Raw genomic sequence first — 144,179 nt, forward strand, 5'->3', positions numbered from 1 at the left:
CCAGTATCTTTTCCCACCTGTAAAACAGAGGCAATCGTAGCTGCCACACCGCCATTGTTGAAAGGGTTAATAAAGGTAATGTCCACAAAACACCTAGCGCCAAGCTCGAAGGGCACCTAGCAGGTGCTCACAAGACAGAAGGTACCATTATTAGTCACATCACTACGCGTGTGTCAGAGCCTTGTCCGAGTGTGCCTCTGAGCTGGGTCAGCTCTCCCTTCCATCTAGTGGGGCTTTTTTTGTGTTGTTGTTGTTTTTTTTTCTTCTAAAAATACGTTAGCACAAAAAAAAAAAAGTGTATCATGCTTTCTGCACTGGTTCTAAGTCTCCAGTGTTTTCTTATAGAATGATGCTTATCAGAGGAAAAACATCTGTTCCACTTTCTTTAATCTCTAATTTATCTAATCTCCCTTTGTAAAAAGGTATATTGCTAATGAGTGAATTTCTGCCAAGGGAAAAAAAATGCTTGTTTCAATTACTTATTCTTCTCATTGACTTTACTCTCTGTGGTGTAATATCGCACAACATAAATATAATGAATGGGCCACTTTTTTCTGGTATCTTCATCACTGGCCACTGATAGAGAGACTTCTCGAATAGAAAGATGTCATTTTTCATGTCTCCACCTGAAGCATCAGACACACGTTTGTTCGAGTAAATCTTTTTCTCGGGCAAGTGTCCTCACCCTGCCCAAGGCACCCGCCCAGGAGAACCCTCTACGGAGGGTGACCGTGACGGACAGCGGCCGCCAGAGGGCGCCGCAGAGCAGCGCAGCCCGCCCCCTCCAGGGCCAGAGCCTCCACCGCCTGGGCCACGCAAGCCCCGCCTGGGGTGTTTACTTTTCCGCAGGAAAGGATAGTTTTCAAAATCTGTAGGCGTCTAGGTGTGGTTTTGTTTTGTTTTCCTTTTTTTTTTTAATGTAAGTTAATAATCAAATAACAGGATTTTCTTCCATGTCTTTATAAAAACAAATGAAGATAAAATTATTTGAAAGAATGACATTGGACCAAAACAAGGAAATTTTGGAATTGTGCTATGGCGTTGAAGGCCTTATGGAATGCATCCGTCATTTTACAGGTGAGGACACCTGAGGATCTGAGAGTTCACCGTGTCACACCAACACACCACAGCCCCTATCGGAGCATGGGAATGCAAAGGGCCACCAGAGTTATCAGTGAACCCCGACTCCCTCTCATTCTGCCCTCCCATCCTTCCTGCTGTGCAAAAAGGAGAGACAGCTGACATTTCTTCATGTAACCTGAGTTTGTGCTATACCTTGCAATGTGTGTGTGTGTGTGTGTATTGCAATTTTTTGGATTGCAGTAAAATATACATAACATAAAACTTACCATCTTAATTATTTCTAAGTGTCCATTTCACTGACATTATTTTTATGATATTGTGCAGCCCTTTCCCAAACTGAAATTTTGTCCCCATTTGACGTGACCTCCCCAGGCCCTCCCCCAGCCCCTGGTTCCCACCATCCTATTTTCTGTCTCGATGGATTTACCCATTCTAGGTACCTCATATAAGGGGAATCGTACAATACTGGTCCCTTGGGGTCTGGTTTCTTCCAGTTATAAATTCCTCAAGTTTCAGTCATATTGTACCATCGGAGAGGCTTTCATTCCTTTTTGGGGCTGAATAATATTCTGGCACTTTCATTCCTATAGCTGGTACCCTGAAGATGCTGGAGGGCAGCCCCAGCCTGAGCGTCCAGCAACTTGCCCACACCTGCCTGTCGTAGAGCGTGGACTCAGACTTGGTCTTCTCCCAGGTGTGCCCTTCACTCTGCCTTGGCCCGCGTTTCTCCCACATGCAGGAAGCGGGCCTTTGCCACAATCCCTGTGCTTACTGAGGACAGAGATGCTCCCTTCCAAGGAGGGCAAGCCACCCACATAAGGAACGCAAGCACAACCCCAAGGCAGGGAGGTACAGAAAAGAGGAGCCACACTAGGAAGACTCGACTCCCAGACTAACATGGACAGGGATTACTACAACCCTTCACAAGGCTCTTTGACAGAGCTAGTTAAGAGCTAACGAAATCTTTTTTTTTTTGGTGGGGGGAGGAGGGAGAAGCATCAAGTATCCCAGCTTGTGTTAACTGAAGTTGACACGACAGCCCCCAAATGCACAAAGGCCCTTTAAGGCTTTAAAATCCTGCTTCGGCCAGAAGTCTGCTTGCACAAAACCGTCAAGCAATGCAGTCTCTGGGCGTCCTTACAAGGTAAAGTGTCCTGTAGGGCAATTCCCAGAAGAAAGTCCGTGACTAATAAAGAGCTATGTCCTGAGGCGACTAAAAATTAATTTTACAAGTGAACTGTTCCTCACATCCACCCGTGCTTTATAAACAAAACCCATTACGGGCTCTACGATGTCCACATTATTGACGTTACTGTTATCAGTCATCTAGGTGCTTTTCGCCCAATGCATCACTTCATTCCCATACACATGCCATGGAACGAGGGCTGGAAGACCACAGGGCTTCTCAGGGTTCCAGCTCTGGTAAACCGTAGCCCGCTGTCCAAGCGGGGTTTCATGACTTCCGAGCCCAACCTCCCCACCATGGAGCTCAACTAGCTCATGAGAAAGTCATCCCCTACCTGGTCAGTAGAAGCTGTCCTTGGAGGGGTAGATCCTCTCTTCCCAAACCAAAGCACAGGTAACTTACTCAATCCAGCAAACCCTACTGGTGTGTCCATCTGTGTCCATCTGTGTCCGCCACTATGGTAGGCCCAAGGGGAAAGCAGTCCCAGCTCTCTTGGAGCCCACATCCAATAAACAAATATTTGTGGAACCCTATCCATGACTCTTTGGGCTTACATGTAGCTGCAACATGGACTATCAAATGTAGTAACTTTCTGGTGTGAATTAAAAGAAACTGAGAAATCGTTTCTTGGATGGCGTTCAGGTGAGAAAACAGAATACAGAATACCTCGATTTTTACTAAAACACTCTGACTGAGCCTTTCCTAACTTCACATCAGGTGCAGAGACTGACATCTGAGAAGACGTGACCCCTCAGTCCACTGACTCCAATCATGGATTAAATAAAGGGTATTATCTGGAGAAGAAGGGGTTTTGCCAAGATTACAGTCAAAACAGGTTTTGAAAATTAAGTGGCATGTTTTCTGAAGCCGTATTTACTCTAGAACCCTGGAGGGAAACAATACAAGAAGTGCCAACCCATCCTGTTTTGTCTGATAAATACGGGACGTTCTTGAACTCCAATAATTTACATAAGATGAAGCAATCCTCAGAAAAGGTTGGCTGATCCTAAAAGGATTAAAATCCGTCTCAGCGGCCCTAGAGCCCTTTGTAATTTCAGCCGCTCATCAGCCCCAGCTACATTTGCCAAGTTTCTGCCATGAAAATGCGGGAGGTAGTCACCACTGTGCCTCAGTTGGGGGGAGAGCGGTCTGCCCAGTTTTGGCGGGGGGGGGGGGGGGGGAATGCTGCCTGATCCTGACAAGGTGATTCCCTTGGCACCCACCCCAGTGCGTTACCAAGGAAAAGGAGGCATGTTCTCTAGGTGGTGGTGAGGCAGGAACATTTGTACCAATAAATGAGAAACATTAAGGAAGAGTAGATTCTTTCTCCTAAATAACCTGGACACAAAACAGGAAACTTTGTGACCTGTGAGCAATGTTTTAATATCTATGTACCCTAAAAGGGGTGGGGGGAGGATTACACAAAGGTAATTTCTACTACAAAGTTACTCTCCGGAAAATTTTTAGGTAATAACTGCAAGAAAATTGGGGGAAAAAACATTATTACAAAGAATAGACACATTATTTATATTATACAGTGTACTGTATATTATTACAGATAATATAGGAAATTGGGGAGGAATCTTATTACAAATAATATAGTAATGTAAAAAGCTTTGTCCAGGGTTGCTGGAAAGGGGCCCTAATCCTCGTGATATATGACTGACTTTTGCCAATGGAACATGATCAGAAGTGACACGTGCCTCAGGGAGAACTTCTCCTCAGGGGTACCATGGGGCTTTGTCATTGCTCTTTTCCCTCCGTCATAAGAGAGGAATGACACAAATTCAGGCTGCTTCTTCAGCCTCAGTCTGGCAATGAGGAGGCTTCATGGAGCAAGTCTGCCAAGGCTCAGAGTCAAGATGAGTGAGAAAACAGGACATTGCCACCAGAAGCGCTGAGCTATTTGAGCCTGCCTGTTACGCAGCATTACCTAGTGAATACCAACACATGCGGCTTCTTGTGCCTCGTAGATTAAAATCCAAAATCTGTAACCTGGCACCAAGGCCCTACTTTAAGTTTCCTTGCTTCCCTGAACATGGCGACTTTAGGCCTAAGCTTAAAAGTCACTTCTTTAAGGTGAAGTTTTCCTGACCCTTCAGTCACTCTACCACATACCTCTCCTCCGTAGAGCGTATCAGGTTCAAAATTTTAATTTTCTTTGCCTGGTCATTGGATTGTTGCCTCTACTACTTCTTAAAGAATTAATCACAACTGTAATTCCTTCGATGATGTATTCAATGTCTACCCCTCCTGTGACCACCACATACTCACATGAACTCGCATGAAGTCTCAGGAGAATGCTTTCCGGTTTTGCTAACCATTGAACCCAAGGGCTGGGAAATTGCCAGGCATGTAACAGAGGCTCAATAAATTTTTGTCAATGAATGGAATGGTTCGTCATTGACCAGACACTACAGCTTAAAGGATACTATAAAATGTAAATATAAAAGTTATTAAAAGCATTCACTGAATTGAGTAACAGGATCAAGTGCCAGTATTTCATGGAAGAGCAGTAACCTGGATGTCTCTTTTCTCTCATATCAACACCAGCCCTGCCTCTAAAAGGCAATTAATAAATAATACCTCGGGCATGTCTCAGTAGCCTTAGATACGTAGGATCTCCAACACGTAGAATCATTTGCTCAAAACACAGGTTGCTGGGTCCCACACCCAGATTTTCTGATTCAGGGGGATGAGGTGGGACTCAGAAACCTTCACTCCCTGTTCCCACACCCTACAGGGCACCACTGCTTCGACTCCAGCACTGAGAGCCGCCACACCTGCCCCGTTGTCGCCAACGAGGCAGCACAGATCACAACCTGATGTCTCCATTGGCTTTTCTATATCGTGACAAGGATGGTTGGCTCAGCAGAATTGGGAGAACGGGACCCGCACTTCTGTCAAGTAGAAGGTCACATTCACCTGGGCTTGAAGTAGGAGACAAGATGGGGAAGGAAGCCTGGGGAGCTGCTTCCAAACACCTCCACCTTGCCCACCGGCCTCACCCAGGGGGTGCTCTGCTTCCCCGCAGTGTTCCCTCCCACTCCCACTCCCCGCCTCAGCCTCTGCCAGAACCGGCTCTCACACTCACGCTCGTGCCACAAACCTCAGGTACACCTGGAAGGAGGGGGAACAATTTTCACAGGGATTAAAGCTATGGCTAAAAGCATCAAAATTTGACTTTGATTTCAGGGTAACTATGACCTCTCTGCCGGATGTCCCAAGTAGAAGAAAGGAAGGGCAAGGCATCTGGGTTGACAGAGAAGCAAGGGGAAAGAGGCAGGTGGTCAGAGGGTGTGTGCAGATGCAGGGTCAGAGGTCAGGGGTCACAGGCACAGAAAGCTGGGGGGCAAGGGGTGCAAGCAGACTAGGCTAGTGGGCCCGGCATCCCACGGTTATGCCACATGCTGATGATAGAGTCTTCTCTGTTCTCCCACATGCCCACTGAGGGCCATCCACCTGCCATGTTCACTGATAGTTTGGCCATTTTTGATTAGTGTTGTGGCTCAGTTGTGCCCCCCCAAAATTCGTATGTGGCAGCCCTAACCCCCAGTACCTCAGAATGTGGCTGTATTTGAAGATGGGTCTTCAAAGAAGTGCGAAGCTAAAACTCAAGTCACGTGGGTGGCCCTAAGCCAATCTGACTGCACTCTTTTAGGAAGAGGAGACAAGGGCACAGACACGCACGGACGGAAGGTCACATGGAGACCACGAGCCAGGAGACAAGCCTCAGACGACACAGACTCCATCCACATCGTGATCTCAGACTTCTGTCAGCACTGTGAGACAGTCAACGCCTGTTGTTGAAGCCCTGGCCATGAGTCACTTTGTTACATGGCCCTATCACACTCATCCAATCAGTCCCAAAGTTCTGAGACCCCCCCACTGAGGGAGAGGGAAGCTGGGGGGCGGGGGAGGGCTCCCAGCAGGACTGCACTGCCCTCTCTTGTGGGCTAAAGGACATGGCCTTGGTATAAGCCTATGGGGGTTCCTGCAGAGCTTTGAACCCAAGGGGTAAATGAGATTCACATTTCCTTTTTTTTTTTTTTTTTTAGATTTTATTTATTTACTTGAAAGAGAGAGAACAAGAAGGGGGAGAGGAAGAAGCAGACTCCCTGCTGAACAGGGACCTCCCTGTGGGGCTCAATCCCAGGACCCCAGGATCATGACCTGAGCAGAAGGCAGATGCTTCACTGAATGAGCCACCCAGGTGCCCCAAGAATCTCATTTTCTACAAAACACTGTGGGTAAAAGTAGGACAACAGGGCCTACACCCACCTTCTGGAGAGCCTCCCTCTCATGAGAGACACCCACGCTGTCCTTGAAAACTAGCCACGGGAGACAGCGAAGGGGAGCCCGGATGCCACCAGGGCAGTCGGTAACGCAGCAGGCATTAGTCGTGATTCATAGAGTTACCATGTACTTAGGTGTCAAGCACATACAACACAAAGGAAACCCCTTATACAGAAATCTTGATTGGGAAAAAAATGGTTTTTTCATGAAGTTTTTCTACCAGTTTTTGCTATAGAATTAAAACAGCGAAACCAAAACACAAAACAAAATCTCAAAAAATACCTTAGTTAAGTAAGCACACACTTAAGCAATGTAGGAAGGGAGGGACTAAACACCAGCTGTACCCTCCAGGCCGGGAGAGCCCCACAGATGCTCTTGCACAACTGGCCTCAGCCTTCCTGGGCGCTCGGCTCACAGGCTAACGAGGTCCTGTGTCCACTCCTCCCCATCCCCCACCCTGTGCCTTTGTCTGAAAGCATCGCAGACCCCATCACAGCCAAGAAATGTGAAGATGAGAGGAGGGTGGGGAAGCTCTTCCAGGACCTGCCCAGGACTCTGCTTTGCATGAGGTCTGGCCCCAGAAAGGTGAAGTGCGTGAGATACACACAACGATTCACATAAAAGCCAGCCAACCCCAGCATAAAGCAAGCATCGTGAGTACCACTGAGACCTCCGTGCCATTGCTTGTAAAGACTATATCAGGCCAGCAGTTCCGAAAACGCAGGCATCTAAGGAAAACCGCCCAGGGCAGTCATTCTGGGTCACTGTAAAAATATGTTGCATTCTTCTCAGAGATACTGCATTTCTCCATCTTCACTCTTCCTGGCGCTACTCTCCTCTTCTGTCTGTTTTCATGCATAATCAGTAGAGTATCTATTCTCGAGCCCCAAACCCCACTGTATTTCCTGGGGTCCAGGATGCCTGTGTGGCCAGCCGCACTCCATCCCCCGCCCGCCCTCCCGCCTCACCACCTCTTGCTATTTGAGACATCTCCTGACACTCTTGGCACAGAATGGCCAGACACCCCAAGAAAAGGGGGGGACAGGGCAGAGTGATGGTGGGATTTCACTCCAATCAAAACCCACTTCAGTCCCTGAAATGTGTGTTTCTCACTGAATCCCAATTCTTCACACTTGTTTGAGGATATGATTTAACATGAAATGTGAAATATTTACTTGGTGACACCAGGGTTTGGTCTGTACACGGATTCCATGGTGATAATCCCCTTGGAGGGCTGCAATTAAAGACTGGAGCTGGCAAGAGGCACCTCCCTCCCTGGAGAGCCTCAGCCCTGTCTCAGTGAAACTTCCTGGGGTGGTAGAGAGGGGAGCAAGCAGAAACTCAGCCATACCCACACTGGCCCCCACCCCACAGCCCCAGCCACAGCCCTGAGGACTGTGCCTGATGCCCATCTCATCCCCTGTCCTCTCTGAGAAGCAAACAATATAGCACTGTGCATTTCCCCCATCTTTCATTCTCTGAGGGGCCCCGGTGATTAAGAATGCAGGGTTTAGACTCCTAGGTTAGGTTCAATTCCCATTTAGGTCATTTCCTATAATGCCTTAGACAAGTCATTTTAAAGTTTCAGTTGATTTTGTTTCCTTCACCCACTCCATAGAGTCTTACAAAAATTTAAGAAGGTGGGCACCTGGGTGGCTCAGTGGGTTAAGCCTCTGCCTTCAGCTCAGGTCATGATCTCAGGGTCCTGGGATCGAGTTCTGAGTCGGGCTCTCTGCTCAGGGGGAAGCCTGCTTCCTCCTCTCTCTGTCTCTGCCTGCTTCTCTGCCTACTTGTGATCTCTCTCTGTCAAGTTAAAAAAAAAAAATTAAAGAAGGTAATTTGTGTAAAGCACCTGAGAGTGATGGCAGATAAGTAGCGATCAGTTGATGACCACTGTTGAAATCATTGTGTTGTGATAACTTTACAGGATTCTTATAAAGAGTGACCAAAGTAATGGGTACTGTTGTGGTTGTTATAAAAGATTGAGAAGTCAACGAACATTGTACTTAATTTACAGGTCAAAAAACAAAACCTGTAAATGCTTATATCACTTGCACACCAACATGGGAAGTTGAACCCCAGCTTCACCATTCACCATGCTCTAGGGCAGCTCCCACAGAGAAACCCCACAGCGGTGGTAGGGGTGGACAGTGTGCTCCGTGGACACTGTGCCTGGGCACCCAGAGGCTCATACTTGCTGCTGCTGCGAAATACTGACTTGTGATGTTCAGATTGGTCTGTCTCTCCATTCTGAGTGCTACAAAATAAGGCAGACCTGGAAAACACATCATTGTTGGGATCGGGATACAGGTTGGACACCACTGCCTCACGCTGTGCTGGGGAATCCATTCATGGGCTGTGGGATACAATATACCATGAATGATGCTCTCTGTAGTGGTACAAACTGTAGGTTGAGGGAAAGAAAATGCAAGAGGAATGACTCCCTTCTTACCGTTTCCCAACCATCCTTGTGAGCTGCAAGCACCTGAATAGGTGATGAATGAGGCCATGATCATAGAAACACAAATAGTCAACAGACTTCTATGAATAAGAAGAGTTAATATTCTGTTCCTAATTTGGCTGCGATACCCAGCAGTGAGAGAGGCAACCCCACTCTGGTGGCACCAAACCTACCTCTGTGCTTGAGTAGATGATACTGTGCTGCGTGGAGGGATTGGCGCATGGCCGTGCTGGTTAATGTTTAACAACTTGCTTTCTGGGAAATAAAAGCCTTGACAGGTAGCATTTCCCAATTCCCATGGTGTAAATGCTACCATTAAGGTCATTTCCAAGCTACCAACATGACCCCACTAAAGCAGAGCTGGGAAGGGATGCACATCATTAGGGTCATGGCTGAAAGAAGAGCATAGAGACAATGGGGGACGACAACAAATACAGGAGCCATGTGGACAAGAATTCAGCAAAATTAAAATCTGAAGAGAGAATGACCAGGAAAAAATGGAAGTCACTTTCAGGAATTTCTACATATATTTTAAAGGATGCTGATTTTCCTGCTGTGTATAGGTTTACATAAGATGACCCCAGTGAGTTAAAATGTAGAGATTTTCAGAGTCACCAAAACAATGCAAAGAGATAGAAAACCAAAATCTTAAGCCAAAAGCATACCTGACAGGCTCAGGAGAAAAGTTTAAACCATTTTACTGATTTATGAATATTAGCAAAATACTATAAGAAAATTAAAATATGTAAGATTTTCTGAGCTTAAGATTAGAACATACACACCCAAACTCTATTCATGGTTTCATTTGTCTCTTATATACCTGTGTAACTTGATCCTCAGGCTTCTAATTATTCTTGTCTCAGTTTTTTCCTCTATGAAATAAGTATGTTGATCACAGACACAGTGTTGTAAAACTACCTACCAAAATAAATAACAGACCCCCAAAACTTCACTAACAGCATTTCTCTACTTATACCTAAGATTGCTACAGCTCAGAGTTCTGAAATAGCTTTCATTCCACAATGATCAATTCCAGAATCCCTAAAACTAAACATCAACAACAACAACAACAAAACCACTGAAAACTAATTTTAAAGAATGCCACTTTCAGGTAATATCTTCTTCTTATAATAAATGGTTTTTTTTCAGAATCTCCCATCAATAACTAGGAAATGTGGATAAAATATGAGCCACATCTGTTCAAAAGTATCAGAGGACTCCCAAAGCCATAAGGACTTGAAAGACCAAGATCCTTCAAGAGAATGGAAGTCACTTTTCCCTATAGGTACTTTTACTCAAAGTAGCAGGAGAGAGGCTAAGAGGCAAAGCATAGATTTCAGAAGTATCACAGAGCTGAAGAGACAGAGATTGGACTATAGGACTCCCCAAGGAGGATCTTAATAGACATTGAGGCTTCCAATTAGGAACCCTGAAAGGTTACCCCATGGAGAATACTTGTTTTTTTATGAAGGAGTATGTAAAAATATATGAGCCCTTATAAAAACCTAAGCTGAGCCTGAACCAGCTTAAACTCTGATTATATTGAAATGATCAGTCCCTACACTTACTGACTACAAGAAGCGAAAGGAAATTCCCTTGGAAGAAAGATAAAGTCATTCAAATCTCAAATAATCTCTAAAACATTTATATATAATTTTTATCATTCAATCAAAAATGACTAGGAAAATTCAATCAATGGAAGGATAAGGAGATGCAAAAACTAGTGTGGCACAACACCCACTACCTAATTAGATAACAGTGAACCCTCCCCCTGAGTTCTCCTTTGGACACAGCCCCTCCAGACCTGGAGCAGAGGTCCCCACCCACAACAGACCTTGCCAACATTGCACACCCTGCCTCCACATTCTCCTGCAGTTTGGTGCTACTGCATCTCTGGCAAACACCTGGTCTAACTCAGACCCAAGGTGACCCCAGACCAATCCACTAAAACACAGGGACAAAACCCTGCCCACAACACACAAGAGTCATTGCAGATGACTGGACTGAGGGCAAAAGAGGCTCATCCATAATAGCAGGGCACACACAACACACATGGGAGACACCCCTGAAGGTTCTGATGAAAAGGAGACATTGCATTGCAGGGCACTATAGGACCTCTTCTTCATAAGGCCACTACTTTCCAGAGCAGGAGATGAAGCTGACTTTTCTAACACATAGAAACAGACATAGAGAGTTTCACAAAATTAAGAGAGAGAGGAATATATCCCAAGTGAAAGAATAGGACAAAATCACAGCGAGAGATCAAGTCAAAGCAGAGATAAGTAATATGCCATATACAGAATTTAAAGCAATGGTCATGGGGTGCCTGGGTGGCTCAGTCAGTTAGGCATCTTGTTAGGCTCTTGATTTTGGCTCAGGTCACGATCTCAGGGTAGTTAAACTGAGCCCTATATCAGGCTCCACACTGGACATGGAATCTGCTTAAGATTTTCCCTCTCTCTCCCTCTCCCTCTGGCCCTTCTCACCCCACTCCCCACCCCCCACTCATGTGCTCTCCCTCTCTCTGAAAAGAAAATAAATAAATAAAGTAATGGTCATAAAGATACTCACTGGACTTAAGAAAAGAGTGGAGGATCTCAATGAGACCCTTAACAAAGAGAGAGAAAACATAAAAAAGAACTCAATAACTGAAATTAAAAATACACTAGGGGGAATAAACAATAGACTAGAGGAAGCAAAAGAATGAATCAGGGACCTCAGGGACAGAGTAATGGAAAGCAATCAAGCTGAGCAGGAGAGAGAAAAAATAATAATAATAAATGAATATAGACTTAGGGAACTCAGTAACATTATCAAGATCAATTACATTCACAATATAGGAATATCAGAAGGAGAAGAGAAAGAAAAAGGGCAGAAAATTTATCTGAAGAAATAATAGCTGAAAATTTCCTAAATCTGGGGAAGGAAAAAGAAATGCAAATCTAGGAGGCACAAAGATCCCCTAACAAAACTGACACAAGGAGGTCCCCATCAAGACACATAGTAATTAAAATGGCAAAACATAGTGATAAAGAGAGAATTTTGAAAGCAGCAAGAGAAAAGAAAACAGCTATATACAAGGGAAACCCCAGAAGGCTATCAGCTGATTTTTCAGCAGAAACCTTGTAGGCCTGTGCACCTGGGTGGCTCAGTGGGTTAAGCCTCTGCCTTCGGCTCAGGTCATGATCTCAGGGTCCTGGGATCGAGGCCCGCATCAGGATCTCTGCTCAGCCGGGAGCCTACTTCCCTTCTCTGTCTCTGCCTGCCTCTCTGACTACTTGTGACCTCTCTCTCTGTCAAATAAATAAATAAAATCTTTAAAAAAAAAAAAAGAAAAGAAAAGAAACCTTGTAGGCCAGATAAAAGTGTCATGATATATTCAAAGTGCTAATAGAAAAAAACAATCTGAGGGGTTTGAAGGGGTGGGGAGTGGGAGGTTGGGGGAACCAGGTGGTGGGTATTAGAGAGGGCACCGATTGCATGGAGCACTGGGTGTGGTGCAAAAACAATGAATACTGTTATGCTGAAAATAAATTTAAAAAAAAAAAGGAAAAAAACCTGCAGCCACAAATACTCTATCCAGCAAAGCTACTATCTAGAATAGAAGGAGAGATGAATAGTTTCCCAGACAAACAAAAGTTAAAAGAGTTCACAACCACTAAACCAAACCTATAAGAAATGTTAGAGAGTCTTTGTGAGTGGAAAGGAAAGACCATAGTAGGAATAAGAAAAGTAAGAAGCACAAAAGCAATAAAATTAAGTATATCTATAAAAATTACTCAAAGAATTAACAAAATAAAATAATGTAAAGTATGACACCATATACCTAAAAGGTACTATAGAAGAGTAAAGAATAGGTTCAAACTTAAGCAACCATCAGCTTAATAGAGACTGCTATATGCATAAGATGTTATATAAATATATAAGAGTAACCACAAATCAAAAACCCATAATAGATATTCAAAAACTAAAGAGAAAGGAATTCAAGTATATCACCAAACAAAACCAACCAACCATGAGAGAAGAGAGCAAAAGAAGAAAGGAACAGAGAAGAACTACGGAAACAACCACAAAACAGGTAATCAAATGGCAATAAGTATATACCTATCAATAATTAAATGTAAATGAACTAAATGCTCCAATCATCAATAGATGAATGGATAAAGATGTGGTATATCTATAGAATGGAATATTACTCAGGCATAAAAAAGAATGAAATCCTGCCATTTGCAACATCATGGATGGATCTAGAGTATAATGCGAAGTGCAGCAAGTCAGGGAAAAACAAATACGATATGACTTCACTAATGTGTGGAATTTAAGAAACAAAACAAAGGGGGGGAAAGGCCAAACAAAAGTGGACTCTTAACTCTAGAGAACAAATTCTTGCTTGCCAGAGGTGGGTGGGTGATGGATAAAATAAGTAAAGGGGGTTAAAAGGACACTTATCACAATGAGCATGTTGAATCACTATATTGTATACCCGAAACTAACATTATACACTACACTACAACAGAATTACATTTTTTAAAAAAGAAGGACAAGGAAAGACAAAAACCAAAAGAAACAAAAGAAAAAAAAAGAGAAACAAATCCACAAGGATTAAGATATTGGAATTATAAGACACAAATGTGAAGATAACTATGATGATAAACATGCTCGTGAAAATATGGACAATTTTAGCTGAAAACTAGACATTATAAAAAAGGAACAAGTGGAATTTTGAACAAGATAATAAAATGACCAAAATTAAGCACTCAGCAGATGGGTTTAATACCAAATTCAAAATGATAGAAGAGTGATTGAGTCAAATGGAAGATAGTTAGTAAGAAAATATTCAGACTGAAGGACAGAGATCCAAAAGAATGTGAAGCACAAAAACAGCATAAGAGATATGAGATAGCAAGAAATGTCTAATATTTGTAAGTGGAGTCTTAGAGAAGAGTGAGATAATCAAGTGTGAGATAAATTTATGTCATGCCAAGCTGGAATTAATTTTACTAGAATTTCCTTCCCTCCATAAAGTGGATTAGTGTAAGTTACAACACTCTTGTGTAAGATTCAGAAGACAGAAGTCAATTCACAGTATTATGCCTGCCTCATTCAGAGATCACAACAGGGCACAAGGTGCTATTATAGTCCACATACCTTATCATTTGCCTACTGATTCAAACTTCATAGACTTGAGACCTCAGCCAGTTCCTATCAGATTTCCTTCTTTAGGCCCTTCAATTCCTGGGCCAGGCACATGTTTAGCTCCATGTCAAAAGATGCCAAATTCTTCCACAGGACACCCCATCATCAAAGTTGGAGTCTTAGAGGCAGTGAGGAACTGATAGGGGTTCCAGCACATTCTTGTGAGTTCCTTATCTTCTCTTACTACCTACCTTTTGTCTACAAGCTATGGTAGCAGAAATAGGAGAAACACCTTCCCCTAGATCATTGAACCAGCTTAGGTAATTTCATAAGGTCAAATCCCTATAATAAATCTGTGTCTGTGTCTGTGTCTGTGTGTGTGTGCACGTGCGCACGCGTGCATGCATTCACATATATCTTCTAGTGGTTCTATTTTTGTGATTAAACCTTAATGCAAGATAGAAACAGTATTTAAAGAGGTGATGGCTGATTTAAAAAAAAAAACTAATAAAAGACATCAAAACACAGATTCAGCATCACATTGTACAACTGAAACTAATAACAATGTTATATGCCAGTTATACCTCTATTGGGAAAAAAATTTTCAAGAATCATGATAGACTTAATCCCCAAGCATGATAATTATAAAGCACACATCACATGCTGGGAAGAAAAAAAAAAGCAAACCTTAATAACCAACAGAACACCACCAAATGCTAGGAAGGTTGTAAAGCAATAGGAACTCTAATTCACTGCAGGTGAAAACACAAAATGGAACAGCCGATATGGAAGACAGTTTGGCAATTTCCTACAAAACCAAACATATTCTTACTGTTCAATCCAGCAATCATGCTCCTTGGTATTTACCTAAATGAAGTGTAACCTTATGTCTATGCAAAATCCTACTCAGATGTCTGTTGCAGCTTTATTGATAATGGCCAAAACTAGGAAGCAACCAAGATGTCCTTCAGCAGGTGAATGAATAAATAAAATGATAAATCAGACAACGGAATATCATTCACTGCTAAGGATAATGAACTATCAATCTGTAAAAAGACTGGAAGAGCCCTAAATGCATTAGTGAAGGAAGCCAGTCTGAAAAGGCTACATAGAATGTGATTCCAACTATATGACATTCTGGAAAAGGCAAAACTATGGGGACAGTTTAAAAAAAAAAAAATTGGTGTTTGCTAGGGATTGGGGCCAGAAAGGGATAAATTGGCGGAGTACAGAGGTTTTTTAGGGCAATGACACAACTACAATGATGGATACATGTCATTAGACATTTGTCAAAACCTACACAACCCATAGAAAGAACACCACCAAGAATGAAGATGATGTGCCCAGGTAGGTTCATCAGCCATAACAAATGTACTACTTACACGCAGGATGCTGGCAGTAGGGAAGGTTATGTGGTGGCAGGGCAACCAGGCGGTACATGGGAACTCTCTGTCTGCTCAATTTTGCTATAAACCTAAAACTGCTCTAAAAAATAAAAGCTTTAAAAAAAAAAAAGAAAGATATATTACCATCAAAAGAGCAACAGTAAGACTGACAACAGACTTTTTGATAGAAACAATAGAATACAGCGAACAGTAAAATAATATTTTCGAAGGACTAAAAGAGCATACCTGCCAACTTCTAGAATTAGACATTGTACCCAACAAAACTGTCCTTCAAAACCTGAAGGCAAGCTGCTTAGGGATGTAGAAAGTTGAAAAGAGCGTTGCTCCTACACTGAAATGAAAAAGCGGGCAGCGTGAAAGTTGCTTACTTTCAAACAATCATCAGAGAATTCAGGTTGCAGAGTCACCAGGGACACCAAAATCTAAAGGGATATGGACAGCTTCAGTGAAATATTGCTGGTTTGCCTGCCGTAGACACAAGTGGTTGCTAGTGAGAAGAGTTCAGCTCAGGTAGTTGACGACTTGCTACAGGCCCAGTATATGCACGAGCGAGTGCATCAAGCCCCTGGCAACCAAAGAAATTGCAGCCAGAACCCTCTTCAAGTGCTTTGTCCATGGACCCTGCCAGGGGCTCCCAGAAATTGCAAGAGTCCTATGAAAGTGTTCCTTGAAGTACAGACCTGGAGTAAGGAAGAGCAAGTACAATGAGACAGATACAAACTCCACCTGTGTTGTTTTCTTCTCTTGTCTATGAAACAGAAGCCTGTGGAAAGAAGGACAACAAAAATGGTTGCCCTTAAGAAGCTGGTGAAAAGGGGACACCTGGGTGGCTCAGTTGGTTGGACGACTGCCTTCAGCTCAGGTCATGATCCTGGAGTTCCGGGATCGAGTCCCGCATTGGGCTCCCAGCGCCAAGGGGAGTCTGCTTCTCCCTCTGACCTTCTCCTTGCTCATGCTCTCTCTCACTGTCTCTCTCTCAAATAAATAAATAAAATCTTTAAAAAAAAAAAAAAGGAGCTGGTGAAAACACACAGCAGGTTAAAGAAGGGAACTAGATAACAAACAAAAGAAAACAAAACAAAACACCTATTCCAGTGGGGAGAGCAGGGCATTAATACACACTAGGCCCAGAAATACAGGAGAGGCGGATATGGAAACAACTCACTCCCTTGCATATGCTTTCTCTCTCTCTTTCTCTCTTTTTCTAGGTACTTAACATACAATTGATGAACTCACTCCAATTATTTTTCCAGTTTTATGGATGCATAATTGACAAATAAAAATGATATATATTGAGTGTGTACAATGTAACAATTTGATATACTTACTATTATGAAATGATTACCATACTCAATCTAATTAGCAGAACAGTGGGGCACTGAAAAAGCAGCACCTCGGAGACACAGGGACAACCCAGTACCTAAGCCTGAGGTTTCATCAGAACAACTAGAACCCTTGTCCCTTTACCTCATTGCCACAAGGATGACTGGCACTAAATAACAAAGAATGGTGGAGGACAGCTGCGAGGGAGATAAGGCAGACAGAGCATAGAAATGGATCTCTGAGGTCCAGCACCAAAGGAAAATCTAAAAATGAGGATGGAACACACACTGAAGAAAAGCTCTCAGGCAAATCTGCCCCCACCTTAAACATCAGATGATGTTGGAGAAGTTTGAAGTACGTGGCAACAACAAATCTCCAACTCAGCCCCATTCCTCTCTAACTCAACGCAAGTCTCTTCACTAAAGACTTAGCAGAAGAAAAGTGTGCACATTCCCAGCAAAAAAATAAAAAAACATTATTGACTCCACTCCCTACTGCCTAGGCAAGATATATGGCTTTCAACAAAAAATAATGAGGCTTGTGAAAAGGCAGGAAGAAAGATGACACACTGAAATGGGCTAAGCAAGGACCAAAACCATGCTCAGCTGTGACCCAGACGTTGGAACTATCTAATAGGAGTGATCTACTATAATTATTCTAAATAACTATGATTAGTAAGTTAAAAGCTATAATGGAGAAAATAGAAACCAGGCAAGATCAGATAGACAATTTCAGCAGAAGGACAGAAACTCTGAGAAAACAGTAAAGGCAAATGCTAAGAATTAAAAAGAAAAAGAAAAAGAAAAACCTAACTGAGAAGGTCTTCAATGAATTCACCAGTAGATTTGAGCCCACCGAAGAATGAAACAGTAGTGAAACAGAAAACACGTGTGAACAACACATGCCTTCAGAGATCATACCTAAACTGTTGAAAACCAAAGACAATGAGGAAATCTTAAAGTCAGCCAGAAAAATAACACACATTACGTACAGAGGAACAAAGTAAGAATCAAGCAGATGATTCTTTTCCCCAGAATTCATGCAAGCTAGAAGGTAACAGAGTGATATATTGAAGGAGGAAAGAAAACAAGGCTGTGAACCAGAATCCTCTCCACAACAAAATTAAAAATGAAGGAGAAAGAAAGTCTTTCTCAAATACTGAAGGAATTCATGGCCAGCAGATGCACATTAGAAGAAATGTTAAGTGGCATTATTCAGGAAAAAAAAAATTATATATATATATATATATATATATATATATATATATATAATAAAATAAATGGCATTACTCAGAAAAATATATATATATATAAAATACTAAAGAGAAACATGGATCTATATATACAAAGAAATGAAGAACATTAGAAATGGAATAAAATGAAGATGTTAGAAGTAGAATAAATAAAGTTTCTATTAAAAAAAAAAGTGTTTCTTCTCAATTGCTTTAAAAGATACCGACAACCTAAAGGAAAAATAGTAGCTGTGTAGTGTGTGTCTTATCAAATACAAAAAAGAGAAAATATGACAATAATAGCAGAAAGGAAGGAAGGAGGAATTGAGACTGTACGGCAACTTACACACACTACATTTGAAGTGGTAGGACATCATTCGAATGTAGACTCTTCTAATTAAAGATATAAATTGTAAGCCCTAGAGTGATCACTAAAATAAATGTTAAGGGCGCCTGGGTGGCTCAGTGGGTTAAGCCGCTGCCTTCGGCTCAGGTCATGATCTCAGGGGTCCTGGATCGAGTCCCACATCGGCTCTCTGCTCAGCAAGAAGCCTGCTATCCCTCTCTCTCTCTCTGCCTGCCTCTCCGTCTACTTGTGATCTCTCTCTGTCAAATAAATAAATAAAATCTTTAAAAATAAATAAATAAAATAAAATAAAATAAAATAAATGTTAAGTTGTACTAATAGCATCAGTAGAAAACAATAAGAATTTGTAAATATTCACTAAGCATAAGAGAAGGCAGGAGCAAAAGGTCTAAAGACAAAGATGGACCAAATAGAAAATGCAACAGGGTGACAGATTGTAATCCACCCCCGCTGGTGAGGACATTACATGTGAACAGTCTAACCGTCCCAGTTAAAAGACAGAAGTTGACAAATTAGATTTAAAAGCAAGATCTAACTATCTGCTCTCTGCAAGAAACCTCCTTTAAAGACATATAGAGGTACAAAGTAAAAGAAATGAAATGAAAAAAATAAATACCAGGCAAACACTAACCAAGAAGGCGTTGAGGAGGCTACATCAGCGTCAGACAGAACAGACTTCAGCACAAGGTATGTTATTAGAGATACAGGAAGAATATTGTGTGATGATAAAGGGGTAAATTCTCCAAGAAGACAAAAACAACCCTAAGTGTGTGTGCACCTAACAACATGGCTTCCAGTTACACGAAGCAAAAACCAATAGAACTGAAAGAAGAAACAGACAAAAAAAAACACATTCCTAGCTGGAGACTTCAGTACTCTTCTCTCAGTGATGACTGGGACAAGTAAACAACTCAGTAAGAATACAGAAAACCTGAACAACGCTATCAATCAAATTGACCTAATTTGACATTTCAGAACATTGTTGCTAGTACACACCATATTCAGATCATAAAACAAACCTTAACAAATTTTAAATTATAGAAATCAAACAAAGTATGTTCTCAGACCATTAATGAAATTAAACCAGAAATCAATAATGGAATGGTATCTGGAAAATCCCCAAATATTTGGAAAGACATAATACGATTCTAAATGATCCACGGGCCAAAGAGGAAGTCTTAGAGGAAACTAGAAAATATTTTTATTTGAATGAAAATAAACATACAGCATATCAAAATTTGTGAGATGTAACTAAAGCTGTGTCTAGAGAGAAATTTATAGCATTACATACTCAAATTAAGAAAAGAAAGGTCTCAAATATGTAATCTAAGTTTAAGCCTTATCAAACTAGAAAGAAAAAAGTAAAATAACCCAACACAAGCAGAGAAAAGGAAATAAAGAGCAGAAAGCAATGAAATTGAAAACAGAAGAATGAAGGCATAGTAAAGATATTTCAGAAAAACAGAATTTGACAAAATTCATCATCACCAGACCCACCCTAAAAGAAATTACGAAAACAAGTTTTCAGGCAAATGCAAAGGGATCGGTGAAATCAGAGATGCGTTGTATGGTTTCCTGTCCCTGCCATAATGATACAAAACATAGTGATACAAAGTGATGATACAAAAGCATAGTGATACAAAACTATCCAAACATATTATTGCACAGTTTAGGACACTGGCAGTCCAAATGGTCTCACAGGTCACAGGGCTAAACCCAAAGGTCAGGAGAGGACTCTGGGGGGAGCCCATTTCCTTGCCTCTCCAGCTTCTAGGTCTTACACCTTTCCCTGGATCCTGGCCCCGTTCCTCCTCCTTCAAAACCAGCTCTTTGGAAGGAGTCTTCCCCCACACAGCCAATTCTCTGACGCTCCCTCTTCTGCCTCCCTCTCCCACGTTTAAGGAGGCTTATGATTCCACTGCCCAGTGCAGTAATTCAGGATAATCTCCTGATTTCAAAGTCAACTGATTAGCAACCTTAACTCTCCTTTGTCAAAGAGCCTGATATAGTCACGGTTCTCAGAGATGAGGATGTAGACATCCTGGCATGCAGGGAGGCATTATTCTGCCTACCGTGGGTGAAAGAAAGGAAAGACAAAAAGGTCACTGAAGGCTAAATTCCTAAAGGACCACTGCCTGTTAAATCAGTAATGCAGTGATATTTTGTGGGATTATAAATATCTGGAGAAATAAGGTGCATGAAAACTAACAGGCAGGATCAGAGGTAAATGGAAAGAAACTAAGCCTGCGCATTGTCTAGGAAGAGACAGATGTATGACTTCATGCTAGATTTTAATAAGGCCATCCTACTGTACTCTCCCGGCCAGGAGGGTCACCAGTAGAAGAAGGTAAAATGTAACAACCGACAGAGACGGGGACACGGAATCATTTTTAAATAGCTAATAATCCAAGGAGCAGGCAAGAAAGGAAATATTAAAAAAAAAAAAAAAAAAAAAAAAAAAAAAACAGAACAAATGGGACAAACAGAAAATACATTGTAGGATGGCAGATTTCACTTTCAGCATTGCCATTTGAGAAATCTATGGCCAGAAAATTTATCTTCATTCCGCACAAGCCCAGGGCTTCTGAGCTGTAGAGAGCAGAGAGCAGCCCTGAATCCCCATCTCGCTCAGCCGAACCACGGGGTGCCCAGGCCAGGCCACCCCGGGGGTGCTGCCTCCCTCACCCGGGCCTCGACCGCGAGCTCTCGGAGACCAGGCCGCCTGAGTCTACAGCAGCCCACACCTTTCTGCGTCTGTTCCAGCTTGCCGAAAAGTTCTTTGTTTCTATAATTGCATACCACCGTCATGTACCGAAGTGTCAAGTAAGATTTACTCACGTTTGAAATGACCACGAGCGAAGGTCTGTACCCGAGTCCTGCCCCGGTGGCAGCCGAGCACGCGGCTGCTCCTGGAAGAGCGGGAACGTGCGGGAAGCAGGTGTCCCCGCGCGGGCACTTACACCCCGCCGGTGACGGCGCTGCTCCCGGGCACAGCGGCCGCCCCTCGCACTCGGGAGCATCCCGCGCACAGCCCGGAATCCGCGCATTAGTGGCAATTAATCGAAGGTGAGACAAACTGAGAGCAGCCCTGAATTTGCTCTCAGGGATGAAGGGAAGTGGGGAATGGAGGAAGGAGAAAGAAAAAAGTAATCTGGTTTTGCCTGCTAAACGAAAACTTGTCCAGGAGAGGCCGGTGCGTCCTGACTTTGCTAGAAAGGAGTGACCAGCACATACACGTGCTTCAGGTGAATATTTTACTTTCACCATCCGAAGTCCAACAACACATAGAAAAACAAAGTGGGGGCTGCAAATGGTTTAAAAACCATTTGCGCCTGGGTGGCTCAGTGGGTTAAGCCGCTGCCTTCGGCTCAGGTCATGATCTCAGCGTCCTGGGATCGAGTCCCGCATCGGGTTCTCTGCTCTCTCTCTGCCTGCCTCTCCATCTACTTGTGATCTCTCTCTGTCAAATAAATAAATAAAATCTTAAAAAAATAATAATAATAATAAATAAATAAATAAAAACCAGGCGAATGTCGTGTGGAAGGAGTGCTGTGACCAGGACACCCCCACACGCCGGCCTGGGCGGGGCTTACTCCATTGCTGCTGTAGTGAAAATCAGACGGCATCTAAAACTCTCCCCGTACTTGACGTCTGTCTCCCAAATGTAGCCAGGGAGGGGAATGCGCAGGGACAAGGTGCACAAGTCGGGTGGCAATGAAGGTATGGTGCCATAAATCTATTTTTTATTACAGTTTGCTTGATTTTTTTTTGTTTTTTTCAAGGATTTTCATACTCTCACTAAAAAGAATCATTACACAGTAATAGCAGAGGACTTGAAGGTTTTCTCAAGGATCTCCGATAACATCAAATATTTGCATATTTTAGGATACTCAGGGTAACAAGGAATGACTAACCTTTGATGATAGGCATTTTAGGCCCATTTGCAGGCTCTGGAGCTTGAGTGTTATTTGACAATAAGGGCAAAGGGAGAGGGAGAGGAGAAAATCTTAAGCAGCTCCATGTGTGTAACCTGAAGCAGGACCTGATCTCATAGCTTCGACATCATGACGAGAGCCGAAACCAAGTCAGACACTTAACCAACTGACCCACCCAGGTGCCCCAGGATAAGCCATTTTAAATCCCATTGTATAAATTGAAAAATAAACATGTCCAATTTTTTTTGCCCTAACCTCACTTCAAGTGACTGCCCAGCTATGAATCTGTTAGTTCCCAACCTTTAAAAAGTCACTTATTTCCCTGGTTTCAGAGACATGTTCATATGGGTCAGAATCACCTGTGAGATTGCATAAAACAAAAATTCTTAGGCTTTCCACCCCCAAAAACCTGATTCATTAGGTCAGGGATGGAGCCCAGAAGTCTGAATTTTGCAAGCCTCTTTAGGGAATTCCATGCAGGTGGCCCATAGATCTGAAACACTCGGCAAGATGATGTTTGATGTTATTCCAGCTCTAACATTGTCTGAAAATGCCATTTACAAGTGAGGTTACAGCTAGAAGTGGTATCATGAAGCCAATATTGCTATCAACACAAGTCGGAACAAAACATCTATGAAGAAATAAGAATTTTAGGGAAAGAACTTCGGGTCCATAGCAAATATTGATTAATTTCTCATCACTTTCCATTGAAACAACCAGACAACTGAAAAACATTATGTTAAGTGTCTTCATGTTCCATCTTTAAAGTGAAAGATTTACTTTTATACAGAAAATCTGCATTTAACCATTGGGATGAAAAATAACATTCTTTGCACAGCTGTTTTCCTGAGAAATGCGCTTTTTATATTAAATGTGTTTTTACATTAGATATTTAACATAGAACAAAGACCAGAATCAATCTTTGAAGTATGTGGGAGAGAGTGTGGCTTAAGAGCACCAGGAATCTTACTAATCATCACCAATGCCCAGCTAGCAGCCCCCCAAAATCAACCTTCCCCCAACCTGGCTGAACTCTGAAATTTTGCAATGACAGTTTTATTCCTTTGTTTTTAACTTGTGCTCATGACTCATGCCTCCAGATGATTTGTAATTGTCCATGAGGAGATAAGCCCCTAAACCTGGGGTAGAGCTAACTGGCTCCAAACAGTCACGCCTCTAGCCCAGTCCATGCCGACATTGGTCATTGATCCTGGAGCTCTTCCCTCTGAGCCAAGATGAGGCTACAAAAGCTTCTTCAGGTTAGTACTCGGGCAGCCACTTCCGTTTGACTGGAGTTGCCCTCAATCTTATCTGTCACTTACAATATTCATTCAATAAACCTTTAATGCACTACTATGTGCCAGGCAGCCTGCTCAGATGATCTTCTGAGAAGAGGCTAGGGAAGTGCAGCAAAACATACTAAAGGATCAAAGACAAACTTCATCCTACGACTTCACAATTTTATCAAAAGTTGGCCATGGTAGAGACAAAGATTATTCCCGTTGATAGGAAAATGGGTACTATATAGAGTGTACTATATCCTGAGTAGAAAAATACTCAGCAGTAAAAATTAACTACAGCTACATGCTACAAAATCCATCAATCTTGCAACACAAGAGATTAAGACAAAAAAGAAAAGGGAAAAAAAGGTTAGTCACAGAAGTCTATGAGAAGTGTAAAGGGATGGATAGGAGAAGAGCACGTAAGTGGACATTAGATGGTACCAATGTTCTATTTACTGGGTTGAGTGCTGGATCCTTAGGTATCGCTACATTATATTATGATAAGAATAACATCCATGCATGGATTAATAATGAGGCTGTGGCATGAAATAAGGATTATGGTTAATCCAATTATGTGCACTGGGATCCATTTGAAGGAGAAAGGACACATTGTAGCAATTTGGTCAAGAAAGCCAGACTAGGGATCATAAAAGCTACTGTCGACAGGATCCTTGAACCAAACTCAAGAATCTGCTCCCCACAAGAATTCTGCAAAGATAGAAAGCAACCTAGACAAGAGACATTGCAGAAAGGGCAATGCATGAAGTTCCACTGACTGGTTGAAAAAAAAAAAAATTCTAGAAGCCAAAAAGCCTTCAGCCATTTCAACAAGTCAATTCGGGTTATTCATATTTTCTTTACTTTCGAAGGGAAGTTTGGAATACCCGAAGGAATTCTTTAATTCTGAAATTGCTAGAGTAAATAAAAGAAATGTTACATAACTCATTTCTAAAAGAACAAGAGAACTATATTAACAGATTGACAGTATTCATAGGTTAATTAGGAAATCTGTTGGTGCTGTTAAGAAACTTGGCATATTTTAATTTAGATTGACGTTCCTCAAGATATAGGTATAAGTGATGTTCATTCAACAATAGTGAGATGTCACACAGTCTGTGAGAGACTGATGTCTAGAGAGTGCTTACAGTTGAGCAGGACGTAAAATGTGTTCCGGATCACTACGGATGTTTTCTCATCAAACTTGGGTCTTTGAAAGTATTCAGGATGTGATATTGATATGCAGTTGAGAAGAATCGAAAGAAAGGAGTTGAAAGAAAAAGCATTGTTGAGCTGATTGGAAACTGGTTACAAAGATGTCACCAGTGTCTTCCTATGGCCAACATTTTAAACATGGCTGCCACAGCTGTGAGGAGAGGTTAGGAAAGCCGTCTTCATTATTTAGGATATTGTCTATTAAACTGCATCTTAAAGACTCAGATGAGGGAATAAATCATTGACAGGCGCACTGAGAACATTTCTATATAGTCACCTAGAAACCAAAAGATGGCTTTCAGAAATGGTTGCCTCCCAGAGGTTATACCTCATCAACTCATTTAGTCCTCACAACAAGCGTATGTGATGAAAACTCTTCCCACCCACAATTTCAGATGACTATTAAGAGCGATTAAGTAAAAAAAAGAGCTAGAGAGCAGCACAGCTTACGGGGAGCCAGATCTCCCTGACCCCAAAGCCCGGTGCCCCATCACCAGGCTGAGGGACAGGTGCTGGCTGAAGGGGGTGGACTCCTGACTGGCTAGAGCCACTGCAATGGGGGAGGGGATGGTCATCATGCAGACTTCTACTGGATTCCTTGTTTGCCTGGTGGCCCTTCCTCCAGCTGAGCCTAGCATTCCCCAAGTCTAAGGCCTCTGCTTTGCCTCCCAGCCTTAGCACTTGCCTTCTGCTCAGGCGTGAGGCAGACTCACTCCCCTGGGGGAAAAGAAAAGGGACCTCAGTGGGTCAGGAGGGTGCTCACTGCTTGCAGAGAAAGGCTTCATCCAGTCCTGGCTTTGCCCCCATCTGTGACCCAGGAAGGTGCTGGTAACTTCGGTTGCCAAGGCTTCCCTGGGTCTGTGGCTCACCTCAGCCTGCATCTGGGTTTCTTCACTGGTCAGCTTAAGTTATAGCCTTCTCCTGCCTGCACAACCCATAACCACTATCCCTCTCACTCAGAGCGGCCAAACTATGGTTGATTGCAGTGAGCACCACCCCCCTGCTCTCTTTGTCCTTGTGGGTCTCGGCCTTTTTTGAGCCTATAGGATTATTTTCTTGCAATTTTCAGAGAAAGCAGCCATCAGCACATTTGTTCCATCTGCCATGCTCAACTGGCTCTTCTGAAACACAGATATGTTCACGGACAAGAAAATTTTGTGCCTAAACCCTCATGTGACCTGGGAGCTTTATACAGAGCCCACCTGCAACATGCAAAACATCAGCTCCCCACCCCAGCTCTAAATGTAAACAGGAGAGCCAAGTTACTGACTGCGGACACTTTTCTCAAATATGACCACCTACCATTTTATGGTCTCTTCAAGCTTGGAGAAAGAAAGTGAGAAAAACTGTTATTTTAGGGTAAGACAACGAAATGGTGCAGGGCTACAACATTGCACACTCCCCAGAGCTCTGGACACTTGGTCATTTCTAGGTTTTGAAACTGTAAAACAGAGGATGAATATTTCCCTTGTAGAGGGAATGGATGTAATGTCTATCCTAGTCCTTTAACACCACAACTAAGTTAACCAATCCAGTGGTCTGGGTTGTGTTTCTGATGCCCAGTGGGAGAACACTGATCTCTGACACTGACTGAATGAGCGGTTGTCTCGTTTGGCCCTGATGCCCAGCATGGACACTGAGAAGCCGGGAGAAGAGACTAGAGCAGACCATAACCTCAGACACTAGTGTCCAGATGCTTCCCTCATGCCTACCAGAAAAGAAAAGCTGTAACGAAAGCTCTTGTACAAGACGCCACCTCTGTTGCTCACCCTCACAATAGGAGACCCTTGGGGAGGGAGCCTTGTTCTGGGAGCCTCGGTTCATTTGTCAATCCTTCCTCCACTGTAGAGTCTGAGTCATTCCATTTCCCAAAGAAAATTTGTATAAATAACAATAAAGAACAGGAATAAAATGGGAAGATATGCCACAGATTGTTAGCATCTTGCTTTCTTGTGATAGACCTACTGCATTCTTGTTCTTTTGCAATATTCTCCCTGGAGAATAGAGAAAGCCCGCCTCATGGAGCCCCACAGGAAAAAGGAAAAGTCATAAATGGATTTCTTCATGGGTCATCATCTCAGATATAAAAGGGAAGTGAGTAAATTTGTTCAACATAATACATCATTAGTGAAATGTAAATTAAAACAACAGCTGGGTACCACAACATGCCTGCAAGAATGTCCGAAATCCAGAACCATGATGACACCACATGCTGGTGAGGATAAGGAGCAACAAGACTTATCATTCACTGCTGGTGGGAATGCAAGTGTTGGAGGACAGTTTGTCAATGTCTTGCAAAACTAAACGTTCTCTTACCATACACTCTAGCAGACATGCTCCTTGGTATTTACCTAAATGGAGTGAAACCTTATGCCTATGCAAAAATTTACCCATAGATGTTTGTGGCAGCTTTATTCATAATTGTCAAAACTAGGAAGCAACCAAGATGCCCTTCAGCAGGTGAATGAATACATGAACCGCAGTGACCTAGACAATGGACTATCGTTCACTGTTAAAAAAGAAATGAACTATCAAGCCACGAAAAGACATGGAGAAGCCCTAAATGCATACTACTTAAGTCAAAGAAGACAATCTGAAGCTGATCTGAAAAGGCTACACACTATATGATTCCAGCTATATGACATTCTGGAAAAGGCGAAACTATGGAGACAGTTAAAAAAAAATTGGTAGTTGCTAGGGGTTGGGGCCAGGAGGGAATGAACTGGAGGAGGGCAGAGGATTTTTAGGGCAATGGCACAATTTGGTATGATACTACAACGATGGATACATGTCATTATACAGTTGTCAAAACCTATACAATGGACAGAATGAACAACACCAAGAGTGAACCCATACATAAACTATAATGATGTGTCAATGTAGTTCACCAATTGTAAAAAAAAAAAAAAAAAATGTACACTCACATGCAGGATGCTCATAGTAGGGGAAGCTCGGGGGAGGAAGGCCAGGGGGTATACAGAAAATCTGCTTTCTGCTCCATTTTGGAATGAACCTTAAAAAAACTCCTCTAAAAAATAAAGTCTTATTTACGTAAATTCATCTCACCACAGTGATCAGGTCCATCTCCAGAACTTGACCAAGCATGGTCTCCTTTTCCCCTGTCCTAGGGAGGGAGATTGTTGCTGTTCAATCTTTTGAAAAGAAAGGAAGGGCAGAAATGATGGAAGGCAGGAACAGAGAGAGAAAGCTCATCAGCAGAGGGCTGAGAAACCACAGTGAGTGGTAACTATTTGTTACTATATTAGTCTTCTATTGCTGCCTAAAAAATTAATATCAGTGTAATGACTTTACACAATACACAATTAGTATCTCACAGTTTCTATATGTCAGGAATCTGCCAGTCTTAGCTGGTTCCTCAACTCAAGGTCTCACGAGGTTGTAATCAAGATGCCAACTGGGCGGGGGGCACACCTGGGTGACTCAGTCAGTTAAACGTCTGCCTTCAGTTCAGGTCGTGATCTCAGGGTCCTGGGATGGAGCCCCACGTTTCTCCCTCTCCTTCCCGCTCATGCTCTCTCACTATCTCTCTCTCTCTTTCTCAAATAAGTAAATAAAATCTTAGAAAAAAAAAAAAACAAAAAAAAAAGATGCCGACTGGGCTGCACTTCATCAGAGGCTTGAGTGGGGAAAGATACACATCCAAGGTCGCTGGCAGAATGAGTTTCCTTACAGGCTTAGAACTCATAGCCACTCGGGGCACCTGGGTGGCTCAGTCAGTTAAGCGTCTGCCTTACATTCGGGTCATGATTCCAGGGTCCTGGGATCAAGCCCCGTGTCAGTCTCCCTGCTCAATGGAAAGTCTCCTTCTCCCTCTCCCTCTGCCTCTCCCCCTCCACTCTGTTCTCTCTTGCATGCTCTATTCTCTCTCTCTCTCTCTCAAATAAATAAATATTAAAAAAAGAAGAAGAACTCATAGCCACTTGCTGCCTCACACAGAGAGTCTCTCACCTCAGGGAGGGTTCCAGCACCTCCTTTAAGGAGGACTTTCACCTGATTACATCAGACCCATGCAGGATAATCTTTTGATTAACTCAAAATCAACTGATTTGGAACCTTAATTACAAAAATCTGTCCACCTTTGCCAAATAACATGAACACAGGAGTGACATCCCATCACCATTGCTGTATTTTATTGGCCAGAAGCAAGTCACAGTTTCCATGAACACTCGAAGAGAGGGGATCATGCAAAGAAGTGACTCACTAGGAGTCACATTATGGAATGTCCACCACAATTACCCCATATTTTCTTTAGTAGAAAATAAAAGGAGCTGTTGTGAGGATTTTTGACTGATGTCAGTCTCTTGAGTTTCTGAATCATTTCCTCACTAAACTATAAAAAGAAAAGATTAATCCATTTATGGCCTGGCTAGGAAGCAGAGTCTCTCCTAAACTTTGGCCAAGAAGTGCCTTTGAATATGTCCATTTGGAAAAACCGCACAAAGCGTCGTAAACACTCTGGCTGACTTTTGGCTGCTAGTCACACAAACCAGTGAAAGATGGCTGAGTGAAAGGCTTATAAGATGAACAGTAGTGATACTTTAAAAACTTGGGTCCTGCCCTATTCTTTTCACCTTTCCCAACATATACCCCCCACTCTGCTCCATTGGAGGCTTCTGCCTGTCTGGAGGATGGTTAGGATTTGTTATCAAAAGAATGCCAAGAGAGGAGCACTTGGGTGTCTCAGTTGGTTAAGAATCTGGCTTCAGCTCACATCATGATCCCAGGGTCCTGGGATCTAGCCCTGCATCATGCTCCCTGCTCAGCAGGGAGCCTACTTCTATCTCTCCCTCTGCCCCTCCACCCTGCTCGCTCATTTTCTCTCTCTCTCTCTCTCTCTCTCTCAAATAAATAAATAAACTCTTAAAAAAAAAATAAAGAATGTCAAGAGGAAGACCTTGGCCTTTGACTGCACAAATGGTTTTTGGTTTTGTTTATTTCAGCAAGAAAATAAGCTTGAAGAATAGGCTACCATCTTAGGGAAGGATTGTCTGTATTCCTTAACAGCCCCCAACCGAGTATCAGTGCAGTTAGGCACTTTAGTAGACAGGCCCTGGGCTGAGAGAGAATGGGTCACCTTAGGAGTCCCAGCAGCAGGAGAAGGATCCCATAGCACGGACGAAGCCGCCAAGAGCATCCCAAGTTGGGGTGTCCAGTGAGCCCCAGGGGAAGCTGCCCCCATCCACCCCTGCCCTGCCCCAAATGTCACTGGGAATACCATGGGCAAACTGCTGCAGCTGCGGCAAAGACACTGCCTTCTTACCCGAGGAAGCAAAGACGCTGGTTCCAAGGACCCCAGCTTTTCCCAGCTGCTCTGAGATAGGCGAAGCCCTACGTCCACCCAAATGCCTAGATATTATCTTAAAATGAGCAGCAGAAAGGAGAGGCTCAGGAACTGGCCATGGGGAAAGAATGCTGCCATTAATGTGAACAAGAAGCCCACAAAACAATACTGTATATTTCCCATTGGTACAACTCTACATATGCAAGGTCATAGCAGTGGGTGCACGTACGTAGGTACCACACCCTGCGCAAAGGAGCGGGGCCTGACAACCGGCCAGAGGAGCAACTTGACCGACTGTCAATCTCAGAATTATGTAAGTAATCAAAACGTAATTTACAAAAAGAATCATTCAGGGATTTTTTTTAATACACATCCTCTGGCCCTACCCTGGACAGTGTGATTCCATCTCTGCTAGTTGGGGGTCCAGGACTCTGCCTTTTTAATGGGTATCTCAGGAACTTGGATGTGGGGCAACCCCCACCCATCTGCAGACCTGCATTTCTAAATTGCCGCACAAGATTTTTGTTTGTTCCAACTGATTAACTAAACTTTGTCAATAACAGGCATGAGGCTTGAGTCATATCTGAATGATCTCAAGCAAGGTCTGCCAAAACAGAAACACCTGCCTCCGACTCCAACAGTGAAAACGTCTCTACTAGAATGTGAAGTCTAGAAGGACAGGGGTTTTGTCGGTGTTGTTCATTCCGCACTGCCAGAGCCTAGAACGGGACCTGTCGCACAGAAGGCCCCCAATAGATCTGTGACGAATGAATGAATGGGTACTGCCCGAATGATGGGCCTGCAAACCTCTCATATTCATAATGGTAAACGGATCAGGCTCATACTGTCCAATTTTAAGGGCTTTATTTCATTCCCCTTATCTCAGCTCAAATACATATAAAATTGCTTTTTCAAAAGGGCCTGGGCCTCAGGATCAGCCTCTCCCCCCCCCAGTGCTAATGTGGCCGTGTGTACTCCCAAAAAAACATAAACCAGACTCCAAGATTCCTTGCAAAGCCACATTTTTACTGATGACTCTCAAAGAGACCCCAGATGGGGTGTCACATGACAAACACGGAGAGACCTCAGATGGGGTGTCACATGACAAACACGGAGCAAACCCCCCCCCAATCCCATTTTCCTATGTCTTGCCCAGAAGTGTTCACACTGCACAGCAGCTCCCTCCACGAAGCCTTCTGTGCATGGAGTTCTCCCTCACCCACTTTCCAGATCAGCACGAGAGAAGTCTGGCAATGGGGCATTCCAAGAGAAAAGCTTCCCCAAGGCAAGAGAGGTGCATGTGCCACAACGTCTTAGAAATTAATTGTTTGTCCCGATAATAGGTCAGTGCAAGATGTGACATCTGCCTTGTTTTCAAGACCCAGTGCCTTGGCTTTCCCAAGTCACCACCCCTACTCAACAGCCCCCCAGGACTCTGCTTTGATGGCAACTCCATTATTCTGCAGTTATTACGATGTTCTCTGCGATTTTCTCAGCCTGCTTTATTTATCTGTGTTCCTCCGACCCCGCCCCAGGGAGGTGTTAAGATTCTTGAGGGCAGACACCTTGCCTTGTCATATCCTTTGGATTTCTTCCAAGTGATCTCCATGTATTTGTAGATCAAATGCCAGACAAATATTTGCTAATTTCCAAAAGGGCCTCAGGTAAAAAAACTTCTGCCTTTCTTTTCCAAGAAAGAATATGCCTGGGAAGTAAAAAGGCAACCAAGTCATCTCCGAATACAAAGGACAACTGTGTATGTAAATATATGATAGGAATAGTCATTCAAACATGAAATTGATCCTGGAGGACTCATAAAATAAACTGTAGGCGATCTGAACGTCTCCTGTGGATTACCAGCCAATTAATTCTACTGACACTGTACGAGGGATGGTTTATATTAAAGCAGGTTTGAAAGTAGGCGATGGTAAGTCATTGCCCATTATCTACTTTCTCCTAATGTAAGAAGTGTGTCTGGCTACTGGGCCAGATTTGTATCCATGGCTATGCCCTGCCGGTAGTGGATAAACCCCAGCTGGAAGGGATTATGCCTGGGAAGCCCAGATTCAAGGAATTTGTCTTTTGTTTCTAGCCCCCAAGATACCTGAGAAAGAGCTACCAGAGGAGGAGGAGGAGACCAGTATGGCATAAAGGAAGATCTTAGCAGGGGTTTTAGATCATTAGGACGAATGGTGCAAAATAGTCAAATGCAAGAAGAAAGTAGGTCAGCGGGAAAGAAGGGACAGACTCCCAGCAAAAATCCGGCGTGCTCTTCCAGCCCCATGCAAAGCCGTTCCCGAGAGTCAAAGCAAATGTTGTCGTTGTTTTGCACCGCACACACTGCCTGAAGTGCAAATCGCCAGCCAGGGTGAGCGGCGAGAACCCTCGAGAACCCTCGGGGGCCCTCGGAGTGGTGTCACGTGCGGTTCACGCAGAGCAGAATTGACGCTGTAAACGCGAGACGGAGTTCACTGATGAGCAGCTCTCTAATGGGCAATTACCTCCTCTCTTCCCTCTCATTCCTTTTTCCTTTTTTCGCCCTGGTGTTAAGGTAGAGGAGGCAACAGAGGGTCTGAAGAAGACGGCGGTTTTGTTTGGTCTGCGAGGGAAGGCAGCCTTCTCGCATCTTCTGAGGCGTGCATAATTACAGGTACAGTTAATGTGCTTAAGAGCTTAGGGGAAGCAATTGTATATGAAAGATAACTTCCTAACAGACAGCTTTATTAGAGCCGGGCCTGGCTGCCTCTCGGCTCCGGAATTATGCACACGTCTCCCTCCTTCCCACCCCTCGTGTCCTGGAGGTGCTCTGGAAGATGGGGAACCTGCCGAAATATTTCACTGGGAGTGGGGCGAGGCCCCAGGAGTGACTCACGCACCTCATAGATCCCCTCAAATCTCACAGAACTCACTGATGAAGAGAGGACTTTGGGGCAGCTCAGGACAGAAGCTGCTAACTAATGCCTTCCAGAAAACACAGCGAGCAACCACCCATCATAGCTTTAAGAACACACCGGAGGGGTCCCATGTAAGCCACTTTCGAATGGAGGTGACATTATCGTAGTAGCAGCCACGGCAGCAGAGGCTTTAATGGACAGTAACCACCCAACAAGGCGGTTGTCAGCACCCTACCAGAGTCTGACTAAAATCCTTCCATCCGGGGCCCATGGAGACAGGCTGCAGCTTGCTTCCCGACAATGTCCCTTCTCTGTAGGGTGACACCAAGTGACGAACATTTTCCCTGCCAAGGGACACCAGCTCAGAATTGGGAAAGAGTCAGAAGAAAACCCACTGTGGCTCTGTTTGCTCATACCAATAGGCAGGCGTGGGATCCAGCCTCATGGAAGGAAGAACACGAAGGGAATAAAGAGCCAGAAAGAAAAAGGAAAACAGGAAGGGGTAGGAGTTCCTACCTCTCTCTCTGTCTGTCTGCTTTTGTCTCTCTCTGTCTCTGTCTCCATCTCTCAGTCTCTCTGTCTCTCTCTCTCTCTTACACACACACACACACACAAAATACTCAAAGAGATGGGCCAAAACAACCACATAATGAAGACAAAAGACACGTAGATACAGAGAACTCTACACTAAAATGCACAAATATGAAGCTATCCAGAGAGAAACTTCAACTTGAACTTCTGCCCTTTAAAGAATGAGTCAGACAAACTATCATTTAAAAAAAAAAAAATTTAAAGCCAGTTGTGTTTTTGTGAATGTAAGCACAATTAATCATATCAGTTCTTGGTACTTACTACATGTTCTGACTAAAACGGAGCAAAGAACACTGTGTCCCTCGTACACATGTTGCTCATGGTCTGAGAGAAGCAATGGACCGAGGCCTAGACTACATGTGACAGTTTATAGCCTATATTTTCCAGTGTCTTTCTAACAACTCTTCTCTTTAATTTTCTGGAGAAGCAGGAAGAGCGTTTAATCCAAGACTTGCTTTCCTAGTCTTCTACCTGCTCCTCCTTTAACTAAGGCCCACTGACACAGCTTTTTCTTTGTATCCCTCCCGCTCAAAAAATACTTGCCCTTTGTAGTCATCAATACTGTGTGATAAACTTCAAAGTTGCTGAAAGACCAGATCTGAATTGTTCCTACCACAAAAAAGATGGTGTTACACATGGTTACACATGGTAATTGTGTAACGTGATACAGCCATCAGCTAATGCTAAGGTGGGAATCAGATTCCCATATATCAATGGACCAAATCAACATGTCGTACACGTTAAGCCTACTCAACGTTACATGTCCATTGTGTTTCCATTGTGTTTCCATTTCCTCGTTACAAACAATCCAACATTGTCTCCCTTCAATGCCAGAACCCCCGTGCACAGTTGTTGCACTCCAAAAACATTGAATTGGATTTGGCATGAACAAAAAGATCTAGGATGCTACAGTTCATATTCCTTAACCCAGTGCTACAGAAGAACCAATGAAGACGGCCATTGTGCTTTTCCACCCTAGCTTGTACCTTTCATCCTCAATGTCACCTCATGGTCCAAAATGGCTGACAACCCATCAGCCAAGGAAAGGCTAGATGGGACCTCTCCCAGCTGACTCAAATCTCCTCACAAAGCCTTCCTAGAAGTTCCCTACAAATTTATGGATGATACACACACACAAACACACACATACATACACACACACACACGCGCACATATGGTCAAAACTTAGCCACGTGATCATGTCTCACTACAAGGGAAACCAGACAATCTGGTCTTTTTACTGAGCACGTTGTTACTGCAAATAAAATTGGGATTCTACTTTTAAGGGAAATTTGGATATTGGAAAATAACTGATTTAGTTGTGTTTTACACAGAGCTTAAATATTTTTATTCATTCAACAAATGTTCATTGAATGTCAACTCTGTGCCATCAGCCTTCTGCAGAGTCCAGGCCTGGCCCTCAGGAAACTCTTGCATCCTGACCCTGACAGACCCCCGGCCATGGATTCTGCTCCATGCTGCCTTATGTTGGTGATCTCCTCAGAGAGAGGCAGCCACATCTCACAGATCAGTCTTCGCTTTGCAGACATTCAGTTCCTATGTCCCCGAACATCCGGGGACACAGGCCAAACCCTCTGAATGATTCCCCTGAAGAACCCCGACACGGTGTAAGGCCTGAGGAAATACTCCCACAGCAGGCTGGAGGGATGGGGGACAAGCGGGAGCAGAGCACACTGATGTTCTCTCCAAAGAAGGACTCAGTATTAGACTTTTGCCTCTGCAGTGACTTTGAACTGTGTTTTACAGAATTCTATACCCTGTCTGGCTCTGGGCTGGGCTGCCCATGAGACACAAGGTGCATGAGATGGAGAAGATGGACGTGAAGCACCCAGAGTCATTGTTCTGTCCTGAAGTCACCCCCGCAGCTCCCATGTAGGGCTGGCCAACTTCCCCAGTCCCTCATTGCCACAGGGCAGCACTGACACATGAAGCTTCTCCAGTTCCCACCGGATCTCTATCAGCTTTTCCAGGTCCTGGGCCAAGTGGGTGCACTGCTCCGTGGCCAAGGGCACCGGCATTTCCCGCAGGCCACATGCAACATGGAGCTGGGGTGGGGGAGCCAGGGGCAGGTTCCTGTTTGCCCTCAATCATCTCTGCTGTGCTCAGGGGTCCCCCCCAGTTCATCCTCACAGCTTCATTTTTCTCCTGTTTCTCATTCACACGCACACCCTTCGCACTGCTGACCCAGCTGACACTCCACAACTTCAGGCCCAACCACAAATATGGAGCAACAATATACAGACCAGCTCCACCGACTCCCACCACTGTGTAAGGTCTAGTCCCGCAACGTTCCCCCATTGCACAGTGTTCCCAGCCCTGATGCTTCTCTAGAGGAACCCTGACTAGCACACCTCCCGATTAATTTCCACTCTTCTTATGGAGCCTGAAGCAGGTGGGCAATGAGCTAAGGCTGGCAGGAACTATATTTTCACACTCCCCTTTACCAGCCCTACCTGGGCGATCCAGAACCTCATTTTAGCATATGGTTACATGTGACAACTAACATTTGTTCCCAGCCTTTGAAGCTTTTAGTGAAATTCAGAGATGAGCAGAATTGTGTTTGACATCCTGTCAGACTTGTCATTCTATCATATGTGATAATAGATTGATAGACTAGATTAGACTGATACATAGATACATAGATAGAAAGAATTTAGAAGATAAATACTGTGGAGTTTCTCTATCATACTGTCCTGAGGACTCAAACCATGGAGAAAACGTGAAAGAGAGTAATAATGAGATCCATGTCATTGCAGACTCCCCCAGTTCAGATTTTCATAATTGGAAATATGAGAAAAACCCACCTTATGCGAATCTCCCCCATTACATTGGGTAATATAATATTCAGTATACAAATATTCCAAACATAATTCTATAAAACTTCAAACATTTTAGAAAATGAAACTCATACTTGGAGTGGTGTTTCTTACCAATACATTAGCATTTAGATAGTTACCTTACAAAAAATAATTTGTTTAATAAACAAGTGTGATTTTTTAAAAGATTTTATGTATGTATTTGAGACAGACAGAGAGAGAGAGAGCAGGGAAAGGAGCAGAGGGAGCAGGATAAACAGACTCCCCTACTAAGTGCAGAGCCCAACGTGGAGCTTGATCTCACAACCCCAGATCATGACCTCAACTGAAACCAAGAGTCTGACACTGACTGAGCCACTCAGGTGCACCAATAAATAAATGCTTTTATAGATAACCAAGAGTTTGTATTTTCTTTTGGGATAAATTTGCTATTTAATTTTATATATCAACTTGATTTCATTTCAAATAAATAAGACACTTATAGTATAAATCTATATACTTCTTGTTTTGGAAATCAAATAAACATTTAAAGACTTTCTTGACAAAGCATATGTCCAATAGAACAGCATACCCAAAGATGAGTTTTATAGAATGGAATACTAAAAAGATGTTACTTAAAATAATAATTTTTTTTTTTGGCCAAGTAAATTTGGAATATATTGGGTTAAAAAAAAACTCAAATTGATTTCTTTACCTCAAGATTCCTCAGTAAGTTTTGTATGCTTCCATACTTAAACTCACCAAAAAGAGGCATAGTGAGCAAATTTTTCCAAGTTTATTTACCAATGGAAACTTTCCTGATGAAATATCTTTAAGAACTAACATACTAAGGAAAACACTTTGGTAAAATGTCACAGGAAAGTTATATAATAGCTCAAAATAACCAACTACTTTTAAAATATTATATATATATATATATATATTTCGAGTTATATATTCACTATATGTCTTAACTGTTTTATTGAAATCACTGTTTTATTATGACATCTCTAAATTATTATTCCAGTTATACACAATAGGACCAAAACACACTCTAAGATGAAACATAAATAACTACTTTGAAGAGTTTCACTTTTCATAACAGTGGTTTGTACAGAGTTGACTGATAATATTATGCTTTGCACTTTATTGACCAAATTATTTCTCTCTAGCTTAAATGACATTACAAGGCAGGAGTTCCATACTGACATGTAGGAAACAATACTGATAGTTTTATTTCTAGCTATAAGATGGAATAAACAACCTAAAACCCCTCCCACTAAATGATGCTTTCAAATGCAGAAGAAATATAGCAAATATCCTGTAAAGTGAATAGTTGCACTTAAAATAAAGTAGAGGAACTCCCCACATGCTAAAAATGAACGGGGAATTAGAAAGCAGAAAGTTAATGTCATTTATGTAGGAGCAGAAGGTGCTCCAACCAAATCAACTTGTAATGCCTCACAGACACAAGAAGACTGAGACCTTAACCCCCAACAAGATCGGGACTTAGAACTGAGACCCCTGAATGAAAGCAGGACTTTCAAATGACTACATTCTCAATGAAAAGATGAGTTAGGGGAGGGCGTAATTCATCCACTGGCCCAGAGAAACATCAAAGAAGGTTTTAATTATTGATCTGAGGTTCAACCAGAAAAGGACTGCTCTGAGAATTTGCAACAATGTACCTGCTCTCACTCCAATTTTTGGATTAGTTATAGTCTCACATGGTCTAGAAAACTTTATGCCAAGAAATTCAGATAAAGGCTAATATCCTTAAGGTGTCTGGCAGAAGCAAACTTAAGACTGCTCTGAAGGGGTGCATCCCAATCTCAGGCCACAGAGAAATTCACAAGATAACCCCACCAAAAACATGCACATAACCTAGAATTTAAAGATGCATGAGGAAATAATTCAGTATGGGGGGGAAAAGGTCAATAAGCACAGAAAACAGCATAATTAATCCCCCAATTAATTGTCCATTAATCCCTCTAATGATAGAACAACTACTCTGTGAATGAGTATATTTTAAATTATTACTCATAAAAGAGGGAAACAAAGACATAAGAATAAGAAACATAAAAAATGACAGATATTTGAAAACCTACCCAAATATAGTTTCTAGAAATGAAAAATCTAGTCATTTTAATTTTAAACTCAATAGATTAGTTAGATAGCAAATTAGACACAGCTGAAGAAGGGAACTGGTGAACTGGAAGATATTTCTAGGAAAATTACCCAGAATGAATCACAGAAAGATTAAGAAATGGAAAAAAATTTCAATCTGGAAAACATGGGGGACAAAATGAGAAGATTCCACATCTCTCCTCAGAGAGAGATAATACAGAGATAAAAAGGCAACACTTCCAAAATTGAAGAAAGACAGGAATTCTATAATTCAAGAATAGCTTCAAATATCAAGCATAATAAATAAAAATATATCCACATTTAAGACATTGGTGAGAAAGTCTGCAAAATACTAAAGACAAAGAGAAAAATTTTAGTGAAACATGGAGAAAACACTGTGTGCCCACAAAGGAACAGCAGTTGACAAGACTTAAACTGCAATAACTGGGCCCAAAAAACAATGGATAAAGCATTCAAAGTCCAAAGAGAAAAACAATCCTCTTAGAATTCTAAACCCAGCCAAACTATAATTGAAAAATGAAGACATTAGACAGTTTTTAATTAGCAAAACTTCACTTAAAAAATACAACTGATTATTACTTTAGCAAGGAGAGATAGTGAACAGAGAAGGAAAGACTGAGATGCAAGAAAGTTAAGCAAGGAAATTTGTAAATACATGTATTCATAAAGAAGCTTTGATTGCATAAAGGGGTAATAATGACATATAGAGGTGAAAATAAGGTACAACTAAGTGACATATAGGTGTGAAAATAAGGTACAACTAAAACAATGGACAGAAATATTATGAAAGATGAAATAGTTTAAATTAAAACAGTCTAAGGATTAGTCATATGTGAAGTTATCAGTCAGGAAGTGTGCAAATATAATGCTCTAACTCAGCATGAATACAGGTATACCGGAGAGATACTGTGGGTTTGGTGCCAGACCACCACAATAAAGTGGTAACTGCAATAAAGTGAGTCAAATGGATTTTTTGGTTTGCCCACGCATAGTAAAGTTATGTTTATGCTATACTATAGTCTATTAAGTGTGCAATGGCATTGTGTCTAAAAAATAATATACATACCTTAATTTAAAAATACCTTATTACTAAAACAATGCTAACCAACATCTGAGCTCTCAGTGAGTTAAATATTTTTTGTTGGTGGAGGGTCTTGCCTTCACACTGTTGACTGCTGACTGATCAGGGTGGTGCTTGCTGAAGGGTGGGACGGCTGTGGCAGTTTCTTAAAATCTGACAACAGTGAAGTTGGCTGCATCAGTTGACTCTTCCTTTCATAAAAAATTTTTCTGTAGCATGTGATGCTATTTGATAGAATTTTACCCACAGTAAAATTTCTTTCAAATCTTTTGTTGTCATTTCAACAATCTTCACAGCATCTTCACCCGGTAGATTCCATCTCAAGAAAGCACTTTCTTTGCTCATCCATAAGAAGCAACCCCTCGTCCATCCAAGTTTTATCAGGAGATTGCAGAAATTCAGTCTCAGCCTCAGGCTCCCTTCAAATTCTCGTTCTTGTGCTGTTTTCACCACATTTGTGTTTACTTCCTCCCCTGAAGTCTTAAACCCCTCAAAGTCCATGAGGGTTAGAATCAACTTCTTCCAAACTCTTGTTAATGTTGGTATTTTAGCCCCTTCCCATGAATCACAAGTGTTTTGAATAGCAGCTAAAATGGTGAATCCTTTCCATATTTTAAATTTACACTGCCCAGATCCATCAGAGGAAGCACTATCTATGGCAGCTATAACCTTATGAAATATATTTCTTCAATAATAAGAACATGAAAATCAAAATTCTTCCTTGACCCATGAGCTGTAGAATGGACGTTGTGTTCGCAAGCATGAAAACAAAAGTAATCTCATTGTCCATCTCCATTAGAGCTCTTGGATGACTGGGTACATTGTTAATGAACAGTAATATTTTGAAGGTAAGCTTTTGTTCTGAGCAGTAGGTCCCAACGGTGGGCCTAAAATATTCAGCAAACCAAGTCATAAACAGATGTGCTGTCATCTAGGCTTCATTCTTCCATTTATAGAGCACGGGCGGCGAGGCAGAATGAATTTAGCCTAATTCTTAAGGGCCCTAGAATTTTGGAATGGTAGATGATCACTGGCTTCAACTTAGTCACTAGCCCTTAAGAAGAGAGTCAGCTGGTCCTTTGAAGATTTCAAGGCAGGCATTGACTTCTCTCTAGTTATGAAAGTTCAAGATGGCATCTTCTTCCAACAGAAAGCTGTTTCATCTACATTATAAATCCATTGCTTAATGTAGCCACCTTCATGCACTATCATAGCTAGATCTTCTGGATAACTTGCTGCAGCTTCTACATAAGCACCCGCTGCTTCACCCTGTACTTGTATGTCCTGAAGATGGCTTCCGTTCTTAAACTTCATGAACGCCACCTCTGCTAACTTCAGACTTTTCCTCTGTAGTTTCCTTTCCCTTCTTAGCCTTCACAGAATTGAAGACCTAGGGCCTTGCTCTTAAATGAGGCTTTGGCTTATGGGAACATTGTAGCTGGTTTGAGCTTCTCTCCAGACCACTGAAAGTTTCTCCTAGTCAGCAGTAAAGTTATGGGGTTTTTTTTCCTTGTCATTCATGTATTCTTCACTAGAGTGGTGTTTTCAATTTCCTTCAGAACTCTTTTTTTTTTTTTTTTGCATTCACAACTTGGCTGTTTGTCACAAGAGACCTAGCTTTTGTATCCCAGCCTTTGATGTGCCTTCCTCACGAAGCTCAACCATTTTTAGCTTTTGATTTAAAGTGAGGGACATGTAATTCTTCCCTTTCCCTTGAACACTTAGAAACCATGGTAGGGCTATGAATTAGCCAAATCTCAATACTGTCATATCTCAGGGAATAGGGAAGACTGAGGAGAGGGAGAAAGACTGGGGAAGAGCCAGTCAGTGGAATGGTCAGAAGACATTCACATTCATCAATTAAGTTCACTGTATTATATGGGTGCAATTCATGGTACCCCGAAACAATTGCAATAGTAACATCACAGATCACCATAACAGATATAATAATAATGAAAAAGTTCAAAATACTGCAAGAATTACCCAAATGTGACACCAAGACATTTGTTCACAAAGTGAACAAATATTTTTGGGAAAATGGTACCATAGATTTGCTCAACACACAGTTACCACAAACCTTCAATTTATTTAAAAAATTGTATCTGTGAAGCTCAAGAACATGAAGTGCAGTAAAATAAGGGATGCCTCTATTAAGTTTCACGTTACAATTTTAGGATAACCAGTAAAAGAACAGGAATAGGATGCAGTTTCCAAAGAAACTGGAATGTAGGGAGAAAGAAAATAGGGAAAACTAAGCCAATCAGTAAAGTAGAAGATAGAAAAGCTAAAGCAAAGACAGGGTAAGTAAAAAGCAAAATGAAATCTGTAATCATAATAGATGGAGATCTACCAGGTAAAAGAAATACTCACAGGTTTCTTCTTAAAAATCAAAATCTTGTTGTATGTTTTTATAAGAGATATGCTTAAAACATAGTATTACAGAATAGAGAAAAGAGATACCAGAAAAACACAAACCCAATGAAAGCTGGTATAGCTATGTAAAATGAGGTAAAACAAACTAAATCAAAATGTATTAGCAGAGGAAAAGATGTTCATTATATAGTGATGAAAGTTCACCGGGAATATATTATAATTTCTTTCTTTTTTTTTTTTTTTTTTTTGAGAGTGAGAGAGAGAATCTTTTTTTTAACTCTTTTCTTAAAATTAACATATAGTGTATTATTAGCCCCAGGGGTACAGGTCTGTGAATCATCAGGCTTACACACTTCACAGCACTCACAATAGCACATACCCTCCCCAATGTCCATAATCCAGCCACCCTCTCCCTACCCTCCTAACCCCAGCAACTCTCAGTTTGTTTTGTGAAATTAAGAGTCTCATGGTTTGTCTCCCTCCTGATCCCATCTTGTTTCACTTTTTCCTTCCCTACCCCCCAAACTCCCAACAGTGCCTCTCAAATTCTTCACATCAGAGAGATCCTATGATAATTGTCTTTCTCTGATTGACTTATTTTGCTCAGCATAAAACCCTCTAGTTCCATCTACGTCATTGTAAATGGCAAATTTTCATTTCTTTTGATGGCTGCATAGTATTCCATTGTGTGTGTGTGTGTGTGTGTGTGTGTGTGCATACACCACTTCTTTATCCATTCATCTGTTGATGGACATCTAGGTTCTTTCCATAGTTTGGCTATTGTGGACATTGCTGCTATAAACATTCAGGTGCACGTGCCCTTTTGGATCACTATATTTGTACCTTTAGGGTAAATACCCAGTAGTGCAATTGCTGGGTCATAGGGTAGCTCTATTTTCAACTTTTTGAGGAACCTCCATGCTGTTTTCCAGAGTGGCTGCACCAGCTTGCATTCCCACCAATAGTGCAGGAGGGTTCCCCTTTCTCCACACCCTCACCAGCATCCGTCATTTCCTGACTTCTTAATTTTAGCCATGACAGTGAGAGAGAGAATCTTAAGCAACCTCCATGCCCAGTATGTAAGCCTGACGCTCAATTTTACAACCCTGAGACCATGACCTGAGCCAAAATCAAGAGTTGGATGCGTAACTGACTAAGCCTCCAGGCGCTATGAAAGATATTATAAGTTTAAACTGTATTTTATAACACAACTCATAATATATAGAATTATTAAAATTATAAGAGAAAAAGACACACAAACATTGTGGGAGATTTTATCAGTGTCTCTGAATGCCTGGCAGATAGAATAGAATAAAACATGGAAAGGGTATGGAAGCTCTTCCCAGAGGTTGCAGAAGAAGGATAGTAGAGAATAACATGAATACTAAGAATAAATATATATATAAAACTGAATGCTCAAATTAGAAAATATACATTATTTTCAAATACATTAAAACTATTTTTTAGGGGCACCTGGGTGGCTCAATGAGTTAAGGATCTGACTTTTGATTTGAACTCAGGTCATAATCTCAGGGTCCTGGGATTGAGCCCCATGTCATGCTGTGAGCTCAGAGAGGAGTGTACTTGAGATTTTCTTTTTCCCTCTCCTTCTGCCCCTCCCCCTGCTCATGTAGTCTCTCTCTGTCTCTCTCTCTCTCTCTCTCTCTCAAATAAATAAATCTTTTAAAATATTTACATATTTTTAAATTATGGTGTTTTTATGGACTACATTTTTGTGTCCCCCCTAAAGTCATATGTTGAAGTCCACTCCCAGTGTGATGGTATTTGGAGGTGGGGCTTTTGGGAGGTGATTAGGTCAAGATGAGGTCAGGAGGATGGTCCTTGATGGAATTAGTGCCCTTTGAAGAGGAGGAAGAGGCCATTGTGAGGACAAAACAAGAGGGCAGCTGTGTGCAAAGCAGAAAGTAGGCTCTCACCAGAAAAGACATCTGCTGGCACATTGACCTTGGACTTCCAGCCTCCAGAACTGTGATAAAAGAAGTGTTTGTTAAGCCAACAGTCTGTGGTATTTGTTATAGAAGTTAGCGCTGACTAGGACAGGAATATAACTGAGATATGGGACTTCGAGGTCCTCACTCTAAACAGCATTTGTCAGACTTTTTTCTAGAAGCATCACATTCTACTCAGGACCCCAATTAGAGACCAGTAATACAAATTCTGGAGCGGCTTCTGTAAAAAAAGGAAAGATACTTGAAAGTTTTACAGAGTGACTCCTTAAATCCAAACCAGTGGCCATAAGTCTATATAGTCATTTTTTTTAAAGATTTTATTTATTTATTTGACAGACAGAGCTCACAAGTAGGCAGAGAGGCAGGCAGAGAGAGAGGAGGAATCAGGCTCCCCACTGAGCAGAGAGACCAATGCGGGGCTCGATCCCAGAACCCTTGAGACCATGACCTGAGCCGAAGGCAGAGGCCCAACCCACTGAGCCACCCAGGCACCCCTATATAGTCATTTTTATTGAAGGGACTAAGATGAGCAATCATTTACATTTTGGAAAGAGAGAACAGGATATGATGAGAGTATTCTCTAAAGTGATTTTCTCTTCAGTGAGCTCAAGTACAGGGGGAAGAATGTAAAGTAATGGTACAGAAGCCAAGAGACCATGTACAGTGGATTCATGGGATCCTTGGGAACAGGCCCCTCTCCATCTCTTGGGACCACTCGGCCTTTCAACCACCTGCAGTCTGCATGTCTGCTGCCTTCTCTCCTCCCTGCAGACCAGCATCCCACGTGCATCCATCAGCCTGCCAGGGCCCCAGACAGCCACTCCAGACTCTAAGTTTATGTGGCCAGCACATTGGCAGCAGTGTCTCCCATTTTCATAATTTCAAATTACAGGAAAGAGCCATACCATATAAGACCTAAGTCCCCAGACAGCATGGAGCCAGGAGTCTTCTACCTCTACCCATTTTCAAAGGCCAAGAGAAGTGGCAGGTTTTAAGGGGGCATGGCCGCTTGGAGCAGGAAAGGCTGTGTGCAGAGAAGTTCTATAATGGAACTCCCCTATCCATTGAGTAACAGTGAATCACTCTCCTCCGTTTCCAAGAAGAAAATAAGGATGTAATTTGCAAGAGAAGATATTAACATTGATAAAGAACTTACCTAATGGAGCACTTGTGATCTCTTGGATATTCCTTTAACAAGTGTTTACTAAACACCTCGTTCACATTTTAATACCACATGCCAGAAATTGAACAGGGCTGGGGTGATGTCAAGGTAATGCTGCCTGCAAAGAACTCCTCATGTAATGGAGTACATTATTAAGAAAAGCTGTGTCATCTTCTCCAGAAAATTTAGAGTGATCCTTCCAGAGAATTTCCAATACACAATAGTCCAAGTTCCTCACACAACTCCTGTAAGTCCTCTGGCAATAGTACCAAGCTCCTGCTTGCACACTCCTCTGTGCATGAGCCTTGGGTTTCTTGGTACCTCTGGCAATCTCCTCTTCATCTCAGAAAAACCCTTGTAGAAGGGTAATCAGAAAGGAATCGAGCGCCTTTGTGTTTTGCTTACGTTTCCTTTAACCAAATTTGGGGACCTCCCAGTCCATTTCCTCTTCCGTTGTTTGAGAGCCAGGATTTACCAGCACATGTAGTCAGGAGTGGACAGAGTTGGGTGTCTTCAGCGTGAGGGTGAGTTGTTACCACCACCACCATCTGTTTTACAGACACGGGCTGCTGGCTTTACACCGCAGCCCCTGGCTCTGGGCTGCTCACAGAACATCACAAGCATATTAGTCCTAATGCACTACTACATTTCTGCAAGGAAATAAAACACTATTCCCTGGTGGGAAAGTTAAAGCTCAGTAAGAGGACTTAACCCATTGCACAAAATTACTGATGAGAGAGTCCTGAGCTCCTAATTCCCAGTCCCTTGTGAGAAACAGAAAACCCACAGCCAGCCTTCGAAACTCTCCAGGTGCAATCCCAGAGTCACCTGTTTCTCATTATCCCTGTTTGTGCGATGAGTTACTGATTAAGATGAGAGTCAGAAGAAGGGAACCAAGAGAAAGCTGAAGTACAGTGTCTTGGAAGGGTGTGAAGGATACAAAGGAGTAGCCCCACGGGGGGACCCAGCCACAGGCAGTCTCAGCTCCTCTCAGCCTTCTCCTCTGTCGGGCATTCCCCAGAACCAGGCTTCCTACTGGTCCTGGAAACCCCTCCACATGGCTTGTCTGCATATCATTTCTCTTCGATTGGCTGAGGGGAGCCAAGAGAGCTCTGTGAGAGAAGAGAGCAGGAGGCCTCCTACAAACTCACTTGGGCATTGGGGAATCAGCCCGTGAGAGACGGAAACCCGATCTAACACCAATCTTCCGAAGAGGTTTGGTTAACAGCAGAAGGGCTATTTTCTACCTTGGCTCCTCTATAATCCAGCCTTCCCCAGGGACCCTGAGGTCAGCAATGTAATGATCCCGGAGGGGGCTTGGCTAAAGTACCACTCAATTTTCCATGATAAAGATCCATCTCAGAGAGGGCAATTATGGCTATGACTTTGTTTCGACTATTCTGCTTCTAGAACTTATTGTGAAGGCTCTCCCCCCAATGAAAAAAAAATCTTGATCCAAAATAAATGGATCAAACTGTATGCAGAATTCCATCAAATGAAGTCCATTGACCTTTCTGATTCTTTTCCCTAAGAACAGCAAATGTGTGTCTTGCCAACCACCTTTCTAACCAGGAGGGCCAATAAAAGTGCCCTGAGACTCCTCCGTATTGTGGTCCCACCATATTTTACATTTATTAGCTGAGGGACCTTGGGAAAGTTATTTATTTCATGTAAGTCTATTTCCCCAACTGTAATCTAAGGATGACAACACTACCCATCATGGTCGTGAAGATTAAACAAGAAAATGTAATTCCATTTGGTAACCACCACAGTAATAATTGTTTCAAGAAAGGAGTCATCAACAGATGCTAAAATTGGTGGGTGAAAGTATGATAAGAAACAGGATATTTACACAGTCTCAAAGAATCTCCCCCGGAGGACACTTATTAAATACTAAGTGAAAAATAATAACTTCACCGAGAAGAAACAAACAGACATCACCTTAGTCAAGAGACCAAAGGCTATAGCACCACCAGTAATGGAACAGAGCTCCTGATAAACAATATTGAGAAGACACAACAGCACAACTGCCCTGCTAAAATCACATAACCTGAATCTAATCATGGGGAAACACCAGACAAACTCTAATTAAGAGATAGCCTACAAAATAACTGGCTTATACTCTTCAAAAATATCAAAGTCATAGAAATAGTAATATCCCCAAATACCTGGCACCTGTGAATAAGTTACTTTGCATGGTAAAAGTGTCTTTCTAGATGTGGAGATCATCCTGGATTATCTGTATGGGTCCAATCTAATCAGATGAGGCCAGAAAAAAGGTGAGGCCAAAAAGCCAAGACTTGCCTTCCCAAGTTGTGGTCAGAGATGGGACAATGAAAGGAGCATCTGAGAGCTGTGATCATCTGAGAGGGTCTCAGTGCAGCTGGACATTTCTGGTTTCCAAGGTGGAGGAAGAGGCCACATGTCCAGGACTGAAGGTGGCATCTAGGAGCTGAAAATGCAAGGAAACAGATTCTCACTTCAAGCCTCCAGAAAGTAATGAGCCCTACTGATACCTTGATTTTAGCCAGAGAAATCATGTCAGACTGTAAGATAACACAGTGGTGTTGCTAAAGCCACTAATTGTATGGTAACTTGTTATAGCACCAGTGGAAAATTAATAGTCTTGAGAGAAAAGAATGAGAAAATGTTACAGATTAAAGGAGACTGAAGAGGTGTGATACCTCCAGACAATGTTTCTCTGGGTTGAATCCTGGGCCAGAAAATGTATATTAGTTGGGCAGTTGAAAACAACGCAGGATGTCTGTAGAGTTTTGTATCAATACAATAATAATATTGTATCAATTTTGATTTTCTGATTTGGGTCATTGAACCAGTTGTGGAAGAGAATGATATTATTTTAGGAAAAACACGCGGAAGTATTCGGAGGTAAAAGGGCAACATACCTGCAACTTATTGTCAAGTGTTTCAGAAAAATATATGTGTGTGGATGTGATGGACACATGATATATGGATACATAGATGTTGGCAGGTACAGGGAGAGAGAAAGAGGATTATGGAAAAATGTCAGTCTTTGCTGACTCTGTGTTGTGAAGAATATATAGAAGTTCTTTTTACTATTATTGCAGCTTTTTTATATGTCTGAAATTTTTCAAAGTCAGAAATTTGAAATACTGAAAAAGTGAAAAATGTATTTAAAATATAGCCCCCTACCTGGCATGCCACAATTTTCCAGTGAATCTACAGTTTTGCTTTTCCTTCTGGGTCTAGCACCCTCCTTGTTCATGGCAGGAGAGAGTCAATGGGGTGCAGTGGTTAGAAGCACAGTTGACCTTGGAGCTTAACTGGGTTTGAATCCTAGCTTGGCTACTTACTAGGTGTGTGACCCTGGACAAGGCACTTAACCACTCTGGCCTTTAGTTTTCCTATCTATTAAAAGGGGGTAATACCTACACCAAGGTTTTGAGGCTGAGATGAACTGATGTGTAAATACATAGAACAACCCTAGGCATGAAATCAGCTCTATGTACATTGGGCTACTCCATGATGGGTTCTAAGAGGATATCAAAAAGATGCTTGTCTGAACAACCATCTGCATACTGCTCTAGCCTGCTGTCAGGGTTCTACCATTACAGTTATCATTTTAGCTTAGGGCTTATTTATTGCCTAAAGTCACTGAGTCATATCTATCACTTAGATGTTGGTATGTAGATGGATCTGCCAGAGTTTTTACTAAGAGCAGATCCCTATAACATGAAGAAAGACAGCCAGAAGGACTGATCTTAAGGAATATGTCTTGCTCCATGGAGGAGAGTAACACTGAAAAGGTAAATGCCATATGAAAGCTAAACTGATTACTACAAATCAATTCCATTTTATTATCTGAAGCATAACTCTCAGAGAAGATCACATACAAAGGAACCAGAGTCAGACTGACATGAGATTTCTCAATAGCAACACTGAATTCAAGAAGATAATGGAACAACACTTTAAAAATATTGAAAGAAGAGAATTTTGAACTATTATGTTGTATTTATCTGAATTGCAACTCAAATGTAAAGATAGAATAAAAGTATAAATGATTTGTCACAAAATGATCTATATTGAGAACATTTGGGGAGAAAAAACACAAATATGAAAAGAAATAAGAGCAAGCTAGGCTGCAAGTAGTATGGAGAGGAAAGACAATCAAAATTTATTGTGGTCTTAATTTTTCCCAATTAAAGCTTGGCACTAAATTAATAGGAAAAAAATATATCCATTAAAAAAAAGTTAAATTCTAGCCAATATTTTCATGAGCAGTCTTTTAGAAGGATATAGAATTTGATTGGTTTAAGAAACCAATAGGGATAAACAGAAGTATAAGCTTAAGTTAAAAACAAACACCAGAACAAAAAATAGCATGTAAAACTATTAAGGTGCAGAATAAATTTCAATCCATTCAGTGGAAAATAAGAAGAGCTAAATATAGGAAAACAAATAGAAAATATAAGATAGCAGAAAGAAATCTTATTATCATAGTAATTATATTAAATCTAAATGAGTTATACTACTAAGTAAAGAAAACAGAACACAAATACATGGATGTTAAAGAACTTGCTACTAAACAATGAATGGGTCAACCAAGAAATCAAAGAAGAAATAAACAATTACATGGAAACAAATGAAAAGAAAAACTCAATGGTCAAAAATCTTTGGGGTGCAGCAAAATCAGTTCTGAGAGGAAAGTTTATAACATTACATACCTACCTCAAGAAGCAAGAAAAATCTCAAATAAACAACCTAATCTTACACCTAAACAAGCTAGAAAATGAGCAACAAACAAAACCAAAAGCCAGCAGAAGGAAGGAAATAATAAAGATTAGGGCATAAATAATTATATAAAAACTTAAAAAACAAACAAAAAAAACAGATCAATGAAACCAGGAGCTGGTTCTTTGAATAATCAACAAAATTGGTAAACCTCTAGCTAAATGCATGAGAGAGAGAGAGAGGACACAAACAAAATCACAAATGAGAGAGGAGAAATAACAACCAACAACACATAAATACAAATGTAAGAGAATACTATGAAAAATTATTTGCCAAAAAATTGGACATCCTAATGGATAAATTCCTAGAAATATATAAACTACCAATGCTGAACCAGGAAGAAATGGAAATTTTGAACAGACTGATTACTAGCAAGGAAATTAAATCAGTAATCAAAAAACCAACAAACAAGTCCAGGACTTCATAGGACATTTAAAGAAGAATTAATACTTTTTTTTTTTCAAACCATTCAGAAAATAGAAGAGGAAAACTTCCAGATTCATTCTATGAGGCCAGCATTACCCTGATACCAAAACCAGATAAAGACACCACCAAAAAAAGAGAACTGCTGGCCAATATCTCCAACGAACATAGATGTAAAAATCCTCAACAAAATACTAGCAAACCAAATCCAACAATACTTTTAAAAAAATCATTCACCATTATCAAGTGAGATTTATTCCCAAGTTGCAAGGGTAATCCAATATTTGCAAATCAATCAATGTGATGCATCACATCAATAAGAGAAAGGATAGAAACCATATGATCATTTCAATAGATGCAGAAAAAGCATTTAACAAAGTACAACAATGATTCATGATAAAAAGCCTCAACAAAGTAGGTGTAGAGGGAACATACCTCAATAACAAAGGCTTATACGAAAAACCCAGAGCAACCGTTATACTCAATTGTGAAAAACTGGGACCTTTTCCCCTAAGGTCAGGAACAAAATGAAGATGTCCACTCTCACCACTTTTACTTAACATAGTACTGAAAGTCCTAGCCACAGCAATGAGACAAGAAAAAAGAAGTCAAAGTCATCCAAATCAATAAGGAAGAAGTAAAACTTTCATTATTTGCAGATGATATGATACTATATATAGAAAACCTTAAAGACTTCCCCCAAAGAAATATTAAAATTGATAAAAGAATTCAGTAAGGTCACAAGACACAAAATCAATAGATTTCAGTCACATTTCTATACACTGATAATGAAGCAGCAGAAAGAGAAATTAAGAAAAACCATCCAATTTACAATTGCACCAAAACTAATAAAATACCTAGGAATAAACATAACCAAGGAGATGAAAGACCTGTACTCTGAAAACTATAAAGCACAGATGAAGAAATTTAAGACAATGGAAAGACATTTCATGGTCATAGATTGGAGAACAATAATGTCAAAATGTCCTAACAACCCAAAGCAATCTACAGACTTAATGCAATTCCTATCAAAATACCAACAGCACTTTTCACAGAATTCAATTGTAAAATTTGTATGGAACCACAAAAGATCCTGAATAGCCAAAATAATCTTGTAAAAGAATAATAAAGATGGAGGCATCACAATTCCAGTTTTAAGTTATACTTCAAAACTGTAGTAATCAAAACAGTGTGGCACTGGAACAAAAATAGACACATAGATCAATAGAACAGAACAGAGATTCCTAAAACAAGGCTACAGTTATGTGGTCAATGCATCTCCAACAAAAGGGTCAAGAATATGCCATGGGGAAAAAACAGTCTCTTCAACAAATGGTGTTGGGAAAACTGGTCACATTCAAGAATGAAACTGGACCACTTTCTTATACCATACACAAGAATAAATTCAAAATGGATTAAAGACATAAATGTGAGAACTAAAACCACAAAAATCCTAGAAGAGAGCATAAGCAGTAACTTCTCTGAGATTAGCAAAAGCAACATTTTTCTATATATGCCCTCCTGAGCAAGGGAAATAAAAGCAAAATAAATTATTGAGACTACATCAAAATAAAATCTTCTACACAGTGAAGGAAACAATCAACAAAACTAAAAGACAGCCTACTGAATGGGAGAAGATATTCACAAATGACATATTCAATAAAGGGTTAGTATCCAAAATATACAAAAAACTAATACAATTCAATACCCAAAAAGCAAAGAATCCAATTTAAAAATGGGCAGAAGAAGTGAACAAATATTTCTTCAAAGAAGACATCCAGATGGCTGACAGACACATGAAAAGATGCTCAACATCACTCATCATCAGGGAAATGCAAATCAAAACTACAGTGAGATATCACTTCACACCTGTCAGAATGGCTAAAATCAGAAACAGAAGAAACAACAAGTGTTGGCGAGGATGTGAAGAAAAAAGAACTCTCTTGCACTGCTGATGGGATTGCAAAATAATGCAGCCACCGTGGAAAACAGTATGGAGATTCCTCAAAAAGTTACCCTATGGTTCAGTAATCATACTACTAAGTATTTACAGCCCCCCCCAAAAAAACACTATTTCAAAGGGATACATGCACTCTTATGTCTATAGCAGCATTATCTACAATAGCCAAGATATGGAAGCAGCAATTGATGTGTCCATAGACTGATGCATGCATAAAGACGATGTAGTATATATATGCATGTGGTATATATATGCATATATATATACCACACTTGTATGTGGAATTTAAAAAACAGATCTGAGTGCCTGGGTGGCTCAGTTGGTGAGCATCTAACTCTTTATTTAGGCTCAGGTCATGATCTCGGGGTCCTGAGATTGAGCCCTGTGTGGGGCTCCATGCTCAGCGGGAGTCTGATGGGATTCTCTCTCTCCCTCTCTCTCTGCCCCTCTCCCTGTTCTCTCTCTCTCCCTCTGCCCCCCTCCACTTGTGTGAGCTCTCTCTCCATCTTCTTCTAAAATAAATAATAAATCTTAAAATAAAAAAAAATAGTAGGGATGCCTGGGTGGCTCAGTTGGTTAAGCATCTGCCTTCAGCTTAGGTCATGATCCCAGGTCCTAGGATGGAGCTTGCATCTGGCTTCCTGTTCAGCAGGGGGTCTACTTCTCCCTCTGCCTCTTCCCCCACATGTACTTTCCCTCTCTCTCTCTCAAATAAATAAATAAAATCTTTAATAGAAATAAATAGTATTTTTTTAAAAGACACAAAAACAAACAAGCATGGGGGATAAAAAGTGAGACAAGTAAACCAAGAAACAGACTCTTCACTATAGAAAGCAAATGGATGGTTACCAGAGGGCATGTGGGGATTGGAGGAAATTGGTGATGAGAATTAAGGAATGTACTTGCTGTGATAAGGGCAGGGTGTTACATGGAAGTGTTGAATCACTATAATGTACACCTGAAGCTAATATACACTGTATGTTAACTAACTGTAATTTAAATAAAAACTTTAAAAAATTCCTTTTAATTTTAAATAATATAAAAATAAAGTTAGAAAAAAAGAACCAAAAAAAAAAAAAAAAAAAGAGTGCACTTGCCATAATGAGCATTGAGAAATATACAGAATTGTTGAATCACTATACTGTACATGTGAAACTAATATAACACTGTGTGTTAACTATACTGGAATTAAATTATAAGCTTCTAAAGACAAAGAAGAAGAGTTGCTGAAATTAAAAACCTAAGGTCCAGGATGCCTGGGTGGCTCAGAGGGTTGAGCACCTAACTCTTGGTATGAGCTCAGGTCATAATTTTGGAATCCTGAGATCACGCCCCACATCAGGCTCTGTGCTCAGCGCAGAGTCTGCTTAAGATTCTCTCTCTCCCTCTCCCTCCGCCCCTCTCCTCTCTCTCTCTCAAATAAATAAATAAAATCAAGGGGGTGGGGAACCTATTAGTCCAACTGTCTGTTGCCTACATTAACAGACTTAAAACGAAAAGTCACAGGAAAATTGGCAATACAATAATCTCCCCTATTGCTTTAAACTATTATATTATCCTGCCTTATTTTAGACTTTTGATCCATTTGTCCCAATAATTCCACTTCTGATGATTATATGTGGCCCAGTTTTTGATGTGTTCTATTCCTCAGGTATCCTGTCACCCTGACTTGTGAGTTCATGCTTCGTGGAGATATCAACTACTCAGTGAAGGGATCTGGGGGTGGGGGGGACAGAGTACAGGGAGTGTCAGTGGTCAAAGGCAGGGCCCCACCTGGGTGGAAGTAGAAAGGCCCCAAGAGAAAACTCCAGGCACCAAAGAGCCATTTGGGTCACCTTTTTTCTTCCACCCCTGGGCAAATCTTATGATTTGCAATCATATTGTATTATAAAATACATATTGTATTGTAAAATCTTATGATTTTGCTATACTTGCAAACAACAAGCCACCTAGGGAGAATATGACATCTCTGGTCAGGGTCTCTCAACCGGCCCCACAAAAGAATCACCTGAGGAGCTTTTGACAATCCTAAGGCCATGATCTTACAATGAGAGATTCTGATTGGTTCATTGGTGTGGAATGAGGTCTGGGAAATGGGTGTGTAAACTCCCGTAATTCCAAAGTACAGCCAAGGCTGAAAGGCATCTGGTGTCATCCATCAGTCCTAAGTGTATGAAGAAGTAAGCGGCCAAGGCAGTTGCCTGCAGTCCCTCCACATGGGTGTTCATCAAGTCTTTGCCCAGCCGAGTCCAGCCCTGCTCTGCAAGCACCTGCTTCTACTGTCTGGACTTATTTTCACTTAGGGGACTAACAACGATTGTCCCAAAGTCACATGTGTTCCAAAGCCACACTAATCCTACGCTCTGCCTTATGTCCCCAGCCACACCTCAACGCAGCCTAAGAGCCCACATGCATCAGTAATCTCCCTCAAGTTTCTCTCTTGTTTGGGTTTTGTTTTTATTTTGCATTTTTGTCATTGCTGTTTAGTTTCTGAATTCCATGTTAACTTTAAGTTGCTCCAGAGTTGCTTTTTGAGAAAGGAGCCAGAAGCCCATGTTAGTTTGCCATCTGACAAAATCCCAAGCCTGAAGGCCAAGAGGTTGTTTGCTTTTGTGCTTTTTTTTTTTTTTAACATAAACCCAGAGGGAGAACAGGAAAACTGCTGGAAAGCAGAAATATAAGGGATAATTGCCCTAGCAGACCTGAAAAAGCCAAATCTTAAGCTAACAGTGGGAAAACCTAAACCAGTGAGATTTGCACTGCAGACACCTTAAAAGGCTCAGAATTGGCAACATCAGCAACCTCTAGAACTGGAGAGGGAAGAAGTGACTGCAATCCACGGGACTGGGCAAGAGCTGTCTGAGAAGTAGTAGGAGCCCTAGAGCCACTCCGCAAGTCCATACAGATGAGAAGCAACCCCTCAACAATGTGAAGGAACCCTAGAGGTTTGGTCTCTGGAGGGGAGAAAACAGAGTGTGGACTAGGAGCAGAGCAACACAGCTGAGGACATGGGCACAGGGAATAAATCAACATGAATACTCAATGTGCAAGCTGGGAGTGCCAGTCCTCTTCACCCCTCAACTTCCAGAAATCTGCAGCCAGACTTCTACACTCCAGGCAAGAGACTAGCTACTTTCTCTCTGAGGAGTCTGATCAGCCCATGAGGAATGATCTAGACTAATTCCAGGGTTCCCTAACAAACAGCCCACTTATAGTATCCTAGAGCAAAGCTCAAAATTGACACAGCCCACTCAGACAACTCTGTTGTCCTCATTTTTAACCATGAACAGAGAAGCTAGGATGACAAGACATTTATGGAAAATCTCTAACATAGAAGGAGACCAAGATAAATAGGAGACAGTAAAAATAAATAAAGACATAAATAAAGAAATAAATAGGTAAGAGCAGCCTGAAGGAAGAAAACAAAATACAGAAAGAAGAAAGTTTTAAAAATGTAACTATCATGCCTATAATCAGAGAAGTAAGAAAAGATATTATATCCAGGACATAAGAATAGATTTCTATTTATTTTCTTACAAGAAGGGAGGAAGGCATTCAGATAAGGGGAAAAAATACCTTAGAAATTAAAATGACAGCAAACAAAAGCTTCAAAAGGAATAAAATACTTAGGAATCTTATTTTATTTATTATACAATACTTAAGAGACAAAAGACTTGTACATGAAAGTCTAGAAGATACTGATTTTTAAAAAATTATCTTTCAATAATGATGGGTTTATTTAATTTGTTTTATTTTGTTAACATATAATGAATTATTTGTTTCAGGGTTACAGGTCTGTGATTCATCAGTCTTACATAATTCACAGCACTCACCACAGAACATACCCTCCCCCAAAGTCCATCACCCAGCCACCCAATCTCCCCCCTTCTCCAGCAACCCTCAGTTTATTTCCTGAGATTAAGAGTCTCTTATGGCACTGATGAAAAATTTTAAAAGACATATCTAAATGGAAAGGCATCCCATGTTCATTGATCAGAAGACTTACATTATTGGATGTATAGGCAATAAGATATACATCTATCCAAAGTGATGTGCAGATACAATGCAATCTCTATCAGACACCCAACAGCAACTTTTTTCAGAAATAGAAACACCTATCCTAAAATCCATGCAGAATTACAAGGGACCCAGAATAGCCAAAACAATCATGAAAAGAAGAACAAATTTGGAAGACTCACACATCCTGATTTCAAAACTTACTATGAAGCTACAGTAATCAAAACCGTGTGGTACTGGCCTAAGGACAAACATATAAAACAAGGCACTAGAAGAGAGAAAGCCCAGAGATAAACCCTTATGTGTATAGTCTATAAATTTTTGACAAGGGTTATAAAACCATTCAATGGGGAAAGGACAGTTTTTCCAATAAATTGTGCTAGGGAAACTAGATATCTACATGCAAAGATACAAAGTTGGGCTGTTACCTAAACATACATAAAATTTAATGAAAATGGTTCAAAGACTTCAACTTAAGAGCTTTATAAAAACTACAAAACTCTTAGAGAAAACCATTGGGGATAATCTTCATGGCACTGTACTTGACAATAATTTCTTGGATATGACACTAAAAGTATAGGCAACAAAAGAAAAAAATAGATAAATTGGACTTTACCCAGATGAAAAACTTCTGTTCATCAAAGGATAATTCTTCCAGAGAAAAAAGGTAATCACAAAATGGAAGAAAAGATGTGCAAATCACTATCTGATAAGAGATCTCTATCCAGAATATATAAAGAACTCACAAGGCTTAACAGCAATTAAACAATGTAATTTAAAAATGGGCAAATGGCTTGAACAGGAATTTCTCCAGAAAAGATACACAAATGGCCAATAGCACATAAAAAAATCATTAGTCATTAGGGAAATGCAAATCAAAAACCTCAATGACATATCACCGCACACCCATTAGGATGCTTATTACCAAAAAAAATTAAAAGTAACAAGTGTTGGTGAAAATGTACATTGCTAGTAGGGAAAACAGTCTGATGCTTCCTCAAAAAATTAAGCATTGAATTACCAGATGATTTAGCAATTCCACTCTTAGGTACACATCCAAAAGAATTGAAAGCAGAATCTCAAACAGATAATTGTACACCATGTTCATAACAGCACTACCACAATAACCAACAAGTGGGAACAAACCAAATATCCATTAACAGATGAATGATGGTATATACAGAAAATGAAATAACACTCACCCATCTAAAAAGAATGAAACTATGATACAGACCATAGTGAGAATGAATCTTGAGCACTGCACAAAGTGAAATAAGCCAGACAACAACAAACAAACACTGCATGATTCTACCTATACAGGGTACCTAGAAAAGGCAAATTCCTAGAGACAGAAAGAATAAAGTTCACCAGGGGCTGAGGTTGAAGGAAAACAAAAAGGAGTTACTGCTTAATAAATACAGTTTCTGTTTGGGATGCTGAAAAAGTTCTGGAAGTAGGTAGTGGTGATGTTTGCACAACATTCTAAGTGTACTTAATGTCACTGAGTTATACCCTGAAAATGGTTAAGTGGTTAAAATGGCAAATATATATATATATATATATATATATATATATATCCATAATAAAAACAAATGAATAAATAAGTAAATAAATAAATCACAGCAGAAATTAAAAACTCAGTAGAGGGTTGAGAAATAAAATTAAGTAGGGGCACCTAGTTGGCTCAGTTGGCAAACCATGTGCCTCTTGATCTCAGGGTCGTGAGTTCGAGCCCCACATTGGGCACAGAACCTATTTTAAAGATAACAATAATAAGGAAATCTCCAAGAAAATAAAGCAAAAGAACAGATAGAAAATGAGGAAGGAAGAGAAATGACAATCTATATGGAAGGTCAATATTCAAATAACAGGAATTCCAGAAACAGAAAACAGGAAAAATGGTGTGGAGAAGGGGTGGATTTTCAATGAAATCATTCAAGAAAACTTGCCTAAATTGAAGGACTTGAATTTCTGTATTGAAAGAATCCACCAAATATGCAGCTCACTGGCTATAAATAGACCACACCAAGGCTTATTACTGAAATCTCAGAACCTGAAGGCAAGAGTTTCAAGGAACTGAGCAACCCAGAACAGAATCTCTAAAGAATCAGCAGAAAGATGAGGAACGGTTGGAGAGAAGTGTGGACTGTGGGATCCCATGTGCCACTCCAGTGCCTGGGGAGTGCCCAATACACAGTAGGCAGTGCGAGGGTTCTGTCTGCTGAATGGCTCAGGCACACAGAGCTCATAAGTGTTCGCAGGAAGGAGAGATCACAAACACTTGGAGGATGGGTCATCTCAATAAACATTTTGAGTGACATTTAAAATAGATCTTGTGTAATGGGTAGAATCTTAACAAGCACAGACTGGATAGCAATCAGAATGGAAGCATCATGGACCAAAACAGAGGCAATTCTGGGGCCCTAATCAGTCCAGAATGGACTGAAGGGAAAAGAAATATGGGTGATGAAGCTAGCCAGGTGGCTTGGAAGTTACAAAGAGTCCAGCCTTGGTAGCAGGAGTATGCCAGTGCCCTAGGCTGCCATCTTAGCAGGAGAGGAGACCATATTATGCAAAGCAAGGATCCCCAGGTCCTATCCAAGTCACTCTGATTCCCAATTTCAGTATCCTGCCTTTTCTTATCAGGTGTACTAATGTGTATGTACTTAATGACAATGAATTCAGGAGCACCCTGCTCATATTGCTGAATCAAGAGCCATGCCTGAGTACATGTGACAAATAGATGGTCCCCGCCCTCAAGACCCTCAGGTTCTTGTGGAGAAGAAAGGCATCTTTTTCCATCATTGAAGAGAATAAACCAGAGCTGGAGGAAGATGGAGAGCCAAAAGGGAAACAGTCTCAAAGACTCAAAGTGTGTAACAGCTAAGCATTCTTGGCAGAGACGTTGGGACCCTGGGATTCCAAATGAACTGGCCACACTAAAAATGGATCACTTACTTGTAAATCCCTTACCAGGGATTCAGGAGGGAAGATGGCAGAGGAGTAGGAAACCAAAATATCATCAGGTCTCAGGAGTTCACCTAGATGGTTATCAAACCATTCTGGACACCTACAAACTCAACAAGAGATAGAAGAGAAGAAGAGCAGCAATTCTAGGAACAGAAAATCAACCACCTTCTGGAAGGTAGGATGTGCGGAGAAGTGAATCCAAAGCCACAGGAAGATAGACCACAGGGGGCAGGGCTTGCTCCTGGCAAGCAATAGAGCAGCGGAGCACAAAATCAGAACATTTAGAAGTCTGCTCCTCTGAGGGACTTCACTCCAGAGGCTAAGCAGGGGGTGGAGCCTTTGCAGGAACAGTGTGGTCTCAGGACCTGCAGAGACACAAAAAGACCAGGGTTGTCTAAGGGTGGCAAAGCTCCCAGGTATCAGAGCACAGAAGCCAGCAGCAGAGACAGAGTCAAGGAGTGTGGTCTTAGCTCGGGGTTACCTTAAACCATGATCCAAGGCACAGCCAAGCAACTGCTCTTCAAGCAGGGATCCCACAAGTGCCAGATCTGGAGAGACCTCCTCCTTCCTCCTCTAGGAGGAGCAGCACAGGAGTGTGCGGCAGGAATCTGCTGGGTTTGGAGACTCCAAACAGGGCCGTGCGCCAGAGATAGAAATGCTCGGTCACAAGCTGAGTGAGCTTGAAGCATGGCTGGAGACCATGGAGATGGGAGGGATTGACTGCTTCTCTCTGAAGGCCCACTGAGGAGTGGGGCCTCAAGCTCTCGGCTCCTCCTGGACTGGAGATTGAGAGGCCACCATTTTCATTCCCGTCCTCCAAAGCTGTACAGAAAGCGTTCAGGGAACAAAAGATCCTGAGAGTGAACCTAGCAGATTACTTAGCCTGGCCCCTGCCAAGGGCGGTGCAATTCCGCCTCAGGCAAAAACATTTGAGAATCACTGCAACGGACACCCCACCAGAAGATCAGCAAGAACATCCAGTCAAGACCAAGTTCATTGATCAGTGAGAACTATGGAATTCCAGAGGTAGGAGAAAGCAACACATAGAATTCATGGCTTTTTTCACATGATCCTTTGGTCTTTCAAAGTTAAATTTTTTTAATTTTTTTTTTCTTATTCTATTTTTAAAATTTTTCCTCTTTCCCATTTTAACATTTTTAAATATTTTATCTTACCAATACCTTTTTAAAAATCTTTTTTTTTTAAGATTTTCTTTATTTATTTGACAGAGAGAGAAATCACAAGTAGGCAGAGAGGCAGGCAGAGAGAGAAGGGGAAGCAGGCTCGCCATTGAGCAGAGAGCCCGATGTGGGGCTCGATCCCAGGACCCTGGGATCATGACCTGAGCTGAAGGCAGAGGCTTTAACCCACTGAGCCACCCAGGCGCCCCTTAAAAATCTTTTTTTAATTTTCATTGTTATACTCATATTTTATCCCTTCATTGTATTTAACCTTATTTTTTGTATATATATAGGGGTTTTTTTTCTTTAAAATTTTGGGATACAATTTCTTCTAATAGATCAAAATACACCCTAAATATAGTACGTGGCTTTGTTCTAGTCTCCAGCCTGATCACATTCTTTCTTCTTTTTTTTCTTTTTTCAATCAACTTCTTATCTTATCAATTCCTTTTTTAGAACCTTTTTTAGTTTTCATCTTTACAGTCATATTCCATCCCTTCATTGTGTTTACCCTTATTATTGTATATATATAAGTTTTCTATAAAATTTTGGGAGGTAGTTTCTTCTATCAGACCAAAATACACCCAAAATCAAGTGTGTGGCTCTGTTCTATTCACCAGTCTAAAAGATATATTTTTTTTTCTTTTTTTCTCCCTTCCTTCTCTCCCTGGTTTTGGGTCTCTTCTGATTTGGTTAGTGTATATTTTCCTGGAGTCATTGCTACCCTTTTAGTATTTTGTTCTTTCATTCATCTATTCTGATCTGAATAAAATGACAAGGCAGAAAAACTCACCACAAAAAAAAAAAAAAAGAACAAGAGGTAGTACAAACAGCTAGGGACCTAATCAATATGGATATTAGTAATATGTCAGAACTAGAGCTCAGAATGATGATTATCAAGGTGCTAGGTGGGCTCGAAAAGAGCATGGAAAATATTAGAGAATCCCTTTCTGGAGAAATAAAAGAACAAAAATCTAACCAAGTTGAAATCCAAAAAGCTATTAATGAAGTCCAATCAAAAATGGAGGCTCTTACTGCTAGGATAAATGAGCCAGAAGAGAGAATTAGTGATATAGAAGACCAAATGATGGCGAATAAAGAAGTTGAACAAAAGACAGACAAACAATTACTGGACCATGAGGGGAGAATTCGAGAGATAAGTGATACCGTAGGATGAAACATATTAGAATTATTGGGATCCCAGAAGAAGAAGAAAAAGAGAGGGGGCAGAAGGTATATTGGAGCAAATTATATAGAGAATTTCCCTAATTTAACGAAGGGAACAAGCATCAAAATCCAGGAGACATGGAGAACCCCCCTCAAAATGAATAAAAATAGGTCCACACCCTGTCATCTAATAGTAAAACTTACAAGTTTTAGTGTCAAAGAGAAAATCCTGAAAGCAGCTCAGGACAAGAAGTCTGTAACATACAATGGTAGAAATATTAGATTGGCAGTACACCTATCCACAGAGACCTGGCAGGCCAGGAAGGACTGGCATGATATATGCAGATCACTAAATGAGAAAAATATGCAGCCAAGAATACTATCTCCAGCTAGGCTGTCATTGAAAATAGAAGGAGAGATAAAACTCTTCCAGGACAAACAAAAATTAAAAGGATTTGCAAACACCAAACCAGCCCTACAGGAAATATTGAAAGGGGTCGTCTAAGTAAAGAGAGAGCCTAAAGTAACAGACAAGAAAGGGACAGAGACAATAAACAGTAACAGTCAACTTACAGGCAATACGATGGCACTAAATTCATAACTTTTGATAATACCTTGAATGTAAATGGCTAAATGCCCCAATCAAAAGACGCTGGGTATCAGAATGGATAAAAAAACAAGAACCATTGATATGCTGTCTATAAGAAACTCATTTTAGACCCAAAAACATCTCCAGATCTAAAGTGAAGGAGTGGAAAACAATTTACCATGCTAATGGACATTAAAAGAAAGCTGGGGTAGCAATTCTTATATCAGATAAATTAGATTTTAATGCAAAGACCATAATAAGAGATGAGGAAGGACACTATATCATACTTAAAGGGTCTGTCCAACAAGAATATCTAACAATTTTAAATATTTATGCCCCTAACATGGGAGCAACCAATTATATAAACCAATTAATAATAAAATCAAAGAAACACATCAACAATAATACAATAATAGTAGGGGACTTTAACACCCCCCCTTACAGAAATGGACAAATCATCTAAGCAAGTGCCAGCAAGGAAACAAAGGCTTTAAATGACACACTGGACCAAGCGGACATCACATATATATTTAAAACATTCCATCCTAAAACAACAGAATACACATTTTTCTCTAGTACGCATGGAACATTCTCCAGAATAGATCACATCCTGGGCCACAAATCAAGTCTCAACTGGTACCAAAATACTGGGATCATTCCCTGCATATTTTCAGACCACAATGTTCTGAAACTAGAACTCAATCACAAGAGGAAAGTTGGAAAGAACCCAAATACGTGGAGACTAAAGAGCATCCTACTAAAGAATGAATGGGTCAACCAGGAAATTAAAGAAGAATTTTTAAAATTCATGGAAACAAATGAAAATGAAAACACAACTGTTCAAAATCTTTGGGACATAGCAAAAGTGTCCTGAGAGAAAAGTATATAGCAATACAAGTCTTTCTCAACAAACAAGAAAAGTCTCAAATACACAACCTAACCCTACACCTAAAGGAGCTGGAGAAAGAACATCAAAGCGAGCCTAAACCCAACAGGAGAAGAGAAATAATAAAGATCCGAGCAGAAATCAATGAAATAGAAACCAAAAGAACAGCAGAACAAATCAATGAAAACTAGGAGCTGGTTCTTTGAAAGAATTAATAAGATTGATAAACCCCTGGCCAGCCTTATCAAAAAGAAAAGAGAAAGGACCCAAATTAATAAAATCATGAATGAAAGAGGAGAAAGCACCATCAACACCAAAGACATACAAACAATTATAAGAACATATTATGAGCAACTATACACCAGCAAATTTAACAATCTGGAAGAAATGGATGCATTCCTAGAGACATATAAACTACCAAAACTGAACCAGGAAAAAATAGAAAACCTGAACAGACCCATAACCAGTGAGGAGATTGAAGCAGTCATAAAAAATCTCCCAACAAACAAGAGACCAGGGCCAGCTTCTCAGGGGAATTCTACCAAACATTCAAAGAATTAATACCTATACTCCTGAAAATGTTCCAAAAAATAGAAATGGAAGGAAAACTTCCAAACTCATTTTATAAGGCCAGCATTACCTTGATCCTAAAACCAGACAAAGACCCCATCAAAAAGGACAATTACAGACCCATATCCTTGATGAACACAGATGCAAAAATTCTCACCAAAATACTAGCCAATAGGATCCAACAGTACATTAAAAGGATTATTCACCACAACCAAGTGGGATTTATTCCTGGGCTGCAAAATCAATCAATGTGATACAATTCATTAATAAAAGAAAGAACAAGACCCATATGATACTCTCGATAGGTGCTGAAAAAGCATTTGACAAAGTACAGCATCCTTTCTTGATCAAAACTTTTTAAAGTGTAGGGATAGACAGTACATACTTCAATATCATCAAAGCCATCTATGGAAAACCCATAGCAAATATCATTCTCAATGGGGAAAAACTGAGAGCTTTCCCCCTAACATCAGGAACATAGCAAGGATGTCCACTATCGCCACTGCTATTCAACATAGTACTAGAAGTCCTAGCCTTGGCAATCAGACAACAAAAAGAAATAAAAGGCATCCGAATCAGCAAAGAAGTCAAACTCTCACTCTTTGCAGATGATATGATACTTTATGTGGAAAACCCAAAGACTCCACTCCAAAACTGCTAGAACTCATACAGGAATTCAGAAATTGTCAGCATATAAAATCAATGTACAGAAATCATTGCATTTCTATATACCAACAACAAGACAGAAGAAAGAGATATTAAGGAGTCGATCCCATTTACAATTGCACACAAAACCATAAGATACCTAGGAGTAAACCTACCCAAAGAGGCAAAGAATCTATACTCAGAAAACTATAAAGTATTCATGAAAGAAATTGAGGAAGACACAAAGAAATGGAAAAATGTTCCATGCTCATGGATTGGAAGAACAAATATTATTCTATGCTACCTAAAGCAATCTACACATTTAACATAATTCCTATCAAAATACCATCAATTTTTTCAAAGAAATGGAACAAATAATCCTAAAATTTATATGGAACCCGAAAAAACCCAGCATAGCCAGAAGAATATTGAAAAAGAAAACCAAAGTTGGCGACATTACAACTCCAGACTTCAAGCTCTATTACAAAGCTGTCATCATCAAGACTGTATGATACTGGCACAAAAACAGACACATAGTTCAGTGGGACAGAATAGAGAGCCCAGAAATGGACCCTCAACTCTATGGTCAACTAATCTTCAACAAAGCAGGAAAGAATGTCCAATAGAAAAAAGACAGTCTCTTCAACAAATGGTGTTGGGAAAATTGGACAGCCACATACAGAAGAATGAAACTGGACCCTTTCCTTACACCACACACAAAAATAGACTCAAAATGGATGAAAGACCTCAATGTGAGACAGGAATCCATCAAAATCCTTGAGGAAAACACAGGCAGCAACCTCTTCGACCTCAGCCACAGCAACTACTTCTTAGAAACATCACCAAAAGTAACTGAAGCAAGGGCAAAAATGAACTACTGGGACTTCATCAAGATCAAAATATTTTGCACAGCAAAGGAAACAGTCAACAAAACCAAAAGACAACTAACAGAATAGGAGAAGATATTCACAAATGACATATCAGATAAAGGGCTAGTATCCAAAATCTATAAAGAACTTATCAAACTCGACACCCAAAGAACAAATAATCCAATCAAGAAATGGGCAGAAGACATGAACAGACATTTCTGCAAAGAAGACATCCAAATGGCCAACAGACACAAGAAAACGTGCTCAACATCACTCAGCATCAGGGAAATACAAATCAAAACGACAGTGAGATACCACCTCACACCAGTCAGAGCAGCTAAAATGAACACGTCAGGAAATGACAGATGTTAGTGAGGATGCAGAGAAAGGGGGACCCTCCTACACTGCTGGTGGGAATGCAAGGTCGTGCAGCCACTCTGGAAAACAGTATGGAGGTTCCTCAAAAAGTTGAAAATAGAGCTACCCTGCAACCCAGCAATCACACTCCTGGGTATTTACCCTAAAGATACAAATGCAGTGATCCAAAGGGGCACGTGCACCCGAATGTTTATAGCAGCAATGTCCTCAATAGCCAAACTATGGAAAGAACCTAGATGTCCATCAACAGATGAATGGATTAAAAAGTGGTATATATACACAATGGAATACTAGGCAGCCATCAAAAGAAATGAAATCTTGCCATTTGCAATGACATGGATGGAACTAGAGGGTATTATGCTGAACGAAATAAGTCAATCAGAGAAAGACAATTATCATAGATCTCTCTGATATGAGGAATTTGAGAGGCAGGGCACAGGGAGGAGTCATGGTGGGTAGAGAGGAAAAAAATGACACAAGATGGGATCAGGAGGGAGACAAACCATAAGAGACTCTTAATTTCATGAAACCAACTGAGAGTTGCTGGCGGATGGTGGGGGTAGGGAGAGGGTGGTTGGTTTGTGGCCATTGGGGAGGGTATGTGCTATGGTGAGTGCTGTGAAATGTGTAAGCCTGAAGATTTACAGACCTGTACCCCTAGGGCAAATAATACATTACATGTTAATTTAAAAAAAAAATTTTAAATCCCTTACCAGGACTGGAACTGTACTATGTATCATTCCTGGTTTCTGTTTTAAGAAATTCAGTAAACTGGGATGCCTGGGTGGCTCAGTGAGTTAAGCATCTGCCTTCAGCTCAGGTCATGATCCCAAGATCCTGGGATCCTAGAGCCCCCAATCAGGCTCCTTGCTCAGGAGGGAGCCTGCTTCTCCCTCTACCTGCAGCTCTCCCTGTTTGTGCTCACCCTCTATGGCAAAAAATCAAGAAAGAAAGGAAGAAGAAAGAAAGAAAGAAAGAAAGAAAGAAAGAAAGAAAGAAAGAAAGAAAGAAAGAAAGAAAGAAAGAAAGAAAGAAAGAAAGAAAGGAAGAAAGAAAAGAAGGAAGGAAAAAGAAAAAAAAGAAAAGAAAAGGAAAGGAAAAGAAATTCAATACACTGGCAAAAGGGGAAAGAGGAGTCCTCCCTTCTCCTTCCAGGCAAAGGACTAAATCTTTTGCATTTTACACCCCCTTTATGGGGCTCAGCACTCCCAAAGTGCTCATTGTGTGATAAACTCTGGGTGTTTCTGAAAATATGGACAGACCATAGACAATCTCAGGCATTATGCTAAGCTAAAGATACTGCAGCCTCTTCACTGTCAAAGATCAATTATAATCTATTAGTTCAACAATTTTCATCCCATCAAAATTAAAAAAATAAAAGGATTTTTACATGACTAATGAGCTACTCTGCTCCATGGACTCATAATCTGCATTTTAAAGTATCTGTATTCATAAGCACAGGGTGAATTGAACCTCATTGGTGTTATTGTTTCTGACTTTCTAGTAATTAATGGGAATTTCTCAAATTGTCTGAATCGCTATTTAAATGATTTATATAATGGACCTTCAGAGTTGCTGTTACAATCTATCACATTGTAATGAAGTAACTTAGGTGTGTTTATTACCAATTTATAGCGAAAATGGCAGACTGGAGGTTATAAAACTTTTTTTCCTCCTGGTTTCCTTACTGTTCTACCATTCTGTGATTGGAATAAATAGGACATATCTTAACCCATGAGACATTTGCAGTTTGAAGCCATAGATATTTTATTTGGGGCGCTGGCCAGTCCCTTGTGATTTATGACATTATTTCATTACAAATTGCTGTAAGGACAACCATCGCTCACCCACGAGGTGTTGTGCATTTACTCATAAATTTCCAGGAATGAGACAGTGTATGTGCCAGGAATGATAGAATACTGTTTACTTTTCCCTCCTCTGACTCTTAAAACAAAAGGATGTTTTAGGAAATGGGGTTTAGGAGTCCAGCCTGAGAAAGAGGGACTAGTCCACACCAGCATGTGCATATCTTAGGTGTAAGGCAAAGCAGAGACATTCACTATCTCTGCCAAACTTTAAGAAGAGGAACAATATTTGTACTATCTCTGCATTAGTACAATCAGAAATCTACAGTAATGGAGCCGGGTTTCTGCAGAAATATAAATCCTCTAGGGTTAAGACAAAGCCTTCTTCAAATTTGGGATTCCCTAAGTCTATTAAATTTAGCGCCTGGCAAAAGGTGGTTGTTCAATAAACTTGAAATTTGAGTTAATCTCTACAAGAGTTTAAATTGTGAAATAAATATTTGACAAATAAGAAATCTTTATTTGAAGGGTACATACAAGAAGGAGGTCTTGTGCACTTGTGAGATATTTGTAACACGATTTGAGGTATTGAGCATAATGCCATCTTGCATTCTGTATCTTTTAATTATCTTTCACATTTCTCAAATATTGCAAAAATGCAAAATGATGATTTTTCATCTGACTTGTTTTGAGAGACTGTAAAGAAATAACCTTCTTAAAAATAAAGAATGCTAGGTAATGATTAACAAATACAGGTATTTCTTAATACAGCAAACTCAGATGTATGACATATGGATTCCCCTAGATTCTCGTGCATTAAAAATTTTAATAAAAAATGTTTCAAGTTAGAATGGTTGAGTTTTTCTAGTTGGTTATGTTACACAGAGATTCATCCAGGAATGTGAGACCCTCAAAGCACTTTGCTCCATTGAAGCATTAAATTTCTTACAATATATTCTTTCCTTTTGGGTTCACTTGTTGTCTTCCATCCAAAATATTTTACAAGTTTGTTTATCAGGACATCAAATTAAAACTCTTCTTTATCTTTGCATTTCTGAAAATGTCATTTTTTCCTTAATACATTTACCAGGAATAATTTGCATATAGCAAACTCCTTTCATTTAGATGAGTTTCACTGAATATAAATGTTCATTACACCGCCACCATAGTCAAGACACAGGGGTGCCTGGGTAGCTCAGTCAGGTAAGCATTAATTGATGTGTTCCTCAATTGATATATGGATAAAGAAGATGTGATATATATATATATAGTCACCCATAAAAAAGTATGAAATCTTGCCATTTGCCACAACAAGGATGGAGCTAAGAGTATATAAAGCTAATTGAAATAAGTCAGTCAGAGAAAGAACAATACCCTATGATCATACGTGGAATTCAAGAAACTAAAGCAAACAAGCATAGGGGAAAAAAGAGCAAGGCAAACCAAGAAACAGACTCTTAACTACAAGAACACACCGATTATGGGAGGTGGGGGGCGATGGGTGAAACGGGTGATGGGGATGAAGGAGTACACTTGCTGGGATGAGCACTGGGTGATGTACAGTGTTCAACCCCTCTATTATGCTGCATGTTAACCAATTTAAATTTAAAAATTTTTTTAATTTTTAAATTTTAAAATAATGTAAAAATAGAGGCACCTGGGTGGCTCTGTCAATTGACTGTGGCTCTTGATTGGAGCTAAGGTCATAGTCTCAGGGCTGTGAAACGGAGCCCCACATCAGGCTCCATGCTGGGCTTAAGATTCTGTCTGTCTCCCTGCCCCTCCCACCCCACCCTCCCCTCTCTCTCCCTCTCTAAAAAAAAAAAAAAAAAAGACACAGACATTTCCATTACCCCCCAAAGATTCATTGTGCCCCTTTGCATTTTGTTCCCCATGTCAACCTCAGCCCTCTGCTTTGTATCACTACAGAGTATTTGACAGTACATACACTTTTGTGTCTGATTTCTTTCATTCATCATTACTTGAAAAACATGTTCTGTATATTTGAATACTTTGTTCCTTTTTACTTCTATGTAATATTCCACATGAAGAATATATTACATATTATGTATCTACTCACTGATAATATTTGGGGTTATTTCCAGATTGTGGCTATTGTGATTAAATCTGTTGTCAACATTTTTGTATAAATATTAATGTAAATATATGTTTTTGTTTCTTTGGGGTAAATACCTAAGAGTGGAATTCCTTGGCATATGCTCATGTAAATTTATGTTTAACTTTTAAGAAACTGCCAGATTTCCAAAGTGGTTGAATCATTTTGTATTCTCAGTAGCAGTTCATGAGAGTTCTACTCATGTCCTTGTCAACACTTGGCATTGTCAATCTTTAATTTTAGCTCTTCTGTAAGTAGTGGTTTCTCACTGTGGATTTGGTGGTGGTGGTTGGTTTCTTTTGCATTTCCTTAATGACTACTCATACTAAGCATCTTTTCATGTGTTCACTGACCACTCATTTATCTTCTTTTAAAAAATGTTTATAAAATAATTTTTTGTTTTGTATTGCATTGTCTTTTTTGTTATTGAATTGTAAGCATTCTTTATATATTCTGTATAGAAGCCTTTTAAAGACAAATGGGTAGCAAACATCTTTCCTCTATTCTCTAGCTTTTCTTTTTCTTCTATTCTTTAGCTTTTCTTTTTCTTAATGGTATTTTTACCATTCTATTCTCTAGCTTTTCTTTTTCTTAATGGTATTTTTACAGAGCAAGAGTTTTTCATTTTTATAAAGTTCAATTTATCAATTTTTTCATGATAATCTTATCTGTGTCCTTTTATGCTTATCTGTGTCCTTTCTGAGAAAGTTTTGTCTTTCCTAAATTCAAAAAGATTTTTCCCTATGTATTTTTTTCCCATATTCTTCCAGTTTTGTAGTGTTAGCTTTTCTATTTTGTTTCATGTTAGGGTTTCATGTGGCTTTTGGTTTTATCGTCGTCATCGTTGTTGTTGTTGTTGTTGTTTTAGGATTTTTTGTTTGTATTTTACACCTATTCTGAAAAGATAATTTACTAGGTGCAGAAATCTAGTTTGGCAGTTGTTTTCTCTCAGGACCTTTAAGATATTATTCCATCCTCTGGTATCTCATGTTCCTGATGAATAATCAGCTGTCAGTCTGATTGTTGTTGCTTTGTATGTGATCTATGTTTCTCTCAGATACCTTTTAATTTATATATTCTTACCTTTCTGTAGTTTCACTAACATGTATCTGGATGTGAGGGGTTTTTCCTCTCCTTAACAATTAAGATGTCTTTTTTTTTTTTTCAGCATAACAGTATTCATTATTTTTGCACCACACCCAGTGCTCCATGCAATCCGTGCCCTCTACAATACCCACCACCTGGTGCCCCCAACCTCCCACCCCCCACCCCTTCAAAATTCTCAGATCGTTTTTCAGAGTCCATAGTCTCTCATGGTTCACCTAAGATGTCTTTTTCACCCCAGGATTTGTGCCTACCTTTGGATCCATTATTTTTTCAAATATTGCTTCTCAGGGTGCCTGGATGGCTCAGTCAGTTAAGTGTCTGAATCTAGATCGCAACTTAGGTCTTGATCTCAGGGTTGTGCATTTAAGCCCTTTCATTGGGCTCCATGCTGGGTGTGGAGCCTAATTAAAATTTTTTTCATATATATATGTATATATATATATACATATATACACACATATATTTTATATGTATATACACATACACGTTATATACATATACATACACAGATGTATTTTATATATATACACATATCTATTTATACACACACACACACACACACATATTGCACCCCTTCCATGTTTGCTATAGTTTGCCAATTAGCAACAATTTATAATTTCCCAACTTGACCTCTACATCCCTCTTATAATTCCTTTCATAGTTCATTGTTCTTTATCTCTCAATGTTGCATTCCAGGTGCCTTGCAAATTTCTGGCTTCCATCTCACTTTCTTCTACTATAATCCAGTTCAATATTTCATTTATAGGGGCTGGTTTTTTCATTTCAATTACCATATTTTTCATTTCCAAGATTTCTGACTCATTTATATTTATACCCATTTTTCTCGATGTAATTGCCTATTTAATTCATGTTTTGTTTGTTGTTGCTGTTTTACCTTATGAAAGGTTGTAAATGTATTTATTTTAAAGTAAGTTTCAGATTCTTGTACGATTTATAGTTTCCGGGTATGAGTTCTTCCAGTTTTGTTTGAGAGTTCACACTGCATGGGAGTTGCCTACCTAACAGCCATTCCCTTCCTGCTTCTTTGCTAATAAAACCCAGTTTTATCTCGAGTAGCAATGCCTCCAGCCAATAGATCTGACAGGTCCAAGACGGTTGTGACTATTTGTTTCCCTTGGCCACACATTCAATTTCCCAGGCTCCCCTGGAATGAAGGGAGGCCATGTGACCCAGTTCTGTCCGACAAGGTATAATGGAGAGTCCGCTTGGGAGCTCCTGGGAAGGTAGGAATTACAGGATCCGGAGCTGCACCAACCATCTTACAACCGTAAAGCAACGAACGACAAAAGTAGCAGAAAAGACAGAGAGCGTAGATCCACGATGGCATTGTTGAGCTGCGAGACCATCCTGAGATAGCTTGCCTTCAGTTCTTATTATTAAAAAAGAAAATAAGCGTCCATATAGTGTAGAACACGATTATTTGCTGCTAAAATCATTCCAAACCAGAAGAGTAGTTGCTTCCCCTCCCATGGTGGTGGGATGCCTCAGCCTAGCTCCCAGGAGATCTGCAGCTCAGAAGTACAGCGCCACCTGCTGGGTCTTTGTTGTTCCTGACCCCAAGCCAGGACGAACCTGGTCCACCTCCCCGTCTTGCAGGAGCCTGAGTCCACCCTCCGCCATAGGTCAGAGTTGTTAAGGCTGAAACTCCACGTGGGCTGGTTGAAATTCTCGAAGCTTCCAGTCACACTCCCAGCATGGGCTTCCTGACAGGCACGCCAAGTAGGACTCACCACTCACCTACCCTTGCTTCCCTCCCACTTGGAAATCCTCTATCCCAAATTTAATCCCTCTACCCCCTCCTCAGGCCTCCACACTCAGCTAACCCTACTGCTTTGGGGCTCTACTCCCCACTGGTCCTGGGAGGTTTCCCTCCTTCCCTTTAGCACAGCTATGCCGTTCTAACTTTTGTTTATAAGTCATTCCTGTATGTGTGAGACATAATTTTCCACATTTATTCACTTTGACAAGTTGCCTGAAGTCCGCCCCAATGCATTTTTTTCAATTATTGTATTGTTGTATTTGGGATTCTTACAAATAGGCTTATTCTTATAAAAGCTTGGAATTGCTAAAACATATAAAAATAAAAATCAACATTACCCCACGACAACTGTTAACATTTTGATGTGTTTCTTTCTAGTCTTTTTTCTATGCATACTGATAAACTCATTGTTTTATAAGACTGTAGTGCTAATGTAATACCCAGCATTATAACTTGCTTTTTTTCACTTAATATATTATGGGCGTTGTTTTATGTGTGTGTGTATATACATATATGTATTTGTATATAATGTTTATAAAATATATAAATACATGTCTATTAAATATATATTTGATAATGTATATGTCTCTGTATCACATAAACCATAGATATCTACCATACTTTTCTTACTCCTCTATTATGGATATTTGTTGTTTTTCATTTGTACCTACTATACATACTGTAGCATCATAAATATTTCAATATTTCCTTAGGATACAGTGCTAGAAATAGGACTACCAAGACAAAAGATATGAACATTTTTAAATATATATACACATTGCCAAAGCTCTCGCCCAACAAATGTTCATCCTCTCAAACTCTGAGTGTAATGCTGCTTTAAATTTGCCAGTTTGATAGATAAAAAAGTCTCCGTGTTCTTTTAATTTACATTTCTTTGATACTCATAAGTTTGAATATTTTTCATATGTTAATTAGCCATTTGTCTTTCCTTTCAGTGCATCTTAAATAAGATTGTATTTACTTACAACTTTGCAAAAACAGTTATTTCACAAATCAAACCAAAACACCTGATTATGCATAGTAAGTATATAAACCAGCCTCCAAAGAGTCCATGCTGGTATCTGTTTTATAAAGGATCTCCCGCTCATGCAAGTTGAAACGTCTTCTTCATTGTACTTCAAGTCCAAATTATAATTAGGCTCTGTCTTTAGGTAAATCACAATCAAGGGAAAAGGAGTAGAGAGAAGATATGTATATAAACACAAGGGACCAAATTATAGATATACAGAGATAGCTGTACCTCTGCAGATATAGATGTACACAAATTAGTGTATATTGGTCTACAAATAATTCATATATAATTAACCACAGGTGTGGATGATTTTTGATCTGCAAATTTCAATATAATTATATATTTCCATAATCTCTGGTCATGTGCAAACTTGTTTTCAAAATCTATTAAAACCCCAGTTGAGGGGTGCCTGTGTGGCTCAGTCGGACTCTTAGTTTTGGCTCAGGTCATGATCTCTGGGTCATGAGATCAAGCCCTGCATTGGGCCCCACACGCTCAGCGTGGAGTCTGCTTTGAGATTCTTTCTCCCCCTCATCTGGCCCTCCCCGCTCTCTGGAAGAAAGAAAGAAAGAATTTTTTTTTAATGCAGTTGATATACCCATTTGAAAATTCTACCAGCCACCATTTTATTGCAAAAACTACAAGTCAGACCTAAGCTCTGTCTTCCAATGAGCTAAAGACAAGTGCTATGTGGTTAATTGTGAAGAATCATCAATTCGTATTCTCAATAAAGCAACAGGCATTGAATACTGTTTATGGAAACAGAAATGCTAAAGCATTCAGGGAGGTCATTATAGGAAATGAGTCTGATTGCAGGTTTTGAGAAGGTGGGGCGCTCTTCTGAGCAGAGGAGCAAGAAAGGCTTTATGTTCAGAAAGACAGGAGGCAGTGGTTATATGTACGGGTTCAGGAGACCCACAGGGTTCAAATCCCTCTCCACCGTGCTCCCATCATGTCCTCTGCCGTAAGCTCTTCATGGGCTCACTCCAGGATTTAACAGCACGCACAAAGTCATGTGGTAGGGACTCACAGTTGTACCTCTCATCATTATTACAATAGCAGTGTAACGATCACCAGGAGGCTGGACAGCGACTCTGGTGGGAAACGTGGCAGGGATGGGGTAGAGCAGGTGAATGGGGTTCAGGACCACAGGAGGGCTACTGGGAGCTGCATCCAAGCCTTGAGACCACAAAGTGGTCTTAGAGTGATGCAGGAGGCAGGTAGGTTCCTTCAAGGTTCATGGGGCATGATATGATGAAAACAATCGAGACACTCTCTCTATCACTCTAGTGAAAACAGCATGCCTGGAAGTGTTTTACCACATAATGAAAAATTGCCCGTCACCTTGCAGGGGACTGTGACCTCACAGGAGAAACAGGACCCGAGGGCCCAGCTCCAGGTGGGGAGCCAAACTCAGCCTGCTGCAGCAGACTGCCAAGGAGCCAGGGCCAGTTTGCTAAAATGTGTCTTTTATAGTGACTTATCAAAATTGAGGTATGCTGCGGAGTAGAGACAGGAAATAGCTGTAGTGGGCCTGAGTGCTTAGACCCAGGCCATTACATTTCTGAATGCAGTGCTATGCTTATCACGAATAATCAGGCATTGCTGTCTTTGTCTGATTGAGGTTCTAGCTTCTCTGATGACACATGTCTTCCTGCTCTACCAGTCACTCTGAGCTTCCCAGGGCATCCCAACATCACCATATTTCAAGACACCCAAGTCTACTAAATAATGTGCTGAGGGGAATAATTTGAGTTAAAACACCTACAGTTGTAATGCTTTTCAGAAGTCTGTGCCCCTCCCTCCAGGTAAGGAGAGAAACCCTGTTTATAAACACTCCCACCCAAGTCATGAACATGCCCCCCATTTGCCACTTTATGTGAAGGTCTTATACTAATGCAGAGTTAGGGAAAATGCTCTCCCAGCTTTTGTTGGGTTCCTATTTGAAATGATTTTTAATTCCTTTCTTTCCTGGGGTTCCTGGGTGGCACAGTCAGTTAGGCACCCATCCTTGGTTTTCAGCTTAGGTTGTGATCTCAGGGTCGTGAGACTGATCTCCAGGCTCAGCGGGCAGTCTGTTTGTGATCCTCTCTCCTCTGTCTGCCCCTCCCGCTTGTGAGCTCTCTCTCTCTCTCAAAAGAAATAAATAAATCTTTAATTCCTTTCTTTCCTCTTCCAATCTACTCCTTTTTGCCATTGCACATAACTGGATTATGTAAACATTCATGCTAACAGGCCAATTTCTTAACACACTTCTTTTTCTTCCCTCGGTGGAGACCCAGAAAAATTATACCCGATAAGTGAAAATGAAAATTTGACCTAATATTTCAACCACTATTTTAATGCATCTCTTGATCATTACCAAAATATCTCACTGAAGAATTAACCCAAAGAACATTATCCTTTTTTTTTTTCAATTTTAATCATTTGTTCTTGTACTTTTGTTAACACAGATTAGTATAGTTGCTTCTTAAATAGGAAAGACTCATTACAGGATCAGAGAAGGAACTACGTGTGACCTAGGTGTGAACACAAGTTAAGTCTTGGAACCTTAGGTACCTGGTCTATAAGAGGACATCAATAATAGTAATACTTGTTTCTAGTATGAAACATCTAGCATGATTTTGGCAGAACTAATATTATATATATTATCTATTATATACATAACAAGTATTCTGTAACTTTACATGTAATATGTATTATTATATATGTTATACAATGTAACAGAGAAAGAGAAGCTCATTGCCAAACATGCTGTAAGCATATAGTCATTACAGTCATTGTCTCCTCCCTATTTTTTCATCACTGTGACATATTTTTTTGAAATAAGAATATGAGCCTTTTCATCAGAGAGCTTTGGAAATTCATGGTCTCTCTTGGAATCACCACCCCTCTCGGATCTCCACTACAGGAGTCCCCTCTGAACCTTAAGAAATACTTTCTGATGATGAGCCAGTATTTGTGATCTCATAACAGTTTTAAATGGACCTGCCTCAGTCACAAAAACAAGGGCTAGAACATGTAAAATAATGGCTGGAGGCCCCAGCAGCCCACCTCTGAATTTCATACAGACCACCCCGATGCACAAATTCTTTCCTGGTTGGAGCCCAATCCCACTTTGTGTGATCTCTGCGCCTCCCTCAGGGATGGGCTCCCAGAGCAGTCAGGATCTGCTTGCTTTCATGGTCCACTCTAGACCCACCATTTTAGCTCCACCTCACGCTTCTCCCATGTACTGGTTCCAGTATGTCCCCTCTTCTCTCACCCTGCAGCTACAGAGGACACCCCATTTCCCTCCTGTCCGTATTGGGGAGCCAACAGACATTCAGACAGTTTGGGACAGTGTTAGGTGTGGATTGTCAAATATCACATAAGAATGACATCCACAAAGATCGAATCCAAGAGCGTCCTGGATGGTCTAGAACAAGGAAGGTTAGGGTCATCCTCAGAAGGGGGAAAAGGGCAGGGTCAGAGCATGAAAGTGAAGTTACAGTGTGGTTAAGTGAAAAGTCAGCACCTAGGACCAAGAGTTTAGACCTGGACAAAACCAGAAAGTGTCTTCAGCCAAAGAGACATACATGCCTTCAGCCAAAGATCCAGACCCAGCCCAGCCCAAAGGTCTACTTTAGCAGAGAACGGGTGATCCCAGTGAGTTCAAGTACATCCGCAGGTGGAAGACAGTCTGAAATGAGATGGCCTGGGACGAGGCAGAGTACGCTCAGCCCTGCAGATGCTGGGGGTCAGGACAAGAACCCAGAGGCTGAGGCCCTGCCTGGGTCTCTGTTACTGGGTACAAAGCTGTAATTTGAGGACAAAGAACAGAGTGAGCCAGGTCTCCTCAAAGGTTCCTGTAGCAAAGGGACTGATCAGAACTGAACACCAAGAGGCCAAAGCTGCACTTCCGCTTCTCGAGAGTCGGCTGCTCGAACAGGCGCCAGGCCCTGGCTCTGTGCCCTCGTCGGGGCTGACATCCGCAGGTTGCATGGGCTTCACTGACCAGTTCCCTCGGAGGGAGGCCCAGCATCCGCCCTGTTGGATGAAGCAAGGCTGGAAAGGCTGAGTAAATTCGGCCCAAAGCCTAGGAGCACCGAGATCTCCCCACAGACCCTGCAACTACCAGAGCAGGCGTCTCTGCCAGAGGCAGACGCTGTGGAAGGCTGCTGGGAAACCAGAGAAAGTTCCCAGGCCAGCGGCTGTCAGGGTGCCAGGCAAGCCCGTCTGTCAGAGCTGCAGGAATTCAGAGGTGGCCAACACTCCAGACTTCCCAGACCTCTCCTGGGGGTCTGGGCCAATCAGAAACACATTAGCAGCCTGGTAAGACCCAGACCATGATCGGCAGGGAAGGGAGAAGTGGGTACTTCCAACCACAGCCAGTCTTGATGGTGGAGGGGACCACAGAATTCACTCGAAGGAACTGTTCTTTTTTCCCTTCCCAGAGCTCTCTACACCAGGTAAGAATGGTGCTAAATCACATGCTTTCAGGTGCCCGTTCCTGGGCAGATCCTAATTTCTGCTAGCCCACTGCCTTCTCTGCCCTCCACAGCAGCCAAGGGTACATGAGCTCCCGCTCAGCGCTGCTTTCTTAGTTGGCTCTTACTCTTACCTCCTCTTGACTCCATGACCAATCGCAGCTAGATTTTTCACCTAGATGAATGGCCGCTATTTGTCCCATTACCTCCATCTCTCGGGCTTCGACTGTACCAAACTTGCATCCAGCCTCTTAACTAAAGTTAGATTTAACTTGTGTCTCCGCTCTTAAGGTTTTGACAAGTTGGCTGCCCTTGCTTGAACTTCTATCTCTGCAAATACAAGGTCTATTGGAAATCTGGACTTGTCACTTTTTCCCCCTGGGCAATCAACTGTACAATCACAAGGAATGCTGGCTACTGCCATTACTGTAACTCTGGGGACCAGACACCATATAACTCTGCTGAATTAAAAAAAAAAAAAAGGGCAGAAGAAAAAGACTCATAAGTTAAGAAGCTGCCGGGATTTCAGGTATAGCCTTCAGGAGCCCAGTCCTGCTGAGCCACTGACATCGAAAACACTTGGGTCTTAAAAGAGACATAAAGACTATTAGCATTATCAGCAAAAGCACTTGGGCCAACTCTATATTTGTATTCCTCAACCCAAATTCCTTTGAAAACGAAAGTAAAAAATAAAGCAATACTCCTCATCATTTCCTCCAGACCTTGCAGTCTGTGTTAAAATCTGCTGACTCTGCTGACCTTCACGTGGGGGTAAGGAGAGGGGGGTGCTTGCATCTGGGGCGGCTAGGGGTCCTAATAGCCGAGCTTGGCCTGCACTTTCGATATTTTCTTTCAAACTTGCCTTTTTGCTGCTGCAGCTGGGCTCGTCAGCTTTCAGTACTAATGGGTTGTGATGGGGTGTCAGGGGAAGTCAACAATCAATGCTCGGGAAAAAAACGGTGGAGGTACAGGGGCCCATCACCGCTGACATGGCCAGGAGACGAAGTACAATGGCCTTCTTTTACAGAGAAAGAGACGACGCATTCTGCGCTGTGTTTTGCTTTTAAGATTAGTATGGATTTTTATCCTTTGATGACTGGCCGGTCTGCTCGTTCCCACTTTAAACTTGCCTATCAGAAACGTATATTCTGGTTTTTAAATAACCACTTTATGATACAGTTAAAATTATAATTCACACTGTGGGTCACAGTTATTTCTTGCAGGAAGATAGGGAGATGTCTGCAGAAACAGAGGCAACAAAGACATGGTGGGAAAGGACTGCGGCCACCTCGCGAAGCAGGCCGCTGTCAGGAGAAGCTCATTCTGGCCCCAGTGTTGGGGGACATGAGAATGCCATTCCAGGAACACTCATCGTGAGGATGCCAATGCAAAAACATTAGCACCTGATTGCAGTTTGCATCCAGGGCGAGGAAGCTCACTGGAAAGGTTTTCTACTCATAATCCAGGTGAACCCGATTATGACACCTGCGATGGAACACAGGAATAGGATATGCGACATGGGTCATCCTGCTCAAGTCACAGAGCCCACCGGCCGTGAGGGAGGTGACTTAATCAACAAGCAATTGCAGCATCACCCATGAGAGCAAAGAATTTGCTAAATGATTGTTCACTGGACCTATTTTCAGGAATCGTATTTACACCATGACCCCAAAGGAGCCATCAAGGAGAAATATTCTGAGAAATTTTGTGCGATTCAGAGTCAAATTCAGAGTCACCTCCTGTTGTATTCACCTTGTAAACCCAGTTCCACATGACTCAGGTTTTCTTTGTAAAAAGTCCATCTGTATTCACCTTTCTTTGTAAAATTGAAAAATTTAGTTACAAGGAAAAATACGGACAGAAGGAATCTGACGTGGTCGTGAGATGAAAAGAAGCCTTGCTAATCCCACATCCCTACCTGAGCCACTCTTCCTTCCCTGCGCCATACTTCACAATCCTACTTGGCCCGATTAGTACTTTCAATGGCAGCCTTTCTGTATTATCAGGATGTTAATAAACATACAGCATTTTAATAATTGGAGGAAAATAACATAAGATTAATCTTTTAAAAAACCACCATCCACCAGGAAGATGGAATAGACAGTTTTCCTAATCCTCCTGCTAATTACAACTAAAAATCCTGGATGGTACAAGTACTTCTATTTCTACTTATGTATTTATAAATTAATAAACATATATTATTAATATATGATTTGTATTCTTTTTACATATAATTTATGTATAAATATAGAATTTGGGGTTTTTTTTCTTTAGAGAAAGCACATGTGTGGTATGGGGAGGGGAAGAGGGAGAGAGAGAATCTTTTTTTTCTAAGGTTTTATTTATTTATTCGAGAGAGAAGAGAGCTGGGGGAGGAGGGGAGGGGTTAAGGGACAAGCAGACTCCGCAGTCAGCACAGAGCCTAAGGCGGGGCTCAATCCCACAACCCTGAAATCAGGACCTGAACCAAAATCAAGAGTCACATGTTTAACTGACTGAGCCACCCAGGCACCCTTATAATTTTGTTTTTATATGTAAATATATGTAATTTATTTATGTATGTATAAATCAAACATTAGAAGTTCCCTGAGAAGTGGAGAGGAAAAGGCAGACCAACTACAACCTTGGGTCTTGAGGGCCACACGGTAGTGAGTTCCTTGGATTTTCTTTTTGTCTCCTGTATCCCAGGCTCGGAATTGGAGAAGGTGGCAACCCTTAAATCCAACTGACACAGATAAAAACAGTCCCAACAAAAACCTGTACTCTCCAACCAAAAGACCAGGAAAGGGGCAGCTCCACAAGACAGAAAGCATTTGAATAATGGCTACTCTACTCCCCCGCCAAACACCACAGGAAACACCCTGTGGAAAGGCAGAGTGGGAGCCTAGAGTTCTACCCTCTTGAGCCTGTGAAAAGGCACTGCAACACTTGCATCCGGGTCCCATTAGAGAAGACCAAATAAGGAGCCAAGACATTCATCCCCACCAACTAATAGTCAAATCCCCCACCCATGCCCTATCCAGTGGTACCAGTGGAGTCTGCGAGGGGAGCCAGAACTCCACCCCAGCACCTCCTGTGCAGTGTCAGAGAAAACCGGCAAAAATAAGAGGTTTAAATAAGTCCCAAGGTCTCCTAGCATGATACAAATATGTCCTGGTGTCAACTGAAAATAATTCATCATCGTTAAAACCAGGGTAACCTTAAATTGAATGAAAAAAGACAATTAATAGATACCAACATCAAGATGACAGAGATGTTCGAATTATCTGACAACAATTTTAAAGCAGCCATGTTAAAAATGTTTCAACAAACAATTATCATCATGCCTGAAACAAATGAGAAAATGGAAAGTCTCAATACAGATAAGATGGAAATACTCAATACAGATAAGAAAGGAACACAACTCCACACACACAAATTTGACACCTTAGAGGACACGGACCACTTCCTCAAAAAAAAAAGAAGAAGAAGAAAACCTACCACAACTCACCCAACATTAAGTGATGATTTTAAGAGCCCTCTAACTATTCAGGAAATTGAATTCATAATTTTTAAATTCCCAAAAAGAAATGTCAAGACCCAGATGGTTTCACTGGATAATTGTACTAAATATTAAGTAAGAGTTAACACCAACATCACACCATCTCTTTCAGAAAACAAAAGAGAAGGAAACACTCCCAACTGAGTTTATAATACCAGCCTTACCCAAATACTAAAGCAAAAAGAAGACAGTACAAAAAAAGCAAACCACAAACGGGTAATCCCTCATGAATATAGATGCGAAAGTCCTTAAAAAAAAATACTAGCAAATGGAATTGAGCAATATATAAAAGAATGTATAATCATGATCAAGTGGGGCTGGTTCAATGTTTAAAAATCAATCAGTGTAATCTACCATATTAACAGACTAAAGAAGAAAAATCACATAATCATATCAATTGATACAGAAAAAAAAGCATTTGGAAATACTCTACGTCCATTCATAAACTTTTAGGAAAAAAGCATTCTACCATGCTTCTATGAACGATTCTCTTCCTCCTCTTATGGGTATGATCTTGGGCAAATTGCTTAATCTTTCTGAGCTTTAATTTCCTCATCTGAAAAAAAAGGGGGATGATGTTATCTACCCCACTGAGCTGCTGGGTGAATTATTATTTTATATGCTAATTATTAGTATTTGAAAACACACTTGTTGAACAATGTTTTATGGAATGGCTTTTTCCTGGTTTTGTGCACTCTGAGCATTAAAAACGTGGCCTGCAAAGTTGGATAAGACCCTCTTAGTTCAAGTATCTACCTACGATAATATCTAAAAGTGCCCTTTAACTTAGAACATTATAGATGACCCACAAACTTATGGTGTGCCTGAAGAAAGTGAAAACGAGTATCTTGTCTACTTCACTGCACTGCTCTGTTAATTTAGGCAACATTCTATATAACGAACTAGAATTGTTTTATAAGGATGGTCTGATACAACTTCTAATCACTCCTCGATAAGGGATCAATGAAAATCTTTAAGCAACATAGGTAAAATGAACAATAACAACAGCACTGATAAAAGGAACTCTTTTGGTCTGGTCCACAATTCCCTCTTCCCTGCATTTTCCAAATTCTGCTAATCCTCTGCTGTAGATTGAATGCAGTTCCTTTCCCATGGCAAGTTGGTCAGGGGTAGACTCCTCCTTGTCTCATTGCCCTAAATACTATTTGCAGGAAAGTGTTGGTCTTTGCAAATGTGCTTGCTACATGCATATTTAAATACTGATTAATGATGTCACTTCTACAAAGCCTGGGTTATCCTCCAACATACATCACAAAAACCTTACTGATGCAGGACAGCCCCCCTTCTGTCTGGCTTAGGGTGCTCCAGGCCTGCTCTGGAACCCCAGTGTTCTGGGGGTTCTGGTTTTACCATCTCTGGGGTCCACCCCAGCTTCTCCACAGCAGGGCAGCCAGAGGAGGGGCCAATTCTGCAGTGTTGAGAGGAAGAAACTCTGTTTGGGGTCCGAGCTAAAAATGGATCCCATCCCCCCTCTTGAACCACAACATCTATATCTTGACATTTTGTGTATTATGATTAAATGTCTTCCCAAGTTGCCTGAGTTCAGAAGATTTACTATGTAGTCATTTTAGGCTTATCATTGCACAGGCCATAAATGCTCAACAAATACTGAATGACTAAATAAATATCTTTTGGCATTGCAGGCCAGGCTGACCTGAGAGGACACATGTACACACACACACACACATACGCACTCACTCCAAACACATGAAAATGCTAGATAAACTTTTTTCTTTTTAACACAAAGTCAAAAGCAAGGGAAGGAAATCCCCAGATGTCAGAAATGAGGAACAACTCAAAGAAAACAGAGTGCAAGCTGAAGCCAAACATATGACCATGATGTTGTATACAGACATAGTCCCAGTAGTCTAGGGACTAAACTTCTTTTTTCTCACTTATTTTTGAATTTTCAGGTTTCTAGTTAAATTCTGGTTAGTTAGCATACAGTATAATATCAGTTTCAGGAGTAGAATTCCATATAACACGCAGTGCTCATCACAAGTGCTCTCCTTAGTACCCATCCCCCATCTAGCCCATCTCCCCACCACCCCCCTTCCAGCAACCCTCAGTTTGTTCTCTATAGTCAAGAGTCTCTCTTATGGTCTTGCCTCCCTCTCTTTTTCTTTCCCACATGTTCATCTGTTTGTTTCTTAAATCCCACATATGAATGAGACCATATGGTATTTGTCTTTCACTGAGTGACTTATTTGGCTTAGCATAACACACTCTAGCTCTATCCACACCATTGCAAGTGATAGACTACATCCTTTTTGATGGCTGAGTAATATTCCATTGTACACATACACCACAGCTTCTTTATTCATTCATCAGTTGATGGAAATATATGAGTCCACTGATATATGATATCTAGAGTAGTCAAATGCATAAAAACAGAAAGTAGAATGGTAGTTGTGGGGAGCTACAGGGAGGGGGAAATGGGGGGTCATTCTTTAATTGGCATAGAGTTTTAGTTTTGCAGTATGAGAAAGGTTCTGGAGATCGGTTGCACAACATTGTGAATATACCTAACACTACTAAACTGTATGCTTAAATGGTTATATTGGTAAATGTTTTTTGTATCTTTCCATAATTAAAAATCAGAGGGGGAAGAAAAGCATATATCCCTCTCAAAAAGATAGAAGATTATCAAGAAGCCATAATGAAAGAATAGAAAAGTAAGGGAGTTATGGCAGGGGGGGAGGTATGATATTTAAAAAAGTAAAAAGGAATTCTAAAAATAAACAAATATGCTGTCATTATAATTTTCTAAAAGTAATCATTGGATGGTAAACACGGGTCTGATTGATACTGCTCTTGAACCCAGAGCAAGGAAAAAAGCAACATGTTTTATTCAGACCTACACCTTTAACCTGCTAATTACATGACTTATGAGCCATGATGCAATCCCCATTCTACGACCAGAAACAAAATAACAGCAGGCATCCCTCCTGTTCATCTTCAAATGGTCAAACTTTGAGTCAGGCACTGTTCTAAGCCCTGAAGGTGCAGTTAGGAGCAAAACAGACAAGTTCCTTCACCTCCTGGTTCTTGTAATCTCATACTTTGTTGTCTGCAAAACATCGAGTAGGCGTAAATATACTAATTTCAGATATTTTGGTATGTATGATGAAAAAATGAGTATAGAACAATAACAGAGAGTAAGAGGACCTGGGTTGTGGGGGAGGCTACCTTAGATTGGGTGTTCAGAAAAGGCCTCTCTACAGAGGTGGCATTTACACAGAGTCTGAACAAGAAGGTACCAACCAGGCCAAGATCGGAGAGAAAGGCAATGTAAGGACAAGGCTCTGAGACAGGAAAGAAGCAAAAGCCTTTGGATTACCACTTAAAAACAGACCCAGGTAGAAAGAAAGGATAATGATGTTTCCCATCAAACACAGCAACTGAAATGCCATGGTCCTGACCCACCCAGCAACTCGAGTTGCCAGATCGCGGTTGGTGCCCGTAAAGTTCAAGTTGTAACTGAGTTCTAGGATGTGGTCTGTGTGGGAGAACCAGAGCCAGGCCCTGTGCCTCAGCCAGAGGGAACACGGCCTACAAACAGCCCTACAAACACATTCTCTCCCAAGCCCACGGGTGACTTGGACACTACACACTGCCCCTGTCTGAGCCAGAGAATGAATGAATTGAGCGGCCTGCTAGACATCCGGGACACCTAAAGCTTCGTCCATGTCCTACAGCAAAGGTAGCAACCTTTCTCTGCAAAGAATCAGATAGTAAACAGCTTGGGTTTTGAAAATCGTACCATCTCTGCTGCAACTGCTCAACCCTGTCATTGTGGTGCAGAAGTGGCCGCAGATAACACAGGAGCGAATGTGTGTGGCTTGTTCTAATAACAGTGCATTTGGACAAAACAGGCAGCAGTGTGCCAGCCCTTCTTCTAAAACAATGATCTCCAAAGGTCTCAAATCCAAAATGAAACATAGGGCATGGAAAAAAGTATCGGGACTTTCGTTTATGTTTTTTAGCACCAAAAAGAGAGAGAAAGAGAGAGAGGGAAAGAGGGAGACAGAGGGAGGGAGGGGAAGGAAGGAAGGGAAAGAAATTAACCTGTTAGCATTTAGTATACAGGATGACATGGTACCTTCATCCAGTCATTCTCATAGATGCTCACACGCAGAGGGCAAGGAACTGGGGGGAACAAGGAGTGTCCCTGTGCAGCAGTGTGGGCAGTGGGTCCTCATTCTTTCAGTGTTTTGTAATAAATACATTACAGTTTGTCACACTCACAAAACGGGCAAGTGGCTTGAAGGATTTCAACCAAAAAACCCTCAGATGATACCAGTAACCCATGCACAAAGGAGCAACTCGAAAATGGCAAAACCAGCACTGCTCCACTTCCTAGTACAAACATGCTGGTCACACAGAAGACACCAAGGATCCCAGTTCCCATCTGCAAAGCAACCCAGAAAGACAGTGCAGTCTGTATTAGTTATCATTGTTGTGTAACAAATCGCCCCAAAATACAGGGACAGAAAACAACAATAAACAGCATCTCACACGAGTTCTGTGGAAATTCAGGTGCCACTTAGCCAAGTGATTCTGGCTTTGGGTCACCCCTAAGATTGTAGTCAGGACGCCGGCCAGAATGCCGTCATCTGAAGGCTCCATTCGGGCTGGAAGATTCGTTTCCTAGATGGCTCGCTCACATGGCCAGAAAGGTGGTGCTGGCTGAGGGGAGGGGTCTCCTCCTCATCCTGTGCACCTCTCTACGAGGCTGCTTGAGTGTTCCCAAAACCCAGCAGCTGGCTGCCCCCAGATGGAGGGAATTCAAGATAGCAAGGCAAAAATGGCAAAATCACTTATGGTCCTGCCTCAGAAGTCTTACACCATCATCTTCACCACAGCTGAGGGGTCACATGATCCAGGCCTGAGGCAGGTCTGAATACCAGTCGGCCAGGATCACAGGATTGGGGGGCCACCTTGGAGGCCAGCCACCACAGTCCGCCCTCTGACCCCCAGTGACTGATGTCCCCCTGCCCCGGGACGTAATCAATCCCTCCAGTGGAAAGAGTGACTTCCCTCACACCTCCCCTTTTGCTCTACTCAGGTTGCCCACAACTCTGAGGAGACTCTCCCCACAGCGGCAAGGTTGATCTGCTCTACTCAAGTCTACCAATTCAAGATCTTTCATTTTTTGTTTTTTTCAGCATTATTGAAGGATCATTGACAAAGCTGTACAATATTTAAAGCGTACAACATGATGATTTGATAAACCTGGTTCTAGGGAGTTTGGCTGTGTACATCTTGGCTGCGGGCATCTTGCCCACAGCATGTTCATGGCAAAACTAATTGGCCATAACGCAAGTTCACCATAAAAGATAAAAAAAACTAGTAGCCATAAAAGATAAAAAAAAAAAAAAAAAAACTAGTCGACAAACCAAACTAGTTTGGTTTCATTTCTCCACTAACAAATCAACTGCCTTCAGCAGAGTTAATGTATTGGAGCTAAGCTATCAGTTTGGTTTCATTTCTCCACTGATGAAGTTCCCATTTTTATATTCCATAAATCTTAGCCATCCCTCATAATGGTCTACACGGTGACAAGGAGACATGGTGGTCTCGAACAGTGGATGATAACGCCTACGTATATTGACTTGATAGAAAATACAGTGATAAAACACACTAGAAGTGTGAAGTAAGAGCGTGAGAAGCCAGATTGCCTGCTACGCTCTCCCAGAAAATGATAGCATATCAGTGACAATGATAAGAAAGCTCAGTTACAAATGCATTATGGCATTAGCATTTCTCCAACATTTTCCACAGAACTTTGGAACCATCTATCAATGGACATATGACAATATGCCAAGAATGAACAGCATAGAAGCCCTTCACAATGTAACACAGAGATGGGTTATAAATATGTATCCTGGTATTTGGAAAACCGATACCTCTCTTAATGAAAGAAGAAATTAATAATTCATTTTATTCATGTTTTCCTGTTTCATTATGGCCTTTTTAATATCCCTCTTTTATATTTTGCATTGTGTAATTTTTAAAGCAAAATTGCCTTATGGCCAATTAATTACACAAAGAGGTCTATGGTGGGGATGTCTACTGGACATGAGTAGAGTATGTATCAGGAAAGGACTCCTCATGTCAAGTGAATCAACACATGTAACACCTCACATATTTACCTTTTTTTTTTTTCCTTAGGGAAAACCTTTAAGCTCTGTTCTCTTAGCAAATTTCAATTGTACAATACAATGTTATCGGCTATCGTCACCATGTTACACATTAGATTTTCAGACCATATTCATTTTATTACTGAAGGTTTTATACTCTTGTAGCAAGATCTCCCTGTTTCTGCCCCCAAATCACATGTTAATCTCATCTAGAAACACCCTCACAGACCCAACCGAAATAACATATAACCAGATAGCTGGGCATTCTGTCACCATCAAGTTGTCACCTAAAAGTTTCCATCACAATCATTAAAATGAGGTCAAATAAATTTACATTTCAAATATTTGTTGTTTCACATTTCCCATCCTCGTCCTATTCAGTTTGTAGTCTTGCCAATGCTTCACGATGCACGCACAATATAATTATGTGTAAGTGTGCGTGTGGGTGTGTATATCTCACATTCATGGGCGCTGTGTGCGCACAGCATTCTTTTCAAGAGGCAGAGGCATGAACTCAAAAGTTGGGAGACAACTGGTTTGGAGAGCCTGAAAGTGAAAAGAAGTGCTCACCCATTCTGAGCTTCTATTATCAGTAATCATTTGGGGGGGCATCTATCTGGTGGTTGGTAAGTCGTATCAAAATGCCGTCACCAGCTTGACCGCCTTATGAGTGGCATAAAACGATGTAGTTTGGAGGGGAAGTAAATGTAAAAGTCACACCGAGCACGAAGAGGGGGTAGCTGTAGCAAGCATTTAGCCTGTTCTTGAAGAGGAACAGAATATTTAGAATCAAGGACAAATTTCCCTTTTAAAAAAGCCAGGAAATACATGATCCATGTACAGATTAAAGCAATGAATACCTAAAACAAGTACCTAGGGAAGATTTTAAGGGGAAAAGAAAAAAGCTTTTCCATTTCGGTAAAAATTGTGTCTTATATTTAAAAAGGAGGGGGGAGTATAGAGATTTGATAAGAAGGGAAGGAGGGAGGGAGGTAGAGACATGAATATCTACCACCATTAGCTGCCAGCTACTTACTCAAAATATTCTACTCCCTTCTCCTTTTCTGCTCCCTCCCATTGAAACTTTCTTTTAACAGAATCAAAAATCGCAAGAATAAGCACGCTGCAATCATTTGCCAGCAGAGCCCTCCACGGCAGAGCTCAAGCCAACACTTACATCCAGTCGCCACAGACACACCAAAAGCCCTAGTCTCATGATTCAGACTGAGTTAGCCATAGTGGACCAATGTAGAATGTCCCAATCGAATTGTTCCTCCATGGGCCATCTTCCCGTGCCCTGGACCCCAATGCCCACAGCTAATCATAGATGTACTTACACGCACATTGTGCACTAAGTTGTGTAAGACATAGGTTAGCCCCAAACTGTCTGCACAATTTCTTAATTATGTTGTTATTATTAAGAATTATAGTCTTGGAGTAACTGCGTGGCTCAATCAGTTAAGCATCTGACTCGATTTCAGCTCAAGTTGTGATCTCAGGGTGGTAGGATCAATCCTCTGAGGGCTCCATGCTCAGCAGAGTCTGCTTCAGATTCTCTCCCTCTCCCTCTCCACCCCCTCCACCCTCTCTCACAAATAAAAAAATAAATCTTTAAAAAAAAAAAAAAAAGAAGGAAGGAAGAAAGAAAGAAATTATAGTCTGGGCCATGAGTAGCATCTACCATTGATTAAGCCCCTTTTTTGAGCCAGATGCTGTGTGTGCCTGATTTTCACACACTGTGTCATTTCATCCTTCCAGCAACCCTAGGTGGGAGATGCACCTACTCTTCAGCACTTTCTAGAAGAAGAAACCAAGGCTTAAGTAATGTACCACAGGCCAAATCCGTGGCAGAGGCAGATGGTGACTTCAGAGACTACCCCTTCCACTACTACACCAACAGTTCTCAAACTTTGGTGTGTATAAATGCAGAGGGCTAGACCCTGTTGCAGAGATTCTGACTCAGAAGGCCTGAGGAATGCCCTAGGAAGTTGCTTTTTTCCTAAAACACCCCAAATAACGCTAATTTACAATGTTAGTAGCTTTCTGGGACACACATTATACTGTATTATGGATCTCTTAACTGGCATTTCGCTCTAACCAAACAAACTGAACGACATCTCAGATGTTAAAGGTTACTAACAGAGAGGTCTAAGTAACTCTCCTCTCTGATGTTATGAATTAAGGGAGACAAACACAAACACACACACGTTCAGACTTCCCAGACTAAAACACCAGAGGCTGTGATTTGCATTACAAAATTATTCTTCAGCTTACAAAAAGGTTCTTTGCGGTGAGAAATTTCCAAAACAAGATGCTATACCACACTGCCCATAAACTGAACAAAATTGGTCACTAAAACTGAAAAAAAAAAATTAAGAGAATTCCCAATGCATAGAAAAACACAGACCAATGAATATCTTTTTATTTTTATTATTTTTATATTTATTTTATAAATAGATTTATATATTTTTACATTATTTAAATATAAATATAAATTAAATATATTTTTGTATTTATTATTTATTTTATATTTATTTTATATTTCAATTTTGTCTCCCATACATTTTTCTTCAACATCTACTGCTTGTGCCACAAATCTGCTCCTGATGGGAAGTTTACAAAAAAGCAAGTAAACTGTAACCAAGCAATTATTTTTTAAAGCACTCAAAAAGAACCAATCTGGGGGCACCTGGGTGGCTCAGTCAGTTAAGTGTCTGGCTCTTGATTTCTGCTTGGGTCATGGTCTCAGGGTCATGGGGTCAAGAGCATCCCCCCACCCCGATCAGGCTTTGTGCTGGGCCTGGAGCCCGCTTGAGACTCTCCCTCTCTCTCTGCCCCTCCCTGCCCCCCCCACACTCACTCCCTCTCTCACTTTCAAATAAATAAATAAATAAATAAATAAATAAATAAATAAATAAAACCAATCATGTCACATTTGACAACCTGATCTTTTTGAGGACTTTTTTGCTTGTGATTTTATATTATACTTATAAGGCCTAGTCATACCTTCTGCCAGTAAAGTTGTCCCTGGCTCATAGGATATTACTGGCCCTGTCTCCTTATCATGGGTCTGTTTTGGACACAGCATCAGGACTTCCAGGTAAACCACCTTTTGAATAAGTTTGTGAACAACTAGCCTAGCTCTCCCTTCTTTTTTTCTTTTAAGATTTATTTATTTATTTGAGAAATAGAGCACAAGAAGAGGGAGGAGCAGAGAGAAAATCCTCTAGCGGACTCCCCACTGAGCGTGGCACCCCAAAGGGGGCTTGATCCCAGGACCCGGAGATCATGACCCGCACTGAAATCAAGAGTCAGTTGCCCAATCAATGGAGCCATCTGGCTGCCCCTAGCCTAGCTCCCTTTACATATGATTCTATTTGCACCGTTTCAATTATATACTTCCCAGAAACACATTTATTATGTAATACAGTATGTGAAAGAAAGAACTTTTCAACTGTTGATTAAAATTGTTATTCTCATAGTGATTTTCCTGTTGCAAAGCAGTAGTGCCTCAAGCCAGGAAGTCCACGTACACCCCTGAGAGACGTGGAGAGGAATTACGCACACGAACTCGTGCCATGGCCTGCTGTACATCATCATCTCTGCCCTGCAGAACGGGGACCTCTCTCAGAAAAAGAGGGCAGTCGTGGGAGGAGCCCAGGGGGGCATGGCGGAAACAAAGCCCAACCTCAGTTCCCAGCTGTTGACAGAGAGAATGGTGTGTCAAGGGCCTCCTGGGATGACAAAATGCAGATTCTACTTGGAAGTTAAGAAACAGAGCTCCAACTCTGGGTAGAGCCAGCTTTAACCACCAATGGTGCTTTGGACTAACGAGCTGTTCAAAGAAATGGCCGAGGAGTCGACCTTGAATGATGGGAGGCAGACCCCCCCTGAGCAAAGGAGGTGCCTGATGGGTGAGTACAGGGCTGAATAAAGCCCAAGATGATCTCTAGGAGCCCAAGATGGGTGGTGCCTGACAACGTCCCCACGCCACCCACCCAGAGGTGGTACAGTCCTCCAAGGCCTTCTCCAGCAGCTCACCCTCACTACCACCAAACACCTCTTCCTGGGAACAGTTTGCACACATGGATGGACACGGCTCATCCTTTGAAGCCATGCCATCCATTCACTTCCACTCCCTCTGGGTCCTCTGTGCATTCTAGACTCTGCCTTCTTCCCATGTGGGCTGATTACAAATGTGTCCTCATCTCTCATGCTGCACATCCCAGACCGACAAGTCCAGAAAGCTCCTGGGTGGTTTGGATGGGTCTTTACATGCCTTGACTTAATTTCGCCCATAGTCTAAGCCCACATCCACCTTTAAGAACACCTGACCAGCAGCCTACCTACAAATGGAAATAGCCACAAAACAGTCTGAGTGCACAGGACTGAGGGTGTACAGGTGATATCTAATCCAACTTCAGTGTAAAAGAGGGAGGAAACTTTCCTGAAGAGCATCAGCTTGAACTGTCCAGACAACAGACAGGTGTTTGGGTCCAGGCTCTGAAAGGAGAAGGGAGCTGAAAGCAGCTGTCCCCTTCCATCGTCTGTGCATTTCTACCCTCCCCTGGTCAGCAGGATGGCACAACCAGGTAATGAGTAAACTATATTAAACCGTGTCGGACAAAATCTCTGTGTACCAATGTCATCTTTATGGTACTACTGTTGTTGTGATGGTTATGACTCAAATTCCTTATTTATAGTAAGAATGGCTGGGGGGTGCCTGGGTGGCTCAGTCGGTTAAGCATCTGACGCGATTTCTGCTTGGATCATGATCTCATGGGTCTCCACATCAGGCTCTGCACTCAGCATGGCGTCTGCTTGAGGATTCTCTCTTTCCCTCTTCCTCCACCTCTCCCTTCTCTCTCCTCTCTCTCAAATCGATCAATCAACCTTTAAAAAAAAAAAAAGAATGGCTGACGTCAATTGAACACTTTCCATGTGCCATGCAGCGTGCTAGGACTTACATACATCATTTCACTTAATTCTCGCATCAGGCCAACAAGGTAGGCCCTGCTATCTCTCTTCTCTAGAAAAGGAAGTTGAGGCTGAGAAGAGAAAAGTGATTTGCACTAACTCAAAACAAGCACCAGTGTGGAGCCATCAAGGATAGCCAAGCAGACCTAGGGACATAGTGACCTGTAAGGGCCTTAAGGGGGAGCCCTGTTTCACAGCTATACACACACACACACACACACACACACCACATACACATACGTGTTATATATTTGTGTGTTACATATATGTACACACATATATATGTACACACATATATGTATATACATATAATATATGCACATATATTATATATATATATATATATTTATATATAATGTCCCCCAAATTACTGAGATAAGCTTCCATCATGCTTGTGGAAGCGAGGCAAGAAAACAGGTGTTTAAAACATTTTAGAGGGGCGCCTGGGTGGCTCAGTGGTTAAGGCCTCTGCCTTCGGCTCAGGTCATGATCCCAGGGTCCTGGGATCGAGCCTCACATCGGGCTCTCTGCTCAGCAGGGAGCCTGCCTCCTCCTCCTCCTCCTCTTCCTCCTCCTCCTCTCTCTGCCTGCCTCTCTGCCTACTTGTGATCTGTCTGTCAAATAAATAAAAATCTTAAAAAAAAAAAAACATTTTAGAAAGATGGCTATTCCAAATGATGAAAACAAACGAAATTTGGGTGCTCAAAGAAGTAGAGTTCAGTCAGCTGGAAAATGTAGTTCTGTGGAACAGCTCATTGCTGACGACGCCGGATACATGAAGTGTTGCCATATTAGCAATAGTAGTCGTTAGAGCAGCTCAATTAATAATATTAGGCAAGCTGCAGCGGCTGGACAGATGGGGGGAGGCGACAAAGGGGAATTCAAGGAACGTCTGGGAAGTCATCTATCTCTGACATAGCTTCAGAGAGACCAGGGCCACACAGGCTCACCTGCCCCTTCCCACCAGCCTCGCTCATTGCTCAAAGTGTACTGATGTTTCCAGGTAACATATTTCTGTCTCGCAACCAGCGCTCGGCGGTCCTCCGCTCCTCCGCTCGCTGTGAAGCCCCTCCCCCCCATGCTTCTGTACTTGGGCGCCTGCATCATCTGGGAATATATATGTGCTTTGGGCCCTGCACACGGCACCAGGCTCTGGTGAAAGCAAACGGATTCTCCTTGTCTGGTATATTGATGCCATGCAGCAGAAAGCCAATAAGTGCACGACCTTGTTCCACACACAAATCCGTTCTTTTAACAGGCTTTTCCTCCAAGGCAGCAAGTCTGCACGGGCAGGGAGACCAGAGTGAATTTTCCTTTTAAGAAATGCAGAAGACAGTACTCATTTTTTTCCAGCCTTTTTTTTCTTCGTCTTTTATTTTCCCAGTTTTCATCAAATATACTTATCAAAGCACTCCCCTCTTACACATTATGATATTAGCCAAGCCATCTTGCTGAAAGGTCTTCCTTCGTCTAGTGGTTGCTGGAAATGGACCCCAGTCATCTAGACTCACGCCAGATTCTTATCGGTTACAATAGAGACGCCATATTTCTGCCTGTATTCCTATCTGACCTCTTGATTACATTGGACACATGGATATATGGATGGACAGAAAGACAAATAATGAGATGCTACAGGTCAATAATTGCTTTCAAACCAATGCTATAATTAAGAAAGCCCAGCTTTGATTTTCCTGCTGCTGCATAACTCTTGTTTCAGGGTGTGGAAAGTTGAGATTGATTTATCCCATACCACACCACGAATAAAGCTTTTGAAGTAGAGAAATGTGTCCACAAATGTTTGTTTAACTCACAAGTATATTCATAGGTACTCAGCCTACATGGGATTGTGCCTGTTTATTCAATAGGGACCAGTAAATGTCACAGACCTGTATGTTACCAGACATCGACTATGTGCCAGGCACTGTGCTGGTGATGGCCATTCAAAGACGGATAAAAAAAAAAGAAAAAGGAAAAAGACAAAACAGAACCTGCAGCTAAAGGGCAGTGCCAAGCAATGAGGATTAATGAACACCATTTTTTTAAAACTGTTTGAACACCGTTCTATGTTTCAAACTGAAAACCACCCTTTTCTCCCTCTACCCATGAATCAGTCAAGAACAAAAGGAAATGATTCTGAATTTTTCGCTTTCTTTCCAAGCACCTTGGGAAGAGCCAGGCATAGAGCCAAAAAGGAGGGGGATTTTGCTAAGGAAAAACACCACCCTGTTTGGCTTTGATGGGGAAAAAAGAAAGAAAGAAGCAACCGCATCATGTATCCAGGCTCGAATGATGTGTATAGGAGAAGAGTGTTTTTATGGATAACTGCCATGGGCAAAACAGCAGATCTAATCAGAAGCACTACACACGTGGATGTTCCCAGCCTCTGGGAGAAGGGAACTCTTACAACGGCTCGGTTTCTAAGTTTTTCTTCTTCAATTCAGCAGAGGGTAGACAGCCTTACAATACATAAAATATTCCTCACAGCCTCCCTGTCCTCCCAGCAGGGGAAAAAGAAAAAAAAGGCAAGAAAGAAGAAGACTCATCACTAAGACAAACCATTAATTCCAAATTAATTCCAAACTAATAAAATTCTCTTATCTCCATCACACAGGTGAGTTGTGGTGTGAACATCCGTGAGGTTCCATACATATGAGCCGCCAGAATTGTCACTGCCGCCCGCTCTCCTTTCCGGGGAGCACGGGAACGGAGTCTTGGCTTCGGGAAACAAGAACGCTCCGATTAATCATTCCCTCATCCTCCCTCTGCCCACCTCTGCCATGTCCCCTTTTGTCTCCCACCGGAGACTGATGGAGCCCTGATGCCGCGACGGCCGCCGGGGGACTGGCAAGAACTGGGCGTGGGGGGGGGGCGCCGCCGCTCTCGTCCTCTAGAGGGCGCTGTACACTCCGGGCTCCGAAGGCTTCCCCAAGGTCACCTGCGCGGAGCCTGCTCTCCCACATCCATTTTCTGCAAAGTCTCAACACCCAACAGGCCTGAACAGGCAGGAGTGGGAGAGGGAGCTGTGAGAGGAGGCCGGGCCTGGCGCTCCGAGGCCGAGGGAGGAGAGGCGCTGTGTTCGGGACGGCTTCGGGTGGCTGCAGATGATCAAGCCGTTGGGCTCCAGGTCCTGCCCTGTGTGGTGGCAAACAGAACACGAACCAGGCAAAACAAGACGGCGGGACATTAAAGACAGCCCTACCCAAGATGTCTGGGCACCGGAAGGTCAAAGATACCAAATCCACCAGGAAGCTAGACCCCAAATACATGCATTTTAAAACCAGATCTAACTCAGCTATTTACCAGATCTCCCCGACCACCCCCCCCCCCCCCCGCCGCCCGTAAATAATGGGACAGCTGTGGCTGAGTCCGCGCGCACCTGCGCACGCCGGCACCGGGTGCGTTTGCACGGATGGCTCCTTCTCTCCTCCCAGCGCGCCTCCAGCACAGGTGCTGTCACACCCCACTCACAGGTGAGAAAACAGACCCTTGGAGTGAAAACTCACCCAAGGGAACCCAGCCAGCAATACAGGGTTTGGGATTTGCACCCGGCTGATCTGACTCCAGGGTCCACATCCCTAACTACCACGCTCAGTGGAGGTTAAATGCCATGCCTCTGGCAATCACCAGAAAAACATAACGGCCTTCTAAGCCCCAATAGTAAAATCCAACTCGACTGAACTCCCATCAACCCTGCCCAGATGGGAGAGAGAGGATGTCCCCAACATCTATTCTTTCTTGTTTAGAAGATCCCAAAGGGTAAGGAATATAGAAAAGAGAATAGGCTCCTGTAGAAAGTTAGTGAAACCCCATTAGAAAAATAAAGTAGGGGCGCCTGGGTGGCTCAGTCCGTTAAGCATCTGACTTCGGCTCAGGTCATGACCTCAGGGTCCTAGGATAGAGACCTGCTAGGAGCTCCAGGTGGGGTTCCATGATCAGTGGAGAGTCTGCTTATCCCTCTATCCCTCCCCCAGCTCATGCTCTCTCTCTCTCTCTCTCTCTCTCAAATAAATAAATAAAATCTTTTTAAAAGAAGAAAGAAAGAAAGAAAAATGAAGTATCTAAGGTAAGGCCAGGGAATCAGTCTCCTAGAACTATACTAAGACCCAACATTCAGGATATTCCATAGATTTTTTTTTTTTTTTTCTAAACCAATTTGAGCCCGCCCAGACTTTGAGAGCACAACCAGGTGGGATCCTTCTCCTCTCACAGACGTGCTCAGCTGCCAGCGGCTCCCCCTTCACCGGACCCTCTGGTCTGAATCCAGCCCCTGCCCACCCCCAGATTTATTTGCTCCCCACTTTACTGAGAAGCTCCAGCCCCTCCTCCAGGAATCTCCTTTAGTTTTCCCTCTTCAGGTCAACAGTTAAATATATCTCCACTTTAGGGAGATTTTCTTTTGTTTTGGCAAAACAAATGCTCTTCCTCTTTTCCAAAACGTCTTGTCCACTCACGCACCTGGACTCAAACAGGGTACCCTCCTGCCCCTTCATCTGTCCTACCCTCAGCTCTCCCACGCTGCCTACAAACCTACGCTACCCCCACGCTCTAAGAAATGCAGTAAATTAATGAATAAAACATCTAAAACCATCCTTTTACCCCTGCCCCTCTTTGTAAGCAGGTTTACAAAATTGCTCAGTCATCGGAGTCACCTGGGTCCTAGTTAATGCTAGAGACTCCCAGGCACTTTCCCCTAGATCGTGACTAACGAGGTCTGAGACAAGGCCTGGGAGTCTGCCTGATGGGACAGGCTTGGGGAACACCCCCTTCAGCTCTGCCTTCTGGTCCACACACGCTGAGCACGTGGGCCCTCATCATGCCCAAGTCCTCCCCTCCCACTCACCCATCAGCATACTGCAAAGCTCCCACATTAACACACTTTTCTCTTGTGGGTATTTCGTAACATGACAACAAAGCCAAGTGGAACTCTAAGTGCCAGAATAGGCTAGCCTGCACGGCTCTGGGTGAGGTGAGGGCTGGCCCCTCAGAGAAGCCTGCTCTGAGATTTGTAGGGCAAGAGGGAAGCAGTAGGGTCATTCCCTGATGGCGATCAGGGAGGGCCTAGGCCTGCTGGCTCAGTGTACTGGCAGAGGTGCCCTCAGGCCCAGAGCTCGTCTTCCTGCAGGAGCTCCTCCTTTGACTTCCCGGAGTCCTGGGCCAAGCACACATGTAGCTCCATGGCAAAGGACCGTGGCTCGGTGGGTCATCTGCATCATCAAGGTTGAAGGTGGTGAGAGACAGATACAGGTTTACAATTGGCCTTGTGGGATTGGTTTGTCTCCACAAGTTCCATTGCCCTCGATGTGCCCTGCTCATATCCAATGTTTCTTCCCAACTTCTGGCCCCCACCACACCCAGAGGCAATAGCCTTGCATAGACTTCTCCATGTGGTCTAATTGCTATAAGAAATTCCATATGTGTGCCCCTCCACAGTGGTTCTGCTTCTCTGGTTAGACCCTATTTGATATACATACTAGTACTAGAAGTGACTCCAGGGGAAGAGAAGCGTAAAGATGGGTTCCTTGACTTGGAACTGGTTTACGGAGAATTGATTCTCCGATTTAAAGGCATTAATGACCTGTCACCAGTGGCAAAAGGAACATTGGTATCCTGTGGCATGCAATGGCAAAATATTCATTAAATTGTCACCTGAAACACTTGTAATTGTCAAGAAGACAAGGCTTTTCATGATCAAGTAGTTGCTGCTATCCTAGATTTTGGTGCAAATAAGGAAAATAGAATTAGTTGCTTTGAAGAGTACTATAAAAAACAGAGTTAGTTGCTTTGAAGAGTACTATAAAACCTAACCAAAAAAAGAGAGAGAGAGAGAGTAAATTTGGAGCATCTCAATCTCACTTTGAGGTTTGAGGAAAGGAGCAGAAAGCTTCTAGGACTGCCCTAACAGAGCTCTTGTCTCCTGTAGCCAAGATTTCTAGAGGATGGAAGGAAGGGAGGAAGGGAAAGAAGGAGGAAAAATCCAATCTTAAGGATTGATGAATTACGAAACAAAATGAATTTGCAATCTTGAAGGATCTCTTATGTTTCATTATGTTAAAATTGTTATGTGCATTTTACCACAATAAAATATTTTTTGAAAAAAAAATTATCAAATGAGTCCTTCTTCAGGGCCCCTGGCTGGCTCAGTTGGAGGAGCATGATCTCAGGGTCATGAGTTCAAGCCCCACACTGGGTGTAGAGATTATTTAAATAGGTTAAAAAAAAAAAAAAGCTTTAAAAAAAATGGGTCCCTCTTCAAATTAATTTTCAAACTTTTCAAATTGAAGGAAACTTTTTAACATTATGAATTTCACCCCTCACATTCCTGCCAACACACACACAAACACATGATGGTAGTTGTACTTTCAGCGTCTTTGAAGGAGAAAATAGGTATGATAAGGTAATTTTTTTAAAAGTATATCAGAGCATTGATAAGGACCCTGAAAAAGAGAATTTCTGCCAAACCTTATTTGTCAGTGGAATCAGCCCTTCCTCCTTGTCTGAGTTTTCTCTTTCTGAGTTCCTCCTGTCTCCTCTGAGACAGTCTCCTTATAGAGGATTCTCCCCATGACCTACCCATATGACTCTCAATGCTTCTAGACCTCTGACCACACACAAGTCCCAGCAGTTCTCAGGAGCTGGAATACAAAATGTGACCCATGAAGAGATGCATTACACACCAAAAGTACAAACATTTAATGAACTTTTATCAACAGCATCCTGGGAAACGTGTTTAGGAATAAACCCTACAGGTGTTGGTTCAGGATGGAAGGGTATTATCGGACTGTGCCAAATTTGCTGATAGGGTACACTGAGCAAAGATTCTACTCAAGCAGCTGCAAATTATTCTAAAAGTTTGTGTCATTGGTTTCCTGGAATACAGAAATGAAAGTGATCTATTCTGAGTGAAGTTGAAATGCCAGAACTTCCTTGGTAAACAAAAGAAGATATCTAGAGGCTATGGAAGATCTGAATTTTTATAGAGTGGACTTACCATATCTGACCTGTTCACTCACTCCCTAATTATGCCTGCCAGGAGCTCGGGGTCCCTCCTCTCACCAATACTGTGAGAAATCAATTTATGAGGACAGCCCTGCATCCTTGAAGAGCTCTGTGGTGACTCTTATCTGTAAGCCAAGAATGCCAGTGGGAATTGCAACCATCAAACTAGCAAATTCACTGGTGTCCTGGGGTAGCAGGGGGCCTTAGTCGTACAGATGAGTTTAACCCGGTTACCATAATGGGCAGCAGAGCCAAAACAAGAATCATAATGATTTGACCATCAAAATCTTTGGCATTGACTCATCGATCTTGGTATCCATAGAACTGAAATAGATGTACAACCTACTACTAGATTTCAATCTCATGACAAGAAGTTGAGTCAAATCATCACACTAGAGAACTGTGGTCCCTCAACCTTTTCCTAGCTTTGAGCTAGTTCACCAACCCAGAGCCTTTGCAATGAGGGTAGGCTGGTTCCCCTTGAGAGAGGTCCCAGCTACACAGCTAATAATTAGCTGATACATCTCCCAAAATTCTGTTGTTACTCCTAATTCCAAAAATGCTTATAGACTACAGCACTTAACATCATGGTCTGCCTACCCCTTGAAGTTTCCAATCCGTGGCATCCCTAGAATCATTGACTTCTGCTCCTTCTGTCATATGTCTGACTCTCCTTCCCAGGTTCTTTCTAATCCTTAAAGATGAGCACCCCTGTAATTCTATCATGGTCCCTTTTCTCTTCCCATTTCCTAAAACACTTACCTCAGTAGTTCCTTTATCTCTTCAACACAGAGGCTCCAAACTCTTGTTCCTCATCCCTGCTTTCCAGTTCCCTAACCATCAAACACTTGGTATACTGTTGCCACCTCAAAATCATTCTGTATCTGCTACAGACCGAATGTCTGTGTCCCCCTAAAATTTGTATGTTGGATCCCTATGCCCACTGGGATGTATTAGGAGGTAAGGCCTTGGGAGCTAATTAGGTCACGAAGGTGGAGCCTTCAGACATGGGATGAGTGACCTTATAAAAAGGGCAAAGAACTCAGTGGTCCTCCTTCCACCGTGGGAGAGTACCAGAAGTGGGCAGTCGGAAACCCTAAACAGGGCTCTCCCCAGATCCTAAAGGTGCTGGCACCAGCCTCCAGAACTGGGAGAAATTTATTTCTGTTGTTTATCAGCCTACCCAGTCTGTGGTATTCTGTTAGAGAAGCTCAAACAGACTAAGACAGTATCATTTTTCCTTCTGTTTTCCTATTAATAATACCATGATTTTCCCAGTCAGTCAGACTAGAAATTTCGGGGCCTCCTTGACTCCATTTCTCTCTTTCTGTTCCACATCTTACCAGTCACGAAATACTAGCAATTTTATGTGTAGGGTCTCACCTTTCTATCACTAGAAACACAACCCAAGCTCAACTCTGTGTCATCCCTGGAGGAAATTTAGCAGCTTTCCACTTCCATTCTCTCTCCCAAACATCCAACCTACTCTTCTTCATGTGTGTTCTATTTTGGTGTGTGAAGTTCCACTATTCAAAAACCCACCGTGATTCCTACTTGCCTCTAAAATACAGTCCAATTTCGTGTCCCACCTGGGGTACCAAAAAAAAAAAAAAAATACAGTCCAATGGGGCGCCTGGGTGGCTCAGTGGGTTAAGGCCTCTGCCTTCGGCTCAGGTCATGATCCCAGGGTCCTGGGATCGAGCCCCGCATCGGGCTCTCTTCTCGGCTGGGAGCCTGCTTCCCCCTCTCTCTCTGCCTGCCTCTCTGCCTACTCATGATCTCCGTCTGTCAAATTAAAAAAAAAAAAAAATCTTAAAATACAGTCCAAGCTCCAGAATTTAGTATTTTTGCCCTTTATTAACAAACCCTCAATCTGCATTCTTTTTTTTTTTTAAGATTTTATTTATTTATTTGACAGAGAGATCACAAGCAGGCAGAGAGGCAGGCAGAAAGAGAGGAGGAAGCAGGCTCCCTGCTGAGCAGAGAGCCCAATGCGGGGCTCGATCCCAGGACTCTGAGATCATGACCTGAGCTGAAGGCAGCGGCTTAACCCACTGAGCCACCCAGGCACCCCTCAATCTGCATTCTTCACATCATGACATTTTCAGGTTTTTTACATCATCAATATTCCAACCAAGCCCTACCATCCATTGACCATGACCCACACATTCTCATTTCTATATCTTTCTTCACAAATCCCCTGCCATGCCCTCCTCATCTCCACTTATTGTTCACTTATTTCATAAATACCCTTGAACAATACTAGGTGTGAGCCCTTGTGAATATCAGGGCGTCATTCTTCCCTTGGATGGCTTGGTCCCTGGCCCATTGAAATCCTCTGATTCCTACAAGGCTAGTCCATCTACCACCACATCTGTGGACTCCCCCTTGGTTTCCTGGCCAAAGGTGACTGCCCGAGCACTGCACTCTTTACCTCCCTCATAATATTTGTCCACACCAGATGTTACTCATTCATCCCTAGGACCTTTGTCATTGCTGTTCCCTCTGCCTAGTAAGCTGTTCCAGACTCCACGTAACTGATTCCCCTCACTACCTTCGTCTCCACTCAAAGCACATGCTCCGAGTCTTCTCTGACCAGTCTGCCCAATCCTACTGCATTTTTCTTGCTTGAAATTATCAGTACTTTAAGGGGAAGTGTGTGTATGTGTGCATGTGTGTGAGTTTACAGGTTGCGTGTCTCCCCAGTGGGCTACCAGCTCTATAAAAACAAGGATGCTGTTCCTAAAATTGTCCTTTAGAAACAGCAATCACCTCTCCCTAATCGTCTCTCTTAACTTCACAAAGAACACCCAACTAGGAAATTGTAGTTTATATGTTCTCTGGGCCATATCAGGTTCTTAGACAGGGCTTCCTTTCCCCGATAATTATATCCACGAGTGAAAGGAAGAAAGGTATGCATTTATTCTCTCCTGTCCAGCTCGTCGCTTTTGATTTTTTTTTTTTTTCTGGCTATATCTAAAACAACCAGCGCCTTCTTCCCAAGCGTAGCAGGGTCTAAATTGAGAATGTAACAAATGTCTCTGAATGAATCCCCCTCCCTAAGAAACAGAATGTGGCCTCTCTTTCCCTCTGTTCAATACCCTCCAGGTGATCTGAAGTATTGATGGCACTAACCACTGACCACAGTTCTCTCTTAGGGCAGCTGCCCTCAGTGGGGGGTGACCACAGTCCCTTCCTACAGAACAGCCAGGGGACCAGGAGTTGCAAAAGCAGAGAATGATAAAAGCAGGGACAAAGCTACTCAGCCCCACGCCCGCCTGACTTCAGGGCAGACCCACTGCTCCCTGTCCCATTAACTCTAAAAGGAAAGAACCTTGGCAGGGGGCCTCCCTCACTCCTCTGGGTTCTCCAGAGCTTTCTTCCTTTACTTTTGTGGCTAACATAGAGTGGTATTTTTTTTTTTTTAACCATCGTCACTGAGTGGATAAGAAGGCTCTGTGGGAGCGTCAGTTGTCCCAGCTGGCAGTAGACGAGTCAATGGGCTCTGCTCTCAGGCTTTCCACAGGACAACAAAGCCAGGACACTTCCCTTTCCCGACACTGAAGCGTCAGTTGTGTTCAACCCCTTCATTCATGGCCCATAGGAAGACTCCTTGGTATGACTTTGTGGTCTATGTGACGTGTGGGTCTTATGGCACGCACATCTGTGGCTGGCCTCACCCTTCCTCCCACCAGCCAGATAGGTCCCTTCTGCTTCTCTAATACTTGGTCTGATCTATGACTTAATTATCTAGCGTCAATTAATTTAATTCACCACAGAATCAGGCCACGTGAAAACTGTCAACCCAAAGAAATTCTTCACAGATTCTCTGGTGTATTTCTGAAAGGAATAACAGGCTGTCACTTTTAGACAAGTCGCTTGATTTCTCTGGGCCTGGGTTCCCTCACAAATAAAACAATGGAGGTAGACTTTTTGGTGGCTCTAACACTGGCTGCATATTAGAATCATCTGGGGAGGGCGCCTGGGTGGCTCAGTGGGTTAAGCCGCTGCCTTCGGCTCAGGTCATGATCTTGGGGTCCTGGGATCGAGCCCCGCATCGGGCTCTCTGCTCAGCGGGGAGTCTGCTTCCCCCTCTCTCTCTGCCTGCCTCTCTGCCTGCTTGTGATCTCTGTCTGTCAAATAAATAAATAAAATCTTTAAAAAAAAAAAATCATCTGGGGAACTTGTAAACCAACCATGGGGCCAGAACCCCTCCTTCCTAGACCAATTAAGTTAGAATCTGGGGGGAGGGGTGGAGGCCAAGGCCCCAGTATTTTTTAAAAGCTCCGCAGAACATACAACAGGCTTTGGGAAACACCCAGCAGATTGGATGATTCCTCCCACAGTTCTAGTGCCAGCCTCTTTACCTTGAAAGTCCCCGCCGTGTGCCCTGTCATTTGAGTGACCAAGGGTGGCGAGCCATCTCTGAAGTGGCTCACTCTGGAAGGGAAGTAGCCACAAGATTGTTAACCTTCCCAGTGAGGTCTTACTGCCCCAAGTAAGAGGTTCAGTTACAAGCACAATGGTGTCCTCAGAGGCTTAATGTGTCTCTCAAGAAGAAAGGACCAAAGGTCTGCAGTATTTTCCCTGGACTTTTAATCTGTCGAGCAATACCCAGACAGTTGTCAATACCCAAACCCTCATTGTAAAGGTAACATGCCCCTTCCCTCCTCCTTACCCATTCCCTCCCTGATCTCTCCTTCACCCATTCGTCCCACACACACAGGTGCTGTTACAGGCCTGTAAGTCACTGGCACTGTTCTAGACCCCGGGGAGGTACTACTGAACAGAAGCAGCCAAAGCACAAAAGACAGGAGAGCCCCGTGGGGGCGATGGGACATGCTAGAGGAAGCAGCAGGGAGTTAAGCAGAAATAAAACAGAAAGGTGGTCAGCAAGGCCTTGTTGCCAAGACCCGACCTGAGCAAAAGCATGAGAGACAGCACCTGTCTCTTCCTTTCTCAGCTCTACGGCTCTGTTCCACACATGGTGATGCACGGCCTCACACTGCATTATCTCACACGTTGGTCATTTCCTGCATCCCATTTCCTGACTCACAGCACAGAGCACCTGGTAGACAAACTGAGGAAAATCCCTTTGGTGGAGGAAAAAGGCAGCAGTAGGCTGAAGGGCTGGAGAAAGCATCATTACCCATAACACAATGCATGGAGGCTCCTCAAAGCTAGTGCCAGCCCAGGGCCTCTCCTGCCCCTGGCTCCCCTGCGCTCTCTGCAGCACCAGAGCTCCCTTCCAGTTCCCTTCAGATCCAGAAAGGTGGCCGAATCAATTTGTATGGTGTTTTTCTCTAATGAACCTGCCTGCGCCTTGGCTTCTCCCTCAAAGATATAGGCAGCAACCATCGCTTCAGATGAGCAGTGAATTTATAATAAAACTGAAATCTACCGTCGTCTTTTCCCCCTCTAGTAAGCCACACCCTCTCTGACAAGCACAAAACCGCCCGCTCCTTTAGTGGACATCAAAATTGCAAAATAAACAAGAAGCTGGGCCTAAATACAAAATGGTAATTTTTTTAAAATGCATTTTTGATCTTGAAAGGTTCTTTCACTTGAAAAATCGTGTAATATTAATATGAACACTAAGTCTGCTGGCTTCCTTGTGCCCTGGCTTGTTTAGGGAGAAATAGTCAGATTTTTCTTTTCATTTTCCAAGTAGAAAGTACCATAATATTGACAATGCTTTTCCAAAACGACACAGGGTCTTATATTAGGTGTTAACAGGAGAAGGCAAAGCTGTATTTTAAACTATGATGACCTAAGAGCTAAAGGATGCCAAAAAACATAGCAGTTTTTGGAATGAGCACGCAGCTTGGAACCAGGCACCAGGTTTTTTAATTCAGATAATAGGGGCGCTTGGCAGGGTCTGCTTTGCTAAGTCTGCATGATTTGACTCTACAATCACGAGCTCTGAAGCCTCAACCTAATTCTCAAGATTAGTGAGATCTTAGGGCCTGTCCTCAGTACCATCCGGGACCAGAGTGGAAGAAAGATGAATGGAAACCAGGTCCACGTGTGCAGCCTTAAAAAAGAATAGGTTTATGTGTCTGCAGTCTCCGGAGGCTTATAATAGAACCTCAGTAATAGCTGAGCTGGAAAAGAGGCAGGGGCCTGTAGCTTCATCCCCTGGAGGAAGAAATCATGATATTGTCAAGTAGTGAGAAAAATAAAAAATGGAAAATGTTACCAACAAGAACGTCGGGCTGAATGGCAGACTGTATTATATTTTGTTATCCTTTGTATTCAAAGATAATGTGCCCAACAGTGATTGTTGTCTGAGCCTTAGCATGCGGCTTAAATACCAATGGGGAAACTCGAGAGTCTTTCCCATGCTCTATAAATTGTTCCATGCTTTGCTGCAGCCCTGTCACTATCCGTGTCTCTGCCACTTAGATTTATGGTTAACCCAAAGCCTTTGGTCCAGGGGTAAAGAGCTCACGCCTTCCCGCCCACAGTGGGATGGATGTTCGGCTCATGGGTAAGGTTTAGCAGAAGTGGATGTTACAGAGAATAGCTGTGATGCCACTCTTGTTGTAGGAGGGACATACCTTTTATCCCCACCCCATAACCTAGGGAACAGCGGAGCATGTAATGGTGGTAGACGGCATTGAGTCGAGAGCACAGACCAAGCCTCGAGTCTCACAGCTCTGCTCAGATGAAATGCTGGGCTTCAGAGAAGGGTCACCCCAACCACAGCAGCCACTGATCAAGCAACTATACCAGGGATTTACATTCGGTGCCTGATTTAATTCTCACAACAGTCATGCCATATAAGGTTTGCAATCTTCACCTACAGATGAGGACACTGAGGTCCAGAACAATTAAGTTATTTGTCAAGGGTCAAAGAGTGAATAAAGAGGACCTCTGGTTTCCAGAGCAGCATATAAGGAGCTAAAAGTAGCCATTCTGTCCTAACAAGTAAAAAGTGTGGGGGGGGGGGGGGCGGGAATCAGCAATTTTTAGATCCATCAAAAAAGGGAGGTCACACAGCAAACCACTGCGCCCAAAACTGGAGAGACAGATAATGGAAATACAGAACCACAACTTGCCACAGCAGAAACCAGAGCCAGGCAGAAAAACCTGAACCATAATTGATGAATTGCTAGAGTCTTGGTGTGGGCAAATCTCAAAGTTAAAAAACTCCAGGAGGGCCCAGTCACAAGTGGGAACCCACACATCTGTTTCACCTCCAGGAGCTCAACTAGATCCTCATAGTAAGTATCAGAGAAACATCCCCCACAGTTGCAGCAGGAAGAGAGCAAGAGTGGGCAGGAGAGGGACCCCGCTGAGCAGGGATTCTGACCAGGGGGTGGGGCGGGGCGGAGCGGGGTGGTGGGTGCGATTCCAGAACCCCGAGATCACTACCCAAGCCAAAAGCAGATGCTTAACAGCCTGAGCCACCCAGACACCCCAAGCATTCTGTCGTTTCTAACAAGGCCTGCACTCAGGACAACCTATTTTATCAGAGCATAACCCACTTGGTGGGGAGAGATATTGCCAACTCTAGCCTTCTCCAGCCATCCTATCCCACTTAAGTGGAGAAAAATCTGAAACACACCGGTGAAGTTCACAGTCCAGGGGAACAGGCTCACCAAAAACCTGAAACCTAATCACAGGACTACAGAACACTTCCCCTCCCACTATGCCTTCTCACCACAGCACTAAAGCCCTCTTTACCGTAGCTCTTTTCACCCAATACATCATGTCCACCTTTCAATAAAAAATTATAAGGCATACTAAAAGACAAAAAAACAAAACAAAACAAAACAAAAAAACACACAGATTGAAGAGCATCAGAACCAGAGACAGATATTATAGAAATGTTGGAATTATCAGGCCAGGAGTTTTTTGAAACTGTGATTAATATGCTAAGGGATTTGACAGAAAATGTAGACAATACGAAAGGACAGATGGATAGTAGAGAGATCAAAAAACTGTACCAGAAATGAAGGATGCCTTTGATGGACTCGTTAGTAGGCTGCACACCGCTGAAAGAATCCCTTTGCTTGAGGATATAACAGTAGAAACTGAGAAGCAAAGAGAAGAAAGACTGAATAAAAATAGAACATCCGAAAACTAAGGAACGACGACGAAAGTTAAAACTTATGCATAATGGGGATGTCAGAAGGAGAAAAAAGAAACAGAAGAAATATGTGAAGCTATAATGACTGAAAATTTCCCCCAAATTCACGTCAAACACCAAACCATAGGCACAGAAATTTCAACAGCACTGAGCATGATAAATGCGAAAACAAAAACAAATACAAAAACACCTGTACCTTGGCACAGCATATTCCAAGTTCAGAAGATCCAGGATAAAAACCTTCAATGAAGCCCAAGGAAGAAAATACCTTAACCTGTCAAGGAGCAAAGATAAGAAGTGTATCTGACTTCTCCTCGGAAACCAAACAAGCAAGAAAGAAGTAAAGTGAAGTCTTTAAAGTGTTAAGTAAAAAAAATAAAAAAACAACCCTATCTTCTAGATTCTATTCTCTCTGAGATTAGCCTTCCAAAGTGCAAGAAAAATAAAGAGCACCTGAGAAAAAAAATTGAGGAAATTTGTTGCCAGGAGAGCTGCCTTGCAAGAAATGTTAAAAGAAGTTCCTCAAAAAGAAGGAAAATGATACAAGTCAGAACTAAACCCTATATTAGGAGATGAAGAATGTTGGAAACTGGGTGAGAGAAGGTAAAACAAAAACATTTATAGTTCATATTCTTAATTGATTTGAAAGATAACAGTTTATTAAAAATAATAGCATCAATATTAATAAGCAAGATGCCAAGGAGTGTATGAAAAGATGCTCCACATCATATGTCATCAGAGAAATGCAAATTAAAATGAAAATTAAGTACATACCACACATCTATTAGAATGGCCCAAATCCAAAACACTGACAGCACCAAATTCTAGTGGGAACGTGGTGCTCATGCGGTGGGAACACAAATTGTGCAGCGACTTTGCAAGACAGTTTGGCAGTTTCTAACAAAACTAAGTATACTCCCACTGTCTTATCTAGCAATCATGCCTCCCGGTATTTATCCAAGTAAAGTGAAAACTTATGTCCTTCATGAAAACCTGGAACACATGGATATTTATTGCAGCTTTATTCATAAATTGCCAAAACTTGGAGGCAATCAAAATGTCCTTCAGTAGATGAATGGATAAATACACTGTGGTACATCTAGACAACAGAATATTATTCAGCACTAAAAAGAAATCCATCTATCAATTAAAAGAAATGCACATAATTAAGTGAAAAAGGCCAGTCTGAAAAGGCTACAGAGTATATGATGCCAACTATATGACATTCTGGAAAATGCACAACTATGGATACAGTAAAAAGATTAGCAATTGCCAAAGGAGGGCTGGAGAGAGGGAAAGATGAATAGGCAGAGCACAGAGGATTTTTAAGGCAACAAACCCATAATGTATCCTACTGTGATGGTGGATACATGTCAACATTTGTCAATACCCACAGAGTATACAACACCAAAGGTAAACCCTAATATAAACTATGGACTTTGGGTGATAATGTGTGCCAAGGTAGGTTCATTGAGAATAACAAATGTACCACTGCATCGCTGGGTGTGGGTGGTAGGGGAGGCTGAGTATGTGTAGGGTCAGGGAACATATGGGAAATCTCTGTACTTTCCATTAAAGCCTAAAAATAAAGTTATTAATTAAAGACATAATAAGTTCTAGAGCTAAAAAATGTGATCTCAGCTAAATTTGACTGTAAAAACTTTGCTTGACCTGGTAATACTACAGCCTCTAAGATTAAAGTAGCAGTTCCCAAGACACTCAGTGGTACCCTACAACGTTCTATGTGCCTTTGGCCCTTTCTTCTTGAGGCTTCCCAATTCTAACTTGTCTTTCAACAGCCAAGGAGAGCATACTGTCACCCACGCCACACGGTGAGGAGCTCTATGACTATAGCCAGCCATAATCGTTAAGGAAATGCTTCAATCTCATCAATAAGCACTAAATTCTAGTTTATCAGTTATGTATCACTGACAAACAAACCATCCCAAATAGGGGCTCAAGACAACAGCAATTTACTATTTCCCATGATCCCACAGGTGAGCCAGGCAGGTCTTCTGCTCTCACTTGAGCCAACTCATACAACCATAATCACGGCTAGACCAACTGGGGCATGGGCTCAGCTCGGATGGCTGAGATAGCTGAGTCTCTCTCTCTCTCATGGTCTTCTGTGCTGGGCTTCCTCATCTGCTCTCAGACGTTCAAGACAACAAAAGCAGAGGCTCTAAATCCCCTAAGCCTTAGCCTCCAAAGTTGTACCATGTTCCTTTGAGCTATTTCCATTGGTCAGAGCAAGTCATAAAGCCAGGCCACATCAACAGAGTGAGGAAGCAGACCTCTCGAAGGGAGAAGCAGCAAAGTCACATTGTAAAGAGGCATGAACACAGGAAGGCATGACTTTTGGGGGACCATTATTGTACATATTATTGTACCATGATCTTGCTTTTGGGCTCAGTGATTTACATTCAAATTCCCCAAAGTCTCACCCAACTCCAGCATCAGACACAGAGCTCATGATACCAGGCAAGTCAGGTCCAGATGGAAAGACAGGAATAAAATAACTGCAATAGACACTCCCATTTAAAAAGAAGAAAGAGAAGGGTGCCTGGGTGGCTCAGTTGGTTAAGCATCAGACTCCTGATCTCAGCTCAGGTCTTGATCTCAGGGTCTTGATCTCAGGATCGTGAATTCAAGCCCATGTTGGGCTCCATGCAGGATGTGGAGTCTACTTTAAAAAAGAAAAAGAAAAAAAAAAGGAGAAAGAGAGGCACAGAACTGTAACTGGCCCCTAACAGTTTTGAAATCTGGCTAGACACGTTTCAAGCTTCCTCTTCTGCGAACAGGGAATATTCCTTTATTGGGAACCAGATGTGCTCCTTAGGATTGGACCCTTCAACTATTTTTCCCAGCTTTTGGCTCTGCCCCAGACTTATGGCTTTACTCTCTGAGACACCTTCTTTTAATGACAAAAATGGCCCATGTTTGCAGCTAAGAAGCGTTCTTAGTCATCTTCCTGCCCATAGAAAGTTGGGAGCCCAGAGGCCTTGTTTTCATTTGAACTGTCCCATTCAGTCCAAACTGACACAGCTCTCTTAAATTCAATACTCTCAAAACCTCTGTGGGTTTCCTGTGAATTTTATACTGTTTTTCTCCATGTCCCAAAGAGACACATCCATCATTCCTTTTAAGACACGCCTGTCTGTACATTAGACATGTCAGATTGCTGTGGTTTGATGCCCTTAGGATTCTTAGAAAACAGTGTGTCTGGCTAAGAGGGTTATTTAGGAACCTCTGCAAATTTTTCAGAAATTGTAGCAAAGATCCTGTGGCCACACCCTTGATTCAGTGTTTACCTTGAGTCTGTTTTTTATTTGGAGAATCTTTTGCCAACTGGAGACACTAGAAATGGAAAATCATTTTATTTTCTAAACATAAATGTCCTGGTTCTTCTATATTTCCTGCAAATTCTAATTAAAAACTAAATATTTCATTCTTCCGTTCATTTCTCTCTTCCCAAGTTAAAAAACAAAAACAAAAGCCAGCGGACACTTTTAACATTTTGCCTTGGCCAAGGCCACAAGGTCACCAAGCACATTTTCTACAACCCTCATCCCCGGGCATCAGCTTGCCCGATATGCAGTGTGGGTCACTCCCTTCCAGCCTCCAGGAGCAAAGCCTTCACTGTCCTTCCAGCTTCTTCGACAAAACTCCATGCTCTCCTCTCAGCCTCCACTGACCCAGTCCCAAAGCCAGGGCTCATGTCTTGGGGTTTTCTTCAATTACACCCACTGCCAGATACCAATTTCTGTACCTGTTACTTATTATTGTACAACAAAACACTCCAAAACTTAGTGGTTTCAAACAACCATATTGGATTCCATCTCATTATTCAGTGGACTGGCGGGGGAGTTCTGCTGCTGCTCTTTCCTGGGCTGCAATCAACTGGCAGGTTGGTTTCACCTGAGCTTTTCTCTCCAGAAGGTCCCCTGAGTTCATAAATGCACAAGCATGGTAGTCTTGGACAATGAGCAAGCAAAGGTGAAGTTTCCAAAACTTCTAGAAGCCATCTTCAGAGGTTACACCATGTCACTTCTACCATATTCTATTGGTCAAATGAAGTCACCAAGCCAGCCCACAGTCAAAGGATGGAAAAAGGTACTCTACATCTTGATTGAAGGAACAGCAAAGGACATACAAGGAAGTGTGATTCATTAGGGGCCACTGTTTATAATAACCTACACATAATATATATTTCTATGTATAAGAATATGTAAACATATCTGCACAACACGATTTTTTTACATCTGAGTTTGTAATCAAGATATTTTCTTTACTAGTTTATTTAGATAAATATAGTTGAGTCATAATACTTTATGATAGTCAGCTAGCGAATGGCCTATAGTATATTTGGCAAAAGTAATGAATTCTTAGTGATTTGAGATTTTCCTAGAGCTCCTAGCTATAAAATGTTTCCTGTGAAGTAAAATGATATTGCTGAGGAATTTGGGTGGAAATTATAGGGTTTATGGATTAGCAAAGTGAGAATTAATGAGGTTCCTCTGTCTTTACTGCAGCCTAAGAACTAGAATTCCTATAAAGAAATTATTTCTAAGAGTGGAGGCCTTTTTCAAATCATTCTGGCAAAGATGGCATCATGTTGAAAGCAAAAAGCTGTAAAAGTCTAAATTTTGCCATTATAGAGATCATTTTTATTGCAGTGTATAATTTTTATTAATTAAATTTTCACATGGATAACTTAGCAATAAAATTATTTTTTAGCAACAAAATTATTTATACTCTAAGAGTAGTCTATAATCTTACTGTGTAATATTTTTCACAAAGGTTTAGGACAATATAAGCTATAGTTGCCTATCTTTATTCCTCAGAGTCACTTTCACTGTTTAAATTAAGAAACTTTTATATATTAAAGTAAAAGGTCTTATTTCTCAGACATTTGTGAGTGAAATAAAGTGTTATTTTTACTATCTTCAGAAATGCATAAAGTGAGTGATTATAAAAATACATCATAATATTACTCATCATCTTTCAGACTTTAAGGGAGCTAATAACAAAGTTGTGCTAAGGAATATTGAATAAAATTGTTTTAGCTGGGAGACACTTAATTTTACATATAGAGGGAAGATCCAATCAAATTAGATGAGGTAGGATCGCATGACTTAATTTATAGGACTATTATGCCATCCTAATTGTTCAGTAGTCTTTATCAGGCTAAAAGTTTTGACCCCATGGATGATAACTTGAGACACATTGATAAAGCCAGCTTCAGAATAAATTATGTATTCACGGAAAATTAAAAATCTGTGTGCAGAACACTTAAATGTATTAAAAATTTCAGCAATTCATCTTGCAAAATCTTCCCCCAGCACCATTTCAAGTCTGACAGCCATCCTGCCAAAAAGCTTAAAATGCAAAATGGCTTTAGGAGGTACCCAGAGTAGTCATACTCGTGACAAAATAGAATGGGAGTTTCCCGGGGATGGGAGAAGGGAAGAATGGGGAGTTCGTAAAGGTGGCTGGTAGTAACCATAGCACAACTGCGTGAATGGACTTCACGCCACTTGATAGACTCTTGAAAATGGTCAAAATGGTCAATTCTATTTATATGACTATTTCACCACTATTTTTAAAATGCCAAATGAAATTAAATCCGACAAAATAAATGCAAACACTTCAGAATGTTTGTCGTACAAAAGAAAACAGTACTATAGAACAGAATCAACAACAACAATGACACTAAGGTATCATTGTCAAAAAAGTATGGGGAAAAAAACTGCTTATTCATCATGGCAGCTCATACCCACTAACTCAGATGAAACCCTGTTTAACCGGATGAGTCACCTTCAGGAGAAGCCATTGCTGAGACGCCAGTGAAAGTGGGCACATTCAGTCGGAAAAACTGCTCAGAGCTTGGGTGACTGAATGATGATGTCTTACCTTTATTTCTGTTTACTTTTTTTTTTTTTTTTTAAATATCAGGACTAGCTTAAGTATCTCCATGCCTTGGTGTATTTACAGATCCCAGGGCAAAGTTAGTGACCTCCACGGAACATCTCAATTACTTGCAGTTCCAGTCTCCCTTCTTATCATGTTTTCACATGCCCCAGTCTTCCTCTGGCTGATCCCCAGCTGGCTTTCTAGGCCAGACTCACTGAGGATCCCCCTTCCTGCTCTGCTCCCTGATGGCTGTCCTTGAAGCGTTCCTCATCGCTCCAGTTTCCTGTTCAGTGTTTACCTGATTACCTGCGAGTTTTCCCAACAAACCCGGGAAACTTTCGGAAGACTAGGACTGTGTCTTACTCATCCCTGTAGTCCCAGAGCCTAATACGGTGTTTGGCCCACAATACACAGAAAATACATGTTTGTTGAATGAATGAAGAATTAAATTAATGGTATACCCTTTCCTAAATTTATTAAAAATGGCCACATTTCAAAAGCCAGTTCAGTCCCAGGGACACTGATCTGGAGATCTGGGCATCTGTTGGGAGTGAAGCCAGGATGAGCCATGTGGAAATGGGGCAAAACCAGGCCAAGAGCAGCATAGGGTGGGATGGAACTTTGGCTGGTACTTTATAAGAAGATATTACGGGGTGCCCGGGAGGGCTCCATAGGTTGAGTGTCTAACTCTTGGTTTCAGCTCAGGTCATGGCCTTAGGATCCGGGGGGTTCAGGCCCTGCATAGGGCTCCACGTTCAGCGGTGAGTCTGCCTGCGATTTTCTCTCTCCCTCCCCCTCTCCCCATCCCCTCTGCTCATACTCTAAATAACTAAATGAAATGTTTTTTAAAAGTAGTAAATAAAAAGATATTACACTTTCCAACTGGTGCATTCCAGAAAGTAATCTCTCTTCCAGCAGGTTATTGTAACTATCGCATTCAGAATACAATCCTTGAAGGATCTGTGAAGAGCTGTAAAGCTGTGAAGAGTAGTCCCTGACCCATCTGCTCCCGAAAAAATTGTTTTTCACACGGCTCATTGTCCATATATGTACACAAATACATCAACCAGATCGACAAAGGTTTTTTTAAAAATCTGTGTAAATATTTTACAGTAATAAGAAAAAACACAAAACATTCTAAGTACAAATTAAGTTGTACTTATTTGTGACCATCAGTTGATTTCCTGCCCGCCCCTCCCATTCCCTCATCCGTGCTTGGGCAGGACGACTCATGATGGAAAGCAAGGGTCTGGTGACCACCCGAGCCAGGAAAGGAAGCACATGGCAGATGTAGCAGGTGTCAGAGGAAAGGGGGTCATGCCCCAACTATCCCTTCTACACGTAAACCATTCTTTACTCTTGACCAAAGACCAAGGGGCACTGACTGTATTGCACACAGAAGGTTATATATTCCCAAGCAATCCTTCATTATTATAAATACTAGAATAAAGAAAATAAGATACTAGATCTGCCCATTTTGGTGGCTCCTAAAAAACTGGTAAAAATTTGTCCTCCTGAACTTTAATATTTCAAAAATCCCAGGAAAGGTAGAACTATACCAGAAAGAAGCAGAAGGGGAAAAAAAAAATTCCTATGAGCAAAGGCCAGCTCAAACCCTAGAGAGCTTCTCCCCCCTCCTAAGCACATGTTATAGAAAATAAACAATATTTTCATTTAACAACAGATGGTTCAACACTCATTGCTATGCCAGGACCTAGCAGTGAATAAATGGCTTCTCCTTCTTGGAATAAGCATCTTCTCTTCCCAGTTGGACTCTAAGCCTGGGAGGAAAGGGTTTACAAAATTTCTGTGTCTTTGTGTTGCCAGCACCCGGCTTAATAGCCTTCAGGAACAAAGGCTAACACGGCATTAGGGGTGGTAAAGGATAACCCAGGGGGGCAAGATGAAAAGGGAAGGTAAGACCAAGCAACTAGCTTATTTCATTTATATTTATTCAACAAAAAGGTTTAGTACCTACTATAAAATTAAGATATTGGTGAAATTCACTCACTTTATTTATTTATCATTTATTATCTCTCATAGTTCTAAGAGTTGACTGAGCTCAGCTGGGCACTCCTTGCTTGGGGTCTTCTATGCCATTACAGGTGGCTAGCAGCTGGGGCTAGAGCCATCAGAAGGTTCCACATAACTGCACATCCAAGATGGCTAACTCACTTGTGGACAGTTGATGTCATTTGCTGGCTGGGAGCTCATTGCTGGGCGTAATTACGTGCTATCAAGCTGTACAACAGGGAACCTGGCCTCCACCATGCTTCTCGAAGAAAGCAGCTGGTTTCTGAGAGGGCACGTCCTAAGAGGGAACATTCCGAGACCAGGGTATAGAAGCAGTAAGATCCTTTACGACCTAGCCTTGAAAGTCATAGGGTATCACTTCAGAAGCAGCCCAGATTCAAGGCAGGGACAACACAAGAGCGTGAGTAAAGGAGGCATGGGTGGGGGCAACTTTGGAAAAAGAAAAAAATGACATATATATATATATATATATATATATATATATATGCACATGCTACACAATATGTTTTACACACATTATTTCATTCACAAAAGACCTAGTAGGTGGGGATAAGCATCGCTAATCTTACTGATGAGGAACCTGGAGCTCAAAGAAGCCATCTATGTTACCTAACAATAATTCTCTTCTGTGAATGAATTCAGAGCACGGTCAATGTATGACCTGCAACTACTAACCCGAAACACTCTTACTCCGCTCTCTCTAGAACGCGAGGCTTTGTTCTCAAGAGTACTGTTGGAAATACGAATGGGAAAAGAGTGAAATCCCCTTTCTCCAGAAATTTTATAATCTGGGGTGTCTGGCTGGCTCAATGGGAAGAAGGAGCAACTCTTAATCTCGGGGTTGTGAGTTCGAGCCCCACACTGGGGGTGGGATAGAGATTACCTAAATAAATGAAACCTTAAAAAAAACTTTTTATAATCTAGTGAAGCCAGAAAATGTTGAGGAAATCTCCATTTTGACAGATCCTGCTCTATCCAAACTACTAAAGTTAAATTTGGGGAACATCTGAGGGAAACACCTGAAAACCTCCTTGCTCGTTGTTGTGTTCTCCAGAGAGACTGAAAGCAAAGGGGGAGAATAAGGACAATGGAGTGCCGAGCAAGGTCTAGAGCACAGGTGTCATCAGAGGAACCACCAGGAGCCTAAGGAGAGGAAGGCCCCACCACCATGGCTACCTGGATTCCCTCACAATAAGGAAGGAAGCTTGTCTGTGAAATGTGTAAACATTTAAATACTACTGATTCCTCTCCAAGAGGCTATGCGGACAGGGTGTATACTTGAGTCTTTTTATTAAAGAGTGGGTTTAAAAGGCTTTTTTCCCCCCTTTCCCACTGTAGTAGGTAAATACCCAGATAACCAGCGACTGTTTTTATCAGATCGTTGATCACTTTCTCTACCTACAGGACAATAATTTTCCACTCTGTAACCCAATCAATATGCTATCTACCACTGTTAACTCCCCACCCTACTCTTCTCACACACAGATTCCAAATTTTTTAAAGACATTCCAACTTTTTAAAAAGTTTCAGACACGCGAAGTCTGTGGTATCTTTTGATTCAAAGCTATGACTTTCGTTTTTGACCAAAAAAAGAGAGAGAAGTGTACATTTCTTGCTCTCAACTGTTAAAAGCCTGAGAGTTTAGTTTTAAGAACTTGAGTCACAGTACACCTTATTTGTCCCCTTGTGTCTCGCTACTGCAGCCCTAGGTGTTTTGTATAATGCATGAGTGAACCCCGCTTAGAAACAGAAATGCATTTTCAATAAGTATTTATTATGTTGTTCTGAGCATACAGCTTTAAATTCGCCCGCTGTAGCTTGAAGCATTACACAAACTGTTGGTCTGCTGACTGCCTCTCTGGCAGCAACACACACAGAAAATAGATTGCTAAGGGTTTTTTTTCCCCTCCTCCCCCACTCCTCCTCTCTCTCCGGTTTCTCTCTCTTTTTTTCTTTTTTTTAAACCAGTCGTGAACATTTTTTAATCTTGTGGCATTTTTAATCAACACGTATTTCCTTCCAGGACCTATGATCCTCTATTGATTCCCATTAAAATGCTTTTCTTTTCTTTACCCCCTCTGCTGATCGAATTTCAGATCAGCCACAGGATATGCAACTAACCTTCCGGCACTACTGAACCCAACCGAGCGAGGGTGATCAAAAGGCTTGATGCATTCATTAAACATTCCCATCGCCTGGGCAGGAGCTCTAATGGAAGCTATCTCTTTGCACTGCAATTTTTTTTTCCTTTTTGTCTTTTCCCCCCACCTCCAAAAAATGTTTTTCGCCTTTGATCGCAAGGGGGAGGTGGGGGAAGAACAGGAGAACAAAAGAGACCTATCTTTTTCCCCGGGGCTGACGTCAGTTTGATTTTACTGACAACTATTCGAGCGTGTGTAGCAGTTGGAAGCGGCCCCTAGCCCGCCCCCGCCCCCCACACCTTCCACTTTGGGGAGAAAACAAGACTTTGAGCGGCTCCGGAGACGCGCCCTGAAAATGGCCCGCTCGGGCTCTGCGCTCGATGCCCTCCCGCCCGCTCGGCAAAGGGCATTCCGGGCTTATTTGTGTGCACGATCTTTTCTGGGGCGGAAAACACGCGGCGGGGGAGGAGCGGGAACAGGAGCGGGCCGGGCGGGGAGAGCCCGGAATGTTCCTCCCCGCCGCAGGGAGAGGACGCGGGCGGGGAGAAAAGTCCCCACCGCCGCGGGCCGCGAGGGGTCCGGGCCCCGGGCGGCTCCGGGCGGCTGCGGGCGGGGCGGCGGCGCGAGGGTTCCGGAAGCCCGGAGCCCGGGCGCAAGGACCCGTCGCCCCCGCGGGCGCGCGTGCGCGGCGCTGCACCCCCACCCCACCCCACGCCCCGGCCGCGGCGGCCTCGGCGGCGCCAGCTCCCTGCTCGGCGAGCGCGGCGGCGGGCGGGCCGCAAAACCCGGGCTGGAGCCGCCGCGGAAGGGGTCGGGGCGGCGCGGCGGGCCCCGGGCGTCGGGGAGGCGGCACCGGGACAGCGAACGGAGCGGAGGCGCCGAGGGCGCGCGCCGCGCGGAGCGGCCAGGCTCCGGGATCCCGCACCTGGCTGGGGCCCAGGTGTGCGGCCCGCGAGCCCCGTGCGAAATCCCCATCGGGCCTGGGAGGAACTGAGTCCAGGTGGGGCACAGCCCGTCTACAGTTGCCAGGAGCCCGAAGATCTATAACCGACCTAAACCATTTCTGGAAAAGTGATATTTTCCAGGCTTTCGTGAAACAGTCATTACATCTATTCTAAGTCTGGAGGGAAATGTGCATCCATTTCAGGGGAGAAAGAAAAATGTGCAAAGTAGACTGATTCTGGGAAATACGGGTAATGGGGTTGGATGGGTGCCTGGTGTCCACCCACTGGTCCGTTCCCCTGAGCACACCTGAGACATTTGTTCATTAAGATAATGAAGCGCCGTGGGTGCTTGCTATCAGCTAAGTACTGCGGCACATTTGCCCGGGGCCAAAAGGCGAATTTAAACATGGATCCCATACCTCAGGATCTTAACTCATTTTCTTCTTTTTTTTTTTTAAAGATTTTATTTATTTATTTATTTATTTATTTATTTATTTATTTATTTATTTGACAGACAGAGATCACAAGTAGGCAGAGAAGCAGGCAGAGAGAGAGAGGAGGAAGCAGGCTCCCTGCTGAGTTGAGAGCCTGATGTGGGGCTCGATCCCAGGACCCTGGGATCATGACCTGAGCCGAAGGCAGAGGCTTTAACCCACTGAGCCACCCAGGTGCCCCTTAACTCATTTTCTTAAGGAAAACATGCATCATATCAAGTGAAGCGCTGTTGGCTGGACCCTGTTGGAGCGGGGCGCATCGCACGGACCTGCATTTCGGCGTTTACCGCACTGGATTGAAAGTATGTGTGCGTGCACTTACCTGTCTCCCCAGAGGCTGAAGATTCCTAGACAGCGGATACCAAGGCTGGTGCTTTGTATCTGCCCCCAGCACTTCACAGCACACCCTAAGTGCTTGGGTTAAATGCATGCTGGAGCTAAGGAGCACAGAGGAGAGAACATTGAATTTTGGCTAAGGAAAGGGGTCAGAGAAGGCTTCCTGAACGAGCAGGCATCTGAGCTGGACTCTGAGGACCAACCACGGATGATCCTAAAGGTCATTCCAGATTGAGGCAAGGCGAGTGAAGGAGGGAATGTGCAGTGGGCGAAGAGGTGGATGTGGATGTGAGCAGGGGGTAGGCAAGGAGGTTGGAGCTGGAAGGCACTTGCCTTGCCATAGCGGCCACAGCCAGGAAAACCCAAAACATCCGGTTTGTCGATTCTAGAATATGGGCATGCAAATACAAAATAAAATATAGGGTATAGGAATTTTTTTAAAAAGAAGACGAAAAGAAAAAAGTAAAGAAAGAAAAAAAAATGACAGCATTTTATATGGGAATTTCAGAAAAATCATAGGAAACCAAAAAGAAATGCCAAGGAAAATCCCTCACTTAAGACTCTGGGAACAAAAACATCTTGATAGCATTTGAGGGGGGTCTGTATAAAAGGGGGAGAGAAGAGAGATGACAATGGACCATCGCACTGTTTCTTATTGGTGAAGACATGAATTGGTTAAAAATTTTGAAAGCTAGTAGACATTTCTATTAAGAAAAATGAACTTCAAAACAAGAGAACAGTGATACACTGAAAACAAGACAAATGTTGGCCATTAAGGAATTCTAACTAAATTGTGGCACAGTCAATAGAATATTATGTAGCCATTAAAAATGAAGTATATTTATTAGAGAGATATTCACAACATATTGTTATGTGAAGATGCAAGTTACAAATCAGAATGTCTGGAAGGACATATCTAAAATGTTAGCAGTGGGGGCGCCTGGGTGGCCCAATCGGTCAAGCGTGGGGCCCTTGACTTCAGCTCAGGTCATGATCTCAGGGTGGTGAAGTGGAGCCAGCATTGATTGGGCTCTGCGTTCAACATGGAGTCGGCTTGTCCTTCTCTCTCTCTCTCTCTGCCCCTCCCCCCGCTTACACAACATGGGCTCTCACCCGCTCTCTCTCAAATAAATAAATACATAAAATCTTAAAAAAATAAAAATAAAAATTTAAAAATAAAAAATAAAATGTTTACACTGGTTCTCTCTAAATGTTTTTGATTATTAGTCATTCTCCACTTTCTCCTCCAAACCTGCACTATCTGAATTTTGACAATGAGCAGTTATTATCTTTTAATTCCAAAATAAACACATGGTTGAATCAAGCTTTAATCTCATTTCAAATGTACGTGGATCTTTCTTACGAGAGTGAAGTGACGTCTGTGGCATTGGAAATCCGTGGCAAGTGGAGAGAAGACAGTCCTGCAGTCAGGCTGACCTGAGAGTTCCCCAAGTTGCCATTTTTTTATTCCCTGTGCTCTCTGGCTCAAGCTACTTCAAGACCTGGGCACAGTAAAATGTAGATCGTAATCGTATCTACAGTGTTGTTGTGCCTGCTGGATGGAACAGCTGTAAAATGCTTAGCACTGAGCACTGCCCCTTGCCCCCTGAAGGGTGGTCAGTAATTGGAAGCTTCCATGGAGGAGAAAGCAAAGAGGCTTTAGAACACACCATTCTTATCAAGCCCTCCCTCTTGGTAGCAGCCATTAGCGCTGCCCATAAATCCTCGACCTTCCCTCCCTTGTAGACCGTATGACTACACGGTCTCACCTACTTCGAGTTACAAGTGGCCATGTGACAGGCGCTGGCCAACAACATGAACAGAAGGAACATGTGTTACCAGTTAGCATCTTGCCGTGTTCTCTTTACCCATCTGCCGTGACAACCAGCAATTTCCAGGCAGTGGCTGCTCTGTCTGCCCAGATCCCACACTGAGGAGAAGCAGAGACTGGTGCCTCTTCAAAGACATGTAGCATGAAGAGTAAACCTTTGTTGTTAGAAGCCACTAAGATCTGAGGGCCTGTTTGTCACAGAGCCTGATATGACTCATGCTGACTGACAGCCACTTCCCTGTTTTGTGACCTTGGCAAGGTTACTGAACCAAGTTTCCATTTCTTCCCCTGTAAGATGTAAATGTTAATATTCCCCCTCCATAGGTTGGTGAAGAAAACAAATTAATGTCTGAAGTGCTCAGCCTTGCATCCAGTAGGTACACGTGAAATAATAGGGATATTATACTCTCACCATATTTGCTTATTTGCCCCATCTGTTAAATGGGAGCAGGCATCAAAACCAAGGTTTTGCTGCTGCTTGCACATTGTCTTTCTACCATTAAATATGCTTTTCCTGCAGCATATGAAGATACCTAGTTACACATGAATAAGAGATGGCAGAGTCAGTGTAGGTAAGCAGTCACTCAGACATTATTGATAATCTCCTTTTCATCCTTGAAGAAATGCCAAATGACTAGTAGAGTCAGCAGTCACATGGCCAGTAGGTCGTGTCTCCGCCATAACAGCCAAGTTGGGTTGTGGTGATGGTTTAGATCACAGAAAGATTACCATGATCCTCAGCGTCACAGATAGAATCATTCATATGAGTGTGATTTGGAGAGGTGGTCACAGGAACAGTGACCACCAATTTCTTCTGGTGTAAAACCAGTTTCTTATCATCTCAGAGCTTTAGAAACACGGTGGTCTGTAACATCAGAGACAGACAGAGTTGTGTGTCTGGGTTGTTTAATGCTCTGTGTGTTTCCCAGCTGAGACTGAGGAGGGAAGGGATCACGTGGCCACAAAAAAATCTGATTTCCAGAGCATAGAAAGGCTTTGTTTCTGTTGCTGCATAATCAGGAAGCCTCACGATTCTGACAGAAAATGAACAGTCCTCTGAGGATGCTTGGGCACGAGGCCAGACACCTCAAAGAATCCAGAAGGAGTGTGAAGAGTGGCTTCTTCTCCTCAGTGGGGCTCAGCAGGGGGTATCACAGCACCTTCCCAATTTGAAAAGGGAGGTGAGCCCAACAAAATTCCCGGGTGACACACAATGGAGCCTCTATTACCTGCATTTCAGTTACTGGAGGCTAATGCTAAATGAGGCACTCAGAAAACCTCTTCACTACCTCTAAGAGAGAGTAGCGGGCAACAGTAAGGGTAATGAGTAATGAATAGTCATACCTTACATTTGCAGGGTCCTTTACAGTGAACTGGGTGTTTTCCCATATGTGTATTCATTTCATCCATACAATGAAAGGATCAGCCAAGCAATAGAGAGATGCTGCTCCCCTTGTACCTCTACTCGACTAGCTGAAAAGCCAGAGTCTTTCAAGACCAAGTATTTCGCCAATACAGAAAGCAGCGGCAGAAGTGGAAGAGAGGCAGAAAGTCAGTTCTGGGACTTGGCAGCCCACTTGACAGAGAAATCGTCAAGCAGTCTTCCCATGAGTTAACCACATTACAAGCATACGATTTCTGTTCCATCCCGACCGACAAGAAGCCACCTCTCCATTTCCAATGCCATTACACTGAGCCACGCCTTAAGGACCACATCCTTGGATTGTTTCCTACCTCCTAGCTGGGCACCTCCCCTCCCATCTTCCAAAATGATGCCCGGCTAATCTTCCTAAGCATCACTATCATGTCTCCTGCTCGTGGGAGAATGTCTGGTGCCTACATCCAAGCTCCTAGGCCCATGACGCAGGTCCTCTGTGGGCCCGCGGGTCCCATCCTACCCCCTCTTAGTCAGATGTCCATTTCCACGTTGCTTCCACCCTGGCTGGAAAACCTTTCCTTCCCCTTGCCACAGATCAAAATTCCACACACGAGGCCAACAGATGTCACATCTCCATGAAAATGTCACAACACCTCCAGGTGACAAAAGTTCTTCCACATCCCTGAATTACAGTGCCCTTCGGGACAGTCATCTTCAGAGCAGATATACCCATTCCTCTAAGGGTGACTAAGGCTTTCCAAAGAGGCGAACTGTCAAGGATACTTGGAAGGAAAGCAACATGTCGATCTTCAAATTCACTATCTGCCTTTTACCGAACACCTCTGCTCGCCTTTCACAATGGCTCTTCCCTCAGTTTACAAAAGAAAGGTGTCCTTTTCTCACTCTCTCTTTTTTAACGATTTTATTTATTGGGGGCGCCTGGCTGGCTCAGTGGGTTCAGCCTCTGCCTTCCGCTCAGGTCATGATCTCAGGGTCCTGGGATCAATCCCTGCATCGGGCTCTCTGCTCAGCAGGGAGTCTCCTTCCTCCTCTCTCTCTGCCTACTTGTGATCTCTGTCTGTGTCAAATAAATCTTAATCTTAATAAATAAATAAAATCTTAAGATTTTATTTATTTATCTGAGAAATAGAGAGAGTGTGCAAGTGAGGGGAGGGGCAGAGGGAGAGAGAGAAAGAGAATCTCGAGCAGACCTCCCACCAGGCTCCAGCTCATGACCCTGAGATCATGACCCGAGCTGAAATCAAGAGTTGGACGGTCAACCCATTGAGCCATCCAGATGTCAGAAAGGTGTTCCTTTCTCTTACTCCCAATCCTACTGGAGTGCATTGCTGGGGGATTAAAAAAACCCTCCTAGGGAAATTGGAAGGGGAGGTGAACCATGAGAGACTATGGACTCTGAAAAACGATCTGAGAATTTTGAAGGGGTGGGGGGTGGGAGGTTGGGGGCACCAGGTGGTGGGTATTGTAGAGGGCACGGATTGCATGGAGCACTGGGTGTGGTGCAAAAATAATGAATACTGTTATGCTGAAAAAAATAAAAAAATTTAAAAAAAAAAAAAAAACCCTCCTAGGCACCAAGTAGAGGAAAAATTGAAAATACTGCTGTAGGTGTTGGGGAACTGAATGGCTGTAAGGACCATGCATTCATTTGCTAGGACTGCGGGAACAAAGTACCATGAACAAATGGTTTCAGAAAAGAACCATATGGCCTCACAGTCCTGGGTACTAGAACTCCAAGATCAAAGTGTGGACAGGGTTGGTTTCTTCTCAGGGCCAAGAGGAAAGGCTCTGTTCCAGCTCCTTGGCTTGTACGTGGCCATCTCCTCCCTGTGTCTTCACATCCTTTTCTGTCTGTGCATGTCTATCTCTCAGTCCAAATATTCCCTTTTTATAAAGACACCAGTCATTGTGGATTAGGACCCCCCTAATGACCTCATCTTAATTAATTATATCTGCAACATCGTTTTCAAATAAGATCACATTTGGGGGTATTAGGGGTTAGGACTTCAACATATAAATTTGGGAGGGACACAGCTCCACCCATGACAGACTGGGCATAACAAATCCTTTGCAAGTCAGGTGGTTTCCAGTATCTTGCATTCAACAAAATGGAAGGAAAAGATAGTGAAATTGTCAGGCGAGAGATCATTAAAATTAGCATTTGATAATGGATTACTATGTGATTTGGGACAAATGAGTCAGAAGGCATTCCAAAATTTTAAGGACATTTTTATAACGAAATTCTTTCCATTCCCATCTCCTTATTAATAAGAACAGGGATTTTCCATCTCTAAAAAATGAAAATTAGACATAGAAGGGGTGCTAACCACTGCCATTCTAGCAATAAAGTAATATTTATCCATAATACATACAATTAGGGGTGCCTGAGTGGCTCAGTCAGTTAAGCTGCTGCCTTCGGCTCAGGTCATGATCCCAGGGTCCTAGGATCGAGCCCCACATCGGGCTCCCTGCTCAGGAGAGAGCCTGTTTCTCCCTCTTCCTCTGCCTGCCTTTCTGCCTACTTGTGTTCTATCTGTCAAGCAAATAAACAAAATCTTTTTTAAAAATAAATAAACAAATAAATAAAAATTTCAACATTTATAATATAGTAGCATCATATCCCTTACAACAATTTAAATTTATAATAAAATTATAAATACCAATTCTTTAATGTGCAAAGAGCATAACTTTCTAAACTACTTTAGGGTCCTTAAGCAAATCCTTTAAAGATTGATTCGGTTCACAGTGACAAATTTTGTATTGTCCTTTAGGTGTCTGAGTGTCTTGGGGAATGTACAGAATATGGTCTTCTGTAGCTTATTGTCTGTCCAAGGGGATTAACCAAATTTAGATCTTGACCTAGTGTTGTCATAATTTCCATCTACAAATGGGATGGTGGAGCTGGGTGCATGCTGACAACCTTTGATTCCTTGAGGGACAGCATGGTGGCGTGAAAAGTGCATGGTCTTAAACCACATAGATACCACATCACACCCACGGGACGGCTATTATGAGAAAAAGGAGGAGAGGAGGAGGAAGGGGAGGAGGAGGAGAGAGTGTTGGTGAGGATGTGGGTCCTTGGTGCAGTGCTGGTGGGGATATAAAGTGGGGCAACTGCTGTGGAAAATGGTACAGCAGTTCCTCGAAAAATTAAACCTAGAATTACTGTATGAACCGACAATTCCACTTCTGGGGATATACCCAAAAGAAATGAAAACAGGGATTCAAACAGATATTTGTGTACCAATGTTCATAGCATCATTCACAATAGCCAAAAGGGGGAAGCAATCCATATGCCCATCAACAGAAGAATAAACAAAACACAGCTCATCGGGCGCCTGCGTGGCTCAGTCGGTTAAGCGTCCTACACTTGATCTCAGCTCCGCTCATGATCTCAGGGTCATGGGATCAAGCCCCTTGTTGGGCTGCTTGAGGTGAAGTCTGCTTGTCTATCTCCTTCCTCTTCAGCACCCCCCGCTAAAATAAATAAATAACTCTTTAAAAAAAAAAAAAACATGGTATATACACAAAATGGAGTATTCTACAGCCTTTAAAAAGAAGGAAACTCTGACATCTACTACAATGTGGATGAACCTTGAAGACCTTACGCAAAGGGAAATAAGTCAGGCACGAAAGGACAGGATTGTGTGATTCCACTTACATAAGGTACCCAGAGCTGTCAAATTCATGGACACAGAAAGTAGAAAGATGGTTTCCAGGGGCTGGAGGAAGAGGGAAATGGGGAGTTATTGTGTAATAGTATTATGTTTAAAAGTAATATTATTGTAATGTTATTGTTTAATGAGTACAGTTTTTATTTTATTTTATTTATTGTTTAATGAGTTGCAGTTTTGCAGGATGAATAAAGGTCTAGAGATGGATGGTGGTGGCGGTTGCCCAACAGCATGGTTGTACTTAATGTTGCTGAAATGTACACTTAAAAATAGGTAAAATGCAGGGCACCTGGGTGGCTCAGTGGGTTAAGCATCTGCCTTTGGCTCAGGGTCCTGGGATCGAGTCCCGCATTGGGCTCCTTGCTCAGTGGGGAGCCTGTTTCTCCCTCTGCCTGCAGCACTCCCTGCTTGTGCATGCTCTCTCTCTCTCTCTCTCCCTGACAAATAAATAAATAAAACCTTTTTAAAAAGAAGGTAAAATGAGGGGCACCTGGCTGGCTCAGTCAGAAGAGCATGTCACTCTTTATCTCTGGAACATGAGTTCAAACTCCCTATTGGGTGTAGAGATTATTTAAATAAATGAAACTTTAAAAAACAGTTAAAATGATAAATTTTATGGTATGTATATTTTACCACATTCTTTTTTTTTAAGTACATTGGTCTTTGGACTCAGACTGAAGTTCAAATCCAACATCTGTTAGGTGCGTGCCCTTGAACAGGTTGCTCTCTGAGTCCCAGAAAGGACATAAGAATGCTTAACCTGGAGGACTGTTGAGAAAATGAAAACGTAAAGGAATCTGTAGTGGATGTTGGGCTCTGCCACCCGGAAACTCTCTTCAGGAGTGAGGAGCCGTTGCTCCAGAGGCTGGGTGTTGGCCTCTGATGATGGCCCACAGCGGCCAACTCCTCAGGCACTGGCCCCCAGGAGATTTCCTCCCCCAGGGCTGGCAACCTCTGTCAGGAGACATCATCACGTGGTTGAGGTCAGCTGAGAAGGTCCAGCCCTTTGCCTCAATTTGGGAAAACTCTAGAGGGTTATCCCAACCTTAGGGCCTCCAGGGGGACAGGTGAGATCATTGTGAGTCAACACACGCTAGCCTCCACCCAGTCCTGCTTCTCTCACATTCTGCCAGCCAGCAGAGACGGCCCCTGGTGTGCCCCTCCGCATCTCAGAGTCAGTGTCCAGGTAACTATCCCCTGCTCGGAGCTTCCCGAGAACTTCCCGTTGTCCTCCCAATGAAACCCGAAGGGTCTTCATTTCCCTCCAGGCTGCGTGACTTAGTCATTGACCTGTCTGTCCTGCTTCTTCTGCCCCAACCTCCTCCCTTACCCCATCCCAGCCACACAGGGCCTTGACCACACCACACTCACCACACTCTTGCTAGATCCCCTGCCTGGGACCCTCCCCCCGCCACACTCCACCCCACTGCGCATACTCCAATCCATCCCTCCAGAGAGGCCTGTCCTATAATGTCCTCTGCAAGGGGCGTCTGGCTGGCTCAGTTGGTTAGAGCACGAGACTCTTGATCTTGGGGTTGAAAGTTCGAGGCCCACGTGTGGTGTAGAGATTTTAAAATTAAATAAATAATTAAATAAATTTAAAAATTTAATAAATTTAAAAATTAAATAAATAATACATTCCCCACGCACTCAGGAATCCTGCTCTATTCCTTTACCCTGCGCTGCTGTTCTCCGTAGCATTTACCATTATCTGAAATAATATTATGTATTCACTTGCTTATAACCACCAGAATGTAGTTCCTCAAAGGCGGGGACTTCCTGTGGTGTTCCCAGCACCTAGAAAGTCGGGCACATAATAGGCACTCAAGAAACTTGTGTGGAAAGAATTCAGGAATTAGCGATAACGGAGCCTGAAACTCAGGGCAGAGCACAAGTCAGAGAATCAACAGATGGTACCTGCTATTATTTAATCATATTTCCTGTCTGTCCAATTCAGACAGTGAATGTCATATACCTTCTTATAGCGCTAGGCCCCAAATCACTCAAGAAACAAATATTTTTTAACCCAACTTGATTTGTTCTAAAGCCAGTGGTGAGGGAGAACTGGTGAGATCATTTTTATCCAGGCCGGCTAGCTGGTTCTACTTCACTTGAATGGCCAAGATTCTATCACATCATGATTGGTCTCTATTAAAATTAATTATGGTCAGACTCCATCCATCACCTCCCAGCAAGAGAAGACAGAGACTTCCGGCAAAAGTCATTCTGGCCACTTCCAGAGACAGAGGGTTTCTCTGAGGCCCTGTGTGACATTTCTTTACTCAAATCACCAAATATTGCTAATATTATTCAATAATCTTTTAGAAACTATAAAAAGGGAGGTAATAGATGTGAACTCTGCCCCCGAATCACTTAAAATCCAAACTTGTCAGAGCAGAAGAGAGAAGAGAGGCCCCATTATTTCTCACCTGTTCCCTGCCCTGCCCCCTTCACCCTCCGTAACTTCCCCCTTCTCCTGAGCTCTGTTCCTCCAGGTCTGACAGGAACACGCCGCCTGGCATTCCTATCTATTTGATATCCCACAGTTCTTGGCTGCATAGTGACAGTGCATTTTATGAATTATATGGCATGCACAGTATCTCCTGCTTTGCCATATTCAGGAAGCGGTGAATACATATGTACAATTTTAATGCAGTTCCCACAAAACCAGACTTCAGAATGCTGTATAGAACTTGGTGACAATTCTTAGCTCTTTGTCCGTTCTTTTTGCAGATTCGCGAAAACCTAAAGAAGGGAAGCCTCACCACGGGGAAGGCACAGAGAGGCAGGGAAGGAGGGCGACAGCCATGAGCCAGGCACCGTGCGAGGGAAATTCATGTTCATTTTGTAACTTAATCCACACCACAGCACTTTGAGGTAGGTATTATCCTCGATTTACAGATGAGGGAAGAGGTTAGAGAGACGAGTAATGTATGTTGGGTCACTCAGATGGCAAGTAATAAGTCAAGATTTGAATTAAACTTTCTCTGATTCCAAAGGCTCTCCTAAGATTTTGTCGCATTTTCATGTACCCTTAGTCTGGTCTCTGACATTCTTGAGCCCAAGCTTGGGTCTCCTCCGTAAGAGCTCCCATGCTACCCAGGATCCTATTTGGAAAAACAAACCAACCTATAAAAAAAGTTGCACTGTCAGATGAAAAAATACTGTAAAGCCACAATAGTTAAAACAGAATGGTAAACAGTATGGTGGTAGAGTTCAGGAATAAATTCAGGCATATGACAAATGGTGCATTTCAAATCCTTTCAAATGGAAGAAAAAAATGAATTATTCTAAAATGGCATTAGGAAACCGGGTTAGTAAGACAATAAGTATTGGTAATGTGTACATCGTACAGTTAGATGAGATGAGATGTGAGTCAGAATAACTTTCTGAATTCTGGACTTTTTTTTTTTTAGGGCTTGAACTCACAACCCCGAGACCAAGAGTCCCACGCTCTGCGGACTGAGCCAGCCAAGTGGCTGGAGTTTGGGGCTTTTTCAACTCTCTGGTCTATAAAGCACTCTGATCTTAATTCTTCACACAGTCTCCTACAATACTTTCACAATTTACAAAGTGTTTTCACTTCCGTTGGGCAGGACATGTGTTATTATTCCCACTTTCTCGATAAGGACACCGAGGCACGGTGTGGTTCACAGCTAGCGTCGTGGGTAAAACGTAAGCACGAGGCTTCCTGATTCCTGAGCAGCCAGCCAGCTGACTCTCAGACCAACTCTCCACCCAGCCCTGGCTTTCACACCCACACGATTTAAACAATGCAAAACAAATAACATCACTACATTAACATTAACACAATAACTATGTTAATTTCTCCGTATCCCTGTTCAGTCTCTGTCCATAGCACACATATTTTTACATAATTGCAATCATCGTTTAATTATAATGTAGTGGCCCCTTTTTCCACTTAACATTGTATCCGAAGTCCCCACTGCTGTTTACAGTTTTGTAGCCAATGACTGATGCAGAACTTGACTGTCTCTTACACGCTCCTCTTCTTTAATGCCATCCATGTAAATCTCCATCTCTAATCCAATTGCTCTTAAATGAATTTCTTTCACATGAGTGAGTGCGGGCCATTGTGTTCCTCTTTTCAGACAGCCATTTATCTCCTTTCCCTCAAAGAGAAGTCTTGTTTCTTTTCCCAGCCCTGGGTAACTTCACATATTGTGTTTGGATTCCTCTGCTCTCAGAGTCTCTCTCCTGTGGGTGCACGTCAGGGAGCTCTCCCGCAGGCTTTTGCCTGGGTGTAAGCAGCAGAAGGGGGCGTCTGTTGCCTTCTGGGAGTGTGTCTGACCATCGTGTTCCTGTTAAGGATTCACTCCTCGCTCCTTTTTTAACCTGTGGCTTCTCAATTTAGCTTCCTTGGGACAGTCATCACTGAAAGCATGATTCACCCCCATGGTTTCCTCCCTGGCCGGGGAGAAATTTCAAACTGAACATTTTCATCACCGTTATGTATACAGTGTGATTCATGGAGAACAGACTCTGCTTAGCGTATTAAATAAGTCATTGTTTTCAATCATTCACACCGTGTGTTAGGAAAGAGAGACATTTTGCATATGTAATGTTCTAGTCCCTCCATTTCGGCAGATAAAAATGGCCTCATGGAAACATGCTCTGACTTGACTGGTCTTTGGAAAGGAGTGGATGGAGGAGAGACATGGAAAAGACACGTTTTTGGTCAGTGTCTGTCCTGAACGCGCCATAAGGTCAAATTCGGTCCACTTAAAATAAAGGTGTTATGAGGCCTTAACAAGGCCATACTCAAGTAGGCTGTCAATAAACACCCACGGAATGTCTACACACAGCCCTGTTGGCTCTCCGGAGAAATTTTGCCGTCCCTGCTCTCCAGAAACTGATTCTCTACCCCAAGTTGTCCAGCTGACAACATGCTGGCCAGATCGGCCTCAAGAGGGTGATCTAGTAAGAGGGCTGCGATAGTTTTACGAAAGGTTGATTTCTATCGCGTTTCTAACCACGAAGTGCTTTTACTTAATTAAAATGAAGCTAATGAAGCTACAGGATAATCGTAACAACAGTAATAATAACAGAGAGGGGCTATTATAATTCGGTTTTGCTTTCAGACGTCTAATTGTGCACGGGGAAGAATAAGAATGAGTTTTTGTCTAAGACCAAATGCAACTATCGCCTTTTTTGTCATTAAGGAGACTTTCCTGGGGAAAGGAGTCCTGATTCCATCTGGGGAACAAAGAAGGAAAATTTATGAGTTAGTACATCCCAGATTGATCGTCACTTCCCATGCCTCGGCTCAGATGGGCCAGGAATAGCCAAACATGTTGCAACATCATGCTTTAGTGAGGCAGAGGCATTGCCAACAGTCGAAAGTTACGGTAGCTGTGATTCGGGAGGGGGAACAGCAGCCTCGACCTGAGGAAAATGTAGTGCTCCAGTAACGAGCCAAATTGCTGGCACTGTCAGTAGCTGCGATTTCATTTTATTGATTGTCTCCTGTGAAACATGAGGCTCTTTATTTGAATCATTTGTATAGGTGTCATATTGGGTTAATTGCAAAGCAATTGGATTTAATAATAATATAACGGTGTATCCATGTACATCGATTCCTAGAATCGTGAGAAGTGAATTGCACTTGATCATGAGGTTGTGCTTCCCGGTGCCAGGATGAGCAAGTCCCAGGCTAACCGTGTAAATTTAAGCTGCTCAGGGTGAGCTTTAACATATATGCCAGTTTAGATTGCTACTGCAAATACTTTATAGGGCTGCAACGTGATTGGATGCCCTTGAACTTGAATTGTTTTTAAAAGCCCAGCTTTAGGTTGAGTTAACAGCGTGCCATTAAGATCAGTACCAGTGTAAACACAGAGAATGTAGGCTTTCTGTCGGCCTCGCTCTCCAGCAGATTTTCATAGCTGTGAAATTATTTTGCTCTTAGCTAAGCTGTTTTGTCTTTGTTAGTCCTTCCAATGAGGAATGCAAGAAAGACGGTTCTCAAAGTGAACAGAAATTCCCGAAAAGCAAGGGCACAGACAAAAGAAATCAACAACCAAGTTCATTATTTCTTGGCAACTGAAGAAACAACATAGTTCTATATTTGTGTAATTATTTTTACATTTAAATGGGTGGATATTTTCCAGTTCTCCTGTTGAAGGATGTTCCTTTCTAAGGGGGAAAAGCAGGGGTGGGGGATAAATTTTCTGGGAAAATTTGTGAAGAAAAAAATTAAAGGAAAAATTCAAGTCAGATCCAAGTAGGAAACTTCAGAGGTTTTAGAGAAAGAGGAAAAAGGAGGATGAGGAGGTGTTATAAAATGAGAAGACTGACTCAGTGCAGACTGCCTGTTACAGCAGAGGCACTCAATAAATGTTTTTGAATCAGTAACTCAATTAACTGAGCTTTTAAAAAAACCTGTGAAGGGGCGCATGGGTGACTCAGTCCGTTGAGTGACTGACACTTGATTTCAGCTCAGGTCATGATCTCAGGGTCATGAGATCGAGCCCTGTCAGACTCTGCCCTCAGCGCGGCATCTGCTTGAGATGCTCTCCTTCTCCTTCTCCTCCTCCCCCGGCTCTTCCTCTTTCTAAAATAAATAAAGTCGTTAATTTAAAAAAAAAGTTGTGAAGAAAGTTAATAAGCCATCAAAATGTATTGCCCAGATTGCCATCTCTCACGCCACTAAAAAGGCGTAACAAACATTCTTTGTGTAGGCCAAAGTTGGAATTTACATTACATTATATTACGTGAATTTACATTACATTATATTACATGAATTTACATTAACACATTGTCTTCACTAGTTAGATTTACTTTGTTCACCATTTTCACTAGGAACATTGCTATAACATCTTTTTTTGGGGGGGGGAGATTTAAAAAATGTATTTATTTGAGAGAAAGAGAGAGAGAGTGCACACATTGGCAGGGGGTGGGGCAGAGGGAGAGGGAGAAGCAGACTCCCTGTGGAGCCCAGCTCCGGGCTCCATCCCCAGACCCTGAGATCCTGAACTGAGCCAAAGGCAGACGCTTAACCGACTGAACCACACCAGGGGCCCTTGTGTAACCTCTTAATATCATTCAACTCCATGGTCAAATTGGAGAGGTCACTGGGAGGATCACTGACTTAAACAGTTCATCCAGAGCCAGCATGTAAAATCATTCACCTACACCCAAATGCTTCTCGTTTCCCTTCCATTTGGAGAATCTGATTTCCTCGCCAATTCGGAGACAATTTTGGAGGACACGAATTAAAAACCAAAACTAGAGACACTGAATAAGCATGTTATCTATGAAGAGATTTGCTATGTTTGTTCCCTACAGGTTGATCTTTTTGTGAATACAGACCAATGCCACAAAGTGGTTTTTAAATGTTTTTCGGAAATGTGTTTGAATGCATGTGCTAATGGCTGAGATGAGGCCGCATTGAAACGCTAATGAATTATAGGACCGTGTGTTCAAAGCTGCTCTGGGCCACACTTGACAGCTGAATCAACTGAAGGCTACAGCAGTGAGAGAAGACAAGAAACGAAGCTCCTTTTATCTTGCACAGATCTTCATTTTAATTTGGTGTGGATGGAGCAATAATATTACAGACTTAGGAGGAATATAGGAACCTAGGAAATTCTAAAAGGAAGGACTTAGGTGAAATGAGACACGACCAAGAAGGAAACTTCCCATTTATGACTACAGGAAAGTGCATGGCACTTCCTAGCATAATGGGGATAATGGGAAGCAGTATCCTTCTGTCAGGATGACAGTCCCATCTCGTCGGCCTTTTGATTTCACCAGGCACCAGATTTTCTTAATTAAAACAAGGCTCCTATTAAGTAAAAATCATAAAATGAAGAGACTTAAGTAAGAATCAACAAAAGAAGGAAAACAACATTAAAACAATGGATCCTGCCTGACTATTCAAATTTGTATATAGCTGCTCATAAACACGCATATTGTATAAAAAGTACAGCAGTTTTTAGCTATTGAAACGAAACTTGGACTCAAGACCCAAGAAAAAGTTAATAAATGCTAAAGTGCTCTTCTCCTAGGGAGATTCTCCCTCGGATTGAACAAATGTTATTTACATTTTATGTATTCTAGGAGCACTTTTTTTCTTTGTTCATAGGCATTTTATTCGGAGCCTGGAAAACAAACCAAACAAACAAAAAATTAAAAATCCTGTTGCTTTTAGTTCTATCCGCTGAGAACCCCATCCTCCCTTTTTCTACCTTGTTTCTACTGCCTCTCCATTATAATAGCAAAGAAAAACAAGAACCCTACAGTATTTGTGCAAAATTTCACCAAAATGCTCCATCCTGTGCCCCAAGGGCAAATACTGTCTAAAAAATGGGGCTGGGGCGGGGGTGGGCAGCAGGATTGCAAAAAGTGACCTGGAAGGGTGCTGTGGGAATCCTGCGCTCAGGATCTCTCTTGAGCTTCTATCTTAGGAAAGATTTGCAATTTTTATCCGGTCACAGAACAAATAGAACCATGACTATTGTTTCACAATTTAGGCAGCGGATTGCACGGACTGGATTGCACGTTTCTTCTTCTATCACATTTCCAACAGTTGCAAATGTTTCTTCCTCTGGGACATCAGGATGTCACATTGGTTTACTATGGGGGGGCCGGCTTTAGAACTGGAGACAGCCGGTGATTGGTTGAGGGGAGATGACGCACGCTGGCGGCTCCACCCACCCTCGATCCGGGCTCTGTTGAAGCACTGACCCACCAGGACTGGCTTCCCCCGCCCTTAGTTTGCTTCTGTGTCCTTGTTCATGTCTACACCGACCATATTACAGTCCCCAAAGCAGGGCACCTGCTTTAGCATTTATGACCATGTTTCTGGACTATCACTATATTGAAATCAAAGATGTCCCAGAAGATCTAGAATATGCGTTTTCTCCTGTCCATCCATCCACAACAATCTATCCCATTTTTTAGGAACTCATTTGAGTGCTCCTCCTTCAAGAAAATGTCTTTAACTATTAACTATTTAACTTCTTTAAGAATTCCAATGACCCTCTTTCTGAACTAATAGCTTGAAAAATGTCTTACGTTAAGTTGATTTACCTCTATTGAATGTATTATGACGTTATATTATAATTTCATCCATGTTATTGTTTTTTTACCATGTGAAATAAGCCTTACATCTGTTACTTTGATAAATGTGCAGAAGAGGGAAGGGTTTTTTTGGTTTTGTTTTGTTTTTAAGATTTATTTTTTTTTTTTAAGAGAGAGGGGTGGTGTTGCAGAGTGAGAGGGAGAACCCAAAACAGACTCCATGCTCAGGGATGGAGCCCGACTCGGGCTCAGTCGCAGGACCCTGAGATCACCACCTGAGCCCAAACCAAGTGGGACCCTTAACCAACTGAGTCACTCAGGTGCCCCTAGAGGGGAGGTTTTCATTTTTGTTTTGTCAAGTATACTATATATATGACACATATATATTGGAGTTTATAATATATATATATATATATATATATATATATATATATATATATATATTGGAGTTTTTAGTTTTCTAAGGCTATTTATGTCCAAAAACTACTTTGCCTACTCCCTTGGTCCTCTAAAAGAGACACATATATAATCTATTTATTTAAGTAATTACCGATGAAGGCATAGATTGGGGATGGTCTACCTAAAGACCCTTGGTGACAAGTCTTAAAAATCTTAAGCCAAGATAGGAACAGTAGTATGGCTATTGGCTGTGCCCGTCTAGAGATGCAATGGTCTCACCTCATAATAGAAACCCTATGTTTTCTTGTTTCCTTGTTTACTATATCTGTTCTTTCTTTTAGCCTTTTTTAATTAACATTAACTTTTTTTAAAAGATTTTATTTATTTGAGAGAGAGAAAGAGAGAGAGCAAGTGAGCCAGCATGAGCAGGGAGAAGGAGAAGCAGTCTCCCCGTGACCAGGGAGCCCAATGCAGGGCTCAATCCCAGGACCCTGAGATCATGATGTGAGGCTAAGGCAGCGGCTTAACCGACTGAGTCAACATAGGCATATCTCAGTGTTTTTTAATAAAATAGTAAATACTATTGGAGTTTGAAGGGATCAAGTATATGCCTCTATTCCAATACCACTGCTACCCGAATTTCTATTGATGTTTTCTACACCTGGTCAGACTGTCTTTGTTTGAACAAATACAATGAACATAATAACATTTCGAGTATTGATGCTCATGTTATCAGAAATTTCGTTCTTACAGTGAGCTAAAATTAGATTCATTACCTATAAGTTTTAAACTTTGGCCCTAGATATGCTCCCTGGAGGAATAAAAATAAATCTGCTTGGGGCACCTCACCTGGGTGGCTCAGTCAGTTAAGTGTCTGAATTTGGCTTAGGTCATGATCTCTGGGTCTGGGATCGAGCCCCACGATGTACTCCACACTCAATGGGGAGTCTGCTTGTCCCTCTGCCCCTCCCCCTGCTTGTGCTCTCTCTCTCTCTCTCTCTTTCAAATAAATAAGAAAAATCTTTGAAAAAAAAAAAATCTATCCCCACTTTTCTTCGGAGGCCCTCCATGTGTGATAGCTTTTCAGTTGTTCCACATGAGTACTTTTGTCTCCAAATCAAGTATCCTCAATTCTTTCTATGGTTCTTCTAGACATTTCAATTTCCTCCTTCTTCATTCATTCAGTCAACTTTCACTGAAGATCTACTAAGTTGAAAGCATTGTGCTGCCTCCTGTCTATATAATGATGAGCAAAACCAGACATGGCTCTTGTTCTCATGGAACCCAGAGTCAAGGCAGAAAAGACCACATTAATCACCTAGTCACACTAATGTATTGATAATTAAGAGCTCAGATAAGTGCTCTGAAGGGAAAGAATGTCATTCCATGCAAGCATAGGACAACAGAACCTGACCTAGTCTGGAGATCCGGGGAAGGCTTCCCTGAAAAAGTGGTGGCTGAGCTGAGATGGGAAGAAATAGTGGGAAAAAGGGTGGAGAGGAGGACAGGTAACAGAAGAGAGAGAGGGATCAGCATGGTCAGGGATCCTGAAAGAGAGGGTATGTTGTCAAAGAAGGAAAGAATAACAAGGTAAAGTAAGACAATGAGGGATAGAGAGGTGACAGATAAAGCTGGGGAGTTTAGGACAAAGAATATGACCAGGAGCCTTGCAGGTCTGGGAAAGGTTTTGGATTTCATCCCCAAAACAATAAGAAGTCACTGAAGGGTATGGTGAATTGTGGTAAATTCCTGGTCCCCAGGTCACCAAATATTCTGGCTTTACTTCCTCCAGTGTTCCTCCCTTTGGGCAGATCACACATCCCTCCCTACAGAATTCAGAGAAGACCTTGTGACCACTTTGGCCAGTGAACTGTGGGCAGCCATGGTGTTTGTCCCTTCTGGACAGAAGCTTTAAGAGCCAGCACGCGGGGACGCCTGGGTGGCTCAGTTGGTTAAGCAGCTGCCTTCGGCTCGGGTCATGATCCCGGCGTCCTGGGATCGAGTCCCGCATCGGGCTCCTTGCTCGGCGGGGAGCCTGCTTCTCCCTCTGCCTCTGCCTGCCATTCTGTCTGCCTGTGCTCGCTCTCTCTCCCTCTCTCTCTCTGACAAATAAATAAAATCTTTAAAAAAAAAAAAAAAAAGAGCCAGCACGCGGACCATACTTTCTCTTCAGTCATGCCATTGCCACCATGACCAGCAATGGCCCATACAGAGGCTGCTCCCTCAGCTTGAATTCCAAAGTGAAATTTCCATGGAGCAAAGCTGTGAATGAGCAATAAAGGGCTGTTGTTGAAAGCTAGCAAGATTGTTTGTTACGACAGTATTACCTAACATATTCTGACAGATACAAAGGACTTTAGGGGGCCTGAGGGAACATGACCAAATTTGTGTTTTGAAAAGATGAGTAACTACTCTTCAGAAAGTAGACTGAAAAGAAACCAAAGTAGATTCTGGAAAACCAGTTAAGCCATTATTATATTTACCAAGTAACAAGGCAGCACTAAATTGGAGAGTGGTGAACACACAGATACAAAGATGTAGGTATAGCCAAAAGCTATTTAGGAGATAAAATTTTCAGTACTTAGTGATAGATTTGGATTCTCGGTAGGAGAGGATGTGGAGAAATAGATGTACCGGGAGTCATGACTATGTTTCTGGCTACATTTCAGATGAACACTGATGGGCTTCTGAAGAAATGGGTAAAAGCAGAGGAGGCCAATACTCAATACTTAAGGAAAGATCATGAGGTTGGTGTAGTGCAAACCTAACGTGAAGCACCTTGGAGGCAGCCACGTGATGGTCAGTGGGCAGCTGGTTAGAACCCAAAGAACTAGCTGGCTAGTGGGCAGCCCTAGAACCCAAAGGTGAGGTTACAGATACAAACTTAGGAATCACTGGCATATAGCTGGTGGTAATCATGGGCAGTAGTGAGTTTGCTAGGTACATATGTGTGTGTGTAAGAGAAGTTGATTGATTTTAGGATTAAACATTTAGAAGCTCCAAAATGTGATATCTGGGGACAGACTTACTCTTATTAAGAAGGATTAGCCAGAGAGGAGGAAGGAGAATCAGAAGAAAATGAGGTCTCCAAAGCCATAAGAAAAGACTTTTTCAAAAAGAGCTCAGTGATTCAATGTCAAGGCTCCTCAGAACTCAAGAAAGATGAGGACCAAGAAATCTCCATTGGTTTAACCACATGAGCGTCATCAGAGGCCTTTGCCAAAGCTGTCTGTTACCAGAATGATGTGGCAGAAGGCTGGCTGGTGTGGTGCCACACACAGCCCTCTGGGGCCCTGCTGCCTCCAGCACAAAGACAAGAGTGAAGTGAGGTCTGGGTGCTCTGTGCATTATTTCAGCACAAGAGGACCCACATCTCACGTGCAACTTTCCCGGCCAGGAGCTCACCAACATTCACTAACATGCTCCTAGATATACACAGTAGCATATCCTGCCCACTTTCTTCACCCTTAAACAAAAAATTCTAGCTCTAAACCATAATACAACCATTATTTATCATCACTTTGTGGGTATTTAGGAAAACAGAATTAACTACAGATGGCCACGCTACTCAGTTATGAATCTAAACAGACTCTCAAAAAGTATATTCACATTAATCTAATTAAGAGAAAGTCCAAAAAACCACATGCAATGCAAAACACACACACACACACACACACACCCCTCTCTACTGATTATATATATTCTTACTTTCAAATTAGAGTGGGTTTCGGGGGGTGATGGGAAGACGGGGATGAAGAAAGAAATCTCCTTTATTTTCTTCATTTCTGGTTCAGACTGCTTTTACAAATATTTTGACTATGTATTTCTAGCTTATTCACTTATAAAATTATCTGTTTCTTCTCTTTTTACGAAATTTTTTATCCTATGAATCCTTTTTTTTGAACTATCTCAGACCTGGCCTTTTGTTACTTGCCCACTCCTGCTACCTCATGTCTCAGCTCCTTGCCCCTCTCCAATTTATTTTGCATAAATACTTGCCTGACAGACTCCTATTCCTAAAATCCTATTTTAATCACTTCTAGCCCTTTCAAGAACTTATAATGGCTCCCTACTTCCCACCACATGAAAAATAGAGTTCTCTACTTAGAACACAACACTTGCCACAATCTATCTCTATTTGACTCATTCAAGTGTTTCAACTCCTCCTCAAAGTACAACTTCCACTTCCCTTAGGCTCTATCAGAACCAGCTCCCGGACTCCTACTCACTTTTCCTCTATGCTCTGGTACCTGCCTCTCCTTGGGCTGAAATGCCCTCTGCTAGTCTCTTCACAGAACCAAATCTCAGCCATCTTTCAAGACCCTGTAGGAAAAAAATCTACACGCAGAAATTACTTAACTTTTATGAGAAATTTGCTAATTAAAAAACGAATTCTCGGGAGATTTTACAATGCCACCCTCTTTACACGAATTACCTCACTGAGTACTCAGAATAGCCCTTTGAGGTGAGCCCATTTTGAAGATGATCAAAGTAAGGATTCAGTCCACCGATGGAAAGCCCCCTCCCACAGCGCCTACCCCTAACAAGGATTCGATAAATGTTGACCGTTATTATGCCCTCTCCAGAGACGTAGTAACTCTGTTCACACAACTGTCCATGAAAGCGCTAGAATGCAAACTAGCTTTGGAGCCCACCCTTTGACCTTGCCAGATAGCATGGCTATGTTGCTGAGCTTTCCTCAGCCATGACAGTCAACTCTCTATGATCTGTGCTCTCTGAATTCCTTAACAGGAGAAGTGCCTATACTACTCTATATTACACTCAATGGCTACCGTAGACTTCCTCTTTCCTCAATATATGTCTTATCTCAGGCTGTCCAAGAGTAAAGCCTACCGGTATGCAGATAAATGCTTAACAACCATTTCTCGAGGAGGAGAGGGAGCTGGCTCATAGTGTACCTTCATGGTGTTGGCTGACTTCAGGGGTGTAAATATTCCTACCGTGATCAATTTCAAGATATCTAAACAAAGCCAACCAATTCATAAAATTGCTAAAATGTTTAACCATTGGTCTTGCAAGTTGGGGCAAGCTGGCTGCCGCACACTACTTGTCCTAAGAGTTAAATATTACACTGTATTCTCTCGTCTTTCCTAGTACCAAGCTTACTAGGGAGCGATTAGGACACATGACCACATATCTGGAGCTTCTGATCCGAGGTGCAAGTTACATATAAACATTTACTTAGCCTCCTTCCCAAAATCCTATTGAAAAGAGGATACACAGGGGTTCCTGGGTGGCTCAGTGGGTTAAAGCCTCTGCCTTCCACTCAGGTCATGATTCCAGGGTCCTGGGATCGAGCCCTGCATTGGGCTCTCTGCTCAGCTGGGAGCCTCCTTCCTCCTCTCTCACTGCCTGCCTCTCTGCCTACTTGTGACCTCTGTCTATTAAATAAATAAATTATTTTTAAAATCAAAAGATAAGAAAAGAGGATACACAAAAGCTAATGCTTCCATAATAATCCTTACACAAGAAAAGGTGCCAACGGCCAATTAGAAAACTTCATAGATTCACGAAAGACAAGAAAGCAGAGGGACTCCTATTGATGGATAAGCCAAAGGAAACCACAAATGGAAACCAGCACCCATGAGGGCCGCTATGGAAATGGCAGCCATTCTTCCCAGGGAGACTCAGCAGGTATGGAGAGCTCACATGGACGGTGGAGCAAATAATCAGGGTGACTCACTGAAGGCGAAAGAAGAGCTGAGCCAGTTTGCCCCCTCCCTCTTCTGCATATTGTGAACACCGCGTCCCCAGCTACAGGTCTCGGAATTGCTTTCTAAACTAAGTGCAGTGTTTCTCTGGGAAGGACCCCCAGCGTGGATATTTAAGGCAGGAGAAATAGAGTGGAGCCTCTGTTATCTGAACTTTCAAAGGGACTCTCAGGGGAAAAGTGGGTCCAGCTTTAGTGGCCCCACTAAAGTTAAGTTAGGTTCAGTGAATGAATGAATGACTCTTCTAGCTTGGAGACAAATGAATAACTCTTCAAGCAACACAATAGCCTAAGCAAGTGCATACAAAATCTGGGCTTAAAACTAATAAAAATGTGTTTTAGCAGCCAAGTTGGAGAAGAGGAGGAAGGAAATCTCCAAGTGACACAAATGAAGAGATACATCAAGGGCACCAGTTGCACAGTCCACGTCCTCTGCAACTGGGGGTGACCATGAGATAGAGGTTTAGTCAATATGATGTAAGCAGCAACACACAAGGGAATTCTGGGAAAGCTGGTCTTTCCTGATCAGGGGGCCATCCATTCCTCCTTGTTTCTTCTCCCTTGTCCTGTCTGGACCATGGCTTGTGAGGCTTGAAATGGAAGAGCCAATATGCCAGGAGAAACAAGGAGAAGTATAGGAACTACTCCTTGAGGATGGAGGGGAAGGAAGAGAGAGAGAGCTTGAGGAAAAAGACAAGGCTACAGGTAGTTCTTCCCCGCTCTAAGTTCTTCCAGCCTTCCTGTTGTGTTAGAAAAATAAAACCCTTCCATGCTAGGTCGCTATAACTAGTCTTGGTTGCATCCCAAAATGACACATTGCATGTCTGGAAAATTGGATGGAAGAAAAATACCTCTAAGAATGAAAAATTCCAGGCCTGAGATAAATAAATGTGTATAGGGGGTCTAAATTTATACACCTTGCTTGACCCAGGAATCCTAATTGAGAAACTAAGTTAAATAAAAAAATTGAGCCAGGGTATTTGAAATCTCTAGAGCCCCAGCAGTAAAAATAAGCACTCACTCCATGGGACACTATCACATCTCCAAGGGAGGAGCAAGAATTAAAGATAAGTCCATAGTTAAAAATTACAAGGTCCGTAAAAGAATACACTACCATGGGATGAATCAACTGATAGAGCAGAGGGAAGAATCAGCACTCTGAGAACTGATGAAAAAAGAACACCCTGAAAGGGACCATGAAATAACTATAACATGACTGAAGATATAAACAAAGGCATAGAAACCATAATGAAAAAAAGACCAAAAACAACAACAACAAAACAAAACACCCAAACTTTGAAAAAAACAAATTGAGTCTCTGTAAATGAAAAACATAGTCACTGAAATTAAAAATTCAATGAACAGGGTAAGGTATCTGGGTGGCTCAGTCTGTTAGGCATCCAACTCTCGGTTTTGGCTCAGGTCATGATCTTGTGGGTTATAGGATGGAGCCCCGAGTCAGGCTCCACGCTCAGGGGGCAGTCTGCTTGAAGATTCTCTCCTTTTGGCCCTCCTCCCACTCTCTCTCTCTCTCTTTCTCAAATAAATAAATAAACAAATAAATCTTAAAAAAAAAAAACCCTCAGTAAACAGGATAATGAATAGTTAAGACAAATGTGAAGAAAGAATCCATAAATCAGAAGACAAATTTGAGGAAACTTCTACAAATGTAGGACAGAGAAACTATGAAATTATAGTTAAGAGCCATTGAAAATAGATCAAGAAGGTTGAATATATATCAAATGGAAATGCCAGACAGAACAAAGGGCAGAAAAGGGAGAAGAGATTATATTTAAGAAAGCAACACCTGAGGGGCACCTGGGTCGGTTAAGTGTTTGCCTTCAGCTCAGGTCATGTGATTCCAGGGTCCTGGGATCAAGTCTTGCATTGGGCTCCCTGCTGTGCAGGGAGCCTGCTTCTCCCTCTCCGTCTGCTGCTCCTCCTGCTTCTTGTGCTCTCTCATTCTCTCTCTCTGTCAAATAAATAAATGAAAATCTTTTTTAAAAATGCTTGAAAAAAAGAAAGAACACCTGAGAATTTGCCAGAACTAAGTAAAACATAAATGAGTCTTCAGATATCAGAAGCATACAAACACCTTAACTTTACAATTTTTTAAATTCCCAACTGATTATACTGTGATGAAACTGCAGAATGTCAATGGTAAGGAGAAAAATCTTTAAAAAGCAAACATTCTAAAAACAAAACAAAACAAAAAGCAAAAATCATTCGATTGGACCATCATGAAATTTGTCATCAGTCACAACAGATATCTGTGGGAAATGAATGATGTCTTGATGCTGCATGGGGGAAATAATTCTCATCCTAGAATTCTATACCCAGCTAAATTTTTATTCTTGGCTGAAAATGACAGACATTTCAAACCAACAAAGTTTGAGAATTTACCAGTCGATGACTCTTTATAAAAGAAAGACTCTCTCTCTCTTTTTTTTTTAAAGATTTTATTTATTTAT

This window comes from Lutra lutra, chromosome 6 (genome assembly GCF_902655055.1).
Source record: "Lutra lutra chromosome 6, mLutLut1.2, whole genome shotgun sequence".
Lineage (NCBI taxonomy): Eukaryota > Metazoa > Chordata > Mammalia > Carnivora > Mustelidae > Lutra > Lutra lutra.